At 40.8% G+C, this 144,179-nt stretch overlaps 4 protein-coding genes across 10 annotated transcripts; all 4 read right to left on the bottom strand.

Annotated features, from left to right (window-relative positions):
* Positions 1–30,537: 30,537 nt before the first annotated feature.
* LOC143353488 (putative cytochrome P450 6a14) lies at positions 30,538–42,890 on the bottom strand. The gene is made up of 5 exons (XM_076786868.1): positions 42,203–42,890; positions 41,023–41,548; positions 38,846–39,067; positions 36,701–36,952; positions 30,538–30,848 (listed from the first exon to the last, which is right to left on the bottom strand). The coding sequence occupies exons 1-5, from the start codon at positions 42,536–42,538 to the stop codon at positions 30,685–30,687; spliced, it is 1,500 nt and encodes a 499-aa protein (XP_076642983.1). The 5' UTR covers positions 42,539–42,890; the 3' UTR covers positions 30,538–30,684.
* Positions 42,891–61,622: 18,732 nt separating this feature from the next.
* LOC143353436 (putative cytochrome P450 6a14) lies at positions 61,623–104,862 on the bottom strand. 7 transcript variants are annotated; one of them, XM_076786774.1, is made up of 6 exons: positions 104,738–104,862; positions 73,170–73,519; positions 67,098–67,623; positions 64,208–64,438; positions 62,598–62,849; positions 61,623–61,838 (listed from the first exon to the last, which is right to left on the bottom strand). In XM_076786774.1, the coding sequence occupies exons 2-6, from the start codon at positions 73,503–73,505 to the stop codon at positions 61,672–61,674; spliced, it is 1,512 nt and encodes a 503-aa protein (XP_076642889.1). In that variant the 5' UTR covers positions 73,506–73,519; positions 104,738–104,862; the 3' UTR covers positions 61,623–61,671. The 7 variants fall into 7 exon arrangements, with proteins under 7 accessions (XP_076642889.1, XP_076642905.1, XP_076642913.1 ...); XM_076786790.1 differs by lacking the exon at positions 104,738–104,862 and adding an exon at positions 89,972–90,099; XM_076786798.1 differs by lacking the exon at positions 104,738–104,862 and adding an exon at positions 78,178–78,225.
* LOC143353467 (putative cytochrome P450 6a14) lies at positions 88,325–104,864 on the bottom strand. Its single transcript, XM_076786832.1, has 6 exons — positions 104,738–104,864; positions 100,368–100,763; positions 98,400–98,925; positions 97,927–98,148; positions 89,972–90,223; positions 88,325–88,533 (listed from the first exon to the last, which is right to left on the bottom strand). The coding sequence occupies exons 2-6, from the start codon at positions 100,701–100,703 to the stop codon at positions 88,364–88,366; spliced, it is 1,506 nt and encodes a 501-aa protein (XP_076642947.1). The 5' UTR covers positions 100,704–100,763; positions 104,738–104,864; the 3' UTR covers positions 88,325–88,363.
* Positions 104,865–109,983: 5,119 nt separating this feature from the next.
* On the bottom strand, positions 109,984–138,646 carry LOC143353474 (cytochrome P450 6A1). The gene is made up of 6 exons (XM_076786846.1): positions 138,497–138,646; positions 124,656–125,041; positions 123,041–123,566; positions 119,130–119,351; positions 115,838–116,089; positions 109,984–110,217 (listed from the first exon to the last, which is right to left on the bottom strand). The coding sequence occupies exons 2-6, from the start codon at positions 124,986–124,988 to the stop codon at positions 110,048–110,050; spliced, it is 1,503 nt and encodes a 500-aa protein (XP_076642961.1). The 5' UTR covers positions 124,989–125,041; positions 138,497–138,646; the 3' UTR covers positions 109,984–110,047.
* Between the last annotated feature and the right edge of the window lie 5,533 nt (positions 138,647–144,179).

Raw genomic sequence — 144,179 nt, 5'->3', positions numbered from 1 at the left:
AATTCTTAAAAAAATCTCGTCATATTCTTCTTCTTTATTAAGTAGTAACAAAAGTAAGTTTTGATTCATTTTTTTTTACATTCAACTGATTCTACTTTCTCTATATGTAGAGATAGTCAACGACGTGCTGAAGAACAGAAGAGGAAAGAAAAGGGACCTACTATCACCATAAAAATGCGTTCGGACGCACGCGCATAGACGCAGTTGCGCTTCGGAAAACCAGACGCAGTTGGATGCGATCGTGTCTGACGAAGTTTGACGAATGGAGTATAAAAGGTCCCAAAATCGCAAAACGCTGCGTCTGGACGCGCTTAGATAAACCGATGTTAGAAAAATCGAAGTAAGCAAACGGTCGAGGCAGGCCATGTGTTTTTTGTCAGCGTGTTGCCCCTCCCTAAGGGAAAGTCCTTTAGCTTGGGGGTGTCGTAAACAAAGAGGCATACTGTCGAAGGCGTTCTCACGGCTGAGGATTTTTGGGACAGCAGGACATTCTTATTCTGACTGTCGTCGTGTACGGTTGTCGCGAATAAAGATTCATAGTATTTTGTAATACGCCCACATTTATTTAATTTAACGATATCACGTTATCAATCTCCTTAGTACTTTCTTACACCGACGTTTAAGGTCAATGCATATCTCACAGACCGGCAAGCCTGACGGTTTTTCCCCGTTTATACGCATTTTAGGGTCCGGGACAGCCACTTGGGAGGGTTCGAGAGGCTTGGAACAAAGGCATAGCGGGTCCTCTGCTACCAGAACCAGGCTCGTGGCGTGGCGGCACGAAAGCAGAATGAACATGCTGTATTTATTTAAAAAGCTATCAACCAGAACTTTTCAGAGTTCGTCGTGGTAATAGATGTAGTAATAACAATTTATTACTACGCTAACAAAAAAAAAGAAAGAATATCTGAAACCTGTGAGGTATGCATTGCCTTTAGTCGGGTCGGCCTGACGGCCGGCGGTCTTCACCCTTCACACAAACCTAACCCCAAGCAACCTTCCTGTGGCTGTGTTCATTGGACGGTGTCTGAGCACAAACCAATTTGCCGGCGCCCTTACAAACTGGCCCCATCCAAGGCTTTCTCGAAGGCTACGTCCCCTTGACCCGGCCGCACGTCTCGCTCCCCCGTGACGGTGAAACTTCTCGAGCCACCACAGGCCCGTACTATGTGCCGCAATGGAATAGGCTTACAGGGGATACCACTGACAAAAAAAATGCATTGTCAATAGTACCTCGTGGGTAATGTGAAAACCTATTGGTACGGGTGTCGCTTTAATGCGCCACGCGCAGTTGATATGGTACGTGTTAAGACTTTCAAAGTGCCCGTGTAAGACATTTGAACCGCGTGCGATATTTATTTGTCTTGCAACGCGTTGATCACTGCCGCGTGATCGCCGATCTCTCTGCTCTCGACCGCCGAACTATGAGCATGTGTGCGACCGGCAGTCTCTTTACGTACATTAAACATATAGTTACATATGGTTAGATATTGTGGTACTTTCTATTTATCTGACCTCCCGAGGAAAATCCCAACAGTACGGCCCTGAGGTGGCTCGAGAACTTTGACCGTCACGGGGTAGCGAGACACGGGGCTGGGTCAAAGGAGCGTAGCCTTCGAGAAAGCCTCGGATCGGGCCAATTAAATGCCAAGCTTGTACCATACTACTACCTTAGCTGGTTCTAGATCTATGACCGCCACGGGGAGCGAGACGCGCAGCCGGATCGAGCAGGCGTAGCCTTCGAAAATCGGCTGTCGCGTGTCAATAATTCCGAGCCCCGATTTACAAGACTCTAAAAAGTATAAAAATAACAAATTGTTGGAACTTTTTCAAGGAATATCCGATTTTGGTCAGAATTGTTAAGTTATACACTAGTTCCGTTTTAAGTGTACCCATCTGATTATTTCTGCAAGTGGCAAAAGTAGAAAAAATGTTTTAGATCGAAGTTGTATGACATTGAGGGATACATATCAAAATGATAAAAATTTAACATTAAGATGACGCTGAAGAGTCCTGTGAAGGCCACATTCGAATTTTTAAATAGCGCCTTATATTCTTGCCATTCTTTCGAATGTTAATTAATGGCGCTGGTTTGTATTGAAAACGTTCTAAAAGGTTCGTAACAATAAATTTAATAAAGAACTAAGAACGTATGAGTTCAATGCCAAATTCTAGGCAAAAGGTTACAAGGTTCGTACAAAGGTTGAGATGTTCTGAACCTAGTGAAGGTTCGTAGCCTTGTAGGACACTGCACAAAGATTCCTTGTTCAACGATCTTTTCCCGAAACTGGTGTCGCCTTTCCGCTGAATGTGGACCTTCAATGCGTCAATTGTCATTGAGTGGAGTACGGTTGGTCTGTTTCCCATTTCGAAACAAGACACTTAACTTTCCGCCGTACCCAAGTCCGTAATGAATTCTTAGGTTCAAGCCTGCCAATAAATAAGTCAATAATAACAGTGTCCCACTCGATCGTAGCGCAGAACCAGACACGATGTTTAGACAATTCTAGACATTCTTTTTAACCTACATGGAGACGACTTCAATACACTACCTACCTATGTGTGTATTTTCCGTAATCGTTGTTTAGTCATTAACTGCGAAAGTATGCATGCCTTCAATTTTAACATTATCCAAAGTACACCTCGAGGAAGTTGCTCGGTTGGACTTTGTTACATTGATGTTATTTATTCTGCTAAACCGTGTCATTACTACGACTGAAGGTAACAAAATGAATAATTTAAAAGTTCGTTAATTTATGAAGTTGGTGGCGTTTGAAATGTCACTATGGTCGATCGACTGACATTCTTGTGATAAGAAAAATTTTTGTTTTCCATGCAAATTTTGGCGATTAGTGACTAAAAAACGGTCATAGAAAATGCACGTGTAAGAAATGTCGTTTGATCAATTGTATACAAGTCAGTAGAACTTGAATTCACCATTGTGGGTAACGGGTGTAATAAATGTGACCGTTGTGAAGCCAAACTTATCCTTGGCTCACCGTACGCGTCATCTTCTCCTGACGCATAGAACAATCACTAAGATGCCCTTTGGATCGCAAGGCTCATCATCAAAGGTAACGTGCCCTTTCGGACCCCCAAAACTGTATATCAAGCCCACGCCAGTTCAATATACCAGTCCAGTTGTGAATACCTTACGCCACGCGCTGTTATTCTACCCTGCCGACTCCGTATCTCATACTACGGTTCAGAATACGTTATTTCCGAAGTATTAACACGCGAAATCGCGAAGTAATCATTGGCGTTTCCCGGGTTACGACAATTGTCCCGTGACAGCTGCAATGGCCGTGAAGCGCGAACGCGTCGCGCACAAGTTGTCAATGAATATTTTTTTAACCTGCTCATATACTAAGGGAACCAAATACATACTTTTCGTGAATGTTTTTCGAAAACGTTGCGTGATATAGCAATTCTGCTTTCGGATTTGGTTTTAAAATGACAAAGTCTATAAGAATCACCCAACAGGTATTGTAGAATATGAAAAACGTTCTATTTTGTTGGACAGTGTAATCAAGGATATGAGAAAATATCTTATTTCAGTTTTGTAATCCTAGCTTGCGATCTTTACAATCTTTTACCCTTGTGGCACAATTTCAGATGTTTAAATAGCACACGTATCAAAATCGTAATTAACTAAGATGTCATTTAAGCGGAGAGAATGCACATACCAACTGTCACGGACAACATGTACATAACAACTAATATCTTGTCCTATGTTTCATAATCCAATATTTTTTCGTGTAAGTAACTTGTTGCGTGTGCATATACAGGGTGTACCAATGTTATGTGTAAAGACTATCACAGCTGGGTTCTGTACCTTTGGATCGATGGAGATCTGTTTGAGAAACAACGTACCAAATTGTCCTTGATCCGTTTTTTCAAGGTCGATTAAAAAACGACTAAAGCCTCGTAAATTATTTTATTCTATGTCTACAGAGTGGCTCGGGATGGTATGACTGTGGAGGCGATGACTAAAATATAGAATAAAATTTTTTCATTTGACGCCTCGTTTTCGGAAAATTTGAGTTTGAAAATTCGGCCAACACGCGTGTTATTGAACAGCAATCGTCTGATGCGTCTGTTCATAACCTGCTAATTCTGCTTCTTAAAAATGTCTCGGCCCGCGAACTTGACGGATTTTTAAAGTCGTTGTTTCCCGAAAACGAGGTCTCACATGAAAAAATTGTATTGTATATTTTCGACTTATTTTTTCATGTAGAATTATCCCCTCCACCTTTATACCATTTTGGGACACCCTGTAGACGCATGGGATAAAATAGTTTATGAAACTACAAAGTCGTTTTTTAAGAGAACGGTTAACACGAAAAAACCGATCAAGGACAATGTTGCACGGAATTTTTCAAAGAGATTTCCACCGATCCAAGGGTACAGAATCCAGCTCCATCCATTTTCCGGAATTACTATGCGATATAGTGGAATAGGCCTACCGGGGATACAAAAAAAACGCATGGACACTAGTACCTCCTTGGTAATGTGGAAACCTATTCCTATTGATACGGGCGCCGCCCTAATGCGCTACGCGCAGTTCATACGGTACGCGCCTGAGGTGACTCGAAAACTATGATCGTCACGGGAAGCGAGACGCGCGGTCGGAACAACGGGGCGTAGCACTCAAAAATCGGCCGAAATGTGTGTAGGTTTAAGGTCTGGGGAATTTCCAGACTGCGGCCTACTACCGCCGGGAAACCGGAAACTGGATGGAAGTCACTGTTGCGTGTTGTAGTACAGAGAACTTTATTATGTCTTATCTCGACGAAGGTAGTTACACGAGAGAGATTGTGTAATCTCGGCGGCGGCAAATCCGCCTTGGGTCGTCGGACACGTAGAGTCGAGAGCGGCGACTCGCTCTTGCCGCCTGCACGCGGCTGATGCCGGCGATGCTAGCGCTGCGGCAAGGTACGGCAGCATACGTAGCCCCTACATGTGCTCGGTCTTGCTGACCTCTGTTGTAAACGATACGAGATTTGTGCCGGGCACAAGCGAGCAGCAATGAGAGGAAAAAGGTTATCTCCGAAGCAAGATTGTTAATATCTTTAATTCGGCATGAAGAGCATTACGCTGAAATTTAATCCTGAAGAAGTTCGATGGAAATGTAGAAACGGTGAGTACCCTAAGAGAATAATGTTTAGCGACGAATTAATATTTTATGTACTCTGGTTCCGCGAATTTAAGATGTTATGTACAGGGTGTTCAAAAAACTATCCAATATTTATATGATACATAGGACACACTGTACTGAGTAATAAAGCCTTAGTAAACATAGGTCGAGAGGTAAATCATTTCTGAGGTATAAAAACTTTTGTATGTTCACATTGAATTTCTGACAGAAAATGAGCACTGTACGGGCCCCTCAAATGCCTGCTTCTCCCACGCACCTCTCTTTCATGCAGCGCCACCTTTGTCACGTCCATTGGTGTCTCGCGTCTTTGTTGCCCCACAGTAGCGGCACTTACCGGGAGGGAACAGTGGGTGCTATGGTGGGAATGGTCTTGTCTCAATTGAGATAAAAATGCCGATCCCTGTAGTAAGTCAATCTTGATACTAACATACAAAAATGATTCTATCTCAGAAACGATTGACTTTTTGACCTATGTTTACTACGGCCTTTTTACTCAATACAGTGTGTTCCATGTACCATATAAATATTGAATGGTTTTTTTTTGACACCCTGTATAAATGTGTTTACATATACATTAGGATTATGAACAATTAGGCAGAAATTCTAATTCCTATACTATAGAAATCTTTCGTAACTCCGGGGCCATACTGTGGGGTGTAAATAAATAAATTTACATTAGGTTACGAGCGTCTCGGTTTAAGGGGGCTGGCAGGGTTTGAAATCCATATACGTATGCATGGGTCAAAACCTTTTCAATTGTGTTTCCTAAAAGTCCAGTCTATGTCTGTATAGAGCCCAAATTGCGAATTTCTACCTCATCGTGGAGTAATTCGGAATATTCGGCAGAAAATCCGAATTCTGAAGGAAGTATGACGTCACAAGATGGCTGCCGCTGAGAGATTCTCTTAATTTCGCGAGATTTAGTGTTCGTATCGAAAAAAGGGCTCTATACAGACATAGCAAAGACATATACAAACACGGTGGTATGCATTTTTAATTGATTACTTACTTATTTAAGACGTAAAATGACTAGAAAAAAGGCACAATTTTGCGGTTCCGGTTACTAGCGCCACGGTCTCTCCGCGGCAAACACTGTGCGTTGCGATAGAATACGGTCGATAATGCAGATCGATAGTACAGGTTTACGTATGTACGATATGTATGCTGCCGAATATTGTAAATTACTCCACGATGAAGTAGAAATTCGAAATTTGGGATCTATACAGACGTACATTGAACCTTTGGGAAAAACAAGTGACCATTTATAAACTGCAATGATTTCCGTACATTATTCCTCTTGTTATTTCCTAACGCGTGGGATTCTGGACATTATCAGCCAGGCCTGTCCTACTCGGGTACACGTGTTTCCATATTTTATGGAAACCCAGCCTTTTCTGCGCCAATTTGATTTTCCCCGTCGAAGGACCCGAAATGAGAGAGCACTTGAGATTGCCATAACCCCCCCCCCCCGTAGCAGGACGAGAGGACTGTCCTGAGACCACGCTACATTACTGTTTTTTTTGCACCATTGTCGTCGTAAGCGAACGTTTTGAAGACATTACACAGTATACTGTGTAACTCGTCGTAGTTTATTTCTCTCATGAAGCCAATAAACGCTACGCCTTTTCCGATAAATCACAGAATTTTGTCCCTTTTTGTTATATTGCAAAGTGTGTTTGAAAATCAGACATAAAAATATAAAAATATTTAAAAGATCCAATTGTTCATATTTTATTACTTGTTTGTTTCAAATTGTACCGAATATGACATCACGGTTTTTCTCTGTGCACTTGGCGCGTTTAGTCTTGGACGAAACGTAGAAATGCTCGTTTGTCTTCGTCATATCGTCCGCGATATGTTGTATTAGATGAATTAGCTGAACAAACACGAACGAGGAAGTCCTTCTCGTTCAGCGAACGTACTACGGACCAGATTTTCTTCGGACACGATAATTTGTTGGAATCGTCTCTGGTGCGTGTTGAGCGCCGGTGTCGGATGACAATATGACACCTTTATTCGAAGATCTATTCGAATAAAGTCTGATTATTATTTATAGAATAGAAAAATATCCGTTATATTCCAGTAACTAACTAGAATGAAATATGTTGTAGTCCATGTGACAGTAGAAGAGGTTTAGCAATAATTTCTTTTTTGCAGCTTGAGAACTATTTTTAGAAATTACAGGCGAAGTTTGCAATTTCTGCCTACATTGTCAATGAACGGGCTTCGCTTGCGAATTATTATCACCGGAACTGTTTCTCCACTTCAGCTACACTTCTTTTTGTTTAATTTAGAAAGGATACGGCTGTTATAAAATAATTTTTTCGACCATCATAAGTAACTTTACAATGTAGGAAAGTGTAAACAAATTCTTTTTTTGCGTTTTTTTCGATGATGAGCCAGTGATTCACATGTTGGAAAAAGTATGGTCACATTCCCTGAAATTTCCCCTTCAAAATGATCCCTTCAGAAGAATGGAGAATTCTGATTGATTATGTATAGATGTTAGTTTGTATGTGAATTGAATATGTTCTACAAGAAAGGTGTCTTTGCTCAATGAAAACCACGAGAAGGTGGTGATTATTTACTTGACAATTAGGGTTTCATAAAATATACTTCAAAACCAGAATTTCGTGTTGTCGGCTTTGCAGTCTGCGGGGTACTGTCTGCAAAATATATGTCTAAATAAAAATTTCAAATAACGAGTAAAAGATAAAAAAAATTTTATTCGTCATTCAAAGGTCATATCGTCGATTTGGGAGTTCTAGTCTTAGAATTTAATGGAAAAAGGGTGACACGTTTTTTGAAATGTCTGTAAAATCAACAATTTATAAGAGATCGAAAAATCCTTTGAGATTCGGTCACTAAACACTACATATATTAAAATTTGAATAAAAGCCGAAACATTACTACAACAGGGATGACCCATAGTTCTCGAGGTAAAAATAGGGTCATTTTGTCGTAAATAGGGATTTGCGGGTCGCCCGATTGTCGGGCGCCCGAATCGTCGGGTCGGGTCGCAGAAAGTCGGGCGGGCTCGATTCGGGCGCGCGATACTTCATGACACATCCGACTACCCGAGAGTTTCGGGCAGCCTGCTCGACTTCGTCGGGCGGGTTCGGAATGAATCGGACAAGTTCGGGCGATCGAGTTATCGCGATACTTGAGATACAACTCTGCGTTCTTATGAAATACATAATGGTAACAATGATATATGATTTCGAAATCATGCACGTTACATGTGAAAAATTTAAGAGAAAACAGCACAAAATGTAAAATATTGTCATATTTTACCTTATTTTCATACGTTCTAGTTGTATGTAATTTCGTAAGGATATTTTAACGACATTATCGATACATATGCAAGTTCATTCGGAGGAACAAATTCGTCAGAATGCCAGAAATATTGTCTCTTAAATTTTTCACGTGTAACGTGCATTATTTCAAAATTTAATACAAATAAAGATTATGCATATGTTTGCCAATTATACCTACGGTAATTATAAAAAAACCAAGTATATTAAAAATTACGTTAATTAAGCTATGAAAGAAGTATCATTATTGCCATTATGTATTTCATAAGAACGCAGAGTTGAATCTCAGGTATCGCGATAACTCGCTCCCTCGAACTTGTCCGATTCATTCCGAACCCGCCCGACGAAGTCGAGCAGGCAGCCCGAAACTCACGGGTACCCCGAATCGAGCCCGCCCGACTTTCTGCGACCCGACCCGAACCCTAATATCGGGCGGCCCGCACATGTCTAGTCGTAAACGAAGTCTGCAGGTATTGCGGAGCGCACCACTCACCTACCTGAAACGGGAACATACCGCGTCCTTTTCCAGCTCATTGTGAAGCCAATGTTCAATTCTTCATCCTTCTAAAGGGGTTATTACGAAGGGGAAACATTTTTAGTAGATACTTTTATGGTTTTACTTTTCTGACTTTATAATGTAATGAAGAAAGGGTGATCCTTTTTTTAACACGTCTATTTAAAATCAACAATTTTTAAGATATCAAGAAATCCTTTGACATTCGTTCATAGGTCGCCAAAGGCGACAACATAGGGTTGCCAAGCTTGAAGTCCATAATGAAGAAGCGCGGGATAAAATATAGCAGGCCGCCGAAAATTATCGGAAAGTAGTAAAAAATATCACCTCGCAATTCTAATTACGGATCAGACAGGATGTCAGTATCAGTCAACGTTCGAAAGGATAATATCATATAAGGGAGAAAAGACCGCACTTGTTCAAGAAAAGGTAGATGAACTTATGTCACATCACACAAACGTAATAGTAACTTGTTCGAAATCCGGAAAATCACAGGAAATTTATAAAATTTAATATATAATTATTATATAAATAATAATATATAATAATAGTAAATAATCCTGTTGTTAGTAAATAAATACATGTTATTTATAATTCAGAATGCAATTTTATGCGTGTGAATGGATTGAAAATATAAATACATAATGATAAAACATAATAAAATTTTTAAAAAATGCGTTGGTAGGCAGGATTTGAACCCTGGTGGTCCGGGTGAAAGCTTGGCACGCTACCGTCGCGCCACACCAATTTTTGTACTCTAGAACAAATACGGCATAACATAGACGATATATACATTTATAATATACATATACATACATATATATATATATATACATATACATATATAATAAATAAACATACTTATATATATACATTTATAATATCGTAATATGAGACATATATAAATATACATATATATAATAATATAAATATATTATTACATTTATGCGCTTCGTGGCATAAAAAGAGTTGCTTTAAATTTCATTTAAATCAGATTTGAATATAATTTTCTTTCTGACAGGAAGTAAATTCCGGCTCATTTTCAAGAAGTCCTGGTAATATGTATAAAATTATTATAATGTTAAGAATAAACCGATTCAATTTAATATAAATCAAATGATTTCCTTAGCTTTTGCATACACGTGACCGCCATTCGAGTTTCATTTCAGAGATATTAGCGAAAAACTGCAGAGGTAATGTGACAACGAGTTCTGCGTATATCTACGCGCCCGTGGCAATGTATGTGTTAGCATGTGTTGGTCAGCTGAATTGAGCTCATGAGGCAGGAATCAGTTTCACGAAACGCTTGTACATTTACGGGTTTGACGACATGGCAACAGTGAGGCGAACGATGATATGTGGCAACCATGTCTAGTCGCAAGCTTTCTCTCTCAATTTTCGTTTCTCTCTTCTGCTACTACTCAAGTCGGCATTGCATATATTCTTTTTTACCGATATCTCGTAGACGCGACGTAGTTCCACAAAAAAAATTTTAACCATTCCACAATGAGTTTTCCCTACTGACCGTTCGAGGACCGTTCAAGAATTGGCGTGACAGTCAAGATCAAATTCCTGCCGGCTCCCTTAAGTGTCAAAACTGCAGTCGGCGAACAGCAGTTGTACGTCTGTACAATACAACGACCAAAGCAGCGACGACAGCCGAGAGCGAGAGGTCGTGGCCCACCGCGCGCCGCAGGGCACGGCGCTCTCCCTCCCATGCCGGACACTCCTCCAGAGTGTGTTGCGCCGTGTCCCGCGACTCGCCGCAGTGGTGACACGCCTCCTCGGCCTCCCTCCCGATGCGACACAGGTAGTCGCCGAAGCATCCGTGCCCGGTCATCACCTGCGTCACCCGGTAGGAGACCCTATGCCCCATCCATCCCCTGTTCCACCATTCGAACACCGGGAGGATGGCCCGAACGGCACGCCTCTCGCCCTCTCTCGTCCCGGGAAGGCTGTCGCGCCATTCCCGGGCCGCGTCCCGTCGAGCGCGGCGCCTGAACTCGTCCACCAAGAGCAGCGCCTGATCCGGGGCCACCCCCCGGAGCCGGAGATCCCTGGAGTACACGTGTACATCCGCCAACACGCGGGCCTCCAGCTCGAGGGGGATCAGCCCCGACATCACCATCGCCGTCGCGTATGAAATGGTGCGGTATCCCCGCACGATGCCAATGGCCAGCCTGCGCTCGATGCGGCGCAGCAGCGACCGGGTGCCGCCACTACGCCCCCCAGCCAGGACATCGTACGCCCACACAGGGTCTCCGTATAGGACCAAGACTCGCACCACCTCCGCGAACAGGCGACGAACCCGTCCACAGGGTCCCCCGAGATTCGGGAGAAGGCGACCGAGCGCAGCGGTCGCCCTCTTCGCCCGGGGCGCCAGCCCCTCAAGGTGACGGTCAAAACGCCACAGGCCGTCGAGCTCGAGTCCCAGGTACCGCATCTGGGACCCGACCTCGACCCCCCCCCCCGACCCCCACGCAGATCCAGCACTGGGGAGACGCCGCCAGCCGGGCCGAGCGGTGAAACCACATTGCCCTGGTCTTCCGGACGAACACCTCCAGGCCCAGCGACCGTATCGCGCGCACCGCGCGCCGCGCTCCGCCAGGCAGATGGCCTCCTTCGCGTACCTCCCGGTTGCCAGTACCAGCGTGTCGTCGGCGTAACACGTCAGGCTGACCCCTGGAGGCATCTCCTCCCGCAGGACACGATCGTACGCAAGGTTCCACAACAGCGGACCCAACACCGAGCCCTGCGGAACCCCGCGTACGACGCTCCTGCGCACCATCCCGTACCGGCCGGGATACTCTATGCCCCTGTCGGAGAGATAGTCCCCGATCACCCTCCTGAGAAACGGAGGCACCCGGTGGAAGACCGGGGCCTCCATTATTCGGTCCCAGTCGACGGTGTTAAATGCGTTAGCGATATCCAGGGATACCGCCAACGCGACACCGCCCCCCCCCGTACAGGCCTCCGAGAGAGCCCTCACCCGCCATACAGCGTCAACGGTGGAGAGACCCTCCCGGAAGCCTAATTGCACCCCGCTCAGATCTGGGGGACCCCCCCCCCCCACCGGCGACAGGTGCCGGACGAGGCGTCCAACGAGCACGCGCTCGAACAACTTCCCCGCCTCGTCCAGCAGACAAATCGGCCGGTACCCTGAGGGCGAGTCCCGGGACTCGCCCCCCTTCGGAAGGAGGACCAGCCTGCCCGACTTCCACTCTGGGGGGAACACCCCCTCCAGGGCCCAGACCAACGCGCGACCCGGCACCCCGTCCGGGCCTGGAGCCTTGCGGCCTACCCGCCGCGCCCTTTCCATCGCCTCACCCAGCTCGCCGGCCGACACCTCCCACTCTGCGGACCAGGAGAGACGCTCCTGTTCCCAATGGGAGTGGTGCAGTTGTCCCCCTCTCGCGGGAAGAGGGACGTCACCACCCCCTCGAGCAGGTGGGGGTCCATCGACTCCGTCACCGGAGGCGCCCACGCGCGCAGCTTATTCATTACAAGCCTGTACGGGCGCCCCCACGGATCGCAGTCCACCATGCCGACGAACTCCGACCACGCGTCGGCCTTGGTCCGCGCGATGGCCTTGCGGAGAACCCCGAGTGCGGCTCGGTACTACCCGCTGAGCCTCGCCATCACTACTTCGTCGTCGCGCCTCCTGCGCGACCGACCGTACCGGCGCCGCGCGGCATTGCAGGCACGCCGGAGCTCCGCAATGCCGGTGGACCACCAGTACGCCGCCCTCCTGGGGACGAACCGGCTCCGGGGCATGGCGGTGTCGCACACCGCCGTCATCACTTCCCGCAGCCGCCTCGCCCCGTGCGCAGGCGCCAGCCCGGACAGGGCCGGCCCCGTCCAGGTCGCCGCGGTGACAGCGGCCTCGAAAACGTCCGCGTCCATCCGCCCCAACGCCCATCGCGGCCGTCGGTCAACCCGGTCCGGCTGGGAATCCCGCGCGTGGAGGTTGGGCCACACGTCCATGGAAGTCTCCCAGGACGAGAACCGGAAAGGCGCTGCACCGCGCGATGCAGCCGGTCAGGCCGCCCAGGAACCCTCGAAAGTGATCGAGGCCACAGTTCGGCGAGATGTAGATCCCGACAACCGCGATGTCCCCCCACTGCACCGCCACGAATCCCGCGCCTCGCTCCAGAAGCGAGACCGACGGGGATCCGGAGCGGCCCCCCGCCACTATGACGACTGAGCCGACCTCGTCCCCCACCCAGAAGGGGTGTTTGGGGACGGCGTGCGGCTCCGCCGCTACTGCCAGCCCAGCCCCCCACTCGCGCATGGCTTGGACAAACAAGTCCTGTGCCGCGTGCGAGTGGTTGAGGTTCGCCTGCAGAACCGGAATAGGATTAAAAGTTCCTACTCTAACATGGGTTCCGCAGACTCATCCCCCTGGGGGGACTGGGCCCCCGGCGCGACCTGCGGCTGCTGCGCGGATGCAGCCCCAGACGGGCCCTTCCCCTTTGTCGCCGCGCGGCCCCTCTTGGGAGCCGGGGCACACGCCTTGGCCCCGAACCCCGAAGAGGTCCGCGCAGAGCGGACACCTTGGGGCGGCCGTACAGGCCGTGGCCCGGTGCTCCGCCGCCCCGCAGCGATAGCACAACGTGCCCCTATCCACCGTGCTCTTGCACGTGGCCCGCGTGTGCCCCGCCTCCAGACACCGGAAACACTGGAGTGGCCGCTGCCTCTGCGCCTCGACGCGGGCCGAGGACCAGCCGACCAGCAGCCGGCCACCGCCCCCAACTTCTTAACCGCCGCAAGGGGGCCCTGGGCCCAACAGGAGCCCAGCGCCTGCTCCCAGGCGGGCCTCTGGATCTCCCCGACCCGGAACTCCGCCACGGAAGCCCCCCACCCCCCGCAGCCGCCAGCGCCGCCGCGACATCCCCGGACGACACCGAGCCGTCCAGGCCCGCAACCCGCAGTTCGCCGCGCTTAACCGCGTGGGTGACCCTCACCCCCGTCTCGCCCAGCGCCTCGGCGATCCTCGTGGAGAGGACCCGTGCCTTCTCCTGGCACTCCGGGCCCTTTATCTCCAGGAGGATCCCGCCGGTCCTCGACCGCCTAGGAAGCACCGACGACTCTATCCCGAAGCTCTTTAGGTCGACCCTTTCTTTGGCCCTGGCCATCACCTCCCCGCAGGTGAGCTTGCTGCTCTCCGGGATCGTGATGGCCACGGCTCCCGTCCTGGGGGTGCGTCCAACCTCCCCTCCTCCCCATCTCCGAAGGAGAAAAGGGTATCTACGTACGCGACTCAGGACTTCCGGGTCTAACCTCTCCGTGACCGGGGACGCCCAGGGGCGGACCTTACCAAGCAACGCCTTATACGGGCGTCCCCATGGATCATCACGGAGGGTAAGCAGGAGCTCATCCCAGGCCTTGGTCTTAGCAGCGGCAATCGCACGCTTGAGGGCCACGGCCGCCGATCTGTACTCCCTGTACAGCTCGCCAACCCTCGGCTCCGCGGCCCCGCCCAGAAAATGGCGGCGATGAGAGCGGGTGTACCGTTGGCGGGCTCGGCCGGCCGAACTGCGTAGTTCGGCCAGCTCCCCCTACCACCAGTACACGGACATCCTCAGGGGCTGCGCTCGTACCCGGGGCATCGCCAAGTCGCAGATCATTTCCAACGTGCCCCGGATCCAAGCCGCCCCCTCTTCTGCCCCGCTGCCTGGCCGAAGGCCAGGGGGAGCCGATAATCACGGCCCTCAAGACGTAGTCCTTAGTTAGTCCTTACTGCTAAGTCCATCAGGACGTAGCAGTGATCCGACAGTCTCTCCATCCCAGACTCGCCAGTTGGACACAGGGCGTGAGGCGGCGGCCGTCGCGAACGCATTACACCTCACGCATGTAGGCACGGAGCCCCGGTTTAGTAACCCGTTCGACCACGGAGCAGGGGGCCACTGTCGAGCTCTTTGAAAGAGTGCGGCGGCGGCTGGCCTTGCGGGTCATACGGGGGTACCGCACCATCTCCACCGAGGCGGCGGGACTCCTCGCCGTGATTCCACCCTTCACTGTGGTGGCGGCGGAGCGGGCGAAGCTATACCACATCGCCCGCTCCTTCCGCCGTCCGCCGGGGGTGGAACTCACGCGCGAGGAGGAGGAGGAGCTCGGGGGCCAGAATCGCCAGGCCCGGACGGAAAGTTTATCGGAGTGGAGGGCGCTGCTAACGCCCTCCACACGTCCGATTGTCCGGGCCCTCCTGCCCATATTTTATATATGGTGCGGGAGGCGGGGAAGGTTGACCTTCCGCCTCACGCAGGTGCTCTCCGGCCATGGCTGTTTTGGAGAGTACCTGCATAGAATGGGGCGGGAGCCGACTACGCAGTGCCACCACTGCGGCGAAGATGTCGACACGGCGCGGCACACTCTGGAGGAGTGCCCTGCTTGGGCCGGGCCGCGCCGTGTCCTGAGAGCCGCAGTGGGCGGGTGGGACCTCGCGCTGTCGACCGTGGTCGACCACATGGTCGACAGCGTGGGGTCGTGGAATGCGGTGGCCTCCTTCTGTGAGGACGTGATGTCCCGGAAGGAGGCCGCCGAGCGGGCCCGGGAGCGGGACCCGGGCTCCGCGAGGAGGGTGTGGGCGCGGGGACGACCCCCGCGCCGACGTGTGCCCCCCCGGAGGGGGGCGGAGAGGGTAGGGAGGGCGCGGGGGTCTCCCCCGCGCCAACGTGTGCCCCCGGTTGTGGGGGGCGGAGTGGGGCTGGCGCGGGGAGTTTCCCCGCGCCCTGTTATGCCCCCACAACTGGGGGCGGTGAACTCGGGGGCCCGGGGTGTGAGCTGACCCGGGCCCCCGGGGGGGAACATAGCTCCCCCCGTGATAGGCCGACACCCCCCGGGTTAGTTTCCCGGTGTAGGGGGGTGTCGGTCCGTCCCTCCCCGATTGGGGAGGGGGATCCGTGGGGGGTATTGGGTGAGGAAGGGTCGTGGCGTGCCGGATCACGCCTCCGACGGCCCTTCCTTCCGGTGGCGGCGTCTTCTTGCCTCGGCCGGGGATGGTTCCTTCGGGATACCGGCCCCGAGCGGGGCACGAAGACTCCGGGAGCTGTGGGTAGACCGAGCTGGGGCTCGGGAAGCCCAATCCGAAGGCTCCAGGGATGGGGACACCGGGCGGGTCCCTCCGCCCGGGGTCTTATAGCGTAGGCAGTGGGGGAGGTTAACCCCTCCCCCGGGGTATGATGATAGCTGGGAGGTGTCCTGTTGAGTACTCGCGTGATCCAGGCACCTCCCGTGTAGCTTAGGTGGGCGTGAGGTTTTAGTGGGTAGTCCCCGGGGGTTCGTCCTCCGGTGAGAATCCCACATAACCCCGGCTTCCCCCAGGGAGTCGGGGTATGTATAAAACATTTCCTCACGATAAAAAAAAAAAAAAAAAAAAGGGGGCCACTGTCGCCGAGTGGCGACTCCACCATACCGCCACGGAGACGTCAGCGTCAACGCACCAGTGCGGATGGTCCGGGACGCTGTACGGCTCCGCGGCGACGGCCAGGCTAACCCCCCACTCCTCCAGGCAGTGGTGGAGGTTGGCCTGGAGTACCGGGAGGGGGGACCGGCGCGGAGTGTGGGCTATTATTTGGCCTCCGCGCTAGTCCCCTCGTCAGCGGTCTTCGCGGGTGGCGGGGGACATGGGTCCCCCGGCCCGCCAGGGACCGCCACCACATCCATCCTCTCCCCCTCCTTGGAGGTTGGTGGAGCGGCCGACTTCGCCCCCGAGCTTTCCGGCGCTGTGCTGTGGGGGGGGGAGGTGTGCGCCACACGGCCGGCCCCCTTTGCGCCCTCCTTCGGTTTAGGCGGCGGGGAGCACGCCTTGCTCCTCGCCTTGTATCCCGCCGGCCTCCCCAAGGCCGCGCAAATCACGCAATGGGGTGGACTCCTGCAGTCCACCGCCCGGCGCGTGGCATCCCCACAGCGGTAGCAGTGACCGCTGCCGGACATGGCCAAGGGCCAGGTAGCGGAAGCACTGCATTGGTCGTGATGCCAGCACCACCACCTGGGCGGTGGACCACCCCACGCGCACCCTCCCGGCCTTCTCAATGGCCAAGGCCGCCACGGCCGGGCACTGCACCCAAATGGTGTCGAGTACGCTGGGCGGAGCCTTCAGCTCCCCCACCCTCACGGACTCGGCGGCGCAGCCCCCGGCCTTCGCTACCGCCTCGGCCACCTCCTGGTGTGTGACAGACACCTCCAGGCCCGTGAGGCGGAATTCCGCCTTCATCACGGGCCTGGATACCCTCACGTGCATTCCCCCCAGGACGGCGGCCATCTTGGCCGCAAGAATGTCGGCCTTGGGACCCCCGTCGGCACCGGGTACCTCAATGATGAGGCCCCCAGTTACCGCTCGCTTCCAATGGAGGGCCCCAATGCCGAGGGCATCGAGGTCGATGCCCTGACGGGCCCTCCAAATGGCCTCCTCGTAAGAGGCCCCGCTCCCCTCCGGGACAGTCAGCGTGACTGCCGCAGAGCGGGCGGGGCCTTTACTTTGGCCGCTGCCTTAACGCCCTTCGGGGCGGGGGCAGCGGCCTTCCCCTTCTTGGGGGCGCACGCCGGCGCCGTGGCCGCTGTAGTCGCAGCCTTGGACGCAGCCAATGCGTTCCTACCCAGTACCTCCACCCATGTTTGCCCTTTAGGGGGACCTGGCTTCGGTGCTGGGGGCAGCGGCGGGCGGGGGACCTTCGGCCGGGCAGGAGGAGCAGGAGGGGTCGTCGCCGTACCCCCCGTCCCGGCATCCCCGCCCTTCTTCTTCTTCTTTTTCTTTTTGGCCCCTCCCAGCACGGGGACAGGGAACGGCGCCGGCGGCGCCGGCAGCGCGGACGAAGGGGTGGGCGGTGGTGGCGGAGGCCCGGGAGGCTCCCAGGAGGTCGCCCGAACGATACCATATTAGCCTTCATGAAGAGTTACACGGTACGGATTTTATGAATCGTGTCGCATTTTGTCAGTGTACTCTACACAAAATACAAATCGATGAAACATTTATTTCTTCAATACTGTTCACCGATGAAGCTACGTTTACTAACCATGGAAATCTCAATTTGCATAATATGCATTATTGGAGTATCGATAATCGACACTGGTTACAACAAGTTGAGCACCAACGACAATGGTCAATTAACGTATGGTGTGGAATCGTTGGTGATCCAGTAATCGTACAACATTTTATCGACGGAAATCTTACTGGCGAACGATATGAACACTTTATACAAAGTAGATTGGGGACTTTATTAGAAAATGTACCACTAAACGTTCGCCAAATTATGTGGTTACAGCACGACGGATGTCCAACACATTATGCTCGGAGAGTAAGAGATGCACTGAACGAACTTTACCCAAATAAAAGGAGAGGACGTGGAGGATTAATTTCTTGGCCAGCTCGCTCTCCGGATTTAACACCATTAGATTTTTTTCTCTGGGGAGCATTGAAAAATGCTGTTTATCACGAAGTACCCCCTACACCAGAAAATATGAAACAACGGATAATTGCAGCATGTGCTAGAATAAGTTCAGAAACGATAAGACATGCACGTGATGCAGGGATACAAAGATTGCAACTTTGCATTGATGCAAACGGTCACCAATTCGAGCATCTCCTGTAAAGTAATAAAGTTTATTTTACTACCATATTTGACCTTGCATGACCTTCAATGATAACTCGCTGAATTCATCTCAACACTGCCTATCACATCGTGATAAAAAAAAACATAGCATTCCATTTAAAAAAATAGAGTTGACCTTGAAATCTCCTCTATGCCTCCACGCACGCAGAAAATGTTTGTGTCACAATATGTCCCCCTCTATACAGTGTAAGTTTTCTATATAACATTTTTTCATATTGTGGTGTCGGATGTCGGGCATGGGGATCGTGTCGAAACGTCGAGACGAAAACGACACCCTGTCGAGTGATTTGGGCGCCGTCGAGGACCGATACTCTTCGACTGTTTAGATTAAGATACAGCTTTGGACTGTTTAGGTTAAGATACAGCATTCGACTGTTTAGGTTAAGATAGAACATTAGACTGTTTAGCTTTAAGGAACTGTATGTGTGTGTTTGTGTGTATGTGCGTGTGTGAGTAGAGTGTGAGCTTGACGCGTTTTCTTTTAACGAAGACGACGCAGTCGAGAGAAAAGCGCACGTGAGAGAACTTCGGCCTGCGAGTTGCGGTCAGAGTTAAGAGAACAGAGTGTTGCGTTGAGTTTTGACCTGCGAGGTGCGGTCAATCGCGTTGTGTACAATTGTTTTGTCTCTTTCCTATTTTCAAATATATATATACTGTTTTATTCTTTTTCCCGCACGTAGTCAGTCATATTTTATCCCACAATATTATTACAAATAACGGCAATATTCAAACTGGACATAGTTATTGCCCCATCCTGTAAATACATTAATAGCCAAACTACGAGAAGTGCCGAAAAACAGGCTGTTTGTCCGCACTGTGCGCAATACCGTATGTGAATCAGGTTTGTAATTGTGAATTACATTTTTCTGGTCTCATAAAGTCAACTGCTGGACACTATCGCGAATAAAATTATATATTAATGAACGATAAGAACGGTAATAATAATGAAAAAATCCATCATAAGACAACAGATCGTATTTCTATGGTATGTTCTAATCTTTGTGCAGTTTACCAAGACGCCTATTTTATTTATGTCATCTTATTGTATACAGACATCGAATAAATCAGCTTGTTATTAAAAGAACTATTCGATTATTATATTACAAGAACAAGATATTATATTCTTCTTCTCCGATGTCTTACGTCGCATCTACTGCGAGATCATTAGAAACGAAGCAACGTTGTGTCCAGATAATATAATAGATACGAGATAGTAGATATAGTATGTTATGTACGTATTAGGGACCCGAAATTACGATACTTGTCTGCAGATGGCACAACCGGTTAATCTATCAATTTCGCGGCATGAGTTCAAACGCCTCAAAGTACTAAGGTACTAAACTCCCGAACGCGGCTTTATCTGGGAAGGGAAAATGGATATAAAATGTTATAAACGTAACTTGGTCGGAAAACTTTACTGTATTTCTAATAATGTTGATGGGTCGACAAAGTGATTTTCGAGATCAAAAACGAGTGTGTCGAGGGCCTTTGCTCTGTTCCTTTTATCGGACCTCCGGTTCCAGGATGCGTTGATGGTGGGGCGTCGTGAGGTCCAATCAGAAGGGTAGTCTCCTCCCCTAAGTTGCGTGGGCCTGGAATGCGTAAGGCCTCGAAGGAGTGGCCCAAGGGGACGTAATCTGGGGGGTTACTCGCGTGTAGCATGCCACGTGCGTTTCGATTGCCGTTCGATGTCTTCGTAGGTGGCCTCTTGTTCGGGGGTGACTAATTTATGTCTTCCAGGTCCTTGAGGGAGGCTGTAGAGCTGTCTTCTCTCGGGTCTGTTTTTCCTCGTTATCCTTCGCTTAAGCGGGCCTGGTCCTAGTAGAAGTGGTTCCGCTCCGTTATCGCTTGCAGCTGGCATTCCTTGCGTCTCGCTTTCCCTACTCGAGTGACCTCTTAACTTAACATAACATTTTCTAACTGCGCTTTCTTAAAAATTATCCTTATAGAATACGTGTCTGTTCGAATACGCGCGGTATCATGTCTAGTTATTACCGAGATGGCGCCTGTTTCGATTAGGGCGACGTCACACCTCCCCCCTTAATAAAAAGGATGTTACATGTAGTAACAACTTTTACTTTAATACTAGGTAGAACACCTTATAACTAAGCGGAACAATAATAATTAATAATAATAGATTAATAATAAAATTAGCGGTAAACGCAAAAGGAAAAATAATAGCAAAGCGCCAATTGCTACAGTAGTAATAATAATAATAATGATGACAATAAAAAAAAAATATAGTATAGTATGATTATAGTATAGAAAGGGGGTAGTTATAATAATATTTATTATAGAAAGCAGAGGTACTAAAATGCTTAGTAACATAGACAGATATTTTATTTTGATATATAGAATAATAGAGAAAATAACTACTGTAACATAATCATATTAAAGGTATGCATATATACAAAAACACAAAAGAAATTAAATGACAATAGTAATAGCGATCTTAATAATGATGTTTATAATTATAAAAGGATGTGGTATGACTAAGTATAAAAATAGGTGTTACTAACGATACAGCTTATTTAGAAGATATATGCATATATTATTATTCGCCTATATTCCGCATTCATGATACATATGCATACATACGTAAGCACCCTTGCTATAATGCTCGACTCGATATTCTACAGGTATATCAAGGATCTGGTTGTGGATCGGGTAGCGGTTCAGGCCTAATATGGGCTAATTTAAGTTTATTGGTATGGACTATCTTCATACGTGATTGGTTGGTTGCGATTTCGGCATTGAAATCATCAAATAATCGGGTTATTTTATACGGTCCGTTCCATTGGGGGTCAAACTTGGAAGTTCGAGGTTCGTGAAGCAGGTACACGTGGTCGTCGATCCTAAACTTGTGTGGGTTGACGTTCCGGTCATAAAGATTTTTACACTTAGCCTTGGCTTTCTTAAGGGTTTGGGCGGCAGATGCTTGTACGGTTGTTATTGTAGAGAAAAGGTCGTCGAAGTATTGAGAAAACGTTCGGGGTGGTTGTACGTCGGCAAATTCTGAAGGGATGCGGGCCTTTTTACCAAAAATAAGTTCATGGGGAGTGAAACCTGTAGACTCGTGAACCGATGTATTGTAGGAAAACATGCCGAATCGTATCCATTTATCCCAATCTCTCTTAGTGCAATAGTGTTTTAAATATTCGATGAAGACGTGGTGAGCGCGTTCGAGCGAACCTAATGATTGGGGATGGTATGCTGTAGATTTAATTTGTTTGATTTTGAAGATGCGGCAAAAGCATTTCATTATTCGGCTCATAAAATTTCTACCTTGATCAGTGTGGATGGTTTTTGGGCATCCGAAACGAGAAATAAATTGTTCTGCAAGTGCAGAAGCAACAGAGACTGCATCCATTTCTCGGAGAGGGATAGCATCTGAATATTTTGTCAGATTATCTTGGAGAGTGAGGAGATATCTGTAACCTGATTCGGTTACTGGTAAAGGTCCAACAATGTCTAACTGTACCTTATCGAATGCCTGTTGAGGGGTGTCTGTAATACGAAGAGGTTGTTTAATCCCTTTCCTTACTAGTTTGAATTTTTGACAACTGGGGCAGGTTTTTACAAGGTCTGCGATATCTTTTCGCATGCCTTTCCAATAGAAGTCTTCACGAACACGGTTATATAACTTAGTAATTCCTTTGTGACCACCCACCACAGACTCGTGGTATTCTTTAAGGATACGACTTTGGTCGTCCTTTGGGGGAAATTTTAGTTCGTTTGAGCATATAGTGATAGTATACCCTTCCGTCGAGAAACCAGCCTTGAATAGTTTTTCTATATCGATCCAAGGAATTTGATCTAAGTCGTTACGATTTTTCGATACACTGCAAGTAAAGAGGCCAAGTCCCTTCATTAAATTTTTTAAACTATGAATGCACAATTCGATGTTTGTAAGGCTGGTAGGTGAATTGGGGGTTTCTTGGGTAATTAAGTGGAAAATATTGGTTCGACCGGATCGGATGGCAATGGCTTCACCTACGTTGGCATCCACGTTGCGCAATTCATGGATGGAGAACCTCCCTTGTTCGAGTAACTCATTACTAGTTGCAGAAGTTAACTCGTAGTTTGCCGAAATGAAATGAACTATGTGATCTTTTCTCAGAGATAGGAAATCTTTACTGTAGGTAAAACATGAATGGGTTAAAGTGTATAATTCGTTAGTGTTGAATCGGGCAGCGATCGGTGGATCTTGGTTGGATATGTTTCGTTCTTCTGAAAAAGGGTTATCGTCGGGTTGGGTAGCGTCAGAGTCAACCGTGTCCCATAAATACCTTCCCTCGATGCGTGCACTGCAGCCTGTCCGTGGAGACGGTACGGGAATTTGCGCGCGTACCGGAACTCCGACATGGCGTACAGGCGAGATTTCCCTCGTTGCGAGTACGGGTTTTATCGTCGCTTCTCGTTGCACTGCAGCTTGTCCTTGGAGACGGTCTGGGAATTTGCGCGCAGAACCGGAACTACCGACATAGCGTGCAGGCGAATTTTCCAGCGTTGCAGGAAGAAGGGTCCACACTTTACTCCCCGGGACACGATCTACTGTCTTGTCTTGTTGAGTAGTCATGCAAATGTTGTTGCAGGATTTCGATGTTATTGTGGATGGTGTTCGGGTGGATACAAGTTGGTTGTTTATCTGGGGTAGATTTCCTATCTCTTCCGCCAACTTCTCGCTAGCAAAGAAGCAGGCGGCAACGGAAGCTTCACATTCGAGACATTGAGATACTTTGCCAGGATCGTCACCCGTTTCGATATCAGTAACCGGTGTTTTGTCCGCGCGGACAAGCATCTTTTCCTGACATCTAGAGTGAGAATCCCTTTGAAGTTCCACTGCCGTTTGTTGCAAAACCTCATCCGGAACGTTACGGGAAAGAGCATCCGCGTTGGAATTTACGCGTCCTGGCTTGTATACGATATTATAATCGTACTCGTTCAATTTGATTCTCCATCGCATTAATTTGGAGGTTGGATCTTTGGTGTTGTGGAGCCAAACTAGAGGTCGATGGTCCGTGACAAGGGTAAATTTATGGCCGTACAGATAGGGGCGGAAATGATTAACAGCGAAAATTATGGCGAGTAATTCCTTTTCGGTAGTAGAATAGTTTGTTTCGGTGTCGTTCAGTGTTCTCGATGCATAGGCAATAGGAAGATCTTTGCCTATATCACCCTGACTGAGGACGGCACCGATGGCATAGTTGGAGGCATCGGTAGTGACTATAAATGATTTGCGAAAATCCGGATATTGCAGGAGGGGTTGCCGGCAGATAGTGTCTCTTAGGTTTTCAAATGCTTCTTGCGCAGCATGGTTCCAGAAGAATGGAGTACTCTTTTTTAGCAATCGAGTCATGGGTTTTGCGAGTCTCGCGAAGTCCTTGATAAACCTGCGATAGTATCCGATTAATCCTAAAAAGGATTTAATTGTTTTCCTATTCGAGGGTACCGGGAACGATTTCACGGCTTTAATTTTACCGGGGTCCGGCTTCACTCCTTCGTTAGTGATCAGATGCCCTAGATAAGCTATTTCTTTGCGAAGAAACATGCACTTTTCCGGTTGAAGTGCCAGCCCAGCGTTTTGCAAGCGACCTAGCAGAGTGTTTAGTTTTCTAGAGTGTTCTTCGAGTGAATTAGCATAGACGACAATATCATCCATGTATACGAATAATTCGATACCCTGTAGACCGACGAGGACACGATCCATAAGCCTCTGGAAGGTGGCTGGTGCGTTACAAAGACCAAAGGGCATTCTATTAAACTCGTAATGTCCAAAAGGGGTTGAAAATGCGGTTTTTGATTTAGAAGAGGGGTCCATAGATACCTGATGAAACCCTGAGGCTAAATCGAGCGTGCTAAAATATTTAGCACCTCCTAGTTGATCGAGGATATCCGTTATATTAGGGAGTGGGTAAGCGTCGTTAATTGTTTTTTCATTGAGTCTGCGATAGTCGATGACCATTCGCCAACGAGGTTCACCAGACGAATCCGGCTTCTTCGGCACGATCCAAACAGGTGAATTATATGGGGAATCGGAGGGTTCGATGATTTTATTGTTAAGAAGGTCTTGGACTTGGTTCTGAATTTCTGCCTTGTGGATCTGAGGATATCTGTATTGTTTGGTGTGTAGCGGGCTCTCATCGGTGGTAATTATCTTATGTTTTACGGTGGTGGTGGACTCTAATCTATCTCCAGGTAAGTGAAATTGGTATGCGTAAGTAGCAACACTTGATAGAATACTAACTCTTTCTTCCTCGTTCAAATTATCTAATTTAAGAAGGCCAGAAAGCTTTGAAAGTCTCTCGGCAGAGGAGCGTTGGTTGTCTATACCTGGGTTACCGATTCGAGCAGAACGGGCTAATGGGGGTTGAGCCTCGAAATCTTCCAGTTCGACCGGAGGTAGAGTAATATTGACCTGATCATACGTACAATTAATGGCGAACAATTTTACATGACCCTGATCTTGCGAAACAATTGCTTCTCCTACGTACACTCCCGGTCCGAAATCCATTTTCCTAACGTAACCTTCCCTTAAATTTGGAGTTTTAGTAGGAATTTTAATTAACGTTTTAGTTCGCGGCGGCAAGTCGAACGAAGGGTGGTTACAAAACGGAATTTCTTTATTCCCTAAGATTAGTGAACTTGACAATTTTTCTCGAAAAGCTAGAAGAGCCTGCTGTTTAGTAAGGAATTCCATTCCAATAATTCCGGATTGTTCTATGGGGAAGCTATGGTCTACTACTTGAAATTTTATTTCGACACTCAGCATATTGAGAGTAATTTCTCCATAGGTTCGACGAGTTCCTGTCCCAATGCCTCTCAAATGATACGAAATTTTAGTGTTAACATGAACCTCTGGAGAAATCGCACTTTCTTTAATTAGATTCAATTGTGAACCGGTGTCAATGAGGAAATAACCCTGGTTGTTATGGAAAAAACAATGATCTATAATTATGACGGGGAGTTGGGTTGTTCGCTTTCGACTGAGATCGTAGTTAACCTGGCAGAGTCGGGTCGCGCTTTTATTGCTACACTCTTCGTAGCGCTGTCTCGAAGAGCGAGATTGGAGTTTAAATTACGCCCAGGTGCAATGTATGATGATGGGTGATTATCACTACGTCGTTCCCGATCGCGCTTAGCAAAACAATTAAACTCGTTATGACCTTTCCGTTTACAATAAGTGCACATAAGGGCCTCCCGCCGTTTGAAGCTATTGCAGTTTTCTGACGCGTGACCCGGTTTCCGACAGGTATGGCAGTAAAGGCGTGAACGACGATCATCACCGCCTCGTGTTGCCCGGATTTCGTTTACCCGGACTGTCTCTATTTCTTCGCGAGGACGTCTCGTGTCAAATCTTCGTTCTTGCCCACGTTCGCGACGATCGTATCGCACGATTTTTTCCCGACGAACACGAGCTCTATTCTTTTGATGTTCCTCCTCGTCCATCGCCAAATCAATGGCCGCTTGGAGAATCGCGGGTTTTCCTTGACGAACCTGAGTCTCGATTGTATTACTCAATCCCGTGATGTAACAACTGCAGGCGTTGTCTATGGCCCTAGTCTGTACTCCATATGCGACGTCCGGATCACATTCTTCATCAATCGCGTCAAGTATATCGTCTAATAATTCTTTGACTCGATTCCCGTACTGGAGTGCAGATTCTCCGATTTCTTGATACATATTCGACATACGCGTTTGGAGGGTGTCGAGAGTGTGCCTTGGGGTAAATGCACGTTCCAAAGATTTTAGTAATTCTTCCAGATTATACGTATCTCGTTGTCGTCGGATATGACTTTTCGCGTCTTTAATTACTTTTTTCTCTATTATTTTAACAAGAAATTGCCGTTCGTTCAACTTTACCGCCTTCCAAATATCGCGGCATAATCTCGTAAACTCTTTCACCGGTGTAGACTTCCCATCAAATTCAGGCAAAATTTCCGAGGCTAATTTTAAAGAGATTTGGCATCCGCCGACGGATTCGACATTAGAGACAGCGGAAGCAGAAGATAATTCCTCTATATTCGAATTTTCGTACTGTTCAGACACAATCGATGGGAGTTGATACCCCGGTGGCCGAACAAATGGTTTGTCAATTTCATTTCGCATGATCTCAGGGTCACGCCAAGGGATAAGAGAGAAATCGGAGGAGCTATCAGACCGTGAGGTTCCCTGCGGGCACGCGACAACCCACGAGCTAGTCGATCGACTATCGTTACTCATGTTTACACTAGACAATTATCTATCTTAATCTAAATACCAAACTAATCTAATCCTGACTGGTCACTCGAGATAGAAACAATGAACGTGTGTCTTACACTTGAGCTGCTGATGAGTTGACGATGTCCGCTGCTACTGAATTCCAGAAGGGTAGGTTCGTTTACTAGATGTTGTTCCCTTCTTCAAATGGACGTTGAATGTGCAGCTATCAGGATGGCAGGTGCGCAGCAGGTATCCAGTGATTGCCAGTGATTTCAGGGTTGCTTTAGGCTAGCTTGCGTGGCCGCTGATAATCACCTCTTCCGGTATTCACCCGTCGCTCCCTGGGGAAACCACGCCAAAACCCAGGAGGGAAGAGTGGCACGAAAACTCAGTTTGTAATTCACAGTTCAATGTTCACCTGCACTCTTTTATTGTCCTTATTTAATTAGAATACACTGTTAGTTCAGTTCGAATTCTAAGTCACAAATGTGTTCTTTTTGAAAAAGCGCGCACGAAAGTTGGCGTATCCCACCGCTGTCACCACTGTTATGTACGTATTAGGGACCCGAAATTACGATACTTGTCTGCAGATGGCACAACCGGTTAATCTATCAATTTCGCGGCATGAGTTCAAACGCCTCAAAGTACTAAGGTACTAAACTCCCGAACGCGGCTTTATCTGGGAAGGGAAAATGGATATAAAATGTTATAAACGTAACTTGGTCGGAAAACTTTACTGTATTTCTAATAATGTTGATGGGTCGACAAAGTGATTTTCGAGATCAAAAACGAGTGTGTCGAGGGCCTTTGCTCTGTTCCTTTTATCGGACCTCCGGTTCCAGGATGCGTTGATGGTGGGGCGTCGTGAGGTCCAATCAGAAGGGTAGTCTCCTCCCCTAAGTTGCGTGGGCCTGGAATGCGTAAGGCCTCGAAGGAGTGGCCCAAGGGGACGTAATCTGGGGGGTTACTCGCGTGTAGCATGCCACGTGCGTTTCGATTGCCGTTCGATGTCTTCGTAGGTGGCCTCTTGTTCGGGGGTGACTAATTTATGTCTTCCAGGTCCTTGAGGGAGGCTGTAGAGCTGTCTTCTCTCGGGTCTGTTTTTCCTCGTTGTCCTTCGCTTAAGCGGGCCTGGTCCTAGTAGAAGTGGTTCCGCTCCGTTATCGCTTGCAGCTGGCATTCCTTGCGTCTCGCTTTCCCTACTCGAGTGACCTCTTAACTTAACATAACATTTTCTAACTGCGCTTTCTTAAAAATTATCCTTATAGAATACGTGTCTGTTCGAATACGCGCGGTATCATGTCTAGTTATTACCGAGATGGCGCCTGTTTCGATTAGGGCGACGTCACAAGTATAACATACGAGAATATACATATACTGTTAGGATTAAGCACTCACATTAATTATTAATGAGAAATATATTTTAGATAAACAGTACATAAAGGAACACAGAAAAGTAAAACTTCAATACTACACGTCTACACTGGGACACGTCCCGAACCAAAAAAGGCGGCCTCGCATCGCACAGGCGTCGCAATCGCCGCATAGAGGTCGCGCGCTACATAGTAATGTGGGGCCGGCGACACAGCCGCGCAGTTAAGGGGGCCGGCAGGCATTTGGCCTTGACTGTCACGCTATGTTACGCTATGACTTTTTTCTAGACATTTTACGTCTTAAATAAGTAAGTAATTAATTAAAAATGCATACCACATTGTTTGTACATGCCTTTGCTACGTCTGTATAGAGCCTTTTTTTCGATACGAACACTAAATCTCTCGAAAATAAGAGAATCTCTCAGCGGCAGCCATCTTGTGACGTCTCACTTGCTTCAGAATTCGAATTTTCTGCCGAATATTACAAATTACTCCACGATGAGGTAGAAATTCGCAGTTTGGGCTCTATACAGACATAGATTGGACTTTTAGGAAACACAATTGACCACTTCTAAACTGCTCATTGCAATATTGAAGCGATAGTTTGAAAAGGTTTTGACCCATGCATACGTATATGGATTTCAAACCCTGCCGGCCCCCTTAAGCGCTTATGCGCCTGCGTGGCCGGGCGATAGCGGCAACGAGCGCGTTGCCGACTCCGCCTCTCTCTTCTGCTCCGAGTCGTCGTTGAGAGAACACCGCTGGCATATAGCGTCTCCTCTACGTTAAGTGTATCCTGCGGCTTACTGCCGCAGGACCGTGCCGGGTTTTCCGGATGTTGTTGTCGCGACCCGTTATCGAGTGTCGCGAGCTCTTTTTCGAGCCTGCTGAAATAAACGTCGTTATCTCTTGTTACTATCCGACGTGTTTTATTACTCGCGAGGAGTGGGCCTCGCGTGCATAACCTCGTTCCTCCTTGCCGCGAACACGTGGCGTGTCCACGGTGAACACAGTCCGTCTGGACGCATATTTCGTGCGTTCTCAGGTTGAGAACGCGTGGCCTCCGGCCACTGGTGACCCCAATCTCTCGTGTATTGCGAGATTCATATTCCTAGTCCCCACGTGCGTGGAGGACCGTCGGAACTTGGCAGGGCGTACGCTTGTACGCCTCCACCATTGCCAACAAAATCCCCACAGTGGTGACCCCGACGTGATGTTGGGAGTCGTGGGAGACGTGGTGGACTGTTGCGTCGCCGTGTGGTGGGATGGGGACTTTTGGTGTGGGTTCGGGTGCCCGTGGAGCGCTGAAGCGCTCTGCTCGTGGAGGTTCACAAATAACTTCGTACACAGAGTAAAATGGCGAAAATAATTGTTAGAGATTTATTTAGAAAGTCTTGGAGATGTAACTCCTTCGGTTCTATAATGAGTTCTGTGTCGTCCTGGAGCTTCGAATCCCTTTTTTAGCTTCTTCCTTCTCGCTTCCTTAGCCAATAGGAAAATTGGGATCTTCTGGCTAGGCGTTGATTCGTCGGATCACTCGTCTTCCGGTTGCTGCTTGATGGTGATTGGCAGTGGATGGATCTTAATAGCGCACGCACGGGAGTGGGGTACGCGTGAGGGTGAAGCCCCGCCAAAACAAGGGACGTGGGGCCATGTGGGACCGAACGAGAGAGAGGTCCGAGGGAGTTCCAAGAGGTCCTTGACTCGGAATTTATGACCTCTTGTCCTTAACTGATTCCGGACTTCGACTATCCCTAATTTATGTAGAATTGGAGAAGCTACTCTAAGAGGCTGCGTGACTTTCTCTAAATTCCGCAATTAGTCTCGCCGACTCGAATTTCGTCAAGGATCTCTATGGAACTCTCCCGGTCTTTCTTTACCTACTCTAAACTATCGCGCCCAAATAAAATACGTATGTATGAAATACGCGATTACATCTTATATTTAAATTTCCCTCTCCGCGCCATTAATCGATGCTATATATATATCTAGCTATGTTCGCGTGGTCAACTGGCCACGCTACACATGCATTGCAATAGGGTAGTTTTGTTTCTTTTATTACGTTTGTTGGAAATAGGCCTTAATAGGCGCGCAGCGCTCCCTGTGTTTCGTACACCGAACTATGATGTGCCTTCTTCTTGCTGCTGTACACTCGTGCTTGAAACGTGTGATACCTTTTTCAAGAACTCTGTATTTTATTATCCGCTGTTATACAATAAATCTTCATTGCAAAATATCATGTCCCAACAACGTTCCCATACACTTAATATTATTTCCACGCTATTGTATTGAGAACTAAACAAGTTACAATTAGAACGACACATTTGTTACCGTCGAAAAGATTACAAAAATTTGATGCAAAAAATTAAATTTTTTCATTATATTAGTGTTTCTTTTTTAGCATTTCTAAAACATTGTTGTTCATTCATCTGTTTTACTTATTATTACCCTGCACTATTAAGTCTCAATATTCATAAATTCTGGACTTATATTACATGTAAACACGACATTATTAAATTTTTGTTATCTTTAAGTATATTGGGTTCTTAGATTGCAAAGTGAATGCGCCTGCATCATATTCATACGGAATCGGAGTTTGCTTACAGACGTCCACTTTGTGATTTCGAAGTACTTTAACCAGTCCGAGTTTGACTTGCAATTCGGCGAAACGGGAACCTGTAAGAAACATTAAAATAATAGCTATTCGCTTTCTGAAAGACAATTTGGTGATGATGAAACTAATAATGTACAGGCCTTGCCAACAAATTTTCGATGTGGCTCAAAAGTACGAATTCGGTTGAAAAATTGTACGTGTTATTGTTATGATATATTATATCACAGATTCGATTCCGCGCGAGAGAAGGCTATCTATCCACGGAGCACGCATGATAGACGCGTACGGTTTGTTATCTGACCACGAATAAACTCTTATATATCCGTTACTAGTATGGAAAAGTCATCATTAGTTTTCTTAATATATTTATATAATATAGTTATATTTATAAGTTAGTTATTCAGTCGTTCCAGGTTAACGATTCCAACATCAACGACAGTATGGCGGAATGGTATACATTATAATCGAAATTTGCGGACCCAGAATGTGGAAATTTCTGAATTTCTGAATTGTAAAGATGAATTTCTCGATGTAAATTTTTCACCATTTCGGCAAAACTTATTCTAATTAGATATTTTGAATTTTAATAGTAGGTTGTAGATTATCAACATTTAGAAAAAGATATTTTCTTATATACAAATTCACTATCTGTTCCGATTGAAGATCAAACGACAGAGCTTCAGTTGGAATTGAGCGATTTGCAATCAGATGACCTGTTTTCTTTAAAGAAAGAGCCACAGAAACATCTCTTTTCAAATTCCTAACTGTAGAAAAATATTCCAAATAAGAAGTTCTGGTTTAGAAATGTATTCAATGTTTGCATTGACTTATGTGTATGAAATTAGTTTTTCGGCCATGAAATTAATTAAATCAAATGTTCGTAATTCATTAAGTGATGATTCCCTAGAAAGCGCGTTACGTATTGCTACGACTGAATTCAGTCTTGACTTTCTCCAATTAATTCTTTGAATTTTTCTTTGCTTGTTTTATGCTTCTGCTTCTGCTTATGCTTAATATCCATCCGTTTTATAACGTTTTTTTATTAGTGGTCGCAGGTTTATAGCTCTTATGATTATACGATTGTTCTGAAATCTATAAAGATTTTGAACCATTACTTCCAAAGAGCACTTTGTAAATAAATAATTTATCAAAAAGGAATAGATATATCGCGAGTAACATCTGATATTTCTAATAAATATAACTATATTTATAAATCTAATAAGGATAACTAACGATCAGTTATTGTACCCACTAGAAACGGGAATAGAAGAATTTATACGCGCAGATCGCTCTACATTTCGTGGACAAAAAAGGAAGCGTACGCATCTCGCAGTTTTCGTACACTACACATAGTGTCCCTGCTTCACAAGCAGTCACTCGAAACAGCACAGAGGCAAACGGGGTCCTCGCTCGCACCCAATTGATAGGCTTTGGCGCCACACACTTTAGCCAATAATTCGGCTAAATCCAAAAGTATGTGTGGAATGACCCAATCGTACGGCTTATAGCCGCATTCTTGTGAGGTAAGCAGAGTACATTGTAAGAACTTACATGATTATGACGCGCACTTCGCGGATAGGTAGCCTCACTCGCGCGTACGGTCAGCTACGGAGATACGTATAGAGTCGCCAGATCACGGGAGTTGACTCGAATTGTGGGGGAAAAGTTACCTTACCCTCCTTCTGCCAGACATAACTTCTGCATTGTGACACATGTACGACAGAGATGAAACTGAAGGGGAGAGGGTAAAGTGAGGAGACAAGTGTTAGGCCGCGATCACACCAGAAGAGACGAAACGATCGTGCGACGTCGGACGTCGCGTCGGCCGTATCATCCGATATCGGAGCTACTGTGACAGCAGTCTTAATCTGTTCATTCTGGGTATGTATCGTGGGATAACGAACGAAATCCCGAGGGCGCGGCGAAGGTGTACGCTGCACAAAAGAAAGGTTGTCTAGCCGTGTCCAATCTTGTTTTAGATCAGGCCCGGGCAACTTCTTCCCCGCAGTCGCTTCATGACCCTCACTACCAGTGTGCAGGTTCCCCCGTCACTGGCTACTGCATGTTACCCTACCGTGCTTTCTCCTGAAGACAACCTCATGTACAGGTTCCTAATCTCCCGACCCTTTTCCCACACTCCATAGGAGCAAGGTGGAGTATCTCAAGAGTGGGGAGAAGACTCGCGCGTGGCTCGCGAGTCACCAGTTGCCCATGCCTGTTCTAGACTGTCGTTTGGTCCAGTCACAAAAAAGTTGTTCTGGTTTAATAAAGTGCGTGCTATCGATCGTCGATCCGTTTGCCGCAACCATCTCGTATGACGTCTTGCTGGCTCGGCCTTTGACGAGTGTGCGTGGATACACACAAAGGTCCGAGCCAGTGTCGACGAGGTATTCGGTCTTCGTCACTTTGTCCGTGACGAAGAGGCGGCAGGTGGATGTTCCGTCACTGGCTGCCGCGGTCAGTGTCGGAGGGACTCGTTTCCCGCATACGAACACGGTTTGTGGCATTTGGTGGACTCCTTCCCAAACCTCTGGTGGTACCAGCAGACGTTCTCCGTCTTACGCGATGACCTGGACGAAGACCGACTCCGTCTGGGCGTCCTGCTTCCCTTGTGACTGCAAGGTCGGGATGTTTCGGCGATTCGAAGCTCCAGTTTCTCCAATCGGTCGATCAGGAGCTCTGCCAGGCGGTCGGACTGCGTTGGGGCCGACGTGCTGGCTACCTGGGCTGGCTGCACCTCCGCGTGGATCTGGTCGGCTATCTCGGCTAGCTTGCTTAATGGCAGGTCTGACTGAGCCGAGACGATGGCTCTGGTCACGTTGGGTAGTCTACCTGACCACAGGGTCCGCAGGAACTCGTCGCTGACTGTGGTACCTGCGAGGTTCCGCATATGGCGTAAGAATTGCGACGGGGTTCGGTCGCCTATTTCCTCCTGCTCCAGCAGCTGCCGGATCCTTTTTCCTTGGGTCGCCGACAGCCTCTTCAGAAGTTCGGACCTTAATGTCCCATATTTGTTGGCCTCCGGTGGGTTTATAAAAATATGCTGCACTTCCACCGCGTATTTGGGCTCGAGCTGAGACAGTATGTAATAAAATTTTGTCGTGTCAGCTGTAATCCCGTTTAGGGCGAACTGTGCCTCGATTTGGCGGAACCACAGTTCGGGTTGCTCAGGCCAGAAAGGTGGGATCCTGATGGCGACCTTGCTGACTTCTAGCGTCGTTGTCTCCATTTCAATATCACTGCACTACACGCACTTCGAGAGAAAAAAAATGCGCGTGATGCGACTCAGTCACCCTGATCACGTCGGGGTCACCAATGAAGGAACAGGATTATGTAAGGCGGGTGCCTTAGAATAAATGCTCAAAATCAGGCGTACGTGACTGAGTCGTTTATTTACAAATAGAATGATGTCGCGAGAGCGTCCGAGGTGGTTCAACTAAACTCACGATTCACTTGACTCGCGATTGAACTTGGGCTGCGGTTTTTTACAGCGACCGGACTGCAACCCGACTCTAAGTGACTCGGCGCAGAATCGGCTGTGACTTCTTCGTGACTCCCTCCTCGTCGGTAGTCTCTGCCTTATATTCTCGAAAATGCTTGTCGGCTGATTGGTGGAAGTCCTTGCGAGGAACTTCCACCAATCCGTGCATTTTGCATAACACGCCCACGTTCCACGCCTCTCGTGCGTGAGAAGGGTGAGCGTGTCGTGCTGTTAAAAATCTAATTTTGGTGATGCAGCGGGGTGTCTTCCGGGCCCCGTGCTAAGTGCGGTACGTGACTGCTGGCTTACGTCAACGGGCCCAGCTTTCCCGGGTGATAGAAACCAGGCACGCGTCGCTGGGACACTCTAGGCTGGAGACCCTTAGACTACCCAAAATTTATGGCGTCCACTTGCGCTATTGAGTTCGTCGCTAGGAACTACAAGGACACATCTGTCCGCTAAGTGGCCAAAAACGTTAAAGACGTTTTCTCACAAATAGCGTCTTATGCTGTGCAAACCATAAATCTTTCTTGGTGCTGGTGTCACGTTCCCGCGCGGGAAACGCGACGATTTCCAGGAAACGCCTGGAAACAACACTTCAACGCTCCTGCCTCACGCCGAACGCGGTCAACCCCCTCCACGCACACTTCTCCGACCCTTGCGCCGTCACCCCACTGTTAGTCACGCCACCCGCCACCAGATGACCACGGACCCCCAGTCACTTTCTCGCTGTTAAAGATATTAGACCTCCCACATATATACCCCCGGCGAAGACCGAATTTTTGGAGAACCCACAAGCTCGCTTAAGGTGATTACTCCCCAGTTGACTCAGACGGATCCGGTGCGTGTCACTAGCACGTTGAGGTCTGAGACACTGCTGCCCCACTGTCCCCTGCAATCAGTCCCACTCAAAAGAACAGACGAGGAGGGAGGGACTGTATTCCTACATCACCAGAAGCCAGGAGGCTGCCGACAAGAAGCCGGACTACACTTCAACGCCAAGCCCCCCCCCCCCCAAAGCCACCCACCAGGAGACTCCCGATCTCACTCCCTTCGCAGAGTGCTCCCGCATTTTCGAAAAACGTTAGAGCCCGACACTTATATTTTATATTTCATATTTTATTTTATATTTTATATTTTATATTTTATATTTTATATTTTATATTTTATATTTTATATTTTATATTTTATATTTTATATTTTATATTTTATATTTTATATTTTATATTTTATATTTTATATTTTATATTTTATATTTTATATTTTATATTTTATATTTTATATTTTATATTTTATATTTTATATTTTATATTTTATATTTTATATTTTATATTTTATATTTTATATTTTATATTTTATATTTTATATTTTATATTTTATATTTTATATTTTATATTTTATATTTTATATTTTATATTTTATATTTTATATTTTATATTTTATATTTTATATTTTATATTTTATATTTTATATTTTATATTTTATATTTTATATTTTATATTTTATATTTTATATTTTATATTTTATATTTTATATTTTATATTTTATATTTTATATTTTATATTTTATATTTTATATTTTATATTTTATATTTTATATTTTATATTTTATATTTTATATTTTATATTTTATATTTTATATTTTATATTTTATATTTTATATTTTATATTTTATATTTTATATTTTATATTTTATATTTTATATTTTATATTTTATATTTTATATTTTATATTTTATATTTTATATTTTATATTTTATATTTTATATTTTATATTTTATATTTTATATTTTATATTTTATATTTTATATTTTATATTTTATATTTTATATTTTATATTTTATATTTTATATTTTATATTTTATATTTTATATTTTACTTTCCTATCTATTATTTTATATTATATTATAATTTCCCGTTAATTTATCAAAACGTTGTCTTTCTCTCTTTTTTTTAATAAACTGTTTTCCCGAAACCTCTGTTAATCTCCTTTCGTTGCCACGTTTTTCACGAGCGATCCGCCTACGAGAAGAGGTTGCCGCTCGCCTTTTCTCGGTCCTCGTTACAGGCTCTCCCAAAGGGAAGCCATAGCACGTAACACTGGTGCGCTGAAGATTTCTCTTCCGGCGCCCCGCTAGCCGCTGCAAACCCATCTCTGCGTGCGAGCAGTTAGTCTTCAGTCAGTCCTCAGCTAGTCCGCATTTACACCACATCTTTGTACAGTTGTTATCATTAAATTCAAAGTTATTGTTATCAACAAGTTCTACTAATCATTCTACCGCTCAAAACATCTCACCCTTTAAAACAAGAACTACCTAGCACGGTTTTAAGTAACTAAACAGGAGTGGTATGACTGAATTAAACTTTCTTTTTAACAGTGAAGAAAAAAAAGGAACAGGTTTTCAGAAATATGGTTGCAATATGCCGGTACATACCAACGCAATTTCTTGGTCCGTCGCCAAAAGGTATGTAGTGCATAGGATGTCGAGCTAGTACTTCTTCTTTGTTAAACCTTTCAGGATCGAATTTTTCAGGATCTGGGTAAATTTCAGGATCTCGATGTATTGCAAAAACTGGAATCCATATATTGATCAGTTTTGGTATTGTAAATTTCAAAGTATCAAAAGTGTATTCAGACGTTGTTTTTCGCTCAATTGTTACCCCAGCAGGGAATTTCCTTAATGTTTCTACAAAAATAAAAAAATTTCATTTCTATAGTAAGATCTAAAGCTAAAAATGAGTTAAGTAAAACTAGTTTTATATAATAATATCACTAGAACTAATAATTACATTCTATTGAATAGCATGTATGCGATATTTATCGTTTAAATGTATTTTCAGCACCTGTACCGATAATATTCTTAATATTCATTGTTCTTTCCTTGTTAGATATAAATGAAAGAGCATATAAATTCGTTTAAAAAAGTTGAAAACTGTATGAGATGCTTGGCAACGAAATTTAGTGATATTGTAACAACTTACTTTGCATTAATAATTTATTATGTGTGTACGTGTACACTCCCGTTTAAGAGTGTGGAGCATATTATGATTTCAAAAGGAATACCGTCCTTATGTAAATAAATATTTTACCCATATTATTGTTCTATTAAAGTACCGAAACAGTATACATTTGTATTTAAAAGAGTAAGTTGTGATTATAATATCCTTAATTTCATAAAAACTATACTAATGTACGAAAGCATATTACGATCGTAAGACAATATTTGGACTCGCTTTAAAGCTAGAAGCCTCTAGTTTCATAATACTTCCTTCATATTTTCTAAGAATTTTTGCTTGATGTAGCGAGCCAAGAAACTGAAGACGCGCTTTTTTTCTCGATATTGCTATACATTGAAATATTTATGAAAATTTTGGAAAACCTTTTAACGTGACTGAAACTACCATAGATTTTCAACTCTTTACGACACCTTCAAAATTGGTGCACGATTTTTTAATTCGTTTTATCGAGCTTTGAGTGAGACATGTGTCGCAAACTTATAAACGTACATACCTATAAGTTACACCATGAGGGCTTTACACGACCCGAACTCGTTCTTCATTTTTATTCAATAAAACAGTGAAAACAAATCGTACATCAATTTTTAAGGAATCGTTGTAAAGAGGTTTCAATCTTCAAATGTATGGCAGTTTCATTTACGCGAATTCTTTTGAAGGTTTTCGGAGACGTTTGAATTCGCAGCATTTTTTCGGAACATTTTTTTTTAGTCCCTAGTTTCCCATCTGCTACATCATGCAAAAATATCATAGATGTAAATAAACACTGCTTTCCGTAAGTAGAGGCTTGACGCTTTAAAATAAGTCAGGCATGGTTGTACTATTTGTTTGTACGAAATGATTACAATTGGAATATCGACAATGTTTCGAGAATCGGAAATGCAGTGTTTAAATAAATCTTGTATCCACAGTAGGTTTTATTTGCCAAAGAATAACGGTGGGTTTATAATATCTTAGAACCTGAAGAATAAATTTTTTTTTAATGTTTTAGGCGTCTGAGGTACCCATTTCACCATTTTTTAACATCCTCCTTATTAAAAGGATACTTATACTTTTACTTATACTTTTTATTGCTTATATGTTAGTCTACTTTGGGACGAATTGTTTACATACTGTTGGCATTAACATTATCCGATGTACACCTCGTGGAGGTTGCTCAATTGGACTCTGTTACTTTTATGACATTTTTCCCGAACGATTTCGTTACTACAACTCAATATTAAAATAAAATGAAAAGCAGCAAGTTGGTTTCGATTGAAAAAAGCGCCAAGGATATTGGAGTAACCTCTTTGTGATGTACATCGCGTAATGCTTAAGTCGGTGGCACGTTAACTTTGACAGTTAACCATTCAACAACGGCTCACTTGTAAGTAGTGTATTTAACTCGTCTCAATGTAGTTGAGATGTTGTGGTGATATTTACCCCATAATATCAAACAACTATCACCGGAAACATTTTTTCGTATTTTTGCTATTTACAGAAATAATCACATGAGGATACTTTAAACGGACATACTGTATATGTATATATATATATAATAATATGTAATATGCTTATGTGTTCACCTTTGAATACTTTATCCAAGTATTTCAACTCTTTCAGAGACTCAACCGTGAAGGTATCGCCGTACTTAGCATGATATGCCTTCATTTCTTCATGCAGTTTATCTTGCACATCGTGATTCTGAGCTAGCTCACAAAGAGCCCAGCTCATAGCAGTCGAAGATGTATCAGATCCGGCCGCGAAGAAAGTGAAAGCTTGAGCAGTAAGCAGTGTGTCCGTTAACTCTGAAAATAATTATTCAATATTTTACGAATTTTTCATAAAACTGTGGCACGAAATATATTAGTATACTGTTTTTGTCAGTAATTTTCAAAGTGCTTCTCTGAAAGTTCAAATGCTTATCAGTGTATAATTTACCTAAAGTGTCAAAAAAAGAATAAGTAAATCTTTGAAAAACGTTGAAACAATTGGTTTTTATCATTTTTAACTACGGCGCATCACAGAAAAAATATGAAAAGAATTGAGGATAGTGCTGATGACAAGATCGTATTGCTAAATTAATTTCATAGGTGCCACTTCTAAACTTCAATACAATATAACTTCTATATACAGGGTGAGTCACGAAAAACAGAACACTTGATTTTCTTTGTAGTATGATGGTAAATGAAAGTTTCAAAAGTGAAATGAAACTGTTCAAAGGGGAAAATACGATAATGTCAACAGATTTTGTGTTGAACGTTTTTTTTTTACGTCATTTCAATGTTGTCAGTATTGTATTTTTAATCTCATTACGCGACGGCAGAAATTAAAATTAAAATAGAATGATGTCTTTAAATGCGACTTTTCTTTAATTAACTGTCTATAATCGCTGTGTATAATCGTATGTTTTTATTTATATTATTACATATGCACGGAATATGCATTGTACATATATCGTTAACATAAAATATGCAAAACATACGCAATATGCAAAATAAAAATTATATTTTTAGAATCTCCTAATGACAAAACATATTTCATAAAAAAATAATATTGCATAAACATTCGCAGTCTATTAGTAGACTAGACTGGGTTATTACCCACGCGACTTGTCGAACCCTAATTATTCAATTGTAGGCGAAAGAACTACATGACAATCGCACTGAGAACTGATGAATTCCCAGGAGAGAAGAAAAGTTTGTTTACCATGCATAGGTGTATCTCCGTAAAAAAATTTTTTTTAAAATCGAACTTTGGTTCACTATTAGGCAATACAAAAATAAATTTTTTTATTAAGTTGTGAAATCTATTATCCGGCGAAAAAATCCATTATTTTCGAGGAATTTAGTACACACGATTCGAAAACTAATGCGAAGAAAGCGGCTTCAAGATGCTCTGAGTCCAGGGGTGGTCGCGCACTTAGCGAACCTACCTGTGTCCTGTATGGTATCTAAAGGTTAATGACACGCTAATTATCGTCATTGAGTTAAAAGCCAGACCCCAGGGTCTGGGGTAACTTCCAGAAGCGTACATGTTTATAACTTCCAAAGACTATTTTAGAGTATTCATTCTAAAAAAATTCTCTAGCTATTCTTCCATCACTCGGTATATAGTTCCCTAGTAATTTGTTGTAGTGACCTTCTTCATTTTGATTTTCACATATATTTTCTATTTGTGTTCGTCGTTTTTTCATAAAAATTCTTAAAAGAATCTCGTCATCTTCTTCTTCTTCTTTAAGTAGTAACAACAGTAATTTGCAATAGCATGCGATCGCGTCTGACAAAGTTTGACGAATGGAGTATAAAAGGCCTCAGAATCTCAAAACGCTGGGTCCAGACGCGCTTAGGAAATCCGACCTTTAGGAAAACCGCAATCCCATAAGGTCCGGCCGTGGGAAGCGACAGTATCGCACCTTTATTTCATTATCGCACATTTTTCGTTTTTTCGCTTTAGGGTTACCGAGCTGCCAAAATTATCTTGTCACTGTTACGTTAGCCGTAATCGCATAAAGTCGCCATGAAAAGTGGTTTCCTAAATCGCGCGGGTCCTGGCTGCCGACCGCCATCGAGGCGGAGGGGCTCCATTTTGGATAAGCTGACCAAAATATTCCCATAATTTGCTCCATAACTACCCTCCCGGTCTATCGAATGATTCATAGGCAGTTTAATTTGAGCCATTTGATTGTACCATTTAACCGTGCATTACTGTATATCGTAGATTAGTCTTGTAAACATAGTTTTATGGACAATAAGTAACTTACCTATGCCTTTGAACCATTCTGGATGGTTTCTAAATTCTATGAGCGCGTTAAGGAAATCAGGTCTATAGATGCTGTGCTCCTTCCTATACTTAATCATGTCCATGACAGTTTTCGTGAAGAAAGTAGCTAACGTCTTTTCAGGCACTACATATCCAAGTAAATCGTACAATTCCGGCCAGAACTGTCTTGTTTTTAATCGTAAAGTGGTTTCAATGGATGAATCGAAAATACGGTTGCCCATTCGACGAAACTCCGATTCCTTTTCGCCATCACCGCTCATATCAATTCCGAAGGCGCAACTACCAATCACGTCCATTGTAAAGCGTGAGAACATTTGTTTAACTTCGATTGGTTCTTCTGTTGCAACTAATTTATTTAAATTTGCTTCTAAGTTTTTTGAACATTCCACTGCAAGTCCGAACATGTTTCTCAGTTTTCCTGATGTAAAAACCGGACTTATTTTCGGTCTTAGCTGTCGCCATCTAGTTGCGTCTAATTGAAATAAATTCAGGGACATGGGTTCAGTCTGTAAACATTTTAGGAAATCATTTTGTCAGGTAAATATTGTTTAGTTAAATCGCCGTAAAAGTAGCATCACTCAATGATTCTATTCTAAATATTTTGTGTTAAATCGTTTGCTATGTTCCAGTAAGAAAACTCAAGTAAGAATTGAATTACTGGATTGTCTTATTCGATACTATTTCATTCAACAGTAAATGTAGTTACTCTCTTTTATTAGCATTACCAAATGATAATTTAAATCAATCATTCAAATTTCTTAAAAATTGACGATGCTGAAAAAATTTTCTAATTCGCGTTCAGTATTTTTAGAATTAGAATCAACAGTTTCGGAATCACTTTTTGTTTACCATAACACAAAAAACGTTAGAATTCGTTTGATAGTGCTATTCATGGCGGAGCTTCTGGTACAAGTAGATTCATGTATCTATACAGTGTATTTATTATAAGTTATATTTTTAGCAATGCAAGATTATTTGATACATTTTCATGTATTTGAAGGGGAAATGAATAACTGAATAAAATGTTAGGGCTCAGTAAAAAAAGATCAAATACATCATTGCGAGTATATTTCAATCTCATATCTAAAATTAATTACATTGAATACTATTGAATGTAATTGAATAAAATTTCATTTACACTTGTCTGGTGTTATACATACCCGTTCGTGAACCCTATCTGAACGTTCTTCAAAGGAGGAGAAGTCCCTGATTAGGACGTTCTTTATAATATCTGGATCATGTAGAACAAGAATAGGTGACAGTCCTTCGAATAATCCAACCACAGGTTCATGTTTGTATTTCTTACGAATGTTCTCTACTACGTCTGCTCTAGTTACTCTTGCAAGGGTTAGATCCAAGAGATTGCCGAAAATCGGGTGAGGTTTTGGTCCAGCTACGCCACGTTTTCTCCAGAAACGAAATTTGTACACACGGTAATAATAGAAAGCGATAAGTAGTAAAGCAACACCGTAGAAAAGTTCCAAGTAACTCGCCATTGTCCCCGCTATTCAGCAGCTAGCAATCAAATGTTCAAGTCAATGTTCAGTCAATGTTCTGCAAACTCCTGAAAAATTGATTTTATTTGGTTGGTCAATAGATGATATCGAATTTGACTGTAAAAAATCGTTCATCCTGTTTTTAACACCAAAGACTAAAAAGTAACTAATTCAACCGGATTCTAAAATTTTTAGATAAATAGATTTTACTTACAAAAGTATTGTACTTGTTCTTATTGGCAACATTGAAAGATTTATCACTATACTTTTTATATGGAAGAGTATGTAGGCTAGTACAATGAGTTACCCTGGGATCGTCGACAACTCATTTCACCGACACTGTTGTCATCGATACGATTTGACCGACATTAACTTTCGTTGACACTATGTTTTTATTGACATGGTCAAATTGTCGACAAATGTTTTCATCGACATGATTTGATCGAAACTATGTTTTCATCGACACGGACAAATTGTCGACAAATGGTTTCATCGACAGTCCATGTTTAGCGACAGGTTTGAGTTCATTCGTTTCCACGAACAAATTTGCACGAACTCATAGCTACATTAGAAATTGTTGTTATTATTCACCCCAATTTGTGATGCTGCTATGTGTCAGTACGTTTCCTGCTTTTGTACGTAATTGTTGTGTAACACAACAAAAGTGTTAAAGTGTTCGTAAAACAAATGCAATGAGTTCGACAGCCCAGATTAATTTTGAAGGACTGACGGAAGTTATTTCGTCTATTCGTGGATAACAAAAAATTGTAATTGATGGTTTTATATTTAAAAAGAATCAATATAGGGATAAGTTATATTATTGGGTTTGTGAGGAAAGTGGTGTTGGAGGAAACAGTTGCCAATGTTGCGGTACTGCTGTAGCGGCTAGCTGGGCGCCGGAAGAGAAGTCTTCAGCGCACCAGCACCAAGAGAGATTTATGGTTTGCACAGCATAAGACGCTATTTGTGAGAAAACGTCTTTAACGTTTTTGGCCACTTAGCGGACAGATGTGTCCTTGTAGTTCCTAGCGACGAACTCAATAGCGCAAGTGGACGCCATAAATTTTGGGTAGTCGAAGGATCTCCAGCTTAAGGCTCGTACAGACCTGAACATTTTGACGAGCATTGCGACGAGCATTGCGCCGAACAGCGAACGAAACTCAAAATCGACATTCATTTCGGCGATCCGAACGGCGCGATTTTGCGTTTCGGTCGCTGTTCGGCGCAATGTTCGTCGAAATGTTCAGGTCTGTACGAGCCTTTAGAGTGTCCCAGCGACGCGTGCCTGGTTTCTATCACCCGGGAAAGCTGGGCCCGTTGACGTAAGCCAGCAGCCACGTACCGCAGTTAGCAGTACGGCACTGGGCCCGGAAGATACCCCGCTGCATCACCAAAATTAGATTTTTAACGAAACGTAGCGCTCACCCTTCTCACGCACGAGGGGCGTGGAACTTGGGCGTGTTATGCAAAATGCACGGATTGGTGGAAGTTCCTCGAAAGGACTTCCACCAATCAGTCGAGAAGCATTTTTGAGAATATAAGGCAGCAAACTACCGACGCGAAGAGTCTAGTCGAGCGGTCTAGTCACAGCCGAGTCATAACTACAGTCTAGTTACAACACGAGTCATAGTCTCGTCCGGTCGCTGTTAAATCGCAGTAAAAGTTCTGTCGCGCCGAGTCACAGCAATTAGATTCATAATAGCGCTAGGCTAACTATACCGGACGCTATCGCGACTTCACATTAAGAAATAAACGACTCAGTCACGTAAACCTGATTTGTGAATACTTATTCTAAGGCACCCGCCTTACATAACCCTATTCCTTCACTGCAAATACAGCAGCAGTATAGAGGAGATTTCAAGATCACCTTGATTTTTTCTAATGGAAAGACCTACTTTTGTTGGATTCCGGGTTTGGAAATCGAGTACAACAGTTTATAATAAAATCGAGAAGAGTTTTATTTAAGTGTATACACGGTGGCGAGTTCAAGGTACAGCGATGTAACCTTCTGCACTGAAATATGTGTTAGACACACTGTGTATGTAGTGTAGGGCACGGACGTAACGGGTTTGACACGGAATCCTTGGGGAACTGACAACTGTTTGTTTTGGTGTGCTCCGTGTACGTTCTGCCGTTGGAGACGTTTTGAATTCGACGAAACGGACAAATTCGGTAGCCGTACCGGTGACGTGTGACGTCATTTCGCCGGCGACGCGTGTGCTCGCGCGTTACCGCGAAGACGAGTCGTGTATTAGACGTAGATCGAACCGCACGCGTTAGGCCAAGCGAGGCGCATAACTTAGCTTTCGGTCATTTTCGATTCCGTGCATTCTGTCTCGTCTCTCCGTCACTCTCGATTCCGCTAGAGATTTTGGTAACACTTGCGGTTCGTTATTTGAGACTGCGTAACCACCGCGTGCGTGTACCGCTTTGTTATCGCGAAGGCGAAAATCTCCCGTGCGTTCTTTGCATCGTTTTTCATTGAGAATATATTTAGACTGCTCAATCGAGCTATTTAATACAAATCTCAACTTTCTTCAACAAATACCGTCTATTCTACCGATTCTCCCACTAAGGAAGGAATTCCTAGAGCATCTCTCGACCACCTTACGAATTAATGAAATTCAGTTGATATCCCTAAATTTCGCGTGAGGCTCCAGGTTGAACAATATGCAAGAAGAAGCTCTGACTCTGTTTCGACGGGCTGCTATATATATGTAGTTTTTGAGAGGAAAATGTGGAAGGGAGTAGAAAAGGCTTGTTGTGGAAAGGATGACGTGGAAGAGACAAAGTCTAAAGGTCTGTTTGGTCATGATGATTCAAGGGTTTTGGCTGACGTGTCTATGGGATGATTATCATGATGCGTTGGTGTTTAACTAGAGTCTAGGGTTATCGGGTATACAACACTTTCTGTATCATGAATCGATAGACTATCGAATTCTGAGTAAAACTGTATTGACCTCCATATGTCCTAAATCTAATAGTTAACGAGATATTATCGAAATAATTTTCTTTCTTCTTTGGACAATATCTCGTTAACTATTAGGTTTAGGACATATGAAGGTCAACGCTTTTATACTCAGATTTTGATACTCTATCGATCTATGGTATAAAAAATGGGACATTCATTTAAAAAAATGAAGTTGACCTTCATATGTCCTTTACGCGTCCACCTACAAAAAAGCTACTAACATCAGATTAATGCCCCCTCGAAACCAAGAAAGTTCCATCTGATGCATTACTTCCTAACACCAATAGCAGCCGAGTTATTCAGGTGGCCTGTTTCTGGCGCCTCACCCTGTATATACAGGCTGGTTGGTAACTGGTGGTACAAGCGGGAAGGGGGTGATTCTACGCGAAAAAAGAAGTCGAAAATATAGAATAAAAATTTTTCGTTTGAGGTTTTGTTTTCGAGAAAATCGATGTTAAAGATCCGTCGGGTTCGCGTGCTTTAGTATGCGCAGGAAGTAGAATTGGTAGGTCATGATCAGACGCAGCAGACAATTCCTATCGAATAGCATGCGTACTTGCTGCATTTTCAAACTCGATTTTCTCGAAAACGAAGCTTCGGATGAAAACATTTTATTCTATATTTTCCACTTCTTTTTTCGCGTAGAATCACCCCCTTTCCGCTTGTACCACCAGTTACCAACCACCCTGTATATGTTAGAAATTTGGTTGAGACTCGTTCGCTTTGAAAGTTCTGGGGTAAGTGCTGCGCTGTCCGACACAGTTCCCTCACCAAAAGGCACCCTTGCCTTCCCCACTCCGTGGCCAGATCCTCTTGGAACAAAGTCCCAATTCTTCGGGGCAATGCAACCTTGAGTTGCATGTCCCGGCAAGTATTTACTCGTCACACCCTCATAAACATAATAAACATGATAACAGATGGTCCAAAGTGCCCAACCGCTATCGCCCGACGACAGTTCTGTTTAGTCTCATGCATCCCTATTCAAGACGTAACGTAGGTTCAGACCCTACCATAAATCCTTTCAATCCTAAGGATCGCCTCGGTATCAGCCCTTGACTTAAATTTAAACATATTGACGATAACATATATATATTTGTAATTTCAAATACTGAAAAATCCATTCTACCATACTTTTCTACGGGTGGAGCGTTAAAACAACAGGTATTATGTGCCAAAGAGAAAAATAAGCCTATAGAACCGAAGAGTATCGACGAAATCAATTTGTCGGAAAAGGGCCTAGCAGGATAAGACTGGTCCAGCGGCCCCAGTACGATTTTTATCGGTATTGTAAACAATGGTATTGGAAAACAATGGTTTTTGGTTGAAAGATAATCCCCCAAAATTTTAAGTCGCTAACCCTTCATTTAAGGATAATATGAGGATAAATACCCTTAACTGTATCATTTTTTTTCTCGGTTGTTAATTAAGATATTCAGATGGAACAAAAACGAAAATATTCGAACTTACCTCCTTCATATCATATATTTTTTTCACAATTGTAATCAAATTATTAAGGGTAGAAAAAATTATTTAATTTTTTAGGGGTGGGGTTTGCAAGCAACCCTTCGAGTGACCACTTCCAAAAAATTCAAGAACAATCTTCTGTTACCTATTTAATATATACGCCGGACGGACCGTCGACGGAATCAGATACGGAAGTCTTTCCTCGGAGAAGCCGCAGTCGTAGCGAATTAGTCGATCACACCGTCTCGCGTCTGTTGTACTCGCGTGCGTATCTCGCGTAGAATATCGTAGGTTTCGCCCGTCGCGCCTTGTATCGGATGGCGCCGCGAAACGAATCCGTTCCCCAGGCGTTCGGCGTGGATTCCACGCTCTCGCGACCCCGCAAAACCGCAGGTCACCGGTCGGAAACCTTCGCGACCGCGTCGTTTCGGATACTATCGCGACAGTCCATTTGTAATTGCGCCGCCCACCTGCGTTCCGTAGAGTATCAGTATAGTGATATGGATCTCTAAAGGCTTTAGCACAAAATATATCGCTTTAATTTCATTACATTATTTTTGTGTAAATATTGTACAATTTTGTTATGTTTTGTAGTCTATATATGTATATTCGTAGTATTCGTTCTGCTTATCCAAATTTTTTATATGTATTTACACAATTATGATTGAAATTACATGAAATATTATGATTTTGTTCATAAGTGTGGAACTATTAATAAAGTTTGTTTATTTGAACCAATTCTGATTAATAAAGTAGCAATAAAAACTTTGACATAAATAAAACGCTTTGTAATTCTCTTCATTATTTATTATACAAGCAAATACTTTATACTTTATTATACAAGCATACAAAATGCGTCAGGAACATAACAATGATAATAACGATTAATCTGCATTAGCAAATACAAATTTGATGTCAGTGGAAACGAATGAACTCTTTATCGCCAAACACGGACTGTCGATGAAAATATACGTCGACGATTTGACCGTGTCGATGAAAACATAGCGTTGGTCAAATCATTTCGATGAAGACATTTGTCGACAATTTGACCATGTTGATGAAACCATAGTGTCGACGAAAATTAATGTCGGTCAAATCGTGTCGATGAAAACGGTGTCGGTGAAACGAGATCTCAACGATCCCAAGGTAAGCAAGACGAATAGTACCGACAAAAGCTAGATCTGGATTCCACTGTTAGTTAATTGTTTTTTATGTATGTAATGACGAGGACAACGTATTTTAAGGTCACTTAAATAAGAAGAAGAAGCTCCAAAATTATTTTCTATGTATCTTTTGTAGACAGACATATTAAATGTCATCATTTTCCAGAATTAGTTAAATTATACTAATTTATAAATTAAGCAATTTATAAATAAATTTTTGCAATTCCATTGGAAGAAGCTATGAAGCCAGTATTATTGAAAGTTTACAATAATTTATTTCAAATTCAAGCAATATGTACTAACTTCTGTATTGAAAAAAATGTGAAGCAATTTTCACCATCTTTAAACGTTTATAGCTCAACGTTATAACGTTGACCTATATTTATGAAGTTTTCAATTGATACAGATCTACAGAATGTATTTTTCAAACTTTCAATATAGGCCACCATAAATAAGTTTTAAATAATGCTTTTTTTATTTTCTCATATAATTCCGACCAATTGCAATTTAAAAAACAATTTTTTTCACATCATGTAGCAAACTAATTGTTCTAACTTATGAAAAAAATCCAAGTCGTATGGTCCAACATTAAAAAAGCCATCGTTTTTTTAAGAGTGTCCAAATATTAGTAAGAGTCATTTTACACTGTACATACAGTCAACACTCCTATAACGCGATTAATACATACAGCGTTATAAGAAACTCAGAATTAATATACATAAATCAGATCAAATGAATATAAATTTCATACAAATAAAATCGTAGTTTGTGCACGGTGACTCTGATAATTAAATGATGTACACAATAATATTTTGTATTACGTACATATACTTACTTGATTATTACCAATTGCACTTTATAATCAGGCAAATATCTTAGGTGAGTACCCAAACCTCCTTCGGCTGCAGTTACGCGACAACTGTGCATTGGGATTGAAAAACTCCTTTTATGTGTTCATTATATTCAAGAATATTCACCACAATGACTTGTGCTTAACTTCGATATGTCTCCTGTTGAGTTATTACCGTTGTGTTGTTTGTAGAGCGGAATAACTTCGCCGGCGAGGCGGAGCCGCAGTATGTATTTTGCATACATAGTTATTTAAATTCTACGAATTTCCACAATTGTTTTTAACCCCTTGGCTACTGTGGGCGCCTATAGGGGCTTAGAAATTTTGCGTTTGTGACACTGAGAGCGCCTATAGGCGCTCGACATAGTTTGGCTTTATTATTTACATTAATATTAAATTCGTAATATTTATACTAATTCGGTTCAAAGAAATAAATAATATTGTTTTAATGTAGTGAAATTCAGTTTTTTGATTATTGAAATATGTTTTCACAAAAATACATCCCTACCCAAGAGTTCGCCGTTCTCAGCGCACATCGTAACTCAATTCCTGCCGTATGGTACGGCCGGTGCGTATCAAAGTCTGCCGTAGTCAAGGGGTTAAGTGAAAATGATCAAAACTAATAGACTTAAGACCCTTTTGGCTCTTAACGCGCGCACGATCCCAGACCGATATCAGATTCCGCATATAAAGGATTTTTCGCGTTTGCTAGCAGGGAAAACGATTTTTTCTACGTTAGATCTGGCAAGAGCGTATCACGATATTCCGCAAACTGCGATAACCACCCCGTTCGGATTGTTTGAATACACGGTAATGCCATTCGGGTTAAGGAATGCTGCGCAAACGTCCCAGCGCTTTATAGATTCGCTTTTAAGAGGTATTGACTTTTGCCATGTTTACAGAACACAAGGTACATATAAGGCAAATTTTCTTACGGCTGAATCAGTACGGCATTATAATCAATCCGAGCAAGTGTGTTTTCGCCGCGGCAGAGGTAAAGTTTCTCGGGTATACCATATCATGAACAAAGAAGACACTAGAACGTTAGCCGATAAAGTTAAAGCGATAGCAGATTTCCCAAAGCCTGAGATCCTCAATCAACTTCGTAGGTTTCTCGGAATGATTAACTTTTATCGGAGGTTTATACCTAACGCGGCACTCGCACAGTCACCAATCAATCGGTTGTTTTGTGGTCGCGAAATTAAAGGAAACGCTCCGATTGAGTGGTCGACAGACGCGGAAAAAGCTTTTCAAGCGTCGAAGGAGGCTTTGGTAAACGGGGCGTTATTAGAGCGAGTCACGCGCATCTCGCGATATGGTAGACACGTCAGATTTCGCGTTAGGCACGACGTTGCAGCACCGAGAAAAAGGTTCATGGAAATCATTAGCTTTCCACACGAAAGCCTTGTCTCCTGCGCAATGCAACTATGAACGGGAGTTGTTAACTGTATATGCTGCGGTAAAGCAAATCGAATCGAGTCCGTGGCCGCATCGTTACATTACGATGACTTAATTACTTCTGACTGCGTCTGGCATCTCATTACAATTAAAACGCGTAAAATCGGTAAACAGCGACACCGATATTCATTGCGACATGTCGACTGGAAATGTCAGACCATTCGTCACAAAACCTTTTCGATGTCAAACACTTTTTCCCACACACGCACTTTCGCATCCTGGAGCTAAAGCCACGTTGCGAATAGTTAAAGAACGTTTCGTGTGGTCGTCGATAGAAAAGGATTGTCGCGAATGGACGCGAAGTTGCATCGAGTGTCAGCGCGCCAAAATAAGTAGCCATGTAGCAAGTCCTGTTGGAACATTCGCATTGCCGTCCGCTAGGTTCCATAGGCAATTAAAGGCAGCGATTGAATGCCACGGCGATGAGCGTTGGTCTGATGTATTTCCCATAGTTTTGTTAAGCATTCGAGCAGCGTATCGCATGGACTTGGAAGCATCAGTCACTGAATTAGTGTACGGCGAGAATTTAAGCTTGCCAGCGGAATTTTTTGCTAATATAGGGGAAAATAGCACGGAACCGGTAGAGTTAGGGTCTATTCATACTTGCCGGAGACGAATGCTAGTATGGATACTACCACGTTTTCTATATTCATACGCGCCGGAACCCTAGCAAGGCCACTTGAGAGCTGTCCGAGATGCTCGTAAAAAAGGCCAAGTGCTGCACACCGCGGGGGTTTGCTACCTAACACCAGAACAGTTTACTCCCCTCTACACACCGGGATGCCAATGAGCTCGGCATCCGGCGCGGCGGCAGTCCCGTGCCTTTCCAGGATCGAAAGCAAAGCGATCTCTGCAGAGGCTGTCCGGCCGCCGGATGCCACAACAGTGTGCAAGAACGTCCAAAAGCTGTCCGAAGTACAATACTGTCCAATCATTAGGAACTATTAAGTCGATGCTTCCTCTTTGAAATTTCGTTTTTGCATTTGCGGAGCCTCAAATATTGCGGCCAGGTAAAAGATCGGCAAAGGACGCGACGTCCGGCGATTCAGGTAAATTGTAATTGCACCGACTGATCGACCACTATTCACCGACAGGCTTGGAAAAACCAACGTCCTTTGTACTATGAATGGTATTAACCTTTACTGTACTCTCGGTGTTAAGGATCTAGTCGAGGCGAATGAGGCACAGAGTGACTCAGGAGCGAAGGAAAGAGATGTAGGTAGGTGACTGGAAAATGGATGTGGACAATGTTATGGGAGATCAAAATGCGTGTGTAACTAAGTATTAAATATATTAACAAACAGTGGTGGAATACAAAGGGGGAACAGTGAGTCGAGACGTTTAAAGGTTGGTCGGTAGTTCGATTATAATGCACATAGATAAGCAATGTATATAGTAATATACCTACATAAACAGTTTGTAGCGTAATGTACATTGGTATGCAGTTTATGATTTTGTGCATTCATATTATTCAATAAGTTTAGTTGCTAGTTAGAATAAGTAATCGTAATAGGACGTTTGCATTGACAGGGGAGGTCGTGTAGCGACCAGGAACATTTGGCATACAAATGGTTAAGCGAGTTTATGGAACCCGTTGTCCCACATCTGCTTTTGAAAAAGCCATTATTCGTCCTAGCGAGCGTTTTAAAGTTTTGGTTATGGCACGTATTGGCCATTAGACTTTTTAGTTTCAGCCGCGACTGTCGTTTCAGCCTCAACAGTGCGGGTACCATAAACCTTGACTTTTCCGAAGAGACCGAGAAGATAGGCAAGTAGGCGACAGCGGGCCCGTAGGAAATCCCGCTACATTGCCAAATTTCCGGTGTCGCCCCCGCGTTCAGGAACACCAAATCAAGGGCGCCAGGAGTCCCCGAGAAAATACCTGATTGGTTAAAAAGGCTAATGCAGGCCTGACCAATCAGGGCGATTTTGAGACAGCTATGAAGCTTCGCACGATTGAAGAGATAGTGAGCTGAGATATTGATAAGTGTCCGAGCTATCAACCAAGACTTGTACGCACAGCAAGTCTAAATAAAGATTTTCTTGCCAAGAATCGAACACATGGGGTGATTTATACCATAACCCACCTATTTCCACATGTTTGTCGTTTTTTCAACAAAATTCTTAAAAAAATCTCGTCATATTCTTCTTCTTTATTAAGTAGTAACAAAAGTAAGTTTTGATTCATTTTTTTTTACATTCAACTGATTCTACTTTCTCTATATGTAGAGATAGTCAACGACGTGCTGAAGAACAGAAGAGGAAAGAAAAGGGACCTACTATCACCATAAAAATGCGTTCGGACGCACGCGCATAGACGCAGTTGCGCTTCGGAAAACCAGACGCAGTTGGATGCGATCGTGTCTGACGAAGTTTGACGAATGGAGTATAAAAGGTCCCAAAATCGCAAAACGCTGCGTCTGGACGCGCTTAGATAAACCGATGTTAGAAAAATCGAAGTAAGCAAACGGTCGAGGCAGGCCATGTGTTTTTTGTCAGCGTGTTGCCCCTCCCTAAGGGAAAGTCCTTTAGCTTGGGGGTGTCGTAAACAAAGAGGCATACTGTCGAAGGCGTTCTCACGGCTGAGGATTTTTGGGACAGCAGGACATTCTTATTCTGACTGTCGTCGTGTACGGTTGTCGCGAATAAAGATTCATAGTATTTTGTAATACGCCCACATTTATTTAATTTAACGATATCACGTTATCAATCTCCTTAGTACTTTCTTACACCGACGTTTAAGGTCAATGCATATCTCACAGACCGGCAAGCCTGACGGTTTTTCCCCGTTTATACGCATTTTAGGGTCCGGGACAGCCACTTGGGAGGGTTCGAGAGGCTTGGAACAAAGGCATAGCGGGTCCTCTGCTACCAGAACCAGGCTCGTGGCGTGGCGGCACGAAAGCAGAATGAACATGCTGTATTTATTTAAAAAGCTATCAACCAGAACTTTTCAGAGTTCGTCGTGGTAATAGATGTAGTAATAACAATTTATTACTACGCTAACAAAAAAAAAGAAAGAATATCTGAAACCTGTGAGGTATGCATTGCCTTTAGTCGGGTCGGCCTGACGGCCGGCGGTCTTCACCCTTCACACAAACCTAACCCCAAGCAACCTTCCTGTGGCTGTGTTCATTGGACGGTGTCTGAGCACAAACCAATTTGCCGGCGCCCTTACAAACTGGCCCCATCCAAGGCTTTCTCGAAGGCTACGTCCCCTTGACCCGGCCGCACGTCTCGCTCCCCCGTGACGGTGAAACTTCTCGAGCCACCACAGGCCCGTACTATGTGCCGCAATGGAATAGGCTTACAGGGGATACCACTGACAAAAAAAATGCATTGTCAATAGTACCTCGTGGGTAATGTGAAAACCTATTGGTACGGGTGTCGCTTTAATGCGCCACGCGCAGTTGATATGGTACGTGTTAAGACTTTCAAAGTGCCCGTGTAAGACATTTGAACCGCGTGCGATATTTATTTGTCTTGCAACGCGTTGATCACTGCCGCGTGATCGCCGATCTCTCTGCTCTCGACCGCCGAACTATGAGCATGTGTGCGACCGGCAGTCTCTTTACGTACATTAAACATATAGTTACATATGGTTAGATATTGTGGTACTTTCTATTTATCTGACCTCCCGAGGAAAATCCCAACAGTACGGCCCTGAGGTGGCTCGAGAACTTTGACCGTCACGGGGTAGCGAGACACGGGGCTGGGTCAAAGGAGCGTAGCCTTCGAGAAAGCCTCGGATCGGGCCAATTAAATGCCAAGCTTGTACCATACTACTACCTTAGCTGGTTCTAGATCTATGACCGCCACGGGGAGCGAGACGCGCAGCCGGATCGAGCAGGCGTAGCCTTCGAAAATCGGCTGTCGCGTGTCAATAATTCCGAGCCCCGATTTACAAGACTCTAAAAAGTATAAAAATAACAAATTGTTGGAACTTTTTCAAGGAATATCCGATTTTGGTCAGAATTGTTAAGTTATACACTAGTTCCGTTTTAAGTGTACCCATCTGATTATTTCTGCAAGTGGCAAAAGTAGAAAAAATGTTTTAGATCGAAGTTGTATGACATTGAGGGATACATATCAAAATGATAAAAATTTAACATTAAGATGACGCTGAAGAGTCCTGTGAAGGCCACATTCGAATTTTTAAATAGCGCCTTATATTCTTGCCATTCTTTCGAATGTTAATTAATGGCGCTGGTTTGTATTGAAAACGTTCTAAAAGGTTCGTAACAATAAATTTAATAAAGAACTAAGAACGTATGAGTTCAATGCCAAATTCTAGGCAAAAGGTTACAAGGTTCGTACAAAGGTTGAGATGTTCTGAACCTAGTGAAGGTTCGTAGCCTTGTAGGACACTGCACAAAGATTCCTTGTTCAACGATCTTTTCCCGAAACTGGTGTCGCCTTTCCGCTGAATGTGGACCTTCAATGCGTCAATTGTCATTGAGTGGAGTACGGTTGGTCTGTTTCCCATTTCGAAACAAGACACTTAACTTTCCGCCGTACCCAAGTCCGTAATGAATTCTTAGGTTCAAGCCTGCCAATAAATAAGTCAATAATAACAGTGTCCCACTCGATCGTAGCGCAGAACCAGACACGATGTTTAGACAATTCTAGACATTCTTTTTAACCTACATGGAGACGACTTCAATACACTACCTACCTATGTGTGTATTTTCCGTAATCGTTGTTTAGTCATTAACTGCGAAAGTATGCATGCCTTCAATTTTAACATTATCCAAAGTACACCTCGAGGAAGTTGCTCGGTTGGACTTTGTTACATTGATGTTATTTATTCTGCTAAACCGTGTCATTACTACGACTGAAGGTAACAAAATGAATAATTTAAAAGTTCGTTAATTTATGAAGTTGGTGGCGTTTGAAATGTCACTATGGTCGATCGACTGACATTCTTGTGATAAGAAAAATTTTTGTTTTCCATGCAAATTTTGGCGATTAGTGACTAAAAAACGGTCATAGAAAATGCACGTGTAAGAAATGTCGTTTGATCAATTGTATACAAGTCAGTAGAACTTGAATTCACCATTGTGGGTAACGGGTGTAATAAATGTGACCGTTGTGAAGCCAAACTTATCCTTGGCTCACCGTACGCGTCATCTTCTCCTGACGCATAGAACAATCACTAAGATGCCCTTTGGATCGCAAGGCTCATCATCAAAGGTAACGTGCCCTTTCGGACCCCCAAAACTGTATATCAAGCCCACGCCAGTTCAATATACCAGTCCAGTTGTGAATACCTTACGCCACGCGCTGTTATTCTACCCTGCCGACTCCGTATCTCATACTACGGTTCAGAATACGTTATTTCCGAAGTATTAACACGCGAAATCGCGAAGTAATCATTGGCGTTTCCCGGGTTACGACAATTGTCCCGTGACAGCTGCAATGGCCGTGAAGCGCGAACGCGTCGCGCACAAGTTGTCAATGAATATTTTTTTAACCTGCTCATATACTAAGGGAACCAAATACATACTTTTCGTGAATGTTTTTCGAAAACGTTGCGTGATATAGCAATTCTGCTTTCGGATTTGGTTTTAAAATGATAAAGTCTATAAGAATCACCCAACAGGTATTGTAGAATATGAAAAAAGTTCTATTTTGTTGGACAGTGTAATCAAGGATATGAGAAAATGTCTTATTTCAGTTTTGTAATCCTAGCTTGCGATCTTTACAATCTTTTACCCTTGTGGCACAATTTCAGATGTTTAAATAGCACACGTATCAAAATCGTAATTAACTAAGATGTCATTTAAGCGGAGACAATGCACATGCCAACTGTCACGGACAACATGTACATAACAACTAATATCTTGTCCTATGTTTCATAATCCCATATTTTTTCGTGTAAGTAACTTGTTGCGTGTGCATATACAGGGTGTACCAAAGTTATGTGTAAAGACTATCACAGCTGGGTTCTGTACCTTTGGATCGATGGAGATCTGTTTGAGAATCAACGTACAAAATTGTCCTTGATCCGTTTTTTCAAGGTCGATTAAAAAACGACTAAAGCCTCGTAAATTATTTTATTCTATGTCTACAGAGTGGCTCGGGATGGTATGACTGTGGAGGCGATGACTAAAATATAGAATGAAATTTTTTCATTTGACGCCTCGTTTTCGGAAAATTTGAGTTTGAAAATTCGGCCAACACGCGTGTTATTGAACAGCAATCGTCTGATGCGTCTGTTCATGACCTGCTAATTCTGCTTCTTAAAAATGTCTCGGCCCACGAACTTGACGGATTTTTAAAGTCGTTGTTTCCCGAAAACGAGGTCTCACATGAAAAAATTGTATTGTATATTTTCGACTTATTTTTTCATGTAGAATTATCCCCTCCACCTTTATACCATTTTGGGACACCCTGTAGACACATGGGATAAAATAGTTTACGAAACTACAAAGTCTTTTTTTAAGAGAACGGTTAACACGAAAAAACCGATCAAGGATAATGTTGCACGGAATTTTTCAAAGAGATCTCCACCGATCCAAGGGTACAGAATCCAGCTCCATCCATTTTCCGGAATTACTATGCGATATAGTGGAATAGGCCTACCGGGGATACAAAAAAAACGCATGGACACTAGTACCTCCTCGGTAATGTGGAAACCTATTCCTATTGATACGGGCGCCGCCCTAATGCGCCACGCGCAGTTCATACGGTACGCGCCTGAGGTGACTCGAAAACTAGGATCGTCACGGGAAGCGAGACGCGCGGTCGGAATAACGGGGCGTGCCCTCAAAAATCGGCCGAAATGTGCTCGGTCTTGCTGACCTCTGTTGTAAACGATACGAGATTTGTGCCGGGCACAAGCGAGCGTCAATGAGAGGAAAAAGGTTATCTCCGAAGCAAGATTGTTAATATCTTTAATTCGGCATGAAGAGCATTACGCTGAAATTTAATCCTGAAGAAGTTCGATGGAAATGTAGAAACGGTGAGAACCCTAAGAGAATAATGTTTAGCGACGAATTAATATTTTATGTACTCTGGTTTCGCGAATTTAAGATGTTATGTACAGGGTGTTCAAAAAACTATCCAATATTTATATGATACATAGGACACACTGTACTGAGTAATAAAGCCTTAGTAAACATAGGTCGAGAGGTAAATCATTTCTGAGGTATAAAAACTTTTGTATGTTCACATTGAATTTCTGACAGAAAATGAGCACTGTACGGGCCCCTCAAATGCCTGCTTCTCCCACCCGCCTCTCTTTCATGCAGCGCCACCTTTGTCACGTCCATTGGTGTCTCGCGTCTTTGTTGCCCCACAGTAGCGGCACTTACCGGGAGGGAACAGTGGGTGCTATGGTGGGAATGGTCTTGTCTCAATTGAGATAAAAATGCCGATCCCTGTAGTAAGTCAATCTTGATACTAACATACAAAAATGATTCTATCTCAGAAACGATTGACTTTTTGACCTATGTTTACTACGGCCTTTTTACTCAGTACAGTGTGTTCCATGTACCATATAAATATTGAATGGTTTTTTTTTACACCCTGTATAAATGTGTTTACATATACATTAGGATTATGAACAATTAGGCAGAAATTCTAATTCCTATACTATAGAAATCTTTCGTAACTCCGGGGCCATACTGTGGGGTGTAAATAAATAAATTTACATTAGGTTACGAGCGTCTCGGTTTAAAGAAGAACAATTTTTTGCGACGATCATTGAAAAAACAAAAGTGTTTCCACATTTCAGTCCTTTACCTGTGTTCTGTGTTACATCTGAAGTTTTATGGTACGCTAACAATCGCTATTGAGTCGCAAGTCAGACCGTACAAGCGAATGCATCCACAACTTCCAGAGACCTGCCTCCAAAACTAATTAAAGGAAGGCTAAACTAGCAGCCGTACTCCACTCAATGACAATTGACACATCGCAGGCAGACACTCAGGAGAGAAAGGCGATACAAGTTTCGGGGAAATCCTGTGAGGCTTACGTGAGAAAATGAATTCACGGAGTCAGTAGGCGTTGCACAATTTACGTAAGATTAATGATAGTGTAGTAAGTTACCGAGATCATGCGTCCTACCCTGTAATTGTCATATAACAATTATGCGTCCTACCCTGTGTTACGTCCCAGGTGGGACGGATTATGATTTTTTAGGATATAGGACGCAGTTTCGAACCTGCCTGCATACACCGGCTACGGTTCGGGAAATTGAGGATTGTTTAAATAATTTTGTTCCCGTATTTTAGAAACAACAAAATTATTCGTTTATTCAAAGTTAGGTTCTGAATCAGAGATTTAAAGTTTGATTTTACAAATAGGGTTGGTATAGCTAGCACATATACTAGAAGGCTTACAAGTACTGCGTTTTATGAGAATAATAACAATAGTGTTAGTATTACCGAGTCGCTGGTTTTTGGAATCGCTCGCGAAGGTAGGCGTCGCACAGTGGGCAATTTGGACAAAATCGGATTCAAAATCAAGGAACTTTCGATAGGAATGAGGTAGAGCGATGAAATTTTTTTAAATGAAAGCTGCAACTTTGTAGAATATGGGAAAAATAGAGAGATTGTGGTGTCGTTTCCGTCATCATTATTACAATATTCTACTTCTAATTGTTCGTTTCCTATGAGTTTAACGAGCTCATATTAGAGCTCATACTAGAGCCGTTATCAGTGGTAATCGAGTATATCTAACTTATTCATATACCGTATGTGTAAAGGACGTTTTTTATCATTTCTTTAATATTTATAGAAGTATGCTTACCATAAACTTCCGTAACAGTTAAAGTAGCAGTTAAAGTTTATTTATTTATTTCCATTTATTCCCAAAAATGAACGATCCATACAGGTCGCTTCATCGATCTTCAGTGATAACAATTCACCTTTAAATTTATTCTTTAGTTGCTTTCAAAACAAATTTGCTTTAATTGTAACAGCATTACGCACTTGTTCAGAAGAAATACTTGAAGTTGAATATGATGGTATCATGTTCACAAATTTTTGAAAAACACCAATAAATAAATAGCAACAATAGAAACAAAGAAAAAAAAAGACATTCTTAAAGGAAAATGAAACAAATCCCGGGAAAGGAATTTTCGCGAGAGATCGACACGCGTCTCGTCTCGTTCTGCGGTTCGAGCGATTCGCTCGCGCCTAAGCCATGTGCGCTTTGAACATTTCGGCAGAATAGGATCCGGAAGTCTTCCTCGGAAGAGTCGCGGTTGTAGAGACGTGTAGTCGATCCTGCTATTTTCGCGTATCTCACAGCGAATTTCAACGCCAGGGAAATATAGCGCCGCGTGCGTCCGACGTCGACCTCGCGCCTTCGCGCCCTCGCGGGAACGCGAGCTCGCATATCATGCGTTGAACAGTCACTTTGTAATCGCGCTGTCCATCTGCGTTCCGCAAAGTCTCGTCTCGACGAGAAATTTGTATCGTGCCGAATAACCATACGAACGCTGAGATTTTACCGACCGACAACTACGCACTGCGAAACCTCCAACTATTCGCTAATCCTGAATAAAGAGTGTATTTTGTAAAACCCTGACGTAAAATAAACAACTAGAGCCAATTTCGTAATCCGTTATTTCGACCTGCGAGATCTGCCCTGCCGTGAGGGCTGTCCCTGTTATTCCTGTGTCCGAACCTTGGAACCGTTCGCGTCTCCCTTCCATCTCGCGGTACTCGAAGGAACGACCTCCGCCCTCCGATTCATCCGAGGGCGAGAAGGCTTTACGTTTCGCGTGACACCCTCCCTGTACCTGGCGCCGGAGCAGAAGGCTCCCTTTTTCGGTACAAACTTTCGAGGACACATTTGTACGACCCGGCCTCAGATTCTATAAACTCTCGGAGTTGGTCCATTTCCCGTTCTCCCAAGCGGCGAAAGGGGCCACCGTTACAGAACAATAAAAGTATTGTTACCTAAGGTGCACGGTGTTGACGCACTGGCAATACGAGGTCTAAGAGCAATTGTTGAATGCGAAATAACAGTATTATCGAAATAACGGAATCTATAAGGTTAATTTGATTCGAAAGGGACTCTAACCCGATCTTCCTAGAACTGACTCTTACGGACGCGACTCGACGTGACTCTGCACGTTACTGCACAGTTACTGACCAAAGAGGATGAAAATGAACGGGTTTATATACCCTAAAAATGAGAGGGAGTGTCTGTTTTAAACTAAGGTCGCATACTCATATTTGTGGTTTCCAATGAGTTGAAGGTTTGCAGCTGGATCTCTGTTTATAGGGCTAAACGAAGAGTTATCCAGGATGTTTCCTGTCAGAGACTATCTCGACAGGTTCCGGAAGGGAATGTTCTCGAGATTTTCATATTAGAAAATCGTACGGTACTGTTACTGAATCATGCTTCGTGCCGACTGCGTCCAGCCGGAGCATAATCATCTCTTCTATAAACAAAGGGGTCGGTTGGGACGTTTTTCAAAAAGTATGAAGAGGCAAACAACATGGATTTCTGGAAGATGTGCGGTCATTCTAAGACTTGCATTTTTGCTTGTTTTCAAACTTCTCAAAAAATAATGGGCGACTTATGGCAATTTATATTTATGCTAACACTTGGCCTGTACATTTAAGAAGCTATTGGCATAAATTTCATTCGTTTCGTTGATGTAACAAATAACAAATAACAAATAATAATAATAGTAGTAGTAATAGTAGTAGTAGTAGTAGAAGTAGTAATAGGAGTAGTATACAGGGTGTCCCGGGGTTTTCCGGCAAAACTACGGGAGCATATTCTACAAGTAGAATTAAGAAAAAAATGTTTTCCAAAGTTTGGTTAGAAATGCTTCGTTACAAAGTTATAAACAAATAAAATTGAATTTGGTAACGGCGGATTATCATTTGAAAACACTCTTGGCATTTTCACCACGATTTCTTGATCTAACAGATGTTGTGGTAAAAGTGACACTGGTGTGAAATCACTCCAAGATAGTAAACATAACTACCGACGAATAAAATAAACACGTTCGAGTTTTCATACTCTGCGAAGTAAAATCCGCCATTACCAAATTCAATTTCATTTTTGATAACTGTGTGGTGAAGCGTTTCTAACCGAACTTCAAATAACATTCTTTCCTTTCTACTTGTAGAGTATGCTCCCGTAGTTTTGCCGGAAACCCCCGGGACACCCTGTATATGTATTGACGACGCAGTGAGTAGGATGTAACACATTTGTTCAATGTTCATGTAAAGACGTATACTAAAATACAATAAAAAAATTATTCAACTTTTGACATTTTTAACATTACTCCTCCCTTAAGCGTCAATAGGAACGCTCGGGTTTCAGACTTGTATGGAATGGTTGTTTTCTCACAAACTTCGACTTTGTGGTTACGAAGAATCGAAATAAGTCCAACCTTGCTCTGGTAGAATGCGAAACGGGCTCCTGAAAGTAAATTGTCATAAGAATAGTTATATTCATAAACTATGTCACACGTATGTTAATTCGGTTAAAAAACATAATATATGTATAGTATAAAACAGTTCGTTATTCATATTTTTACCCTTTAAAATAATCGTTACTTTACTATTTACCATGTAATTACATTTACAAACCACAATCTTCAAAAAGGAACCTTAACTTGGCAATGATAAACTTGAGAAATCCCCCAAGTTAGATTGTTTGCAAAAATTGATTTTTCTTTTACATTTTTTTGCAATATAATATCTTAAAAAAATATTCCCAAAGCATTGCAGATGAACCTAATTTAATAGGCTAGCCTAACCTTAACTTAGGTTGGACCTAACTAATAAATCATCGTTATGTGTATCGAAGTCTTGAAATATTTTTCTTTTCCAAATATGTACAGGTGTATAAAACGTATTGGTAATCCGTCCTAGGGGTGAATCTACATCTCTGGATCGTTGTACATTTGAAAAAGAAAATTGTTTATAACAAAGAAGATTGTTGTTAAAGTTTCTTTTTACATCAATACCTTCTACTCATCGAGAATGAAAAAGCTTAAAAGGAACCATATGTCGCATACAAATAGTTATTGAGATATAAGCTGTTAAAGTTTTTGAGTCCACCTGGCAGTGTCGATGCGACAGAACAGAACCGTGCGCAAGCCTCGAGCCAAGCGACATTTATAAGGACATTCGTCGCTAGACCCGTACCAAGTTATTGTCTCTTATTAGAACGTACCAATACAATTTCTGGGGCCGTCACCAAAAGCCAAGAAGGCCATAGGATGTCTGGTTGAAATACCATTATCGGTAAACCGTTCAGGATCGAATACCTCAGGTTTTGCGTAAATATCGGGGTCTCTATGAATTCCATATATTGGTATCCATATCCTTGTATCTTTAGGAATTGTAATTTTTGTACCCTTAAAAGTGTAATTTGTGTTGACCTTTCTCATTAATATTGGCAGTATTGGGTGCTTCCTTAGCGTTTCTGTATGAAAAAGATAATTTATTAAAAATTGCTATTGTTACAAAATGTTTGTTCACAAATTCGCATGCAGTTCTAGAAAAACTTGATACCTAATTGATAATTTTGTTCAAATCTAATATCACAATATATACGTTATAATAGACATAAACTGTATGAGTTGAAACTCGTTTCTTTTTTTTTAGTGGGGCTATGAAATGATTAAATATTAAAATTAATATATAAAAATCTATTACGCAATCTATAATTTTCTTTTACAGTATGATAATCACAAATCACAATGAATAAATTCGACGACCTGTCCTTAAAACGTATTTATTTACAGATAATTAATGTTTCTCTCACATATGCCTCCGTAACATAAAAGATGTTAGTTATCGTCATACATCAAAATTTAGTAATTGAAAAAGTACAATTATTAGAATCAAGGTAATTAAGTATAGAATGCCATATTGTTCTTCGAATACCATTTTTACAAAACAGTAATAGAGGAAGTATTCTTCATTATAGTTTTTACATTATAAACAATTTCGAATCTTGAGCTAACGTTAAAAATATAAATGGTAGCAAATATCACATAGGTACACGCATTTGACATACCGACATGAAATAATTATATTCTTATTACTGATTAAAAGATTATCTGGTAATTGGTCAAGATCACCATTCTGAACAACTTTTTCCCATACAGGACGTTCGACTACAGGTGGAAGAAAATTTAAGGGGTGTTTCTGCAAGATAATATAAAACGAAAATGAAGCGTAAAAAAATTTTGATTTCGGTCTGACTTTTGGGTTACTAACAGTTCAAAATCCACCTGAAATCCGGCAACCCGATCAACACAGGTGTACGTTGCGTACATTATAGAGGCGCGGGACAGTCACGTGAAGAAATATCATCGATTAAATTATATAAATTATGTAAATTACAATATGATTAAATTACAATGTAATTCAATTACTTTGTAATTATAATTCCTGGAGTAATTCAATTGTAAATCTGCACAACTTTGGTCTGGGGTCGGTCGAGCACTAGGATCGCGACGGGGGGTGGGGGGTGGTGAGGAGGAGGAAGAGAAGAAGGAGCGAGAAGAAAGTGCCCTCGAAAATCGGCCGAAACGTGCATATAAGGCCGACCTCTGTTTTAAGGCTAAAAGTGAGGTATTAAAAAATATTGGTTTCAAGAATATGAATGCGTATATGAGGGAGGGAGGGAGGGAGAGAGGGGGAGGGGGAGGGGAGGGGGAAGAGGGAGAGAGTACAAAGTTCGTGTGACGATTAACGAGAAAATATCAAGAAATATTTAACTATATAAAATCCTACAGTATGTGTGGTAACAGTAATAGTAAAATTAATACTTGCCTCGAAACACTGCATCCAGGTACTTCATTTGTTTCACTTGATCATATGTTAGAACTTTGCCCTCCCGTGCATTCTCTTCGCAAGTTTGTCTAATTTCTTTTCGTAATTTATCCTGTACATCAGTGTTTAAAGCTAATTCGTACAGTGCGTGTCCTATCGTTGACGACGAAGTTTCAAATCCAGCCACAAAGAAGACAAATGCCTGCGAAGTCAGCAACGACTCCGTCAGTTCTGAAATATGATACAACAAATGCATTATTTTGTTAGTACAGCAGACGTATACCGTGAACACCTATAAGGTGACACAGGTGCGTGTGCCACCTAAATTACATTTAAACTATTTGGTATATGAAACAATGGCCAAAACGAAAGTTATGTGCTGTCAAGAGTAGCATTCAATATAATAATTAGCTTCTAGCTGTTTTGTTTTATTATCGATATGTAAAAGTCACCTCGAGTTTCTTTATCGTAAAGAGCAAATTTTAATCTTGTAGTTGAAGAGAATATTTAACCCTGAATAAAAAACTATAAGGATATATGGGGTGAGAAACTAATAGTAACTGAGACTTTCTCTGTAAATGAATTTAAATGCAAATAACTAGGTGAAAATGTTCGTTATTACAATTAATCCAATTGCGTAATCTATTGTTAAGTGCAAGTGGTACGTAACATAAGTGCAAGTGACATATATACGTAAATAATTCGTTCATATTATTGTAAATTAAATCACATTGATGAGAGCGCATAAGACTGGGCGAGTGACCTGAGAGATGGGTAGCGAGCGACCGCCGCACAGTGTGACAAATGGCCTTTTTAGCTACACAAAAGTAACTTTCAAATCAACAAAAACTAACTGTGCTAATATAATCTAAAATAACCATGTATTAAAACCCTTGAATATTAAAACTTAAAATTCTTTCGTTGTATGTTTACAGAGCGTGTAAACTTCACCTAAAAAACGAACACCTAACCTATAAATGAATGGGCACATTTCCATACGCGCTAGAAATATGTTAAAATGTACTACGGAGTGTTTAAATTTCCTATATATGATGGATATAACATCTCAAAACATGTATTTTCACTTTAGTAATTCCAAATTATCGATAACATTCCTCTATTTTTGTAAATTAAGTGTCAAAGACGGTAGTTATTTTTCCACAGAAACGCCCATGTTACTACTCTTCGTTAATGAACTAGTATATACCCCACGTCGCCCCACGCGATGATTTTTACATATAAATAAAGTAGAGATTCTCTACTTTATTTTAGTACCAAAATTGGCTTGCGCAACGTTGCGCAACTATACTAATTTTTACAATGAAGTTACGTCGTTTTACGTACACGCTCGTGACAATCATAGCTCGGGCCGGGCGTTTCGAACGCAGCCGATACCGATTGCCGTCGCCACTTATTGTTAGCGGTTTGTTTAGTCTCATTCATTGCATATTGAAGGAATAAACAATGATAAGATCCCCGAGTTTTCCTCTAAACTTTCTTCGTATGAAAATTCGTTTCTTCAGTCGTAAACCCAAACATTTGTCGTAACACAAATACGTTTAGATATATTCTATTTACATTTATTTATAAGTTATTAGTTTTTAGCAACCGAATGTTCCTATTGAAGACTGATTTTGATCTCTGTTATTTCTTTTGTTTTATTTATATTTTCATGTTATTATATTTTTATTAAAATAGTAAACAATAATATGAAACAGAGTTGTTATTTATAAAGTGAAGCCTTATACTAAACCAAAGAATAATTCTTTCCCGTTAGAATATATCTGAATCTCCAAAAAGTAACATGTACTATGATTTTTCCAAAATTACATTGTTTTTGTCCCTAATTAAAAATGACGTCTTCTTTGATAATATCTACTACTTGTTAAATCATTCTGTGTTACATAGATCCATTACTAACTTTGTTGGATTTTTTATTTAATTATAAATCACTTAAAATATATTGTTTAATTAACAAAAACCAACTAAATGTTGTAAAAAATTAATAATTATTCATATTTTATGCAACTGTAAACATATTAATCGATAAATATAGAAAAATAGGCGATTTAGAGTTTTGTCCAGCTAAAAAGGCCATTCGTCACACTGTGGCCGGAGAGGACAGGGACCCGTGGACGGAAACCGTAGAAGGAGGATTTCCGAGAAGTTATGGGTTAAACTTCACTTCAGGGGACCACAAATTTTTAACTTTTGTAATATAGTCATATAGATTTTTACGAGATAATGTCAAAAATTCAAGTTTCAATATTAGGAATTGACTGGCTCAAAATGTATGCGTGTTCAAAGTTGAGCGATTTTAAGGTCCAGCTTTCCCAGGTGGCCTTCATCCGCCACAGTGTGAGTGCCGTGTGCGTGCCGCGTGCGTGTGCCATGCTGTGCAGCACACAACGCTGGATCGTACAAGGTTGCAAGGGTTCGGGAGGCGGCGATTTACGGCTCGATAATGCAAAGATAGGGCATGTCAGTGGTCAAAAGCGGTAGATGAAGGATAAATCTAGAGCGCTCGCCACCAGGCAAGTCCTACTTTTGCGTTGTCGAGCAACATTTTGCATTATTCGGTCGCATGATGCCTGTCAGAGAGGCGATCTGAGCACGCGTGTCCGACAACGTAAACAACGGCGGTGCCGTAGCTTCGTTCGAATGCCTCTCTGACAGGCATAACGTATAATAAATAACGACATAGACGTATAACTTTTGAACCAGTGAATTTCTACCGTTAAAACTTGGATTTTGGCATTTTCTCATAAAAATTTACAGGATTATATAAAAAAGTCCAAAATTTGTGGTCTCCACAGGAAAAGTTTAGCCATATATTGCTAGAGTGATCAATAATGTACAATTCTCCCCAATTCGTTATCAAACAACTTACCAATATTTTCCAACTGATTTGGATTTCTTTTAAGTTCTAGAAGCATATTGATAAAATCAGACCTAACCACATTATGTTTTTCTCTGTACGTGATTGCGTCCGTCACCACGTTTGTAAAGAAATCGGTAACCTTCTTAGGCTGCAGAAAATGTCCCAATCGTTTGTATATGCTCGGAACAAATTGCTTCATAGTTTCCCTCAAAATTTGTTGCCAGGACGGGGTGAAGATCTCTCTACCCATTCGGCGGAATTCGCTCTCCTCGTCTGCGAGGGCGTTCATGTCAATTCCAAAAGCACAGGTGCCAATTACGTCGGTTGTAAATTTTGCTGCTAATTCACGGCATTCCACGGGCTCTCCCTTCTTTATCACGATGTCTAAATATTTTTCCAAGTGTTCACCACATTGTATCACGAGAGGAAACATATCTTTGAGTTTCCCAGACGTAAACACCGGTGAGAGTCTCATTCTCAATGGACGCCATATTTCAGGTTCCAAAGAGAAAAGATGTTGTGTCAATGATTCTACCTGTAAATATGTGTTCGTGAAATTAATCAAATTATATTGCCGTGATTACGTTTCAAATTGAATATGAGAGAACAGTTTCCACACAAAAATTGTTTACGTATTCAGCAAACAAATGAATAGGCTTTTATCGTACCGTAAATGCAGAATCGTCGAGGTAAATTCGGAAATCATTGAATAAAGAAGAACAATTCAAATTCCAGAATAATGTCAATATATTCTTTCGCTAGTCAGTGTATTCTTTCGTACAAAAGTAATGAGTAGTATAAAGAATGGAATTACTCACATACCTTACTTATACTTACATACCTATAGTCTATCCTCTCTGCTATAGTATAGTCAGAGAGGATAGGAGAGTGCTCACGCCTGGGGTTTCGGCGTTCCCACTTTCGTGACATCGCCGCCTTAGCATGGCACAAAACCATGTCGTCTTTCCTGGAACAGAACCGTGTCGTCTTTCCTGGAACAGAACCGGGCCGTCTTTTAACATAAAACCGAACGCACATTATTTTTTTAACCAGGATTAAAAAGTACAGCTTAATTGTTTTATATGAAATATGTAACTAACATGTAAATCTTGTGTACAAAATCTCTAATTAATATAAATTGAGAGTAATATTAATTGTAATGATACGTATTTTATTTTTTCTAATTTTGTAGTTGGAAACTCTAGTTGTAAAAAATGGAAAACCCGAAAAAATTCGAACAAATACAGATCTCATATCGAAGTTTAAAAGAGACCAACCTGAATATTAATTTAATAATGAGCTATTGTCATCAACACTATCTTAAACTTTTTCATATATTTAGCTACTGTTATTATTAATTAAAAAAAATTTTCTTTCATGAATAAATATTTTTTCCACCTCAGCACCATAAGATTTTTACTAGATGACTTTAAAAACACATTAGAACTATTTTTAAATAATTTTACTCGAAAACATTCTAGTTTACTCTTTATTTCACCGTTCTACTAATTTTTTATGGGCTGCATTGCAGCTCTGTTTAACACCCCTTTACAACCCAATACCATGGTACCATCCATATTCAAGGAAGAACAATTTTTTGCGACGATCATTGAAAAAATAAAAGTGTTTCCTTCATTTCAGTCCTTTAGTGCGTTGGTGACGTAGCGCCCAGCACACCTACCTGTGTTCTGTGTCACATCTGGAGTTTTATGGTACGCTAACAATTGCTATTGAGTCGCAAGCCAGACCATACAAGCGAATGCATCCACAACTTCCAGAGACCTGCCTCCAAAACTAATTAAAGGAAGGCTAGACATGCAGTGTGTACTAAACTCCTCAAAAGAGGTGGATTCCAGTCGCTCGTGTCATAAACCGCATTCGATACTTCATCGACAGGGTGATCTTACATATTTCTGTAACAGTTCCTGAACACATTATCATTCATCTGAAACTGCTTTGTACGACATTACACACGCCACATAATTTTTATTTTCTAATTTTGTCAAAGTAGTATATATAACAGAATCATACAAGTGTCTACAATTACTTGAAATCCAAAATACAGAGCGTTTCTTCCTCTGCGACTGTAAAAAAAGGACTTTAAAAGAATGTTTAAATAACAGGTGGGCTGTCCTTCCAAAAGGCACCTGTGGCCAGAGTTGGGCATTATTTAGATAAAAAATTATTTAAATAACGATTCGAATAAAAGATACTTTATCTTTATTCGTTATTCAAAGGTTCGAATAAAAAAAGTATCTTTATTCGACGAGTATCAGATAAATAATTTTATTCGACGAGAATTTATCCGACGAATAAAGATAATTTTTTTTATTCGAAACGGATTTATTCGAACTTCGAATAATTTTTTCATCTTTTATCTATATCTTTTATTCGAAGGCTTCGAATAAATCTTCGAATAACTTTTGCCGAGCGCCGAGCATCAAAGACTCAGCGAAGACAGACGACATACAATGTAAGCGGATGGAGAATCGCGCACGAATGAAAGTTTAAACTTTTAGATTTTTCAACATATCCTCAAAAAATTGTGACGAGCGAATGGAGGTGATTTTCCTGATGAAAATGAGGTCAAATTCGAGTGTAATCGAACAAGTTTCACTGATACGTAATGGTACGATAAAAATTACAATCTCATTAAAGACAGTCCAAATGATGTCGTGTTTGCACTCATTTTGATCGGAACAAGCTCTACAACTCATTCGTCTTAACAATATTGTTCTGATTAAAAACATAAAAGCATAAATTGCCAATAATGCTGGATTCTCCATCTGCTTACATTGTAGGTTGTTGGTCGGTCGTTGGTCTTTGAAGTTCCGAGCTCGTAGAGTCGCGAGATATCGGTGTGAAACTGCCAATCCAATTGCAAAACTTCTTTATTTCTCATTATTTTTTTATGGGACTTGCGCCAACTAATTCGTGGCATTCTTCTGATTAAAATGACACTAAACACGGTACAAATTGGACTGTATTTAGCATTTTTATCCGTAGATTTATTCGAAGGCTTCGAATAAATCTTCGGATAACTTTTGCCAGCTCGACGAATAAACGGCGACGACGGCTGACGAGGACCGACGAGCGCTGAACGTCGAAGACCCAGCGACTCCCAAACGGTATACAATGTAAACGGATGGAGAATCGCGCATTATTGGCAATTTATGGTTGTATGTTTTTAATCAGAACAATATTTTAAGACGAATGAGTTGTAGAGCTTGTTCCGATCGAAATGAGTCCAAACACGACATCATTTGGACTGTCTTTAATGAGATTGTAATTTTTATCGTACCATTACGTATCAGTGAAACTTGTTCGATTACACTCGAATTTGATCTCATTTTCATCAGGAAAATCCCCTCCATTGGCTCGTCACAATTTTTTGAGGATATGTTGAAAAATCTAAAAGTTTAAACTTTCATTCGTGCGCGATTCTCCATCCGCTTACATTGTATGTCGTCTGTCTTCGCTGAGTCTTTGATGCTCGGCGCTCGGCAAAAGTTATTCGAAGATTTATTCGAAGCCTTCGAATAAAAGATATAGATAAAAGATGAAAAAATTATTCGAAGTTCGAATAAATCCGTTTCGAATAAAAAAAATTATCTTTATTCGTCGGATAAATTCTCGTCGAATAAAATTATTTATCTGATACTCGTCGAATAAAGATACTTTTTTTATTCGAACCTTTGAATAACGAATAAAGATAAAGTATCTTTTATTCGAATCGTTATTTAAATAATTTTTTATCTAAATAATGCCCAACTCTGGCCACAGGTGCCTTTTGGAAGGACAGCCCACCTGTTATTAAAACATTCTTTTAAAGTCCTTTTTTTACAGTCGCAGAGGAAGAAACGCTCTGTATTTTGGATTTCAAGTAATTGTAGACACTTGTATGATTCTGTTATATATACTACTTTGACAAAATTAGAAAATAAAAATTATGTGGCGTGTGTAATGTCGTACAAAGCAGTTTCAGATGAATGATAATGTGTTCAGGAACTGTTACAGAAATATGTAAGATCACCCTGTCGATGAAGTATCGAATGCGGTTTATGACACGAGCGACTGGAATCCACCTCTTTTGAGGAGTTTAGTACACACTGCATGTCTAGCCTTCCTTTAATTAGTTTTGGAGGCAGGTCTCTGGAAGTTGTGGATGCATTCGTTTGTATGGTCTGGCTTGCGACTCAATAGGGATTGTTAGCGTACCATAAAACTCCAGATGTGACACAGAACACAGGTAGGTGTGCTGGGCGCTACGTCACCAACGCACTAAAGGACTGAAATGAAGGAAACACTTTTATTTTTTCAATGATCGTCGCAAAAAATTGTTCTTCCTTGAATATGGATGGTACCATGGTATTGGGTTGTAAAGGGGTGTTAAACAGAGCTGCAATGCAGCCCATAAAAAATTAGTAGAACGGTGAAATAAAGAGTAAACTAGAATGTTTTCGAGTAAAATTATTTAAAAATAGTTCTAATGTGTTTTTAAAGTCATCTAGTAAAAATCTTATGGTGCTGAGGTGGAAAAAATATTTATTCATGAAAGAAAATTTTTTTTAATTAATAATAACAGTAGCTATATATATGAAAAAATTTAAGATAGTGTTGATGACAATGGTCGCTTTTAAACTTCGATATGAGATCTGTATTTGTTCGAATTTTTCCGGATTTTCCATTTTTTACAACTAAAGTTTGCAACTACAAATTTGGAAAAAAATAAAATACGTATCATTACAATTAATATTATTCTTAATTTATATTAATTAGAGATTTTGTACACAAGATTTACATGTTAGTTACATATTTCATATACAACAATTAAGCTGTACGTTCTAATCCTGGTTAAAAAAATAATGTGCGTTCAGTTTTATGCTAAAAGACTGACCGGTTCTGTCCCAGGAAAGACTGACCGGTTCTGTGCCATGCTAAAAGACTGACCGGTTCTGTGCCATGCTAAAAGACTGACCGGTTCTGTTCTAGGAAAGACTGACCGGTTCTGTGCCATGCTAAGGCTGAGCAGATGTCAGCACTATATCGGGAACGCCGAAAACCCGGGCGTGAGCACTCTCATTCCTCTCTGGTATAGTCCTACAGTATACACTGTTCATACATACAGGGTGTCCGGAACTTAAACGGCCAAACTGCTAGGGTTTAATCTTCAGATAAAAAGAAGAAATAAATGTTATATAACATGTTATGTTATTGTATAAGCTTTGTAAGGAAACGCTTTGTTACAGTATTATAAACACGTAAATATTGAACGTACGAAACGGACAAGAACATTTTGTAATGAGGATTCAAACTGGGGGAGGGGGGGGGGAGAGGTTAACAAAGGTTTTACTTGGTAATCATTTTTTATTGTATCATTATTATTTTATAACTGTTGAATGTATGAACGACCCGTAACTATTACCACACAGATGTGCTCTAATGAAACATGCGTAGTTGCCCGTTTCATACATGCAATATTTATTTCTTTATAACTCTATAACACAGTGTTACCTGACAAACTTTATATAACATTTTTTCCTTCTTTTTGTGTGTAGATTGAACCCTAGCATTTTGGCCGTTTAAGTTCGGGACACCCTGTATAATAGAAGATTGAAATAATGGGTATTCATTAGGGTGGACTTTATTTTTTTGTCCAAATATATTTTTAGTTTCACTCCCAGATTTGTGACACTTGTTCAGAAAATGATGTGGAAGAAATTTGGAGTCAATTGGGTCCTGGGAACCCGAAGTGCATCAAATTAGAAAATTTTGAATTTTTAAAATCTTAACATAAATGTACGTTATGATACATCGTTAAATTTGTCATTTTTTCACTTTAAGGATACATACACAGCATAAACAGTTGTTAATAGAAAAAACATTCATGATCTTGAAAAAAATCGATCTCAAGCACCTCAATCGAACGTTCTCGATGTTACTAGGTTTGAATTTCGTACGTTGAGGTAAACGGCCTCAAATATTCATTATGCTTTCAAAATATGTACATATAACTAATATAAGCACAATTAGTACCTCCACAGTGATTGGGTCCATTACCTCCTATTTACTCTTACTTACCTCGGGATAGATGGGCACTCCTCGCGATGCAAATAAGGAGAAGTCACTGATGAGGACATCTTTGATCAAATCAAGATCATTCACAATTAAAACTGGCGTAGTGCCTGAGAAGATTCCGACTACTTGCTTGCCTTTGTATTCATCGTATATTTTCTTTGTAGCGTCGCTCATGGATAACTGTCCAAGCGTAGTTGATTTAAGATTTCCCAAGAGTAGCGTAGGTTTTGGTCCGGCTATTCCAAGCTTCGTCCAATAGTTGTTCATTGAAGATAGGTAATAGTAAACTGCTAGCAGCAGCACCAAAACGGCGCATAATATTTGGAAGTAGTCCAACATAGCGGATTAACTGTCTGAAACAAAACAAACATGAAAAATTATTAAGAACAGATCATTTTCAAGATAATGGTTAAAATCACGATATGAATCATGAATTAGTGTTCCTTCGTCTAGTTCAATATTTGCAATATCAAAGGTATTATCCACTGTTACGTATGGAGACGTTTCTCCACGTTCATTCGATTAGAAGTTCTAATCTCTTTTCTGAGAACGAAAAGCGTCCCAACAGGCCCCTTGTTTATAGAAGGGATGATTGTGCTCCGGCTGGACTCAACTGGCACGAAGCATGATTCAGTAACAGCACCGTACGATTCCTTGTCATGGAAATCTTGAAAACATTCCCTTCTGCAATGTTTTGTCAAGATAGTCTCTGATAGGAAACACCCTGGCTAACCCTCCGTTTTACCCTTTAACACTCTCGCTGCGGACGACGCACATGCGCGTCCAACAGAGCCCTTGCCATGTGCGAATGACGCTCATACGCGTCCTCTGCTTATTTAGTTTCATTTTCACTGCGGACGATGCACATGTGCGTCCAACTGAGCCCTTGCCATGTGCGAATGACGCTCATACGCGTCCTCTGCTTAATATCTTAATTTCAGCTCCCGGCGAACGCCTACTTATTTTCGTCCGCAGCGAAAGTGTTAAACAAAGATCCAGCTGCAAAACCTTAAACTCACTCGAAACGATAAATACGAGTATGCGACCGTAGAATAAAACAGACACATTTCCCTCTCATTTTTTAGGGTATATAAACCCATTCATTTTCATCGTCTTTGGTTCAGTCGAGATTCAGAAGTGATTCGATAGCGTTTCGGTAATCGTGCAGTCACGTCGCGTTACACGCATAAGAGTCAATTCTAGTGAGATCGGGTTAAAATCCCTTTCGAATCAAATCGTAATCTTATAGATTCCGTTAGTTCGGTATATATTCTATTTGGCATTCAACAATCGCTCTCTGACCCCGCATTGCCAGTGCGTCAAAACCGTGCATCGTAGGTAACAATTTTTCCAATTGTACACTTACTACATTCATTCGCGACACAAACAACTACATTTGTAATTATCTTACTTCAGAATATATTTGTCTTGTTTGTTAACTTGCGTAATCTACAACCCTTAATTATAACTTAATATTCTAATCTAATAATTGAACGTTCCCACATGATACAATCTTACCGCTCAGATTGTATCAATTAAATTATATTTAAGTTACGAGGCTTACTAATCTTAAATTCAAATCAACGAAGATTTCTCCAACCTAGTGACTCCCCGATTTCGCATTGGGTGCGTTCACGAAGTTTCATCCTCCTAGTAGCTCCTCGGTTTCGCATCGGGTGCGTCTGCGTTTGACTCCAACCTCCCAGAGGTTCCCTAGTTTCACATCAGGTGCGTCCTCGACGTCAACTATCCTAGCGGCTCCCCGATTTCGCATTGGGTGCGTCCGCGTACCTAACTAACAAATTGAAACCATATTCCTGGGGTAACAACCCCTCGCCGGCCTCTCGCGTTGCTCGCAGCCCTGGCTCGTAACACCACTAACGTTTATGCGCTGCATTTGACAAAAACATTTTTAATCTTCCTGCATTACCGGATTATTCAGGCCCAAAACGCGTTGCATGATCGAGCGTAGCGAAAACGTGAGGATGCTCGCCGCCCGGGAATAGAGAATACTCAGTATCGCCAGATCAAGACTTGTTCCCCCACTCTAATTTCCCTTTATACCGCGCTATTCCCCACGCTTTCGCCGCGACCGGGTCACGTGACGCGTTCCGTCTCTGTCGTACATACTCCGGTACTGGCAGAGAGAGGGTAACTTTTTCCCCTCAATTCGTGCTCCCCCCACCCCCCCCCCCCGTCTTCTCATCTGGCGAAACTGGCGATACTGCTTGAACCTTCGTATACAATAGAAGCCCGCGCGAAGGTATTGGACTTCAATCATCGATAGCGGAAAGTTGTTTAAACCAAGAATTCTTTATTACACAAATTAACAGTATCGAGATATCACGCCTGAATTACAATTCCAGTTTATGGAATAACTAGTTCAACAAAACTAGTATATCTGGACAGGCAGCGTCTTTTATGTCATATTACTTTTTTTCATACAAAAACTGTTTTCGAAAAAATTGAGCAAAATGTCAGACCAAAATCAAAGATTTTTTTTTTAAATTTGAAAATTGAAGAGTTTTCATTATCTTTTGTCAATAATCATTAACGAAAAATGTAATTTTTTTTAACTTGCAGAAATTACTTTTTTTTAAATTACATATTATTTTGCAGGGAATCGCATGTATTTTTTTTTATTATAAGTCAACAAAATTTTCAGGTTCCATTTTATCAAGAGTAAAGGTCTTATAAATATACTTTCCCGCCAATAACAGTACCCCACTACTTTCTCCACAATATACAGGCTGTCCCAAAAATGTTGCATTTCCTTGAAATGGGCTATTCCTGAGGTCATTTGAAAGTTTCTTCAAATGAGTTCAGGAATTACCCATTTCAAGGAAATACAAGATTTTTGGGACACTCTGTAGATACGTTACTATGCTGGACGCGAATACACGAAAAAACCCGTCAAATACCCATCACTATTTTATAGGACAAGGTGTTAAACTGTAATCTTGAAATGCTTGTTACTCATGGCAACGTTAACTAAGATCGATGAAATTTTCGCCGTGTACATGCTTAATCGACATAGATCTACAAAACGCATTGATCAGAGTTTCATTACAGGCATAGATAAGGAAAAGTTGAAAAAACTGATTTCTACGTCAATATTTCGATCAATAGCAATTTTTCCGAAATTTTATTTACCCGTTATCTAGTAAACTAATTCTTCTAACATGCCAACGAATCTCAACTCATTTGGTTCAATTTTAAGAAAATTATATGATTTTTAAATGTAGTCAAATACTTTTTGTCAGTGGTTGTAGTAATAAGAATGCACTTTATTTAATTAGACAAGCACAAAACATTTGACAACTCTTCTTATTTTATTTTTCTGTAGATCTAAGGACATTGTGCATCATTATTCTGTATTTGTCAGAATAAGTATTAATAAGTTATGTATAAAGGGATGTTTTAAAGTAACTTACAATAGTCTTAATCACGGATGAGCCACAATAATATACAAACACTAACTGGCACAACACTTGCTACAATGAAACAGTTTAGAAAATAAATAACGGAGTTGAACAGACGGACGAGGTATTTATGTTATCTCACGGATTATCAATCTTACTGATACGGAAACTTAAGGTGGGGCATTGGCGATAAATTGTAAAGTCACCATGAATGGTAGAATGATTTACTGGGATGTCAGATACAATTCGCCCGACATGACTAAGCTGAACGTAAATTTCGACGCATCGCGCTGAGTCAGTAAGCTGTTCAAAACAAATTAGTAGCCGTTCTTTCCACACGTCACTCATAAAGGCACTTGGCGTTTTGTATTCTCTCCCACGTCATTCATTCTCCCCTCCACACTGTATCCGAAATTCTCCCTATAATACACCCTCATTCCGAAAATCCTTAAACTCTAATATTCAACAAAAATATGCGAATTTGAAGATTGACTAAAGTGACATACAGTCACTCGCAATAATATTCGTACACTCTTAAATAAACGATAACTTCACTTTTTTGAGAAGATAGAACAATTAGTTTACTTTATTTATAATTTACTTACGTTATTCATAATGCATAAAATGTACGTAGACTTATAATATTGCAATTACATGGTATAATGTGGTCGCTAATGACCTAGATGTTGATACGACCCTTATAAATAAATAATATGTAAACAGCAATTGCTCATAAATACTGGAGATTAAACACTCTGATACCAAATACGAATTTATTTCAGAAAAGGTTAAGTTTGCCCAACCTCTAAACAAATGTAAAAATGTTTCCGCCTTGCTCGACGCTTGTACATGGTATCCCGACTTTTAATAATAAGTGTCCAACAATAATCAGCAAGCATCGCACATAAGCCTTTTCCTTGCTAACGTTTTTCCATTATTGAAATATCTTGGATACCCTGTACAAGCATCGAGCAAGGCGGAAACATTTTTAAATTTGTTTACATCAGAAATAGGTAAATTTTTGTATTTAATTTTCTTTATTAAGCACTTCCACAATGAAATATGAATAAATCTCGTATCTTTATAATTTTGTGTAATGATTGGTACCCAAAAAGACAAAAAAATGTATGTATTAAGAATAGTAAGCAAAGACATATTTGATTGGTACTAATGTCAACTACGCATAGCGACGGCCCTGGCGATTCGAGAAAAGGCTGTTGCAATGGCCGTGTAGCGCCAACGCGTCGCACACAAGTTGTCAATGAATATTTTTGGGAACCAAATACATACTATTCGTGAATGTTTTTCGAAAACGTTGCGCGATAGAGCAATTGTGCTTTCGGATTTGGTTTTAGAATGACAAAGTCTATAAAAATCACCCAACAGGTATTGTAGATTATGAAAAAAGTTCTATTTTGTTGGACAGTGTAATCAAGGATATGAGAAAATATCTTATTTCAGTTTTGTAATCCTAGCTTGCGATCTTTACAATCTTTTACCCTTGTGGCACAATTTCAGATGTTTAAATAGCACACACATCAAAATCGTAATTAACTATGATGTCATTTAAGCGGAGAGAATGCACATACCAACTGTCACGGACAACATGTACATAACAACTAATATCTTGTCCTATGTTTCATAATTCGATATTCTTTCGTGTGAGTAGCTTGTTGCGAGTGCATATACAGGGTGTACCAAAGTTATGTGTAAAGACTATCACAGCTGGGTTCTGTACCTTTGGATCGATGAAGTCTGTTTGAGAAACAACATACAAAATCGTCCTTGGCCGGTTTTTTCAAGGTCAATTAAAAAACGACTAAAGCCTCGTCAATTATTTTATTCTATGTCTACAGAGTGTCTCGGGATGGTATGACTGTGGAGGCGATGATTCTAAAATATATTATAGAATAAAATTTTTTCATTTGACGCCTCGTTTTCAGAAAATTTGAGTTTGAAAATTCGGCCAACATGCGTGTTATTGAACAGCAATCGTCTGATGCGTCTGTTCATGACCTGCTAATTCTGCTTCTTAAAAAGTCTCGGCCCGCGAACTTGACGGATGTTTAAAGTCGTTGTTTCCCGAAAACGAGGTGTCACATGAAAAAATTTTATTGTATATTTTCGATTTATTTTTTCATGTAGAATTACCCCCTCCACTTTTATACCATTTTGGGACACCCTGTAGACACACGGGATAAAATAGTTTACGAAACTACAAAGTCGTTTTTTAAGCGAACGGTTAACACGAGAAAATCGATCAAGGACAATTTTGCACGGAATTTTTCAAACAGATCTCCACCGATCCAAGGGTACAGAATCCAGCTCCATCCATTTTCCGGAATTACCATGTGATATAGTGGAATAGGCATATCGGGGGTACAAAAAAAAAACGCATGGCCACTAGTACCTCCTCGGTAATGTGGAAACCTATTCCTATTGATACGGGCGCCGACCTAATGCGTCACGCGCAGTTCATACGGTACGCGCCTGATGTGACTCGAGAACTATGGTCGTCACGGGAAGCGTGACGCGCGGTCGGAACAGCGGGGTGTAGCCCTCAAAAATCGGTCTTGCTGACCTCTGTTGTAAACGATACGAGATTTGTGCCGGGCACAAGCGAGCGTCAATGAGAGGAAAAAGGTTATCTCCGAAGCAAGATTGTTAATATCTTTAATTCGGCATGAAGAGCATTATGCTGAAATTTAATCCTGAAGAAATTCGATGGAAATGTAGAAACGGTGAGAACCCTAAGAGAATAATGTTTAGCGACAAATAAATATTTTATGTACTCTGGTTTCGCGAATTTAAGATGGTATGTACGGGGTGTCCAAAAAACTATTCAATATTTATATAATACATAGGACACACTGTACTGAGTAATAAAGCCTTAGTAAACATAGGTCGAAAGGTAAATCATTTCCGAGATATAAAAACTTTTGTATGTTCACATTGAATTTTTGACAGAAAATTAGCACTGTGGGGGCCCCTCAAATGCCTGCTTCTCCCACCTGCCTCTCTTTCATGCAGCGCGCACCTTTGTCACGTCCATTGGTGTCTCGCGTCTTTGTTGCTCCACAGTAACGGCACAAAATGGTCCTGTCTCAATTGAGATAAAAATAACGATGCCTGTAGTAAGTCCATCTTGATACTAACATACAAAAATGGTTCTATCTCAGAAACGATTGACTTTTTGACCTATGTTTACTACGGCCTTTTTACTCAGTACAGTGTGTTCCATGTACCATATAAATATTGAATGGTTTTTTTTTACACTCTGTATAAATGTGTTTACACATGCATTAGGATTATGAACAATTAGACAGAAATTACTTCTTCTTCGAAAAGGATTTAATTTCATTAGGCTGACCAATTAATATAGGTCTAATTCCTATACTATAGAAATCTTTCGTAACTCCGGGGCCATACTGTGGGGTGTAAATAAATATATTGTCATTAGGTTACGCGCGTCTAGGTTTAAGTACCCTGCAGTCTGACTGTTTGGGACACAGATGGTTTGCAGGCGAGCGGCGATGGTCTGCAAAACAGTGTCCCAAACCTTCGCGGAAAAAACCGTTACATTTATTACCCATGTACATCGTGGGGGAGAAAGAAAAGAATGACGGGCAACGAGACCCTTGACGAAGGAAAAATGCTTAGAGCGGTTCTGAAAGACGAAGCGAGCAGATCGAACTACTCAGCGTGGAATAGCGTGGTCCCGGGTAGACATATTTGATATAGTTTTAGTTTAGTTAGTTTAGCATCGTTAGTTCACAATAAACTATATTTTCCGTTCCTCGTCTTACACGCGAACTTGATTTCCACCAAAACCTTCCAATCCCACAATACGAGGAGCAGAATTATCATGTTGAGAAATTAATTTTTCTTCGGCTATTCTTCTAGCACAAGCCCGAATTAACTTTTTGTTTAATTTAAAAGTAGGCCAGTTTTCTGTAATATAAAATTTAGTTCAAGGTAATTTTGAGTAACATTTAATTTTAATACATCATTCGGATCCAGCAATTCTTAGTTGACCGTTCCCACATGATACAATCTTACAACTCGGATTGTATCAATTAATTTATAATATTAAAGTTAAGAGATAGTTACTAACATATCCCAGGAGCTACCTGATCTCGTCATCAGGAATCCAAAACTGTTCTTCATACCTATACGGCTCCCTGTTTTCGCATCAGGTTCATCAGGTTCACCTTATTAACAATTAAGAATCATATTCCTCTATAAAGGTCGACCCATACAAGACCGGGACGGGACCGGGGACGTTTGGCCGCTAGATTCGAAACCAGGGTGTAGGGTTTGAGTCGACGGGGCTTCAGTGTTCCAAACTATATTTCTGCTCGCCCCGGTTGGGTCATTATCTCGAGCGTTTGACCATTTCCAGATGGCCTTTCGGGAGCGCGTTGAGAGTTCCCTGCTGTGCATGGCACAAAAGGAAATGTTTTTAGGGCCTTCACGGTTCCTTAGGTAAACTATCGGTATCTCCCCTTTACAATACCATGGAAATAGGAAACCTTCCTGCCTCTTGGTGAAACATCATACATCCTTGTATTGTATGTAAATTATACATACATATATTGTAAAAACGAGAATAGTTGTTATTTTTTTTTTAAAGGAAATATTCACATTAGGAAGGGGATCATTCCGTGTGAATTCGATCATTTTTTGGGGACTATGTCTCGAATTTTGATGACATTGAAGTATGTTGTGGTCCAAGAGAAAATGGGAGGCGGGGGTTGAGCCGGGTTATCACAAAAGACTGCTGTTCTGAAATAATTTATTTTTTCCTTGGTAAATGTCATTTCTTAATTAAAAAATATTAGAAATATCTTTGTTTTGCAAATTTTACCACTGGTTCAAGTGTGAAAAAATTTGAATAAATATGGCTATATTTTACGTTTCTTCATCTTTCTCTTTGAAATTTCGTTTTGTAATTCGCGGAGCCGCAAAACTATTTATTGTATCATACTATTCATTATTTTAGGTTCATAAAATTGCTGGATATTCTTTAGACATTCTGAAGTAAGGGTCGCTAGCGAAAAAATGTATGTATATGGAAAACTCCTAAATTCTTGTCCATGATGGCCTAAACATGGTTAGATGGAAGGTTCCCTGGCAGGAATGCGATGGCGTATCTATATCTTGTTCAATGATACGAGACAGTAGACGTAAACATAGGCGCTCGAGTGCGACAGAGTTGAAGTTACCCTTACAAGACAATTAGCAAAGGACGCACGCTGGGTGCTTCACTGCCTTGGTCTCGTTGGACAGAGCATAGGTACGAATGCGCGGCCGATTGGATCAGAGTGCAAGGGACAGGCCTCGTTTCACGCGTACTTTCGGCTACAGTCGAGATATTGGCTACAGCGGTCACACGTACTATGTAGCGGGTGACGTCGAAGCCAAAACAATGGGACTACGGGCGCCGCTGTGGTGGGGATAGGCATACCTAACGGTGGGCTTCTCAAGAATGGTGACACTTTAAAAATGGCGAAATTAAAATGGTTTCAAGTGTACACTGCACCGCGACATTGCCTTCTTTTTGACGGCAGACGAGCGGTTACGAGCAGCAACCGAGCAGCTGTACTTGTTGTCCTTACACCATGTACATATGCGACTGCCACATGATCTAATACAATTATGAATTGTTAGAGAAATTCACTTCACGAACCTGTTTTTAAAAAATCGGACACTTCAAAATTGACGAAATTAAAATTATTTGAAGTGAACGCTGCACCGCGATACATAGCCTAGCAGCACGGTTGGCGCACGGTAGAAGCAGAGCCCGGGAGGCTGTTAGGCCTATGGCCTCCCGGGCCCGGGTTCACCTGAAATAATTTAGTTTCGTCAATTTTGAAGTATCCACTTACTTAAAAACAGGTCTGTAGAGGGGACACTTGGGGCTATAACCTCATTTTTAAAAATAATACAACGTTTATAATGTTCTTTAAACATTCTGAAGTGGGGGTCGGCAGAGTTTGTCCTAAAATTGAAACTTTCACGTAGTAACGAGAAAGAAAACAGGAAAAGAGGTCCGTATTTTATTGGGGTATTGTGCAGTAGGAGTGTACAGGAAAGGTAAATACCATCATTAGCACAGAGGACATTGGTTTTTCCAAACCTGTCGGAGAATAGCGGTCGATCAGTCGTGCACTTACAATTAGCTACCCGAATCGCTGAACGTCGCGTCCTTACCTGGTTTTACCTGATTGAAACCTTGGAGGCTCCATAAATTAAAAACCAAAATTTCAAAGAGGCATCATCGAAGTACTGCTCTGTAACTATTATATTAAAAGAACTATGATATTCACTTTTTGACCTATCAATCGAATCTCGAAGGATTCTTTGATAGCGAAAAAAATGTTCATTACACAAACCGCTGAAAATGAGTTTTTCGGAGTTTATAGCGAAAACATAAGAATGAGCACGATCTAATGAAAATGGTGACTTGTTTAAAAAAAAGTGGTGTCACCTCAAAATCGACTAATTTAGAATTATTTGAAGAGTGAGCACGTTGGCTGTTCGAGGCGGTGTACCGCGGAGCAGCGTTCGCTTGAAATAATCTGAACTCGTTGATTTTAGATTATCCATTTTTTTACAAACAGGCCTGCAAAGGGAACACTTGGGGCTATATCCTCATTCCTTCTAAATTTTTTAATGTCCCTCTGCTATTTTTCCGAGTGATTCCGAGATTCGATTGATAGGTCATCATCATCGGTGAAGTAGTTTTTAAAATAATACAACATTTATAATGTTTTTCTCCCTTCGCCACGGCCACGCCACGGCGACCGGGGTCGCTGAGTATTCTTCGCAAGAATATTTCGTAAAACCCCGGCCCGGGCCCGGTCGGCTCTACCATAGGATCCTCAGGGGTAAGCGGGGAGTAAACGGTGCTGGGGTTCTGGAAGCTAACCCCCGTGGTGCGCGGCACTTGGCCTTTGTTGCGAGCATCTTGAGCGCCTCTCAAGTCGCCTTCGACCACGGCCAACTCTGTATGGCATAGGGAAAACGTGCCCCGTTCCCGGTCCCGGTGCGACCCGTCTTGTATGGGTCGACCTTAAACCATAAGGGTCGACCCATACAAGACGGGTCTCACCGGGACCGGGAACGGGGCACGTTTTCCCTATGCCATACAGACTTGAGAGGCGCTCAAGATGCTCGCAACAAAGGCCAAGTGCCGCGCACCACGGGGGTTAGCTACCAGAACCCCAGCACCGTTTACTCCCCGCATACCCCTGAGGATCCTATGGTAGAGCCGACCGGGCCCGGCCCGGGGTTTCACGAAATATTCTTGCGAAGAATACTCAGCGAACCCGGTCGCCGTGGCGAAGGGAGAAAAACATTATAAATGTTGTATTATTTTAAAAACTACTTCACCGATGATGATGACCTATCAATCGAATCTCAATGGACTTTTCGATGTTTGAAAAATTGTTGGTTTTACAGACGCGTAAAAATACGTGTCACCCTTTTTTCATTATATTATAAGACTAGAACTGTCACACCGATGAAAATGAGTTTTTGGAAGCTTATAGCGAAAACATAAAACTGTTTACCGAAAATGTTGTCATTTGGAGAAAATGTTTTTTCACCATTTATTTGGCAATTATTTTAAACAAGTGCTATGTTTTCGTAGCAGGTAACCTTTGTAAAAATTTGAAAAAAATTGAGGCTATAGCCCCAAGAATCCTTCGAGATTCGATTGACAGGTCAAAAAGTGAATATCATAGTTCTTTTACTATAATAGTTACAGAGCAGTATGTACTTCGATGATGCCTCTTTGAAATTTTGGTTTTTAATTTATGGAGCCTCCAAGGTTTCAATCAGGTAAAACCAGGTAAGGACGCGACGTTCGGTGATTCAGGTAGCCAATTGTAAGTGCACGACTGATCGACCGCTATTCTCCGACAGGTTTGGAAAAACCAATGTCCTCTGTGCTAATGATGGTATTTACCTTTCCTGTACACTCCGACTGCACAATACCCCAATAAAATACGGACCTCTTTTCCTGTTTTCTTTCTCCTTACTACGTGAAAGTTTCAATTTTAGGACAAACTCTGCCGACCCCCGCTTCAGAATGTTTAAAGAACATTATAAACGTTGTATTATTTTAAAAAATGAGGTTATAGCCCCAAGTGTCCCCTCTACAGACCTGTTTTTAAGTAAGTGGATACTTCAAAATTGACGAAATAAATTATTTCAAGTGAACCCGGGCCCGGGAGGCCATAGGCCATAGGGAGGCCTCCCGGGCTCTGCTTCTACAGTGCGCCAACCGTGCTGCTAGGCGATGTATCGCGGTGCAGCATTCACTTCAAATAATTTTAATTTCGTCAATTTTGAAGTGTCCGATTTTTTAAAAACAGGTCCGTGAAGTGAATTTCTCTAACAATTCATAATTGTATTAGATCATGTGGCAGTCGCATATGTACATGGTGTAAGGACAACAAGTACAGCTGCTCGGTTGCTGCTCGTAACCGCTCGTCTGCCGTCAAAAAGAAGGCAATGTCGCGGTGCAGTGTACACTTGAAACCATTTTAATTTCGCCATTTTTAAAGTGTCACCATTCTTGAGAAGCCCACCGTTAGGTATGCCTATCCCCACCACAGCTGCGCCCGTAGTCCCATTGTTTTGGCTTCGACGTCACCCGCTACATAGTACGTGTAACCGCTGTAGCCAATATCTCGACTGTAGCTGAAAGTACGCGTGAAACGAGGCCTGTCCCTTGCACTCTGATCCAATCGGCCGCGCATTCGTACCTACGCTCTGTCCAACGAGACCAAGGCAGTGAAGCACCCAGCGTGCGTCCTTTGCTAATTGTCTTGTAAGGGTAACTTCAACTCTGTCGCACTCGAGCGCCTATGTTTACGTCTACTGTCTCGTCTCATTGGACAAGATATAGATACGCCATCGCATTCCTGCCAGGGAACCTTCCATCTAACCATGTTTAGGCCATCATGGACAAGAATTTAGGAGTTTTCCATATACATACATTTTTTCGCTAGCGACCCTTACTTCAGAATGTCTAAAGAATATCCAGCAATTTTATGAACCTAAAATAATGAATAGTACAATAAATAGTTTTGCGGCTCCGCGAATTACAAAACGAAATTTCAAAGAGAAACATGAAGAAACGTAAAATACAGCCATATTTATTCAAATTTTTTCACACTTGAACCAGTGGTAAAATTTGCAAAACAAAGATATTTCTAATATTTTTTAATTAAGAAATGACATTCACCAAGGGAAAAATAAATTATTTGAAAACAGCAGTCTTTTGTGATAACCCGGCTCAACCCCCGCCTCCCATTTTCTCTTGGACCACAACATACTTCAATGTCATCAAAATTCGAGACATAGTCCCCAAAAAATGATCGAATTCACATGGAATGATCCCCTTCCTAATGTGGATATTTCCTTAAAAAAAAAGTAACAACTATTCTCGTTTTTACAATATATGTATGTATAATTTACATACAATACAAGGATGTATGATGTTTCACCAAGAGGTAGGAAGGTTTCCTATTTCCATGGTATTGTAAAGGGGAGATACCGATAGTTTACCTAAGGAACTGTGAAGGCCCTAAAAACATTTTTTTTGTGCCATGCACAGCAGGGAACTGTCAACGCGCTCCCGAAAGGCCTTCTGGAAATGGTCAAACGCTCGAGATAATGACCCAACCGGGGCGAGCAGAAATATAGTTTGGAACACTGAAGCCCCGTCGACTCAAACCCTACACCCTGGTTTCGAATCTAGCGGCTAAACGTCCCCGGTCCCGTCCCGGTCTTGTATGGGTCGACCGCTCGCTCTCCCGTTACCGGGTTAGTCACGATGCATACCCAGAAGCAACGTAAATTGGATGCGCGCATCATGTCACGTGACCAGTCCGTGGCAGTAACGTGGGGATGCTCGCCGCCGGAAGATTGGGGAATAAAGTCTTAGAAGGAGAAAGGTAGAGTGGGAGAAACGTCTTAACACGTTAACTGACACGTCAGTCACATATGACTGACAGTGATTTTTGACTAGGTTTAGAAATTCATTTTTATTGTGACATATCAAGATAAACCGAATTTTATTAGGATCTTTAGAAATCAGAAGGGTTTAGACAGCATCCTCTATAATACATTTTTAATTTCTAGTTCCGGTTTCATTAATTAAATTACACTGATTTTTGGCACTTAACGTGATAAGGGCCCGGGTTAGTCACGTGACTTTGTAATTAATAATTTCCATTCACAGCCTTCAGATACAGACTTAAGATACATCTTGGTCTTGATCCGACGGGTCTTAAGTCTCTGACTAAACTTGTTGGGACGCAACGCAATGCGAGATCCACGAAAGTGTCTCTCCAATTTGACACCGAGTCCCAATCACTTCCACCACCCGACTAGAGGCAATAAATTAGCCTACGAGTCGAAGGCTCTTGAGCCCCAAGCGGCGGGACTCGTCCCAGATTTTCTGCGACTTTCCAATGCCATAACACTAACAATTTAAGACAGCGTCTGGAACACTTCTAAACAATCACCCCCAATTTTCTCCCACTATTCTTTACCACCTCCACCACCAATTTCACATCCCTTAAAAACCCATCTCTGCGTGCGAGCAGTCACTATTCAGTTTGTCTTCAGTCAGTCCTCAGCTAGTCCGCATTTACACCACATCTTTGTACAGTTGTTATCATTAAATTCAGAGTTATTGTGACCAACAAGTTCTACAATTCATTCTACCGCTCAAAACACATCACCATTTAAAAAGAACTACCTAGCACGGTTTTAATTAACCAAGCAGGAGTGAGTGACAGATGCGAGAAAAGCCGAAGTTACTGATCTTATTTCCGTCACATTTTTTGCTCTCTATTATCGATATTATGAATTCTGACGCCAGAAACGTGCTTCAAGTTTTTCGCTTCATTTCGAAGAGAATCAAGACAACATATAGCTCAGTTTGTAGCTGGAGATATTTTCTAGTGCGCGCTGGTTTCGACGTCATCGAGAAAACTCATCCAATGGCATAAAAATGCTTGGATTCCACGACATGCACATCGTCAATTTTTGGCCTACTTCGAACGCTTATATTACCAAATATATGCAATAACCTCGGCAGCTCCTGACCAGCGCGCACTAGATTGAACCTTCCTATTTCGAATGAGCCCTTTACCAGCGACAAAATATTCTTATTTAAGGACGAAAACTTGAAGCGCGTAAAACCATGTTTTTACGGTAATGTAGTCAGTCTACCTTATCGCGCAGGGAGATGCTAACAGCTTTCTAATCTATAGTATGTGTGCCTTTTTGCTATAGTATAGGTACTTTTTTGTCGGATTGTGTTACCTTCAATTGTTTTCCGAATATCATGTAGAATTTCTGTTGCAAACGGTTAAATTGAGCATCCCGGAAAGTGAACGGCTTCAGGGATGAATTTTTCAAAGTGAAAACAAAATTATTTAACGTTTTATATGGTTGAAATATTATCAATGCCTCCATACGACGTAGTTTTTGTTTCTATTGTTTTGAGATTCTGTAATCAATAGTTACACCACAGATTTTAATCCTTTTTCTACTCAGAATAATTTTAATTTAAATGTACAACTGTGTGTCAATATCCTTGAGGAGCTTAATTAATTTCGTAACTTATTTCCATGAAGATTAATTACATCATTTCTTAAATGAATAATTTTGAAATTCTTATAAAAATCAATTATCACTGTATACTAATGAATTCAATTGGAAGTATAATACACTTTATTAGAAAATAACTTATTAATAGTCTAGTTTTGTAAACTTTAAGTACAATGGCTTAGCAGGCATAAGTAAAAACGCAAGCCGATCTAGTTCGTATGTAAGCGGTGTTTTTTCACAAACGTCGACTTTATAATGTTGTAGTATTTTTATAAGACCAATTTTTGTTTGGTAGATGGCAAATCGTGCTCCTGAAATGAAAGAATTCTATATTAACGACATATGCATTATCGATAACAACATACACTAGTGTGAAAATATACAAGTTTGTAATGCTAAATATCTCATATTTCTAAATGTAACGTAATAATTTTCAAAAATAAAATATGTATGCAGTTTATTCAATGTTAGAAGATACACGAAAAATGGATGGTGCATCTCATATTTTAATCTTGTTAGTTTTGAAAACTGTATAAAACTTAAACTTGCTCATAATGTCTAGAAATGTTCTACTTGGCACCCGTTTTTCGTATACGGGGTGCCCTTTTTTTAAATTCCCAGGGCAAATATCCTGAAAAATATGAATGATATGGAAAAATGTTTTAGATAGAAGTTCTATGGTTTCGTCATATTATTAATGCGCCATGTCTAGGTCATCTCAAGATCGAATAAATAAGAGCTCAATGTGTCAAACACGAAACTAAATACAATGACTCCTACTAATATTCAGACGCTTTTAAAAATCGTATAACTTTGTTAACAATTGGACCATACGGCTTGCATTTTCTTAAGAAGTTAGCACAATTGATTTGCTACATAAAGTGAAAAAAATGTTTACAAAAATTGCAATTGGTCGAAATTGCAGAGAAAATACTAAAAGTTGTTTTTACGTGGACTTACATTGAAAATTTAGAAAGTATGATTTGTAGATCTGTATGAATTATAGATATTCTGAGAATTTCATCAAAATTGGTCAACGTTGCAATGAGCAACAGATGTTTCAAAATGATCACATAAGGGCGAAATTCCCTGACAAGGCCAAAATTCTGCGACTTTCACCTTTAGGTTTTTATCGTTAAACGTTTCTAGCTCACTTCAACGTTGACCGATTTAGATCAAATATTTAGAATATGTATAATTGATACAGATGTACAAAACGTACTTTTTACATTTTTAATATTATCCTACATAAAAAAAGTTGCAAAATACAACTGTTAGTACTTTCTTTGCAATTTCGACCAATTGTAATTTTAATCAAACATTTTTTTCACGTGATGTAGCAAACCAATTGTTCTAAGTTCTCAAAAAAATTCAAGTAGTATACTCCACTATTGACAAAGTTATGCGATTTTTAAGAGCGTCCGAATATTAGTGGGAGTCACTGTAGCTCCTATTTAAAAAATTTTTCCACCTCAGTCTACTTTTTCGAGATACATTATTATCTCCGTAACTGTTGCAAACGTCTCTACCGTAACTGTCAAAATTTTATCTCCACCACTGGAGAGATCCCCCTTGGAACCAGTCATACGGTAAAAATGCTCGACGACTGAGCCAGCGGGAGGTTGAATGTCGGTGAGACTTACACTAATGCAAGCGATTGCATTAGTGCACTAATCTAACGATTGCAGAACTAATGTCATTACGCCTAATGACTTAAAAATATTTCTTGAAATGCCCATGTGTACGTACCAATGCAATTTCGCGGACCATCGCCGAATGGAAGATAGTGCATCGGATGTCTTTTGGACTTCTCGCTTTCGTTGAACCTTTCGGGATCGAATTTCTCGGGATTTGGATAAATATCTGGGTCTCTGTGCATCGCAATGACGGGTATCCATAATTTTGTGCCCACAGGAATCGACACTTTCGTACCGTTGAACGTGTAGTCACTAGTTGCATCTCTACTTAATACTGGCAAAGTTGGATATTTCCTTAACGTTTCTGTAAACAAAAAGTTACTAGATTAAAATTTTATACAATTTCTCCAATGACCGCCACTCTGCTTCTATTTAAAGGTTATTCATAACTTGTTCAAACAAATAAGCAACAGAGCACAGCAAACGTAATTTTTATAAATGTAGGACTGAATAATGAAAATTATTTGAAAGTTCGCTAAACAAATAATCTCGATGTATCTCTGTGATCGTGTAAACTAAAGTTTTCTTTTGAATTGCGTATCCGTTTTGCAACAAATGATTACCTACATACTATGATTGTATCGTCCAATAGATTTTACCTTTTTCTTCACGTTGAATTTAAAAGAAACAAAAATCGATTTTTTTTAGTAAAGACGAAATCGGTCTTATGGTTTTTTCATCGATTTTCGAAGAAAGAAAGTCTATTTCACGGCGTAGTTTACTTAATGTAGTTAGATTTTGTTGTAGACCTTTAATTTTCAAAATAAACAGTAAGTGTTGCCTTAGAATCTCAAAGTAATAAAAACGAAAATTATAATTTTATCCAGTGATGTCGTTTGAATGCTTATGTGAAAAATGTTTTTCATTTATCATTGGAGTAAGAATACAGATAACTCCAATGATTTTAACTCCAATGATGACTCCATTTTCACAGTAAATGCTCGATCTAGGCAAATTAGGACTGTACGATCTAAGCAAAACACCAATCCCCACCACTGCGGGCCATACGGTTCAGAAGCTTGAGCTGCCTCGGTCGCCGACCAGTGCCAAGTGTAAACATGCCGAACATGGCCTTAAGGGGAGGGAACCGAACCTGACCAGGGCAAGCTCCAAATGCCCCGACACAATAATGATCGTCACGCTATGAAAGAACGAACGGCCGCTAGAGGAAGCTAAATAGTAACATTTCTGTCCAGTAGGGGAGCTAGGAACGTTTTCCAAAGTTCAGTATCGAGCAACACACTGTATTGGTAAAACAGAGGAAGAGAGAATGTACGGACGTACGACAACGTGGATGGCGCTGTCGTAGCTTCGTTCGAATAGCCGTGCCGCGGCACACTCACACACCGCCTGATCAGCGTGTACGTGTGCCGACGGCGATCGCAAGGGTCAGGGATGCCTGGAAATATTTCCCAATAATGCAGTCACGGGACTTGTCAATGGTGAAAAGAGCTAGATGAAAGTTCTATCTAGGGTGGAAAGGTCCTCAGAAGTCGTACTTTTGCATCATCGAGAAATGGTTAGCAATATTCGGCAGCACGTCGTTTCTCAGGGAGGCTATGGGAACTGACATGGCGGCACACTCACACACCGCCTGGTCGGCGTGTACGTGTGCCTACGAGGGCTGGAAGGGTCTGGAATTCCGCAACCCATTTCTCTATAATACAGGGATGTGAATTTTCAGTAATGATTCGCACTAGATAAAAGGATCAACCTAACATGCTGAATCCCTCGAAAATCCGTAAAAATTATTGTTTGCGAAATGTAACAAATGGTTTGACAAACTATATTTAAATAAATGATTCTTTTCTAGTTTTTATCTCTAGATACAAGTGAACGCATTCTAAATATTTTCAGTAAAAATTTGCTTTCTATAACTCCGTGCCGTGACATTGACACTGGAGGGTGTCATAAATTAGCCCTCCCACGACACTGTCCCGCCGAAGACGAAAGAACTTTCCTGTAACCTCGGTGCAAAACACAGTCATTCTCTAAAGTCTGAAACATCACCGCTTCGCACGAATGTACGATTGCCTAGTAAATATGATCCAAATTATATCATGTTTGGTGTCAATTTTATCAGGAAAATGACGCGAATGTGTTGAGAGAAGTTTCATGAATATATTATGAAAAACAAAAGAATTGGGACATTGCATTAGTATTGTCTCACCGATATACCTGACCCCGCATAATGTTACACTCTTCGGCGGTCTAGCTTCTGGCCCCTTTGAAAGGTAGACACTTGGGGGCGTCATAAATTACCCGTTCTCCGATAGTGTCCTGCCGAAGACGAAAGAGCTGGCATGCAGCCTCGGTGCGAAACACAGTCATTCTCTGAAATCTGAAACATCGTCGCTTCGAACAAATGTACGAATGCGTAGTAAATATGATACAAATTATACCATGTTTGGTGTCATTTTTATCAGAAACATTCCACAAATGTGTTGAGAGAGGTTTCATGAAAAAATAATGGAAAACAAAAAAGATTATGACATTCCATCGGGATTGTCTTACCGATATACCTGACCTTGCACAATGTTACACCCTTCGGCGGTCTAGCTTCTGGGTCTTTCGACAGGTACACGCTTGAGGGTGTCAGAAACTAGCCCTCCCAATATAACCCCAGATAAAAGAGCTAAGGGGCACAGAATGCCTGTGGGATTAGGACAAATTTCACCGATACGTAATGTTACGATAAAAATTACAATCTCATTAAAGACAGTCCAAATGATGCTTCATGTTTTTAATCTATTTATTAATACATGCTTTTATTTTTTTATGCTTTTATGTTTTTAATCAGAACAATATTGTTAATACGAATGACTTCTAGAGCTTATCTAGAGCATTTGGACCGTCTTTAATGAGATTGTAATTTTAACTTTCAAATTTTAATACAAATTTTTTTATCTTTCATTCGTTATTCGAAATTTTTATTTCGATAACTATTTTGCCCAACTCTGCGTATTGATAATATCATTAAAATATACTTACGAAGTTACATACGCCTAGAAGGTATGACAAGAAGGTAAAGTATGACAATTTTTTGAGGAGTGCGGTAACTTCGTGAGGATATTTTAATGATATTATCGATACGTATGCAACTTCATTCGAAACAAATTCGTCGGAATTCCAGAAATATTTAATTTAATTTAATTTAATTTAATTTAATTTAATTTAATTTAATTTAATTTAATACAAAATTTAATGCAAATAAAGATTATGCACATGTTTGCTAAATATACCTACTGTAATTATAAAAAAAACCAAGTATATTAAAAGTTACGTTATAAGTTATGAATGAAGTACCGTTATTACCATTATGTATTTCATAAAAACGCAGAAACTCTCGGACCCCGCGTACCGTCAGGCCGGCCAGACAATGCATACAGAAATCCATATAAAATGCGGAACATTGCAAGCGTAGTCGGCCTGGCCGTTCGGTGTGCCGGTCGTTGGGTGTAACATGGGTCAGGTACATCGGTGAGACAATACTAATGCAATGTCATCATTTTTTTGTTTTTCCTTATTTTTTCCTGAAACCTCTCTCAACACATTCGTGGAATGTTTCTGATAAAAATGATACCAAACATGGTATAATTTGTATCATATTTACTACGCATTCGTACATTTGTTCGGAGCGACGATGTTTCAGATTTCAGAGAATGACTGTGTTTCGCACCGAGGCTGCATGCCAGCTCTTTCGTCTTTGGCTGGACACTATCGGAGAAGGGCCAATTTATGACGCGCCCAAGTGTCTACCCTTCGAAGGGGCTAGAAGCTAGACCGCCGAAGAGTGTAACATTATGCGGGGTCAGGTATATCGGTGAAACAATACTAATGCAATGTCCCAATTCTTTTGTTTTTCATAATATATTCATGAAACTTCTCTCAACACATTCGTGTAATTTTCCTGATAAAATTGACACCAAACATGATATAATTTGGATCATATTTACTAGGCAATCGTACATTCGTGCGAAGCGGCAATGTTTCAGACTTTAGAGAATGACTGTGTTTTGCACTGAGGTTACAGGAAAGTTCTTTCGTCTTCGGCGGGACAGTGTCGTGGGAGGGCTAATTTATGACACCCTCCAGTGTCAATGTTATGGAGCGGGCCATCGACGCAAGATACTAATTCGCAACAGGTTGCTTTCAAACCATTAGAGATATTGAAATCAAATTTTTACAGAAAATATTTCGAATATATTCATTTTTATCTGGAGATAAAAACTAGAAAAAATCAATTGATAAATATAGTTTGCCCAACTATTTGTTACATTTCGCGAACAATAATTTTTAGGGATTTTTGAGGGATTCAGCATGTCAGGTTGATCTTTTTATCTAGTGCCATTACTGAAAATTCACATCCTTGTATTATCCAACCTTCCAAGATGCTAATTGGCTAAAGCGCTTTTCACTATGAAAAAGTCCCGTCTCTGCATTATTGGGAAATGGTTAGTGGCATCCTAGACCCTTGCGATCGCCGTCGGCACACGTACACGCCGACCAGGCGGTGTGTGAGTGTGCCGCCATGTCAGTTCCCATAGCCTCCCTGAGAAACGACGTGCTGCCGAATATTGCTAACCATTTCTCGATGATGCAAAAGTACGACTTCTGAGGACCTTTCCACCCTAGATAGAACTTTCATCTAGCTCTTTTCACCATTGACAAGTCCCGTGACTGCATTATTGGGAAATATTTCCAGGCATCCCTGACCCTTGCGATCGCCGTCGGCACACGTACACGCCGACCAGGCGGTGTGTGAGTGTGCCGCCATGTCAGTTTCCATAGCCTCCCTGAGAAACGACGTGCTGCCGAATATTGCTAACCGTTTCTCGATGATGCAAAAGTACGACTTCTGAGGACCTTTCCACCCTAGATAGAACTTTCATCTAGCTCTTTTCACCATTGACAAGTCCCGTGACTGCATTATTGGGAAATATTTCCAGGCATCCCTGACCCTTGCGATCGCCGTCGGCACACGTACACGCTGATCAGGCGGTGTGTGAGTGTGCCGCCGCACGGCTATTCGAACGAAGCTACGACAGCGCCATCCACGTTGACGCGCCGCTCATGCTCCTACAGGCCTCTCTGGCGGACAACATGCTGCCGAATATAGCTAATCATTTCTCGATGACGCAAAAGTAGGACTTCTGAGGACCTTTTCACCCTAGATTGAACCTTTATCTAGCTCTTTTCACTATGGAAAAGTCCCGTCGCTGCATTATTGGGAAATATTTCCAGGCATCCCGGACCCTTGCGATCGCCGTCGGCACACGTACACGCCGACCAGGCGGTGTGTGAGTGTGCCGCCATGTCAGTTTCCATAGCCTCCCTGAGAAACGACGTGCTGCCGAATATTGCTAACCGTTTCTCGATGATGCAAAAGTACGACTTCTGAGGACCTTTCCACCCTAGATAGAACTTTCATCTAGCTCTTTTCACCATTGACAAGTCCCGTGACTGCATTATTGGGAAATATTTCCAGGCATCCCTGACCCTTGCGATCGCCGTCGGCACACGTACACGCTGATCAGGCGGTGTGTGAGTGTGCCGCCGCACGGCTATTCGAACGAAGCTACGACAGCGCCATCCACGTTGACGCGCCGCTCATGCTCCTACAGGCCTCTCTGGCGGACAACATGCTGCCGAATATAGCTAATCATTTCTCGATGACGCAAAAATAGGACTTCTGAGGACCTTTTCACCCTAGATTGAACCTTTATCTAGCTCTTTTCACTATGGAAAAGTCCCGTCGCTGCATTATTGGGAAATATTTCCAGGCATCCCGGACCCTTGCGATCGCCGTCGGCACACGTACACGCCGACCAGGCGGTGTGTGAGTGTGCCGCCATGTCAGTTTCCATAGCCTCCCTGAGAAACGACGTGCTGCCGAATATTGCTAACCGTTTCTCGATGATGCAAAAGTACGACTTCTGAGGACCTTTCCACCCTAGATAGAACTTTCATCTAGCTCTTTTCACCATTGACAAGTCCCGTGACTGCATTATTGGGAAATATTTCCAGGCATCCCTGACCCTTGCGATCGCCGTCGGCACACGTACACGCTGATCAGGCGGTGTGTGAGTGTGCCACGGCACGGCTATTCGAACGAAGCTACGACAGCGCCATCCATGTTGACGCGCCGCTCATGCTCCTACAGGCCTCTCTGGCGGACAACATGCTGCCGAATATAGCTAATCATTTCTCGATGACGCAAAAGTAGGACTTCTGAGGACCTTTCCACCCTAGATTGAACCTTTATCTAGCTCTTTTCACTATGGAAAAGTCCCGTCTCTGCATTATTGGGAAATATTTCCAGGCATCCCGGACCCTTGCGATCGCCGTCGCACACGTACACGCGCATGCTCTTATAGGCCTCTGTTTTACCGATACAGTGACTACTGACGATGAGACAGATCGGGAACATAGTACAGCGCTCGTAGCGAAAAATGTCGGAACTATATTTTGATGAAATACTCAATGATCTAATTTTTCTGGGTGCCCGCTTTCATTTGTTTGATACGTAAGCATACAACGTGATCGGCGTGGCATTGAGTTCCTATATGTTCCCGCTAGGGTGGAAAGGTCCAACGAACTCCATACGAGCTCTGAATCTCTCGATATTTACGATAATGTCACTCGATTAAGCAGTATGCTGCTGAATATTGCAAATTACGGCTAAAAAACGCAAAAGTACGACTTCTGAGGACCTTTTCACCCTAGATTGAACTTTTATCTAGCGATTTTGACTACAGAACAGTACTATTTTTGCATTGTTAACAAATGAGAGCGGGCCTCCCGTACCCTTGCAAAACTCGGGTACGTGTGCGGAACTAGGGAGGGGATGCACTCACACAATCTTGAGCCGTGCCCACCGCCTTAAGGTCCGTTACGACAGTGATGGGCAGGGTAGGGGCCACCTTCGTCAAGTTCGCCGTTGTATCGCGTCTTCGTTGACCCACGGTTACGGTGCTTACTGGAAGGGGACAGTGGGCGATATGGTGGGGACGGTATTGTCTCAATTGAGACAAAAATGCACATCCCTGCAATACGGGGTCGGGTATATCGGTGTGGACCACTACTAGTCCAATTACAAAATTTCTTTATTTTTCAATATTTTTTGTGGGACTTCCACCTACCTGTTTATCGTGTCTATTTATTAAAATGAATCTAAACACGATATAATTTGAACTGTATTTAGTGGTTTAATTAATGGTATGTAGTAAGTTTTGGACGTAGAAGAGGATAGCGAGTTGAAAAAGAAAGAGAAACAGCAATCGCGACGGTCGCCAAAAATAAAAAACTTACGGTATTGTTTAAAATACCAAAGCGATACTAACTTCTCGATTTCTCATTTCTCGCTATGAAGTTATTCCAGCAGATTGCTGAAGTGATACATAATGCTTCACGTTTACAGTAAATATGGGCCAAATTATATCTTGTTTGGTGTCATTTTAATCAGAAAAATGTCCCGAATATGATGGTAAAATTTCATTAAAAACAAGTAAAAATAAAGAAATTTCATTATTGCATTAGAATTGTCTCGCCGATAGGCTATTTTTTGTAGGTCCTTTGGTCCTGATGTTTACACGCGCTATCCTTTTCTACGTTCGGCGCGGTCGAAGCGGGCACAAACGAATGGTGGAACTGAACTATATAAGTCGAGCCCGAAAACCTTCTTCGCCGCTGTCGCTTTACGACTCCCACTACCAGTATACTGGTTGCGCACTATCAACTATTTCATGATTTGCCTCGTGTGACCGCGTGATTGCGAATATATGCGTGTATGTACATCTATACTCCACATGAGTTTGGTGGAGGAGATCCAGGAGTAGGGAGAGGTGTCGTCTGTTGCTCACGAGACGCAAATTATCCAGGCCTGATCTAAGCAACGGAACAGGCCCACGGGTTCTCCTTAGATCGAATCTTTACTGTATTAGCAAAATTACAACTATTCATCAGACGATCCGTATATAATCGTTTTAGTACAACCCTACCACTTACCTTGGAACACCTTGCCTAAATATGTCATTTCCTTTATAACTTCATATTTCCAATCACCATTGTTGTCCAACTCGTACTTCAAAATTTCTTGCCGCAATTGGTCCTGTATATCCTGATTCAAAGCTAATTCATAGAGAGCGTTGCCAATGGTTGTTGAGGAAGTTTCAAAACCAGCTCCAAAGAAGACGAACGCTTGTGCAGATAAGAGGGTGTCGGTCAATTCTGAAAATCGTATATATGTCATTTCATCGATCTATGAGATTGATATTGTTCACATTAATATCGTACAAGAAATGCTAATTGTTTCCTGAAAGGAACTAAATACAATGATTTCTCCATAAGAATTCACTGTATCTTTTTAGGAAAGGGTAAATGAAACTAATGATAATTATTTACCGCGTCTCATTAAAGACCGCGAAGTCTCAGCTTACAACTAATTAAAAATAATCGCAAAATTTTATAAACAGACATACCAACGTCGGGGATTTTCTCCGGATGCTTTCTGAGTTCGAGAAGAATATTCATAAAGTCAGGTCTGAAAATATTGTTCTTTATCCTGTAGTTTATTGTGTCGATCGTAATTTTTGTGAAAAAGTCTGTAAGTTTATCGGACGGCATTACATAACTCAACAGATCGTATAGTTGAGGGGCACACTCTTTCATTCTAAATCTCATGACTGCTCTGAAATGCGTAGCAAAAATTTCCTTGCCCATTTTCCGAAACTCGCTTTCCTGGTCTGTCAGCGAGTTCATTTCGAGTCCAAATGCACAGCTACCAATGACGTCAGTCGTAAATTTGCCTGCCAAATCTCGGCAATCTATAGGTTCACCCCTTTCAACTAACTTTTGTAGATAATCCCCCAATTGTTCGGCGCACGCAAGAATCAATGAGAAGGTTCCTTTCAATTTACCCGATGTAAACACCGGAGAAAATTTACTTCTCAGTGGCCGCCATCTTTTTGCTTCTAGGGCGAATAGATGTGCGGATATTGGCTCCGCCTGTATACATGATAACACATTTTTATTTTAGAAAATTATATTTTACGTTCTTGGAAAAATGTATTGTGTATTACTAATTGCAAGTCCATCAATAAATAATCAGCAATCTTCATAATACAGTTATTGTAGGAATTATCATATTGTATTAATAATAATAGTACTAAGTAGAAAGAAATGACGGTAAATATCTAGAAAATGGGGACAACTCACCGATCCATTATTTGTAATAGCATGAAAAAAATGATATGTACAAGACTCACATGGTGTAGAAGGGGAAGTATTGTAATGCAAAGCTTTATTATGTGGGTGAAGGTATTTCGGAGATTTGAAGGTCACATTGATTTCTTTAAATGAAATGACCTACCTTTTGTATCTTGAATCTAAAAATGTATTGTAAAAATGTAAAAATGTATTGACCTCCCTAAAGCTAATAATTAATTATCGAAATAATTTTCAATACGTATTTACTACTTAGAAGTGAGTACCTCGGACTGATGTCCTTCAACATGAATATAGTAAGTACATATGGAAAATGATTTCGATAATATCTCGGTAACTATTAGATTTAGGACATAGGAAGGTCAATACAATTGAACGCGAGGCTCTACCGATTTACGATGAAAAAGATAGGTCATTCCATTTAAAAAATAAAAGTGACCTTGAAATCTCTAAAACGATTTCACCCATATGAAAGATGTTCGCATCATACGGTGTCTCCCTCCATACGATGCAAATTTTGTATAAAATCATTTTTTCATATTATTCCAAATAACGTAAATATTCAAGGCGATCAAAGGTATTGGACCACCTTATATGTACATAAATGTACAATGCTAAGAAAAGTTTTATCGTGATTATTAAAGATGAATTCTGCACATATGGGTCAGTGGAGCCTAGCTAAAAGAAGTTGCCACAAAATTGTGTTTGTATATAATTTTCAAAGTTAAGCCTTCTATTGCTGCATCGCATTCTACTCGTCACCAACAAACAAAGTTGCAGAAGAAATCATAAGTAGGTACATTATACAGAGTGTCGAATATAAGTGCGATCCCCAGAATGCCTTCTTTAATTTTGAAAGAGTATACCATTTTTTATGTGTAATTTAGTATCAAGTGGTCAGTATCCCGCAGAGGTTGTATTTTTTAAAACCCTTTTTAAGTTTTTTAAGTTTTTAAGAGGGTAAGATGTTTATGCTTTTAAGTTCAAGGTCGTTTGAATGTCATGTCACAGTACTTATTTGAATGTATTTTTTATGAGCTACGCGATGCAATACGAAAGTATATCTAGTTATTTTTAAAGAAACATCGATGACCCTAAAAACTACGAGAAAAAACCACCTCTGCGTGACACTGATCACTTGATACTATTTAAATTATACATACAATATTCTGAGTGTCGCACTTGCGTGAGACACCCTGTATACATCATAATCAAGTACTTACTATTTCGCTTATTATGAATCCACGATCAGCGAATTTCGGAAAGTCTTTGATGAGAACGTCTTTGATCAGATCTGGATCTTGAATAACAAGGGTGGGTGTTCTTCTCACTATTATTCCAACCATTGGCTCGTTTTTATACTGTTCCCGAAGATTCATTACAAACTCCGAAAGGGATATCCTCCCAAACATGTTGCGCATAACATTGCCAAAAACTGGCACAGGTTTTGGTCCCGGTATACCTCGCACATTCCAGAAATCAAAGTGTGCCGTGAAGTAATAATACAGTGCAACAAGTACCGCTAAGACGCCGAGGAAAATTTCTAAGTTGGTAACCATCTTGATTTACTCGATGTGTTTGTTCCTCATCAAGGATCTTATGATACAGCTGACGGTTAGCTATAAATACATAAATAGTTTTGAATTAGCTAAGTTCGGGCTGTCGCGGGCAGTGATAGGCAGCGTCGAATGTCTTTGTAATTGTAATACGAATCAACGCGCGCGGCAGCGCGCGAATCTAGTTCCCCTCCCGATCCCTCTAAGCTGCCGAGTAGTATATCTCGAACCAGAGTTAAGCGGTTTTTAGCCATATTGGCACCGTTACTGCCGCTCTCCCCGGTAACCGAGGACAACCAAAATTTGTATGTGAGCTAGATATAATATCAACTAACTCTCATGTAAAAAGCAACTTTCTACCTAGCCTGGAACTTAATTTGTAATATTCGGCAGAAAATTCGAATTCTGAAACAAGTATGACGTCACAAGATGGCTGCCGCTGAGAGATTCTCTTAATTTCGAGAGATTTAGTGTTCGTATCGAAAAAAAGGCGCTGTATAGACGTAGCAAAGACATGTACAAACACGGTGGTAGGCATGTTTAATTGATTACTTACTTATTTAAGACGTAAAATGTCTAGAAAAAAAGACAAAATTTTGCGGTTCCGCTTACTAGCGCCACGGTCTCTCCGCGGCAAACACTGTACGTTGCGATAGAATACGGTCGATAATGCAGATCGATAGTACAGGTTTACGTATGTACGATATGTATGCTGCCGAATATTGTAAATTACTCCACGATGAGGTAGAAATTCGCAATTTGGGCTCCATGCAGACGTGGATTGAACCTTTGGGAAAGACAATTGACCATTTATGAACTGCTCGTTGCAATATTGAAGCGGCAATTTGAAAAAGTTTCTGACCCTTGCACGTTTCGCTACATGGCATATGCCGTATTTTTTCTACGCTACAACAAGATTCGGTTTGGCGCGACTGCAGTGTGCCAAGTTTTCAGCCGAACGACCATTGTTCAAATCCTGTGAAACAACGCATTTTTTAAAAATTGTATTATATTTTGTCATTGTATATTTATATTATCAATTTTGATTAAACTTCAATATAACGATAAGTACCGATTTCATTTTGATAAAATATAGCAGGCCGCCGAAAATTATCGGATAGTAAAATATATCACCTTGCAATTCTAATTACAATCAACGTTCGAAAGGACAATATCATATAAGGGAGAAAAGACCGCACTTGTTCAAGAAAAGGTAGATGAACTTATGTCACATCACACAAACGTAATAGTAACTTGTTCGAAATCCAGAAAATCACAGGAAATTTATAAAATTTAATATATAATTATTATATAAATAATAATATATAATAATAGTAAATAATCCTGTTGTTAGTAAATAAATACATGTTATTTATAATTCAAAATGCAATTTTATGCGTGAAATTTAATCAATTAAAAATATAAATACATAATGATAAAACAATAAAATTAAAAAAAAATGCGTTAGTAGGCAGGATTTGAACTCTGGTCGTTCGGGTGAAAACTTGGCACGCTACCGTCGCGCCTGACCAATTCCTGTAATGCAGAAAAAATACGGCATTACATGTATGATATATACATTTATATATAGAATTTATAATATCGTAATATGAGACATATATAAATATACATATACAGGGTGGCCCACATAACTCTGAACAGCTCAATATTTCGAAAACTATGCCATCGATTTTAAAGTTCTTAGTCTTAAATTGCATGGAACTGAAGGGCCTTTCTGACTACATAAACGTGAAGTGGCCTCCCTTCCCTTTTAACGAGGGAGGGGAGGTACCTTTGTAATTTTAAATGGAACCCCCTATAAAATGTTACATATTTAGATTCTACCGGAAAAAACAAGTCAATTTTGTCTGAAACATTTTTTTGTCAGATACTTCCATGATGAGATATAACAGTTTTTGAAGTTTCGAGTTGTAGGTACTTGAAGCGCTCGGAAATAGCGTTATGGAATTATACGCGCTATAGTTCTCGAGCCACCTCAGGCCCGTACCATATCAACTGGACGTGGCGCATTAGGGCGACCCTCGTATTGATAGATTTCCACATCACCCATGCGGTTCTATTGCCAATGCGTTTTTTTCGTTTTTTTTTTTTTTTAGTCAGTGGTATTCCCTGTGGGCCTATTCCACTGCGTCGCGTGATAAATTCGAGAAAATAAATTTAGAAAATAGTTTGAATTATAATATCAAAATTTTACTGACATCTAGTAAAACTAGATTTTCACGCACGTTTAGACTTGCTTGGCGAGGAAGAAGATTTGAATTTATGAGGACTGCAAATTATCATGCGACGCAGTGGAATAGGCCTACAGGAGATATCACTGATAAGAAAACGCATTGACAATATAGTACCTCATGGGCAGAGATGGGCAGTATCTAAATAAAAAATTAATCAAATAAGTTTTAGATAAAATACACTGTATTTTTTGTCTTTTATTCGAAGTCGGATGAAGCGTGAGAATTTGTCTGTATCTTTATCTCTCAAGCACCTGGTTTGGAAAGTTTATTTGGCCTGTCTCTCGGATAATTTTCTTGCTATATTTTAATAATAAAAATAAATAGTTTAAATAATAAAAATTCATTTGTTTAAACAATCGTTTAAATAATAAAATGTGTTCTTACGTATTACGACTTGGCAACGTCGAATCAAGAGGTCGGTTATATGAAGTAAAATAAATATGCATAACGATAAACTCGTCGTGGATAAAACAATCGAATAAATCATCTTGTTACATCGAGCTTCGAATAAATCTCAAAGTTAAGTTGAAATCGTTTCATCGAAAATCAAAGATAAATTTTCATAGCCAATATCTGACGGGATTCACCGTAAGGTAAAAGGGGCAACTGCCTTCGTCTCTCAAATAATCGTCAAAGATGAATTGAAAGTTTTCAGCTGTATTTTACGGATAATGCCTCTCAAACAACTTCTCGCCGCTAGAGGCGTTCAATACGCATACGTCGTTACTTCAAGATTCGATAAACTACAGATAACGAATGAAATTTTTATACAAAATAAATATTGTCAGCATTAATTTCAGGACACAGAAGACACAGAAACGCTTATTTCGTTTCTTGATAATTTTAACAAGTCGTGAATAAGACAATAGTATGCATTTTTAAATTCCTGGAATATCTCCATCGAAACTAACCCAAATCAACACTATTAACTAATGGATTTTCCATAAGTTTTGAATTGGTATTGGTCTCAGTTAGATTTTTTCTAGCGATCAACTCTGACGATTCTCACATTCGTCAACATTTAAGATCTCAGAAATCTCGACCTCCCTATAACTCTATACAGAAAATGCCTTTTTAACAAGTTGGCCCGTTATATACGTTGCTTGCTGGCCACTGCGCTGAGGAGTAGAAAAAGAGGAGAGCCTATGCTGCATACACGTTGTGGCGCGCAGTCACGAACGCGTACGTCTACGCAGGATTCATGTAGTAGTAGTGGTAGTTTTCCGCGAATATCTCGAAAACTATTCATTTGCGCCAAAAATGACAAGTATATTTCGTGTTCAGCATGTCAAACCGAATAGAATGGCGTAGGTCACGTGTAGAAAGGAGGGGGGGGGGGTCCCAAGTTCATCCTATTAGGCATAACGTACTCTATTTCCTTGTAACTGTGCCACCTAAATTACATTTCAACTATTTTGTATATGAAAAAATGGTTGAAACGAAAGTTGTATGATATAATACAATAATTAGTTCACGTGCTCAGCGTGTTCATTTGAACAAAATCCGAAACACTACTCCGAAAAGTGTCCGATTTCGCTTGATATATATGATAACTACATTTCATTTAATGTTATACAAAATATATAAATATCACTTGCGATTCTTTGACAAATTTTGGGAAATGATAGGTACTAACATTACCTATTGAGTTAAACGGTAAGTATTGACATAAATGCTGATAAGCTGTAATCGAGTTACGTTTGACTGGAATATTTCAAATATTTTCAATGGTTTCTAATTGTTTAAAAAAAATATTATTAATAAATGTACTGTATCAAATACCTGAATTAAGAATTATCTTCACTCTGAAGTCTGCCACGAGAATTGGAATTCAGTGTAAGAGTGCTTCGGCGTAGACTGAAAACAGGTCACCATACACGATCTAACAATGCAGCACTGAACATCTCACCCAACCCGAGATATTATATAAACACTGATACTCGTAACAAAAACTGACAAGTCATGTTGTATACTGTTAATGACTGCTGCATGTATCGCCTTTCGCGATTTCATATTGACAACGTAATCTGAGCGGAAGATAATAATTATCAATTACAACGGTCCAGGCGGGAGACGCAACCACTTTTACAATCTAAACCACAGACGCACAACTATGTACGTATTGGATTGACGCGTAAGTTCTGTCGCTTACGGTGTGAACACAATTTTATTCCGAAAGTAAATATTTGTTACCTTCAGTACTGTACAAAAGTCTTGGGCCTCTTGCTATGTACTAGATATCTTTGCGGGTTAAAAAACGTACACACAGTTACGCTGAACATACACGTACGTATATTTTATTATACTAACGTTATCATATAATATACTGTTAACAATTATATAATATTATAATAGTATATAACGTCATAATAGTATATAGGGAAAAACATTTTTTTTTTTAATAATTAATCATTTATTAATAACCTTGATTGTAATATTTTGCTATTCTGATTTTAACACATTAAACAATTCATCTGCAATTGTTAATTGACTTTTTCTTCATGCTCTGTCCAAAAAATCCCACACATGTTCTGTAATATTTAAATTAAAACTGTGAGGTAGCTAGCTCACAACTCCTTCGTTACATTTTCCAATAAATACGGGAAAACACGTATTTTTTATACACCTGGTATGGCAACAAGTGTGCATCAATGACATTTATTCAAGTATAAAACAAATTTTACGATGTGGCCTAAGAATTTTAGACAGTACTGTATGTGTTTATCATCATTTGAAAATTCTACTCTTCATCTTGCCAACCTATTTTGTATTTCTCAAAGATTGAAAGTTGATTTTTATCAAATTCAAAAACAAACTGACTGTACAGCGGCAAATGGAAAAAACCAAATATTTACGATATGTTCTCTTGTTCCAGCAATTAACGGATTAAAGCAGCGTTAGGGGTTCACGTGAGAACTGGTTAAAGATAATTTCTTAGACATAAGAACATGTCAGAAGTGTTTACTTTTTTATTTAACACTGATTAGTGTTTCATTCGAAACAAAAGAAATTTTTAACGAAACTAAAAATTTCGCGACACGTTTGGATGGGGGACAGTAGAACATCAACTCTGGATAACTTATTTTTCGTGAAAATAAAGATTGAAATGTTTAATTAATAAATTTAATATCAAATAAAACACATCATTGTTTTGATCATCACGTCATTGTAAAGTGTGTTTGTAATTAAATATAAATAGTTTCATTATATTCTTGCTTTTAATTGGCATTGACATTTCCATGCGTGACAATTTAGTTATTTACGATTAAAACCAGACCTGGGCACTTCTGAAATAATAGAGTAAAGTAGTAGATAAGATATTATTTAAAATATCATGTTATTTTATTTTATAATTACTTCCATGCATGTGATCACATTAGAAATAACATTACTAGAAATATCATTTAAAATAGCATGTTATTTTATTCTATTATTATTTGAAATAATTATTTCAAATAATCGTGAAGTTGTTCTTCAAAATTATATCAGCTAACCGCATTATCAGGTTCAAATTCAGTTTATGCTGACACCCTCTGTTACATATTGTTTTAGGAATTATTTCTTTTGGCAAACTTAAAATAAAGAAATATCGAAATAATATACAATTTGACATTGTTATTATTTCAAATAAATCAATATTATTTTTATTTTCAAATATCAGTATTGAAAATAGCAAAATAAAATATTTCAAATCGTTATTTCTTATTTTCATTTCAAATAAAAGTCCCAGTTTGGTTAAAAGTAATACAGTGGAAATTGATTAGAAAGTAAGGCTCTGCTTTGATGATCTAAGGTAGAGCTCTGCGGGGGTAGGCCGTAGCACAGACGTAGCTGGTCACGTGGTTATGACAATGTGTGTGATAAGTACATGCAGCCTTGCCCGCAGGGACGAGGCTTCGTGCCCGTCGTTTTGTGTATGCCCAGGGCCAGAAAATCGCTGCCTGTACGGGCAGATGCTGAACAGCTCTGGTCTAATAAGATCCTGTCCAGATGAGGCGTTTTACTCGCGTAAAACGCGCGTTTTCAGGTGTCGGTGCAAAAGCGTCGTCATCCCACATTTCGAAATGCACGTAAAACGCGCTTGGGCCTAGTTAAGACACGGCGGAATCCGCGCGGTTTGAACCGCATGAAAATTGATAGTTGTTCAGAAAGAGGCGACGACTGTGTGGATATGCAGGAGAGAGGACGAAGCGATTCACGCTTACACACATCCTAAACGCGCGAAATCCGCCCAACAACTGAACGCTCTGATAAGAACCATAAAAAATAGAATCGCGCCTTAAGGTATAAAATTCTTCTGAAATAATTTATCATGTCATACGCAAATGTAATTTCTTAATGAAAATATGTTAGAAACAACTTTGTTCTGCAAATTTTACCACCGGTTAAAGTGTAAACAAATTTTTAAACATATGGTCGCATTCTACGATTCTTCCTCTTTGAAATTCCGTTTTTTAATTCGCGGAGCATAAAAAATTGCAAATATTGGAAATATTGAAAATATTACTAACTGTTATAAAAATATATTAGGTTGGAGGTAAAGTTCTGTCCTATTTTAAAGAAAACATTTGAATCAATTTAAAAATATATATGTTTAATATTATTCAATGATATAGTAGTATCATTTATTGTTCCCCTAGGGGTTACAATTCGTTCCACACCGCTCTTCTTAACCTAACTCTTAACCTAAAACTTAAACTATGCTTAACCTAAGTTAACCTAACTTATTTTATCTTAACTTAACTTAACTAGATTCCATAAGAGAGAGGGAGAGAGTTCTTACTCTAGCTTACGCCACGTTCCCGATTTACCTCTCACACACACATTCATACCATCTCTACTCCCCCCTCCCTACCTCTCACCCATCCTTTCCCCTACCCCCTGGACCTCCTCTTCCGGCTGCACTCATTCATTCCATTCCTAAGCATTCATACCTTGCTCTACCCCCCCCCTCCCCGCGCCTCTTCCACCCGTACCTTCCCTCCACTCCTCTAACCACCTCATCCATACCCCTCCCTCTCCTTCATCTCCTAGCACCTCCCCCACCATCCCCTGCCAACCTCTTCCCTCATCCCCTCCCCAGCACAGCTCCCACACATGTTCCCACGTTTCCTTCCCCCACCCACAGACCCTACATCTTCTCTCCTCTTCTTCCATCCAATACCTTCCACCCCTCATCTCATTACCCAACCTAAATCTAGCTACTCTTTGCCATCTACTGTCTCCCCACCCTTTCCTCGTATATCCTGGTATCCCCTCTCTCTTGACCCTCCCATACCACTCATTGTATCTCGCTCTCCTTATCTTTTCCCATCTCTCCTCCTGCTGCCTCCACCTTTCCCTTTTTACTAACTCTCCACTCACTACCTCTGTCTTCTCCTCCATCATCACCTCTGCCTCCTCTGCTGACCATCCTCTCTCTCCCCAGAAACGTCTTCTCTCATTCTCCCACCAATCTACCTCCCCTCCCCTTCTGCCCCTGCCTCTTACCTGTTCCACGCACATCCTTGCTAACTCCCCCCTCTTCCCTCCCTCAGCTTCTTCACGTAGCTCCATGCCCTTAACCCCGCCCTCCCTCTCAACATCTCCCTCTGCAACTCTTCCCTTACCATGTACCCCGGCGTGCACCTCTCTACCCCTAGCACCCATCTCAGAAACCTCTCTTGCAGTCTCTATTCAATGATATAATTTCCATTATTTGTAAGTACTTGTTACCATCTTTCAGGTAACCTATCCATTCTTGTTTCCCAATGACTCAATAGCAACATATGTTTTTGATTTACAAGCAAAATTACCTGCTTAGGTATGGTACGCAGGGCGATAATACAGGTAGAAGGTGTTGGACCGTTCGGTTAGCCCAAGCCCATCAATTTTATGACGGGCAAGGTCAGATGTTGGTCAACTCTAAAAATGAGGCTAGCGTAAAAATTAGTTTCTACGACGAGTTTTAATTACTTTATGAACACCGTCCGACGAAAACACGAAGGAAAACAAACGGCCAACACGTGCTGGAAGTGACCTCCTCATACTAAATCATAATATCGTACCTCCTACTCGGAAAACATAACAATAGATACTATTTGATGTTCGATGTAAGCTGTGGATTATGGCAGTGGGCTAAGGATATTAAACTGTTACCGTCCACTACTATGCGATTGTATTGATACGAATACACGGCCGATTGGTTCAGAGTGGAAGAGGCGGCCTCGTTTCACACGCATTTTCGGCTGTATTCGAAATATTGGCTACAGCGGTCACACATACTATGTAGCGTGTGACGTTCGACGTCAAAACATTGAGCCTACAGGCGCGGCTGAGGTGGGGATAGGTTTGTTAGCATAGTAATAAATTGTTATTTTGTTTGTTATAACGATTAAATTCTTTAACAACGTATTCTCCACCTATAACCAGGAGGAACTTTGAAATATTCTACTTAACAGCTTTTTAAATAAATAATGACGAATTGTTTCACCGCACAGATTGTCACATGATATTCTTTTTTTTTGTCAGCCTAGTAATACATTGTTATTTTGTTTGTTATAACGTTTAAATTCCTTAACAATGTATTCCCCATCTATTACCACGACGAACTCTGAAAAGTTCTGGTTGATAACTTTTTAAATAAATACAGCATGTTCATTCTGCCTTCGTGCTGCCACGCCACGAATCGACAGGCTCTAGCATTGGCCTGCGAACCCCTAGGGTTCTGGTAGCAGAGGACACGCCCGGACCCCAAAATTCGTATAAACTGGGAAAACCGCCAGGCTTGCCGACCTGTGAGATATGCGTTGATATCAATCCTACGAGCGGCCGTACGGCTCGAAAGAAGGCGGTTCGGTCCCTCCGAAAAGTCGTTATAAGCAGGAAAGTGACGTCGCCAGTTTTGCAATGTCACAATGTGTACATCGACCAATTATAAAACAAATACACTACGGATTCTGTTAATTCCGTATTATAACAATTTATAAATAAACTTTAATTTGCATACTTACTAATAATAATAATAAATCGAGTTTCGACTACATTACTTATAATATGTACAGTAAGGTAGTTTTAATTGCTCATAATATGGTAAAATAACGAACCATTCTCTTAAGATTGTATTTTTGTGACTTTCAAAGTTATAGGATGGTCTGGAGCTAAGAAAAAGGCGCGCGGATTAATTTTATATGGGATGACAGTTTGTTCGCATACATCGACCTTATAATCACGAATGATCTTTATCAGCCCAATTTTCGATTGGAAGACTGCGAAACGTGCACCTGCAAACAAATAGATATGTTTAAAATACTCATTTTACATAGTAATTTAGTATTTTAAAATACTAAAATTATAATAGTGACACATGATAATTACTATCGCGGCGATGGAAATCTAGCGAAGTTAGTTTGGGGTGGGGGAGTTGCGCACCGCATACCGCGCACCTGATCTCGGCGGCCGCGCTCAGTTCGTTAGTCGAGGTGCGCACTCAGGAGGGAGCGGAAGTGCTGCGGGACCAGAAGGGCGAAGGACCTTGGAGTTGAACAGAGGTTCTCCAGAGCTGCCCTGGCGCACCCTGACCACCCTGGCCTACTCTCGCCTATCTTCGAGTTGACCAGGGATTCTCCAGAGCTGCAGTGGACATCACTGGCCAACCCTGGTCCACCTTAAGCTGGCTCGAGGTCGGCCAGCGGTTCCTGGAAGTCGTCTCCGCTCACATTGGTCAGCTCTTTGTAAGTAACAATTCAAATATACACTTTTTGTTTTGGAATAAGTGTTCATTCAACGCACGCCGTAAATTATTATTTCTGTATTTCTAATTCGAATTTGCGTCGAGACTTTTCAAAAGTTTCTCTTCTTGAAATTATATTATATTATATTTTTTACATAAACTTGGTATTCTGAAATTATATTATATTATATTTTTGACATAAAATCGGTATTCTGAAATTATATTATATTATACTTTTGACATAAACTTGGTATTCCTCCGATCGGAGGTCCCTGAGGGGCTCACTCACGGGTGGGGCCCGTGGGTGAGTATGGGTATTAGCGAACCCGGGGCGTCCCAAGCTTGTAGATTGTTGCGTCCTAATTTCGCTATATTTATTTTTGATTAAAATTATTCTTCTTTCCAATTAAAAATTACTTCTGCACTTTCAAAAGTTCCTCTTCTACAATTTATATACCTGATTTAAAATTGGTATTCCTCCGAATGGAAGTCCCTCAGGGGCTCACTCACGGATGGGGCCGTGGGTGAGTATGGGTATTGGCGAACCCGGGGCGACCCGAAGCGCCATTTCAGTGGTTTGAAGTTCTGACTTCATCTACTCTAGTTGATTTCTTGTCGGTTAGACCGCACTCGTGTGCGGGGTTTAACTTGGCTCTCGTGAGCTAGTCTTAGGTTGGCTGTCGTGAGCTGGTTAGATTCGCAATCTTGTACGTGTTAGGTAGGCCGTACTCGTGTACGGGGTTTAGAGTTGAATTTCGTCGTTTCTTCATGTCAACGTTTCGTCTCTTTTCATCGTTCCCTTCTATTTTTGTACCTCTATGGAATTGTGACTAATTATGATTTGTCTGCTTCAGCTGGAGTACGACAGGTCATCATCTTTGTTATCGACGGAGGACAACACATCGACCGAAGACGTCAACGACATCGACAACTATCGAAGACGTCAATAACATCGTGTCTAATTATTGTTAGTCTGTTTCAGCTGAAATCCAACAGCTGAGCATCTTGGTCGTCGAACGACGAGAACACATCAAACAACGCATCGACGAAAACATCGTAGTAATTGTAAGTTAGAATTAGTTTAATTCTTAAGATCGTCGTTGTAAATATGTCGAGTAATTATTGCCCTAACATCACTTTGCTCGACTCGATTGTTAACTCCGACACAGCAGAAGGCTGTGTCGGACCTTGTTTGCTAGTTTTGAACCGGTCCACGTTGCGATATTCGGCGTGGATGCACTGAGAAATGATGGTCAGGGAGCAGTACTCGCCAGGTAGAACCCTTCCTTCGTAAAATGTCTGCCTAAGTCATGTCAACGCTGGCGTGGCTCGCGCCGGGAGCAGGAGTTTCATTCCCCATCAGTCTCTTCGTCGCCTTGTTGCGTTAGCGTTGCTCGTGGCGGGTAGTTTGGGTTAGGTTGATCTACCAAAAGGTGGAGGCGTCCCTGGTCATCATTCTCCGTGTGGAGCGTCGGGTATCGTATACTGATCGGCAGAAAGCTCTTCAAACATTGTACGCGTCGCGTCACTCACGAATCAGAGCCTTCTGCTCTGGTTCGGTTTTGTTTCTCTCTTTGAAGGAATCAGAGCCCTTCTGCCCGATTCGTTCTTGATCCCCCGTGGATCGGAGACTTCTTCTCCGATTCACACCTTTTGCACCGCAATAATTGCTGGACATGCGCTAAATGAAAAAGTGAACTTTTCTTTCTGTGGAAAAGTAATCTTTTCCATTATAGCGAAATTTAGTTTATAAGATTGTAAGTCGTCGTTGTAAGAAAGGGAGTGAGAAGGAAGCGTATTGAATTCCTTCTGATTTCCTTTCGGGTCTCTTGTGCAAGCAACCTCCTCGTGGTGAGACCTGGGCAATCGGTATTATTCTCTATTTGTAAGAACTTATAGTAATCTTACAAATAGAGAATAATATCGAGCTAATAGCTGCTCAGTTATAACTTTGCGTTAACATTTTAAAATAGAATTTAAGACTTGCTAGTCATAAAAACTTGTGTATTTAAGTGAATTGTGTCTGAATTTACTTTAGGCTACCTCGGGATGAGCCGAAGGTCCTTCAATGCTCTCCTTGTTTACTCTTGGCCCATCTTCAACTTCAAGGCAGCTCTCTTTCAATTATTAATCGAAACACAAGGTTTTTGTTTCAGAATACCTTTTTATTCAATGAAAAAGGGTTAGCTTGGCCCTGTTGAGCGAGTGTTAGGTCAAAATTGTGTGGCGGCGGCACGTTGGCGCGTATGTTGCGCGTTTGTGCGCCTGCGCCGATTTTCATGTTCACCGGTTGAGTGGCGTTCGTGGCGTTCGTGGCGTTCGTGACCAACTCTCTCTCTCTCTCTCTCTCGCTCTCTGCGGATAACTGTTACAACGTTCAGACGTGCTTTAGTCGCTTCTCGTAGTTGCTCGACAAATATTATTGTTCGACCGTGCCGGTTCTTCCTGTGCGTTTCCGCGGGTCATATTCGAACTCGCGATCGTCCGCTCGTTGCTCTTGAATAAACGTTGTTGATTCTACCGTTCTCCATCGTGTGAGTTATTCGCGTGGTGGTTCGCGTGGTTATTCGCGTCACCATCGTGGTTTTCATGGAGCAATGACACCTTTCTTGTAGAACATATTCAATTCACATATAAACTAACATCTATACATAATCAATCAGAATTCTCCATTCTTCTGAAGGGTTCATTTTGAAGGCGATACTTCAGGGAATGTGACCATATTTTTTCCAACATGTGAATCACTAACTTATCATCGAAAAAAACGCCAAAAAAGTATTTGTTTACACTTTCCTACATTGTAAAGTTACTTGTCATGGTCGAAAAAATTATTTTATAACAGCCGTATTCTTTCTAAATTAAACAAAAAGAAGTGTAGCTGAAGTGGAGAAACAGTTCCGGAGATAATAATTCGCAAGCGAAGCCCGTTCATCGGCAATGTAGGCAGAAATTGCAAACTTCGCCTGTAATTTCTAAAAATAGTTCTCAAGCTGCAAAAAAGAAATTATTGCTAAACCTCTTCTACTGTCACATGGACTACAACTTATTTCATTCTAGTTAGTTACTGGAATATAACGGATATTTTTCTATTCTATAAATAAATAGTAAATAATCAGACTTTATTCGAATAGATCTTCGAATAAAGGTATCATATTGTCATCCGACACCGGCGCTCAACACGCACCATAGACGAAACCAACAAATTATCGTGCCCCCCCCCCCCCCCGAAGAAAATCTGGTCCGTAGTACGTTCGCTGAACGAGAAGGACTTCCCCGTTCGTGTTTGTTCAGCTAATGCACCTAATACAACATATCGCGGACGATATGACGAAGACAAACGAGCATTTCTACGCTTCGTCGAAGACTAAACGCGCCAAGCGCACAGAGGAAAGCCGTGATGTCATATTCGGTACAATTTGAAACAAGCAAGTAATAAAATATGAACAATTGGATCTTTTAAATATTTTTATATTTTTATGTCTGATTTTCAAACACACTTTGCAACAATACAAAAAGGGACAAAATTCTGTGATATATCGGAAAAGGCGTAGCGTTTATTGGCTTCATGAGAGAAATAAACTACGACGAGTTACACAGTTTGCTGTGTAATGTCTTCAAAACGTTCGTTTACGACGACAATGGTGCCAAAAAAAAACAGTCCTGTAGCGTGGTCTCAGGACAGTTCTCTCGTCCTGGTACGAGGCGGGGGGAGGAGGAGGTTTATGGCACTCTCAAGTGCTCTCTCATTTCGGGTCCTTCGACGGGGAAAATCAAATTGGCGTAGAAAAGGCTGGGTTTCCATAAAATATGGAAACACCTGTACCTGAGCAGGACAGGCCTGGCTGACAATGTCCAGATCCTCACGAGTTAGGAAATAACGAAAGAAATAATGTACGAAATCATTGCACGCAACTGCGCAGAGTGTGCGAGAATGACCGAAAGCCGGCCATAGGACAATTTTTCGAAATTACGAATATTGTTCATTTGAGTTGCGATGTCATTTTGTTCAAACCATAACCTTGTTATGTTCAAACCCTAACATTGTTAAATCATATTTTTAGTACTGTTTTCTTCAGTCAAATACTGCGAACTGTAATGCTTGTTTCTTCCTATTGTGTCAAATGTGTACACTTTGGAGGATAATTTTGCGATTGAAAGTTATTACTTGATTAAAATTGCTTTCGTGACCATGCAAGTCTGACGTTACGAGATGCCGCATGGACATGACGAAATTGCCGCTTCAATGTTGCAACGAGCAGTTTATAAATGGTCAATTGTCTTTCCCAAAGGTTCAATCTACGTCTGTACAGAGCTAATTTCGAATTTCTACCTCATCGTGGAGTAATTTACAATATTCGGCAGCATACATATCGTACATACGTAAACCTGTACTATCGATCTGCATTATTAACCGTATTCTATCGCAACGTACAGTGTTTACCACGGAGAGACCGTGGCGCTAGTAAGCGGAACCGCAAAATTGTGCCTTTTTTCTATACATTTTACGTCTTAAATAAGTAAGTAATCAATTAAAAATGCCTACCACCGTGTTTGTACATGTCTTTGCTACGTCTATACAGCGCCTTTTTTTCGATACGAACACTAAATCTCTCGAAATTAAGAGAATCTCTCAGCGGCAGCCATCTTGTGACGTCATACTTGCTTCAGAATTCGAATTTTCTGCCGAATATTACAAATTACTCCACGATGAGGTAGAAATTCGCATTTTGGGCTCTGTACAGACGTAGATTGGACTTTTAGGAAACACAACTGACCACTTTTAAACTGCTCATTGCAATATTGAAGCGTCAATTTGTCATGATTTTGACCCTTGCAAGTTCATGTACGTATATTGCAGAGAGATTCTCTTAACTTCGAGAGATTTAGTGTTCGTATCGAAAAAAAGGCTCTGGACAGACGTAGCAAAGACATGTACAAACACGGTGGTATGCATTTTTAATTGATTACTTACTTATTTAAGACGTGAAATGTCTAGAAAAAAAAGGCACAGCGTAATGTAGCGTGACAGTTAAGGCCAAATGCCTGCCGGCCCCCTTAAGTGGTACACTTACAATAGCTGAATCACTCTGTATGATATAATGAATAGTATACAAAATTTGGAAATAACTGTGTGACACGCCAGAAAGAATTAAGAATAGACATTTACGTACCAATACAATTCCTGGGGCCATCGCCAAATGGTAAATAGTGCATTGGATGTCTCTTCGAGTGGGCGTCATCCTTAAATCGATCAATATCGAAAACTTCAGGGTTTGGGTAAATATCTGGATCATGATGTATTCCGTACACAGGTATAAACACAGTTGTATCTTTCGGAATCGAAACTTTCATGTCTTCGAAAGTATAATTTTCGACTGGTTTTCTAGTAAGAACTGTCAGTGGTGGATATTTTCTTAGCGTTTCTGTAATAATAAAAGCCATAATGAGAAAATTAAGTGCTTGTTGCGCCCACACGTTTGAATTCTATGACTGACCAAAACTATCCAACTTCCGAAATACAATCGTATAATTGTAATAATTCATGGACAATATTTGGAAAATATCGAAAATACATCATTTTTATAGGAGTATACTAATATTCAAACTTCAAAAAAATGATATTTTATTCTTGATTTTGAAAGCCCCGCTCTTTGAGAACATTAACTTGCGAGTCATTTGAAGTCATCATGTTACGAGACTGACCCTGTACAATGACGTTCTTCATAAAGTACAACTTGGTCATCAATATCGAATCATTAAAAAATATTTTACAAATTATTAACGATCATTCTTTTCCACAAAAATACGGGGTAATTGTGCATAAAAGGTTCCTCCTCGCCGATTTTGATAAAATTTGAATATGTTGTAAAGCTCAACATTCTAAACAACTTTTTCCTATACATGTAACCGCCGTTCAGCCTTAATTTATGAAATATTCGCGAAAAACTACAGCTACTGCTATTATATTGAACTTTGTCTATAGGTGCACGTCCGAGGCGTGCGTATGCGCAGCATGATGCGACAGCTCATCAACTGTTTCTACAGATGAATTACGACGACCGTCAAACGATCTATATACCGTGTGCAGTTTTTACGTTACTAAAAATTATAGACTTTTATACACTCCTCAAAAAAATGAAAAGATCACCTCTACGAACCCGAGAAATTGGACCAATCTCAAGTGATCGTGAATTGAAGTCTCTACTTTTAGATGCTTTTTCAAATTTTCAGCTGCGTTGCTTTTTAACACAGTTATAGCGTTATAAACAAGACTTTGACCGTTCCAAAAAATTCTGTTCAACTTCCAGACATCAGATGGGGAGAGATAAATTTGTTTGATAAATCGCGCTACCATAATTTGAAAGCACCTGTTTTCTTGTGCAAAAAACCTGGTTGTCGAACATAGTGCGATTTTTTTTTGTTCGAGTTATGCAACATTGAACCAAAAATGATCTTTTTAACTATAACTGGCTCTAGAAAGCGAAAAAATCATCGTAGAATCTTCTACAAAAAGCATTCGAAAGAGCATTTCTTTCTTTTGAAGGCGCTTCTTTTGTTTTTTCAATTTCATTAACTTTTCGATGTATCAGGTCTTTCGGAAAATATGTCTATGCATAATTTACATTTTTCATTTAACTCGCTATATCTCAGTGAAAAATGTTTGCAATACCCACATCTTAAGGTCAAATTGAAGCTGAAATTCTGCCGATTTAATTGAGCAACTGATGAACCGGCTGCGACAATTTTTCAAATACAGAAATTCTTTTCTGCATAATTTCCACAATTTTTATGCTGATTTATCCAATCAGATCGAATTCTATAACAAATTCTATACGCCAACATTTTTTGTTTTCTGACAATTAGTTCCTTTGAAATTATGTGCACCGAATACAGCAGGCCTGGGCAACTCGTGCTCCGAGAGTCGATTATGTAGATTAGGGTAACCCCAATATCGCGCTCCGGTCGCCCGACCGCACAGTGGTCCGAATCACAGAATTTAGAGACATTCGACCAAAAAGTCGACTTTTCGAAATTGAAAACTAATCAATTTGTATTGCTTTGTAAATGTCTATAGACCTCGAAAATGAAGAAATTAATGAAATTGAATACATATTTTAGTTACTATAATCATTTAAAGTTCAGTTTGAAGTTTTGAAAGTAGCATATTTCACCAGGCAAAATTGCTTAAGTTCTTTGCAATGTCCTCGGATAAATTTGAACAATACGCACAAAGCACAGCAAAATATATTATTGACCACTACGGGTGGTATTATATTCCAGCCTCCATTCATAAATTATTAATTCATGGAAAGTAGATAATACAGAACACATTACTTCCGATTGGCCAATTATTATCTGAAGAGGCGCAAGAAACAAGACATAAAGATTAAAAAAAAATTAGGACCAAAAATACTCGGAAAATTTCTAGAATCGCTACAAATGAAGATACATTTCACAAATTGTTATTAACATCGCACCCACGATATTTCATCCACGAGAATAAGATTTTACAAGAAGAAAATCAAACAATTAAGTCCAGAGGCTAAAGAATTATTAAAAAAATAAAGAAAACAAAAGCCGCTTGTACCTACTTCTTCAACAACAAAATGGTAAGATTAATTATTATACTTCTTATTTTATCAATTAAATAAAATATTAATATTACTTTTGCTCGCAATATATATTTGTACCGTTAGATACCTTACTTAATAACTTATATACCTATACATTTTATAAAAAATTCTAATAACATAATTACATCATACATAAGAAAACTATAAGATTTGAATTTCCAATTATTATACAATGGTTTTAATAAGGAAAGCAACTGATTCAACAACTACATAAAAATTTATAAAAATAACTAACTAACAAATTAAACAAAAAATATATTCTAACATGTATTATTCGAAAGAGATTATTTTATAATATTTTTTAGTTCAAACCTCATTTCAATATCTCAAACGATTCAAAAGTTATACACAAATGTCCTTGAATTCTTCGATCCGGACCACTGTGGACCTGTCGTGACAGGCCGACTCGCAGCAGGATAGGAGCGCGATAGTGGGGATAACCGATTCTACGTCATCGACTTTTGGAGCATTACTTCCCTAGGCCTGGAATACAGCTACGCACTTCGTGAGACTATCTGATTCGTTTCATTACTTAAACAATTTCTAACATTTTGACAACTATTTTTTTTTTTTAGATTACTCTGTGACTACCACTAACTGTAAAAGGTATTAGTAAGTTCATAAAATCGTGTCGAAGCAATACGACTCAGAAGAATTATGGATACGTTGTAGGCAAATGCCTTAAATAATTTTTAGAATATATGTTAGAATTATCTCTCAGAAATAGTGCTACAGCTTTTCTAGTGCTTAAGTCACGCAACTTTTCTAATGTGAACAAGCAGAAAACTCTTCTAACTTTAAATATGACTACTTTAAATAACTAACTAACCTTTAAATATGGCATCTAAAACTGGCATTTTTTTTACATTCTCGTAGTGCCATTCTTCATTATTAATCTCGTAATGTTCGTTGATCTCTTCTCGTAACTTATCCTGTATGTCCTGATGCAAGGCCAACTCGTAAAGTGCATTACTGATTGTTATTGATGAAGTTTCAAAACCAGCAAGAAAGAAGACAAATGCTTGTGCTGCGAGCAGAGAATCTGTCAATTCTAGAAAAAAAATCGGAGTTCTGCATTAGCTTCTTTGTAACTATTTCTTCAGGAAAACTGTTTACGAAAACAATTAATAAACCATAGCTACTCAGTTAGTCGAAAACCGTTAATAAACCGTAGCTACTCTTCATAATTTTCAATCGCGATACTCGACAAAGAAATGTTTAAAACAGTAGGGTTAAACTTAATTTATTAACTAGAAATTGCATAAGCTTCATAAATAAGTGGAGGATATTCTTAAAACGTAGTTCTTGTTGAGAAATTTCCGTACTCGCGGAATACAATACCGATAATTATAAAGTTCTAACTTATTCCCCTCCAAGAACTTGAAGGTCCCCATCATTAGTCAAACCTCTTACCACTATTACGTACATCCATAGAGTTAGTGAGGCGGCAGTAGAGGTACGGGAACAGAGACGAAGTTCTACGCTCTACTCCATAACGATGAAGTCTAAGAGTACACATGTGCAATGTCGGACGAGGATCCCTGCCCAATGATGCCGAGAGTAGAAGAACGAAACATGTGTTAGTTTCTTTTGGCTGAAGATGTGCGTGTAACGCGTATACTAACTATGTCGATAATTATCTTCTTTGCAATTCCGTCCAATTTCAAATTTTTAAAACATGTTTTTCTTGTCACATAGTCATTTAATTCCTGTAACGTCTCAAAAAATGTAGTTTCTGTGAAACCGCCCACAGTACAGATCGTAACGTCACTAGTCACCCCGTCTATTGACAGGTTGGTAGGACAGTACTAGAAATGTGACGTCATATATTGTCTCGAAGGGTTATTTGCTGTAACGCAGAATGTACCGCGTCCTCCATCGTGCGCGAGGCCTCCGCTACATTTAGTAGACGGGGTAACGTACCAATCGTCCGTTCTCCCCTTTGCGTTGCACAGTAGTCTAAAATGCTAAAGGCTATAGCCGAGTTTGGGGGGTCAAATTTGCCCCGGGCCAAGTTTAATCAAGTTTGAACCATTTGATAGCCCACCAAGAAAGAAACCTTTCTGCCAAGTGTCAGCTCGATACCTCATCTGTAAGGGTAGTTACAGAGGAAAATCGAAAAACCAGTTTTTGGCCCGCTTTCTCCATTTAATGACAATTTAAAATTCTGAAAACATCTGACACATTTCGGATACGAAGCTACATATTAGGAATCGTTTTCAGATTTTTCCGTTGCAAACTCTGGTTGTAAAAGATGAAAAACCCGAAAAAAATCGAAAAAATGCAGATTTCATATAGAAATTAAAAATACGCTACTACAAATTTAATTTAGCAATGAGATGTCCTAAGTATTATACTCAATTTTTTTCAAATTCCTGAGTTTGGTGCCTCATAGTTAAAAAAAAATACATACCGCTTTTGTCGACGTTTTTCCCGTGGAAAACTGATCTATATTTATCATAAAAATAAATTATGTAATATTAAACACTCCTATTTTCAAAGAAACATCGCCCAGACTTTAAAACTTGCGTAGTACGAAAAATCGAAAATTATATACAGAGTATATTCCAGTGCTCCGCAACCTTTTACCTTCCACGGCACACCAACGTTTTTTAAAAAATCTTGTGATTAGATAAAAAAGACAATAAAGTAGCACTGGTATATTCGAATATTTCGAAGGTATTTTCAACGGCGCCGGTTGGTGCAATGGCTATGGTCAGTCTTCCATCGACCTCCATAGAGGTAGGACCTACCCTCGCTAAGCGTACACGGCCATCAGGTAGCCGAAGGATATAGATATAGATATAGATATAGATATAGATATCGAGGGAGCATCCGTCAGTGAATGTTTAGCGTGATCCTCACAAATGCAATGTGTAACACGACGAGGAACAAGATAACGTCAAGACCACCACCCGATGTAACAGAAGAATCGCGCCGGGGCAGCGTGGCCGACGGTTTGAGGAGACCGCGGGGTCAGGAACCTTCTAGACCCATAGTAACGCGTTGTTGATAAAGTTAGCAACGAGTTCGTATAATTAACGGTAGATTACGTGGTAAGACCACGGGTTCCCGCAGGATGGAAGAGTACGAAGCAATGCTATCGGACGCCCAGCAGCCCAGGAGAGGACAGGGGTTGCACCTGGACGCCTCTATGGATACATTGAAGAGGACGGACATGAAGGTCGGCCGCTCGCCGAAAGGAAAGAACAGGGTAGCTTCCTGGTCGCCTGAGAGTAGCGTCGGCCATGAAGGCCGGACATGAGAAAACAGGCGAATCTCAGTCCTCGTCGTCGTTTCCCCAGAGGGAGAGTACGGTTGAAATAAACCGGGCGGCCGATGGTGCTATCGCGTAATATATGTATAAAATCATTTCTTAAACAATTCGTTGCTAACTCTCTCCCTCTCTCTCTCTCTCTCTCTCTCTCTCTCTCTCTCTCTCTCTCTCTCTCTCTCTCTCTCTCTCTCTCTCTCTCTCTCTCTCTCTCTCTCTCTCTCTCTTACACAACTCTATTTTGTATAGCAAACCAAACTCCCATCATTTGTAACCATATTTTGGAAAATATATCTTGTGTCCCTAGATATTCATTCCGAAAACATCCACCGCAATCCGTACGTTACAAGTGTTTACATGAATAAATCTGACAGATACACTAGTGCTCTCTACGGTAAAGGAAGAATCTATTGCAATTAGTTCCTGATTCTATCAGAATAAGAAAATACAGCGTGAATCCATAATCGATCACGTGAACGCTAGCCGAACAGGGGCGCACGCCCCTGTAATCACAGGAACAATTCCCTGCAAGGAGGAACCAAGTGGTTTAGAAGATGCGAAAACTAACCGTAAAGTGCAGCGAATCTACTTCCACCTATAACCTAATCAACACGGCAGCAAGCATATCGCTAACACCAAAACTGGGACCATCAGGGTAGATCACACTGTAGACTACCCCGAAACATCCAGGCTGATTAGACAGATACTTCAGAACAAGAACACAAATCGACTGAACTCACCGCCAAATCTACACATCAAAAATAACATCAGGACAAACTCAACCAAAAAAGAAACACACACGAACATGGGGAAAATAAAAAATTCTACCACCACAAAAATACAAGACTCGAAGTAAGGAACCTCCACCATAACCATACACATGCAAGAAGCCTCGCTCAAAACAGTTGCGAACCTACACGATACAACCCGAAAACTATCGCAACAATTAGAGATAGAATGTAAGAAACAGTTGCAAATGCCAGAAGGACGGTACCTGAGGTGTCAACAAATTTGCAGTCCTGGCAACCAAAGACGCTCCACCATCGTCATTCGAGACCGCGGAAGCGAGACCGTGCGAGATTCGAATAAATCTCAAAGTTACGTTGAAATCGTTTCATCTAAAATCAAAGATACTTTTCCGTAACCAGTATCTGACGGGATTCACCGTAAGATAAATGGTGGCGCTGCCTTCGACTCTCGAATAATCGTCAAAGATACTCTGAATATTTTCAGCTGTATCTTACGGATAATGCCTCTCAAATAACTTCTCGCCGCTAGACGCGTTGAATACGAACTACAGATGACGAATGAAAATTCTGAAGAGTATCTTACAGATAAACTATGGTGAATATGTATTTCAGAAAAATAAGTACAAATAAAGGAAAACTTTCGGTTATCTTTTATTGAAAGGGACCGAATCAAACAGATACATACGGTTAGCAATATTATTAATGTTACATACATACCAATATCTCCTAGTTTCTCAGGATGCGCCTGAGTTTCTATCAACGTGTTGATGAAATCGTTCCTAACGATTTTATTTTTCTTCCTGTGTTCCATCACGTTCAAAACAGTGTTCATAAAGAAATCAGTGCCATATGAATACGGTAATATGTAACCAAGTAAGGTGTATAACTTTGGTGTAATATCTTTAAGCCTGATTCTTAACACCCGTAGAAACGAGGTGGAGAAGAACTCTCTCCCCACTTCACGAAATTTCGATTCTTCATTCGAGATAGCATTCATGTTAACTCCAAACGCACAATAGCCAATTACGTCCGTAGTGTACTTGGCTGCCAATTCACGACAATCGATGGGATCTCCTTTTGCTACCAATGTTCCCAAATGTTTCTCAAGAGAGTTAACGCATTCGACAATCATACCGAACATTTCCTTCAATCTGCCGGTTGTGAATACTGGCGTAAATCTTGTTCTTAACGGTCGCCATCGTTTCGGCTCCAGGGAAAACAAATTTTGCGAAAGTGGTTCCGCCTGCGTTGAGAAAATCGATTTTTAAGTGAGATGAGCTAATGACATAATTGAGCATTTAATACAAAGGGTACAGCCGGATATGGAGGTCAAAAGTGCCCTTAAGTCCAATTATATGACCGATGGATCATTCCATAGGGCATCTAGAAAAAACATACTGTATAAAATTTCAACCCCATATCTCGATCGAAAATAGAAAAATCCGTTTTTGGCCGACATATTTCTCCTAGTTAAATTCTGAAACATGTTAAGCACCCAACTACATGCTCTGCAATTCGTTCAGATTTTTAAATTGAAAATCCTGCTTGTAAAAAATCAAACACCTTAAAAAAATCGAAAAAATGCAGATTTCACATAAAAGTTCTAGAAATACAAAATCTATATTTTTACAGTACCGATATACTGTTATATTTATGGTTCTATTCTGTAAGTCTAGTCTTCTCGTCGAGAATGTTTTCTACGAGGCCGGCAGGCTCTAGCATTGGCCTGCGAACCCCTGGGGTTCTGGTAGCGGAGGACACGCTGTGCCTTTGTTCCGAGGCTCTCGAACCCTCTCAAGTGGCTGTCCCAGACCCCAAAATGCGTATAAACTGGGAAAACCGCCAGGCTTGCCGGCCTGTGAGATATGCATTGACCTTTAGGCGTTCGACTGTGGACGTGCTTATACTAGGTGCGCGCCCAACATAATTCTACTTTTTGTTTTATTTAATTAATTCTTTTATACTAAACGCATATTTTATTAAGCGCGATATACTCTTATGAGGTATAAAAGAAACATTAACACTAAGAAGTTACAAAATTATCCAAAGATTAGCTATAAACTGATATATAAAACAGATAAATAAATATAAATAAACATATATTAAGTGAATTTATATTTTTATAAAATATTAGTCGAAAACGTATGTATGTATTTGACTTATAATGTTCAAGACCCAATAACTGACCAAAATTCTATATCAATCTTGCAGATACATAAAACAATAAATCCTTGTTTTCTCGTACAACAAGGACCTCGAAAATATGAAATAATTTAAAAAGCTTAATAACTAAATTGTTATATTATAATATAAATTAAAATCGTCCACTCACCACCTCGTTAACCGTTACTCCACGATTTGAAAATTTCGGGAAATCCTTAATAAGTACTGTCTTGATTAGTTCGGGGTCATTTATAACTAAAGCTGGTTGTCTCCTCATAAATACGCCAACCATAGATTCAGATTTGTATTTTCGATAAATGCTTTGCGTGTAATCACCTATGGACATCTGTGAGAACAATACTGCTGCCATGTTACCAAGAAGTGGAATTGGTTTAGGCCCAGATACACCTTGTCTTTTCCAAATGTTGTAATTTGCAACTGAATAGTAGTAAAACAGCAGGAGCACTGCGACGATGCCACAAAAGATTTCGATGCCAGTCATTTTTAACTAATTTTTTTCAACTTTTCAGCACATGAAAAAAAGTTAATAATGAGCTGTAACAGAAAAAGCGAATATACATACGTAGGACGTAATACACATATACATATTTTCGTGTTAAATGGAGGAAATATGGATTTTTTTAACTTCATCATTTTGTCCAATTTTCATGAAAGGATGCTGTACTTATGTATATATACTCATCTCTGCATCTATTTATCAGATTGAGTTGAATTGATTCTTATTTTCATCTAGAGGTATTGAATCATTATAACAATTTCATTCTCAATTGAATAATTAATTCTGAAGTCACAAGAATTCTACACAATTTCTTATTTTATAAGTATCACCTTGAAATTTAGAGCAAATTAAGTATCAGCTTTACTTGTATGTGTAGAAATTTCTCAATTTTGTTTCTTTACATGGAATCATATTACTTCGTCACACAGTGGCAGAAAAAAAAGTTCAAAATTGGAACTTCTGTGTACGAGTCTTAAGGGGAGGGAACCGAACCTGACCAGGGCAAGCTCCAAATGCCCCGACACAATAATGATCGTCACGCTATGAAAGAACGAACGGCCGCTAGAGGAAGCTAAATAGTAACATTTCTGTCCAGTAGGGGAGCTAGGAACGTTTTCCAAAGTTCAGTATCGAGCAACACACTGTATTGGTAAAACAGAGGAAGAGAGAATGTACGGACGTACGACAACGTGGATGGCGCTGTCGTAGCTTCGTTCGAATAGCCGTGCCGCGGCACACTCACACACCGCCTGATCAGCGTGTACGTGTGCCGACGGCGATCGCAAGGGTCAGGGATGCCTGGAAATATTTCCCAATAATGCAGTCACGGGACTTGTCAATGGTGAAAAGAGCTAGATGAAAGTTCTATCTAGGGTGGAAAGGTCCTCAGAAGTCGTACTTTTGCATCATCGAGAAATGGTTAGCAATATTCGGCAGCACGTCGTTTCTCAGGGAGGCTATGGGAACTGACATGGCGGCACACTCACACACCGCCTGGTCGGCGTGTACGTGTGCCGACGGCGATCGCAAGGGTCCGGGATGCCTGGAAATATTTCCCAATAATGCAGCGACGGGACTTTTCCATAGTGAAAAGAGCTAGATAAAGGTTCAATCTAGGGTGAAAAGGTCCTCAGAAGTCCTACTTTTGCGTCATCGAGAAATGATTAGCTATATTCGGCAGCATGTTGTCCGCCAGAGAGGCCTGTAGGAGCATGAGCGGCGCGTCAACGTGGATGGCGCTGTCGTAGCTTCGTTCGAATAGCCGTGCGGCGGCACACTCACACACCGCCTGATCAGCGTGTACGTGTGCCGACGGCGATCGCAAGGGTCAGGGATGCCTGGAAATATTTCCCAATAATGCAGTCACGGGACTTGTCAATGGTGAAAAGAGCTAGATGAAAGTTCTATCTAGGGTGGAAAGGTCCTCAGAAGTCGTACTTTTGCATCATCGAGAAATGGTTAGCAATATTCGGCAGCACGTCGTTTCTCAGGGAGGCTATGGGAACTGACATGGCGGCACACTCACACACCGCCTGGTCGGCGTGTACGTGTGCCTACGAGGGCTGGAAGGGTCTGGAATTCCGCAACCCATTTCTCTATAATACAGGGATGTGAATTTTCAGTAATGATTCGCACTAGATAAAAGGATCAACCTAACATGCTGAATCCCTCGAAAATCCGTAAAAATTATTGTTTGCGAAATGTAACAAATGGTTTGACAAACTATATTTAAATAAATGATTCTTTTCTAGTTTTTATCTCTAGATACAAGTGAACGCATTCTAAATATTTTCAGTAAAAATTTGCTTTCTATAACTCCGTGCCGTGACATTGACACTGGAGGGTGTCATAAATTAGCCCTCCCACGACACTGTCCCGCCGAAGACGAAAGAACTTTCCTGTAACCTCGGTGCAAAACACAGTCATTCTCTAAAGTCTGAAACATCACCGCTTCGCACGAATGTACGATTGCCTAGTAAATATGATCCAAATTATATCATGTTTGGTGTCAATTTTATCAGGAAAATGACGCGAATGTGTTGAGAGAAGTTTCATGAATATATTATGAAAAACAAAAGAATTGGGACATTGCATTAGTATTGTCTCACCGATATACCTGACCCCGCATAATGTTACACTCTTCGGCGGTCTAGCTTCTGGCCCCTTTGAAAGGTAGACACTTGGGGGCGTCATAAATTACCCGTTCTCCGATAGTGTCCTGCCGAAGACGAAAGAGCTGGCATGCAGCCTCGGTGCGAAACACAGTCATTCTCTGAAATCTGAAACATCGTCGCTTCGAACAAATGTACGAATGCGTAGTAAATATGATACAAATTATACCATGTTTGGTGTCATTTTTATCAGAAACATTCCACAAATGTGTTGAGAGAGGTTTCATGAAAAAATAATGGAAAACAAAAAAGATTATGACATTCCATCGGGATTGTCTTACCGATATACCTGACCTTGCACAATGTTACACCCTTCGGCGGTCTAGCTTCTGGGTCTTTCGACAGGTACACGCTTGAGGGTGTCAGAAACTAGCCCTCCCAATATAACCCCAGATAAAAGAGCTAAGGGGCACAGAATGCCTGTGGGATTAGGACAAATTTCACCGATACGTAATGTTACGATAAAAATTACAATCTCATTAAAGACAGTCCAAATGATGCTTCATGTTTTTAATCTATTTATTAATACATGCTTTTATTTTTTTATGCTTTTATGTTTTTAATCAGAACAATATTGTTAATACGAATGACTTCTAGAGCTTATCTAGAGCATTTGGACCGTCTTTAATGAGATTGTAATTTTAACTTTCAAATTTTAATACAAATTTTTTTATCTTTCATTCGTTATTCGAAATTTTTATTTCGATAACTATTTTGCCCAACTCTGCGTATTGATAATATCATTAAAATATACTTACGAAGTTACATACGCCTAGAAGGTATGACAAGAAGGTAAAGTATGACAATTTTTTGAGGAGTGCGGTAACTTCGTGAGGATATTTTAATGATATTATCGATACGTATGCAACTTCATTCGAAACAAATTCGTCGGAATTCCAGAAATATTTAATTTAATTTAATTTAATTTAATTTAATTTAATTTAATTTAATTTAATTTAATACAAAATTTAATGCAAATAAAGATTATGCACATGTTTGCTAAATATACCTACTGTAATTATAAAAAAAACCAAGTATATTAAAAGTTACGTTATAAGTTATGAATGAAGTACCGTTATTACCATTATGTATTTCATAAAAACGCAGAAACTCTCGGACCCCGCGTACCGTCAGGCCGGCCAGACAATGCATACAGAAATCCATATAAAATGCGGAACATTGCAAGCGTAGTCGGCCTGGCCGTTCGGTGTGCCGGTCGTTGGGTGTAACATGGGTCAGGTACATCGGTGAGACAATACTAATGCAATGTCATCATTTTTTTGTTTTTCCTTATTTTTTCCTGAAACCTCTCTCAACACATTCGTGGAATGTTTCTGATAAAAATGATACCAAACATGGTATAATTTGTATCATATTTACTACGCATTCGTACATTTGTTCGGAGCGACGATGTTTCAGATTTCAGAGAATGACTGTGTTTCGCACCGAGGCTGCATGCCAGCTCTTTCGTCATTGGCTGGACACTATCGGAGAAGGGCCAATTTATGACGCGCCCAAGTGTCTACCCTTCGAAGGGGCTAGAAGCTAGACCGCCGAAGAGTGTAACATTATGCGGGGTCAGGTATATCGGTGAAACAATACTAATGCAATGTCCCAATTCTTTTGTTTTTCATAATATATTCATGAAACTTCTCTCAACACATTCGTGTAATTTTCCTGATAAAATTGACACCAAACATGATATAATTTGGATCATATTTACTAGGCAATCGTACATTCGTGCGAAACGGCAATGTTTCAGACTTTAGAGAATGACTGTGTTTTGCACTGAGGTTACAGGAAAGTTCTTTCGTCTTCGGCGGGACAGTGTCGTGGGAGGGCTAATTTATGACACCCTCCAGTGTCAATGTTATGGAGCGGGCCATCGACGCAAGATACTAATTCGCAACAGGTTGCTTTCAAACCATTAGAGATATTGAAATCAAATTTTTACAGAAAATATTTAGAATATATTCATTTTTATCTGGAGATAAAAACTAGAAAAAATCAATTGATAAATATAGTTTGCCCAACTATTTGTTACATTTCGCGAACAATAATTTTTAGGGATTTTTGAGGGATTCAGCATGTCAGGTTGATCTTTTTATCTAGTGCCATTACTGAAAATTCACATCCTTGTATTATCCAACCTTCCAAGATGCTAATTGGCTAAAGCGCTTTTCACTATGAAAAAGTCCCGTCTCTGCATTATTGGGAAATGGTTAGTGGCATCCTAGACCCTTGCGATCGCCGTCGGCACACGTACACGCCGACCAGGCGGTGTGTGAGTGTGCCGCCATGTCAGTTCCCATAGCCTCCCTGAGAAACGACGTGCTGCCGAATATTGCTAACCATTTCTCGATGATGCAAAAGTACGACTTCTGAGGACCTTTCCACCCTAGATAGAACTTTCATCTAGCTCTTTTCACCATTGACAAGTCCCGTGACTGCATTATTGGGAAATATTTCCAGGCATCCCTGACCCTTGCGATCGCCGTCGGCACACGTACACGCCGACCAGGCGGTGTGTGAGTGTGCCGCCATGTCAGTTTCCATAGCCTCCCTGAGAAACGACGTGCTGCCGAATATTGCTAACCGTTTCTCGATGATGCAAAAGTACGACTTCTGAGGACCTTTCCACCCTAGATAGAACTTTCATCTAGCTCTTTTCACCATTGACAAGTCCCGTGACTGCATTATTGGGAAATATTTCCAGGCATCCCTGACCCTTGCGATCGCCGTCGGCACACGTACACGCTGATCAGGCGGTGTGTGAGTGTGCCGCCGCACGGCTATTCGAACGAAGCTACGACAGCGCCATCCACGTTGACGCGCCGCTCATGCTCCTACAGGCCTCTCTGGCGGACAACATGCTGCCGAATATAGCTAATCATTTCTCGATGACGCAAAAGTAGGACTTCTGAGGACCTTTTCACCCTAGATTGAACCTTTATCTAGCTCTTTTCACTATGGAAAAGTCCCGTCGCTGCATTATTGGGAAATATTTCCAGGCATCCCGGACCCTTGCGATCGCCGTCGGCACACGTACACGCCGACCAGGCGGTGTGTGAGTGTGCCGCCATGTCAGTTTCCATAGCCTCCCTGAGAAACGACGTGCTGCCGAATATTGCTAACCGTTTCTCGATGATGCAAAAGTACGACTTCTGAGGACCTTTCCACCCTAGATAGAACTTTCATCTAGCTCTTTTCACCATTGACAAGTCCCGTGACTGCATTATTGGGAAATATTTCCAGGCATCCCTGACCCTTGCTATCGCCGACGGCACACGTACACGCTGATCAGGCGGTGTGTGAGTGTGCCACGGCACGGCTATTCGAACGAAGCTACGACAGCGCCATCCATGTTGACGCGCCGCTCATGCTCCTACAGGCCTCTCTGGCGGACAACATGCTGCCGAATATAGCTAATCATTTCTCGATGACGCAAAAGTAGGACTTCTGAGGACCTTTCCACCCTAGATTGAACCTTTATCTAGCTCTTTTCACTATGGAAAAGTCCCGTCTCTGCATTATTGGGAAATATTTCCAGGCATCCCGGACCCTTGCGATCGCCGTCGCACACGTACACGCGCATGCTCTTATAGGCCTCTGTTTTACCGATACAGTGACTACTGACGATGAGACAGATCGGGAACATAGTACAGCGCTCGTAGCGAAAAATGTCGGAACTATATTTTGATGAAATACTCAATGATCTAATTTTTCTGGGTGCCCGCTTTCATTTGTTTGATACGTAAGCATACAACGTGATCGGCGTGGCATTGAGTTCCTATATGTTCCCGCTAGGGTGGAAAGGTCCAACGAACTCCATACGAGCTCTGAATCTCTCGATATTTACGATAATGTCACTCGATTAAGCAGTATGCTGCTGAATATTGCAAATTACGGCTAAAAAACGCAAAAGTACGACTTCTGAGGACCTTTTCACCCTAGATTGAACTTTTATCTAGCGATTTTGACTACAGAACAGTACTATTTTTGCATTGTTAACAAATGAGAGCGGGCCTCCCGTACCCTTGCAAAACTCGGGTACGTGTGCGGAACTAGGGAGGGGATGCACTCACACAATCTTGAGCCGTGCCCACCGCCTTAAGGGGTTAAGGCGGTGGGCACGGCTCAAGATTGTGTGAGTGCCGCAGTTCCCTAGTTCCGCACACGTACCCGAGTTTTGCAAGGGTACGGGAGGCCCGCTCTCATTTGTTAACAATGCAAAAATAGTACTGTTCTGTAGTCAAAATCGCTAGATAAAAGTTCAATCTAGGGTGAAAAGGTCCTCAGAAGTCGTACTTTTGCGTTTTTTAGCCGTAATTTGCAATATTCAGCAGCATACTGCTTAATCGAGTGACATTATCGTAAATATCGAGAGATTCAGAGCTCGTATGGAGTTCGTTGGACCTTTCCACCCTAGCGGGAACATATAGGAACTCAATGCCACGCCGATCACGTTGTATGCTTACGTATCAAACAAATGAAAGCGGGCACCCAGAAAAATTAGATCATTGAGTATTTCATCAAAATATAGTTCCGACATTTTTCGCTACGAGCGCTGTACTATGTTCCCGATCTGTCTCATCGTCAGTAGTCACTGTATCGGTAAAACAGAGGCCTATAGGAGCATGCGCGGCGCGAAAGCGTGGATGGCGTGTACGTGTGCGACGGCGATCGCAAGGGTCCGGGATGCCTGGAAATATTTCCCAATAATGCAGAGACGGGACTTTTCCATAGTGAAAAGAGCTAGATAAAGGTTCAATCTAGGGTGAAAAGGTCCTCAGAAGTCCTACTTTTGCGTCATCGAGAAATGATTAGCTATATTCGGCAGCATGTTGTCCGCCAGAGAGGTCTGTAGGAGCATGAGCGGCGCGACAACGTGGATGGCGCTGTCGTAGCTTCGTTCGAATAGCCGTGCCGCGGCACACTCACACACCGCCTGATCAGCGTGTACGTGTGCCGACGGCGATCGCAAGGGTCAGGGATGCCTGGAATTATTTCCCAATAATGCAGTCACGGGACTTGTCAATGGTGAAAAGAGCTAGATGAAAGTTCTATCTAGGGTGGAAAGGTCCTCAGAAGTCGTACTTTTGCATCATCGAGAAATGGTTAGCAATATTCGGCAGCACGTCGTTTCTCAGGGAGGCTATGGGAACTGACATGGCGGCACACTCACACACCGCCTGGTCGGCGTGTACGTGTGCCGACGGCGATCGCAAGGGTCTAGGATGCCACTAACCATTTCCCAATAATGCAGAGACGGGACTTTTTCATAGTGAAAAGCGCTTTAGCCAATTAGCATCTTGGAAGGTTGGATAATACAAGGATGTGAATTTTCAGTAATGGCACTAGATAAAAAGATCAACCTGACATGCTGAATCCCTCAAAAATCCCTAAAAATTATTGTTCGCGAAATGTAACAAATAGTTGGGCAAACTATATTTATCAATTGATTTTTTCTAGTTTTTATCTCCAGATAAAAATGAATATATTCTAAATATTTTCTGTAAAAATTTGATTTCAATATCTCTAATGGTTTGAAAGCAACCTGTTGCGAATTAGTATCTTGCGTCGATGGCCCGCTCCATAACATTGACACTGGAGGGTGTCATAAATTAGCCCTCCCACGACACTGTCTCGCCGAAGACGAAAGAACTTTCCTGTAACCTCAGTGCAAAACACAGTCATTCTCTAAAATCTGCCGCTTCGCACGAATGTACGATTGCCTAGTAAATATGATCCAAATTATATCATGTTTGGTGTCAATTTTATCAGGAAAATTACACGAATGTGTTGAGAGAAGTTTCATGAATATATTATGAAAAACAAAAGAATTGGGACATTGCATTAGTATTGTTTCACCGATATACCTGACCCCGCATAATGTTACACTCTTCGGCGGTCTAGCTTCTAGCCCCTTCGAAGGGTAGACACTTGGGTGCGTCATAAATTGGCCCTTCTCCGATAGTGTCCTGCCAAAGACGAAAGAGCTGGCATGCAGCCTCGGTGCGAAACACAGTCATTCTCTGAAATCTGAAACATCGTCGCTCCGAACAAATGTACGAATGCGTAGTAAATATGATACAAATTATACCATGTTTGGTATCATTTTTATCAGAAACATTCCACGAATGTGTTGAGAGAGGTATCATGAAAAAATAAGGAAAAACAAAAAAAATGATGACATTGCATTAGTATTGTCTCACCGATGTACCTGACCCATGTTACACCCAACGACCGGCACACCGAACGGTCAGGCCGACTACGCTTGCAATGTTCCGCATTTTATATGGATTTCTGTATGCATTGTCTGGCCGGCCTGACAAATCTTTATTTTAATCAGAATCTTTATTTGCATTAAATTTTGTATTAAATTAAATTAAATTAAATTAAATTAAATTAAATTAAATTAAATTAAATTAAATTAAATATTTCTGGAATTCCGACGAATTTGTTTCGAATGAAGTTGCATACGTATCGATAATATCATTAAAATATCCTCACGAAGTTACCGCACTCCTCAAAAAATTGTCATACTTTACCTTCTTGTCATACCTTCTAGGCGTATGTAACTTCGTAAGTATATTTTAATGATATTATCAATACGCAGAGTTGGGCAAAATAGTTATCGAAATAAAAATTTCGAATAACGAATGAAAGATAAAAAAATTTGTATTAAAATTTGAAAGTTAAAATTACAATCTCATTAAAGACGGTCCAAATGCTCTAGATAAGCTCTAGAAGTCATTCGTATTAACAATATTGTTCTGATTAAAAACATAAAAGCATAAAAAAATAAAAGCATGTATTAATAAATAGATTAAAAACATGAAGCATCATTTGGACTGTCTTTAATGAGATTGTAATTTTTATCGTAACATTACGTATCGGTGAAATTTGTCCTAATCCCACAGGCATTCTGTGCCCCTTAGCTCTTTTATCTGGGGTTATATTGGGAGGGCTAGTTTCTGACACCCTCAAGCGTGTACCTGTCGAAAGACCCAGAAGCTAGACCGCCGAAGGGTGTAACATTGTGCAAGGTCAGGTATATCGGTAAGACAATCCCGATGGAATGTCATAATCTTTTTTGTTTTCCATTATTTTTTCATGAAACCTCTCTCAACACATTTGTGGAATGTTTCTGATAAAAATGACACCAAACATGGTATAATTTGTATCATATTTACTACGCATTCGTACATTTGTTCGAAGCGACGATGTTTCAGATTTCAGAGAATGACTGTGTTTCGCACCGAGGCTGCATGCCAGCTCTTTCGTCTTCGGCAGGACACTATCGGAGAACGGGTAATTTATGACGCCCCCAAGTGTCTACCTTTCAAAGGGGCCAGAAGCTAGACCGCCGAAGAGTGTAACATTATGCGGGGTCAGGTATATCGGTGAGACAATACTAATGCAATGTCCCAATTCTTTTGTTTTTCATAATATATTCATGAAACTTCTCTCAACACATTCGCGTCATTTTCCTGATAAAATTGACACCAAACATGATATAATTTGGATCATATTTACTAGGCAATCGTACATTCGTGCGAAGCGGTGATGTTTCAGACTTTAGAGAATGACTGTGTTTTGCACCGAGGTTACAGGAAAGTTCTTTCGTCTTCGGCGGGACAGTGTCGTGGGAGGGCTAATTTATGACACCCTCCAGTGTCAATGTCACGGCACGGAGTTATAGAAAGCAAATTTTTACTGAAAATATTTAGAATGCGTTCACTTGTATCTAGAGATAAAAACTAGAAAAGAATCATTTATTTAAATATAGTTTGTCAAACCATTTGTTACATTTCGCAAACAATAATTTTTACGGATTTTCGAGGGATTCAGCATGTTAGGTTGATCCTTTTATCTAGTGCGAATCATTACTGAAAATTCACATCCCTGTATTATAGAGAAATGGGTTGCGGAATTCCAGACCCTTCCAGCCCTCGTAGGCACACGTACACGCCGACCAGGCGGTGTGTGAGTGTGCCGCCATGTCAGTTCCCATAGCCTCCCTGAGAAACGACGTGCTGCCGAATATTGCTAACCATTTCTCGATGATGCAAAAGTACGACTTCTGAGGACCTTTCCACCCTAGATAGAACTTTCATCTAGCTCTTTTCACCATTGACAAGTCCCGTGACTGCATTATTGGGAAATATTTCCAGGCATCCCTGACCCTTGCGATCGCCGTCGGCACACGTACACGCTGATCAGGCGGTGTGTGAGTGTGCCGCCGCACGGCTATTCGAACGAAGCTACGACAGCGCCATCCACGTTGACGCGCCGCTCATGCTCCTACAGGCCTCTCTGGCGGACAACATGCTGCCGAATATAGCTAATCATTTCTCGATGACGCAAAAGTAGGACTTCTGAGGACCTTTTCACCCTAGATTGAACCTTTATCTAGCTCTTTTCACTATGGAAAAGTCCCGTCTCTGCATTATTGGGAAATATTTCCAGGCATCCCTGACCCTTGCGATCGCCGTCGGCACACGTACACGCTGATCAGGCGGTGTGTGAGTGTGCCGCGGCACGGCTATTCGAACGAAGCTACGACAGCGCCATCCACGTTGTCGTACGTCCGTACATTCTCTCTTCCTCTGTTTTACCAATACAGTGTGTTGCTCGATACTGAACTTTGGAAAACGTTCCTAGCTCCCCTACTGGACAGAAATGTTACTATTTAGCTTCCTCTAGCGGCCGTTCGTTCTTTCATAGCGTGACGATCATTATTGTGTCGGGGCATTTGGAGCTTGCCCTGGTCAGGTTCGGTTCCCTCCCCTTAACGACTTTGGCCACTTGGCGGACAGATGTATCCTTGTAGTTCCTAGCGACGAACTCAATAGCGCAAGTGGACGCCATTTTTGGGTAGTCGAAGGGTCTCGAGCCAGCGGTCACGTACCGCACTTAGCGCTGGGCCCGGAAGACACCTCGCTGCATCACCAAAATTATATTTTTAACAAAACGATGCGCTCACCCTTCTCATGCACGAGGGGCGTGGAACGTGGGCGTGTTATGCTAAATTCACTCCTTTACTTTACTCCTTCCTTTCTAGGAACTTCCACCAATCAGTCGACAGGCGTTTTTCGGATATAAGTTAGCGGACTATCGACAGGAAGAGAGTGGAGCTAGTAGAACTATTCCGGACGCTGTCGCGACATTTTGTATCTACGCAAAATAAATGACGACTCAGTCTATAAACACTGATTCTGAGCATTATTTGAAGTCATTCGCCTGAGATAATCCGGTTCTTTCAAAGTAGTTTTAAGTACTATTAAGTAAAGAATCAATGAGATAGTACATCCTTGTTAGTAAACATCATATGCATATCGTTGTAAATCATGTTACTGTTGGTTATTAGTCAAATTTTCTCCGTAAAAATTTCCTCTATATATACATTAATAACCAAACTACGAGAAGTGCCGAAAACAGGCCTTTTGTCCGCACTGTGCGGCGGCGCGGCGCGGCGCAAAGTGAATCGTTCTATAATCTAGCTTGACTTTATTGAAATATAAACTGTTTTTGAAGATCAAAATTTGTATGGCATAATACAATCTACAGGTTCCATCAATGATATCGTTAATTTTTTGCGAATTTCTCTTACGGTTATTCGTAAAATGGGGTTTAACTTCGTATTGTGGTTTTCTGATTCATTCTTTTTAAGTGAATAACTTTTGTGTTAATCAATATTTTCCAATTTTCGTTTTTCAAATTTCTTTTGGAAACTATACGAGTTACTACTAAATTTTTGCAAAAAAGTTATTTTTAGGTATTAACGTTATAAGACGCAATAACTAGTTTTTAAGTTTAAGAAGCCTTTGAAAGTTTTCTCTTCAATCAAATTCTTGTCGTATGTGAATTAATGACTAATTAAGATTACGTTGTATAAAAAATTAACTGCGCATATTTGCGCATTTTCTAGGAAAACAAGTTTATAAATACCGTATCCGAGACGGTAGTCATCCGAGACACCAGTCTATTATCTTTCCCGAACGCTCCGCGTCTCTTTCTTTCCCATACGCTGTCCTTATCCGTTAGACTTTTAGGGACATATCTAGAGATTTCACTGTATGTAGAATCATTTTTTAACAATTCATTGCTCAGCCTCTTGCAAAACTATATTTTGTATAATAAGCCAAACTCCTAATGTTTGTAATCCTATTTTGGAAAATATATCCTGTGATGAATTAATGAAAAAAAAATCAGTTGTGCGCTCAATCAATTAAACTAGTAGAACACGTTAAAAAGTGTTTATAGAAAAGTTCGCAGAGCACAATTGTTTGTTGGCCAAAGTGGATAACATTGCCAACGATTACTATAATAATAGAATTTATCGTAAGTTAATATTCTGTTTTTCTCGGTTCTCTAGAAAATACAACCTCATATTAAAAAAATTGTAATCTTTATTTTCGACTTATTTTTTCATGTAGAATAACCTGTTTTCCTGCCGTACCACCAACTACCGATCACTCTGAATAACTAATATACTTAGTATATACCTTGTATATCCACAAAACGCATTATTTAAATTTTCAAAAAAGCAACCTAAGTATTGTTTCCGCAATTCCGATCAATTGCAACGTTTCAAAATTTCCTGTACCAATAATTTTTCAAAAAATCGAAGTCGTTCTATCCCCTTTTAAAAGAGGTATTCTCTTTTAAAGATTGTACAAGTATTCATTTGTGTCACTGTAGATATTATAATTGGATAAAAACTATTACTTCTCTCATACTGCATCGGTTACTATCGAAGAGATAATGTCTTAAAATAAACCACAATATCAACAATAAATTGTATGAACCGATTTAAAAAAGTTCCTTTTGGTTATCCTAACACTCTCAATCCCGCTATCTCTTTTTACAATATTTACAAAGAATGAAGATACGTAAATTAAACAAAATGATCGCCCAATATTACAATATTACCCAAGGGAATACATCCTTGCTTTTACAAGCGGACGGTAGATATCACGTTGACTGATTCGAAAAGGAGGACAAAAGATGTATTTAGAAAGTAAATAAACTATGTAGGTACACCTGTATAACTTTCACTTATTTTTTAGTAGTTTGGATAAACTTAAATAGAATAAAAAACCAGATTCGATGTAATTAAAACAAAATACGATCGTATAATCCACACTAGTTCACAATATAATAACGCTTGATTTGTTTACCTATTCGTAAGTCCCCATACCAGAATTTATAATAATTTACAAGATATTCTCAATGTATGAAATGTGAGTACCCTGATTAAATTATATGAAATACTAATAAAATAGAAACGACAATACTAATGCACTCACTTACCTGGTACACTGTCAATTACATCTGCACTCTGCAGTCGTGTAGCACAGGAATGGCAAAGAAACGCCTTGGAACATACTGAAGGTTCACTACTCCTTCTCCCCACTTATAACCTCGGCAGAAGTGAGTGAGTAACGTTGACACTCGCACTTGAATCTCCTCCACCACTACTAATAATCTGACAGTCACATGCCAGAGACAGACAGTCATTGACACACCCCTCTGACTGCTAAACAATCGGTCAGTTACATAATGCAATAGAAACCATGCAATTTACTAAAACAATCTTACAACTCGATTACGGCATGCTTTATATCACGCTCTACCATGCGCGTAGCCAGAAATTTGCTTGTGGCTGGGGGGGGGGGGATTTGAAAAAAAATCCCATACAGTTAGGGGCTACCCCCTCCCCCCCTCCCCTCCGCTACACTTATGTATGCAGGATGCTCCACGCAATTGTTTCAGGTCATAACTCAGTTATTAGTGCAGTTACAGAAAAATGTTAAACAAAGAAGATGAATGGTTCAGAGAGTACTGCATCCCGTAGGACCATGTTTTTTTTCTAATTACAATGATTCATGTGCACTCAAAAATTGCATCATTTTCTATTTAATTCTATGTAAAAGAGTAATGAAGTACAATTGGTAACGAAATTTTTAGTTGTTGAGATATTTAACCTTTTTCCGCCCCCGGATGTTTTGCGATAACTGCTACGAGCCGATTTGATTCCTTCATGAAAACGTAAACATGAAATCGGCCTTTGCAATTTTTACATATCCCAGCTATGTACATATACAGGGTGAGTCACTAAACGTTAGCACCTCAAATATCTTTGCTGTTTCTAAAGATACGTAAATTAAGGTAAGGACAAAGTTGAATGGTAGAATGGGGCTGACACGATGCAAAAAAATTTTGTTTTTATGTCATTTTTTTGGAGATATCAAGGTCACCTTGACTTTTTAAAATGGAACCACCCTTTTTTAAACACCTACAATTATAGTCCCTTTCATTAGGAATTCCGTGACTATAATTAGTCCAAGGTCATTCAAGGTCAAGGACAGAAAAAACGTATAAAACTAAAACATGGAAGCAGAATACGTTTATCGCGGTCCGAACTTGTAACGAATATGGAACCTCGCATAACAGCTGTCATTAAAATTTTTGTTGACAATCTTTTGAATATTTTTCCGTCCTTTTGAAAATTGTATTTGATAGCAGAACGTTCAAAGGAACCAACAACAGTTCATATAAATCGATTTCAAGATAAAAATAGCGCTAAATAGGTATTTCACATTTTAACAACAATTATTATTATGTTTACTATCAATAAATAAAAGTTTATTTATATAAATTGAAAAAGCATTTATTTAGCTTTAAAATGAGTATAGAAACAGAAAGCATTGTACTTAAACAGAGATGAAATATTCAGGTTGAATTAATCATGTAATATCTCGTTTCGTTTACTTTTCCAGAATTGCGACTGTAATTTGGAAAATAGCCGAAATACGCGCTGTGCATTACACGGCAGTAACAGTAAATTGGCAACTATGCGACGAATATTCTCCGATGTGGTTTGGCAACTACGCCTTCGATACCTGTGATTCAATATAATTCCTAAACTCACCACTCTAAATCGTAGAGGGCATACCAAAACCTCTGATTTTTTGAACGGTCGATATTTCAGAACATGGGACACGAAGTCCCATAAGATGATAGGTCTATCCTTATAACTCGTCTGTGCTACTACTACCAGAGAAGAATGAGAGTGCTCACGCCCGGGGTTTCGGCGTTCCCACTTTCGTGACATCGCCGCTTTAGCATGGCACAGAACCGGTCAGTGTTTCCTGGAACAGAACCGGTCAGTCTTTTAGCATGGCACAGAACCGGTCAGTCTTTTAGCATAAAACTGAACGCACATTATTTTTTTAACCAGGATTAGAACGTACAGCTTAATTGTTTTATATGAAATATGTAACTAACATGTAAATCTTGTGTACAAAATCTCTAATATTAATTGTAATGATACGTATTTTATTTTTTTTCCAAGTTTGTAGTTGCAAACTTTAGTTGTAAAAAATGGAAAATCCGGAAAAATTCGAACAAATAAAGATCTCATATCGAAGTTTAAAAGCGACCAACCTGAATATTAATTTAATAATGAGCTATTGTCATCAACACTATCTTAAATTTTTTCATATATTTAGCTACTGTTATTATTAATTTAAAAAATTTTTCTTTCATGAATAAATATTTTTCCACCTCAGCACCATAAGATTTTTACTAGATGACTTTAAAAACACATTAGAACTATTTTTAAATAATTTTACTCGAAAACATTCTAGTTTACTCTTTATTTCACCGTTCTACTAATTTTTTATGGGCTGCATTGCAGCTCTGTTTAACACTCCTTTACAACTCAATACCATGGTACCATCCATATTCAAGGAAGAACAATTTTTTGCGACGACCATTGAAAAAACAAAAGTGTTTCCTTCATTTCAGTCCTTTAGTGCGTTGGTGACGTAGCGCCCAGCACACCTACCTGTGTTCTGTGTAACATCTGGAGTTTTATGGTACGCTAACAATTGCTATTGACTCGCAAGCCAGACCGTACAAGCGAATGCATCCACAACTTCCAGAGACCTGCCTCCAAAACTAATTAAAGGAAGGCTAGACATGCAGTGTGTACTATACTCCTCAAAAGAGGCGGATTCCAGTCGCTCGTGTTATAAACCTCATTCGATACTTCATCGAAAGGGTGATCTTACATATTTCTGTAACAGTTCCAAGTGCATGCACTTTGTTCATGATACCCTCTTTGTAATTATTAAATTCAATTAAATATTAAGTAAATCTTTCACGGTGCTAACGGCCCTCGCAGAGATGGGCATTATTTGGGATAAAAAATTATTTAAATGAAAATTTGAATAAAAGATACTTTATCTTTATTTGTTATTTGAAGGTTCGAATAAAAAAAAGCATCTTTATTGGACGAGTATCGGATAAATAATTTTATTCGTCGAGAATTTATCCGACGAATAAAGATAATTTTTTCTATTCGAAGCGGATTTATTCGAACTTCGAATAATTTTTTCATCTTTTATCTGTATCTTTTATTCGAAGGCTTCGAATAAATCTTGGAATAACTTTTGCCGAGCGCCGAGCTTCAAAGACCCAGCAACGACGGACGACATACAATGTAAGCGAATGGAGAATCGCGCACGTATGAAAGTTTAAACTTTTAGATTTTTCAATATATCCTCATGAAATTGTGACGAGCGAATGGAGGGGATTTTCCTGATGAAAATGAGGTCAAATTCGAGTGTAATCGAACAAGTTTCACTGATACCTAATTTTACGATAAAAAATACAATCTCATTAAAGACAGTCCAAATGATGTCGTGTTTGGACTCATTTCGATCGGAACAAGCTCTACAACTCATTCGTCTTAACAATATTGTTCTGATTAAAAACATACAAGCATAAATTGCCAGTAATGCTCGATTCCCCATCTGCTTACATTGTAGGCTGTTGGTCGGTCGCTGGTCTTTGAAGTTCCGAGCTCGCAGAGTCGCGAGATATCGGTGTGAAACAACTACCAATCCAATTGCAAAACTTCATTGTTTTTCATGATATTTTTATGGGACTTGCGCCAACTAATTCGTGGCATTCTTCTGATTAAAATGACACTAAACACGGTACAAATTGGACTGTATTTAGCATTTTTATCCGTAGATTTATTCGAAGGCTTCGATAATTTTTGCTATAACTTTTGCCAGCTCGACGAATAAACGGCGACGACGGCCGACGAGGACCGACGAGCGCCGAATGTCTAAGACCCAGCGACTGCCAAACGGCACACAATGTAAGCGGATCCCAGTAAGCAAAATGCTTTGAATCTGCCACTAAAATTTGACACGGAAGTGCCATCTATCTGCCGCCGCATTACCATATGTATTCCAGTAGAAAATCTGCCACGCCATATTCGTGCCAAACTTTCGCTTCGATCAGCCTTCGTTATAGAGGGCAGGTCCGTCGCAATAAGAACGGGGTAACCTTGTTCTGAAAGTAAATATCGGGAAAAATCGGAATAAACGACGAGAGGGAAAATTGAATTTACAAACGTATTTATTTTAATCTTAATTTATTTTTATTTTACATATATTTGTATTATATTATTTATTTGTTTCATATTTATAATCTTAAGAAAGAAAACGAATAGACAATAAAATTTAAAAAAATGAACTGTACAAGTTACATAAAGGAAATAAAAATGATATAAAATTCAATCATAACAAAACTGTTATAAAATAAAAAATAAATATTCAAATCTTAAAATAATGGAAATAAAACCCTCGAATGGAAAATAAGGTATGGGGACGCTTAAGAAGAGTTTAATTAATTTATAATACATAATATAGGTCATTAGGCATGGGCAGCACGGACAGCACACCACTCTTTTAGTTTCTCCTTCCTACAAACAAAAAGGGCCTTACATTAGGACGCAATATATGTTCTGCTCTCATTGTACAATAGATATATTTCGAAGAAAAATTTTTTTAAATTCTACAATAATGTATATACTCACTTTCAATTCATTAATCAACTCAAAATAATACTGTTTTGACATTTGTTCTAAATTACTTACGGTGGTAATCCTGGTAGTAAAGCATTCTTGGAAAAATAGGTATCTGAAATAATTAAAAATATTTGTGAGTACTATATGAAGTTTAGAGTACTAAAATAATACTATACAATACTGCACGGAAGATATTATTGATTATAACATAAAGTTATTTGTTTTCCATGCGTATCTATATATAATAACAATACAATTTATCATAACACGAGAAATATGTAATGTACGATGTGCAACTTGGAATAAATTATACTGTTTCAAAATGAACCAGCACAGCGATAACCTACTGGGACATTCCCAATATGTTACCGTCTTCTTCATCCATCGACGATTCTCTGGTGCATCAGCAATAAAACACCTTAATACGACTGGAATTTTTTTCTCGTGGAACGTAATGCCTCCATTTGACATTATCAAGTTTATGTCAGAGACAAATTTTTGAAGATAATTGTTACAATCCTCGGTTTTTTGAGTGCCTTTATAAATCCCTACTACAATGGGTTTACTATTTAAGATATTTACAATTCTGACTTAAATAGGCCAAATTTGAATTGTATTGGAACTATCTAAACTACATCCATCCACATGAAAATATAATTGCAACTCTCCAGGAATTACTGGAGAACATTGAGATAACTGTTGAACTATTTCCAACTCTACATCAAAATGAACATACTCTCCTGGTTCTACCACAGAGGTGACGACACTGGTACATGGTATACTAATGAGCATTCTTATATCTTTCGGCAAACTAGAAAAATACGAATGGGTACGTAGAAGAGATAAGATGTTGTTCCCCTGAGTGTGCGTTAAATTATTGTCCACAAAGCAAGATGCTAAACCATCACGAAATGATACTTCTGAAACAGTACCAGCAGATTCCCAAACCACATCATCGCATGAAAAGGTAGAAGACGAATAATGCGTGAATGAAGATGTGATGGGAATATTAAGAAGACTTTCATTACTATTATTACTGACAGGCACGGATAAAGAAGACGTGCTGGGAATATGTTCTGCAGATTATCAAGATTAGGGGGACTTTGT

This window comes from Halictus rubicundus, chromosome 1 (genome assembly GCF_050948215.1).
Source record: "Halictus rubicundus isolate RS-2024b chromosome 1, iyHalRubi1_principal, whole genome shotgun sequence".
Lineage (NCBI taxonomy): Eukaryota > Metazoa > Arthropoda > Insecta > Hymenoptera > Halictidae > Halictus > Halictus rubicundus.
This window is presented reverse-complemented; position numbering and strand designations above follow the sequence as displayed.

What these genes read in the sequence shown, in the direction of transcription:
- LOC143353488 (XM_076786868.1), bottom strand. Translation starts at nt 42,538, where the DNA reads ATGGCGAGTTACTTGGAACTTTTCTACGGTGTTGCTTTACTACTTATC. An exon ending in CAGATAGGGTTCACGAACGG is followed by an intron (nt 41,549 to 42,202) that starts GTATGTATAACA and finishes AAATGTTTACAG; the next exon opens with ACTGAACCCATGTCCCTGAA. An exon ending in CGGACCAAGAAATTGCGTTG is followed by an intron (nt 30,849 to 36,700) that starts GTATGTACCGGC and finishes TGTTTCTTACAG; the next exon opens with GTTCCCGTTTCGCCGAATTG.
- LOC143353436 (XM_076786774.1), bottom strand. Translation starts at nt 73,505, where the DNA reads ATGTTGGACTACTTCCAAATATTATGCGCCGTTTTGGTGCTGCTGCTA. An exon ending in GAGTGCCCATCTATCCCGAG is followed by an intron (nt 67,624 to 73,169) that starts GTAAGTAAGAGT and finishes ACATATTTACAG; the next exon opens with GTAGAATCATTGACACAACA. An exon ending in AAATCAGTTGGAAAATATTG is followed by an intron (nt 64,439 to 67,097) that starts GTAAGTTGTTTG and finishes ATCATATTTCAG; the next exon opens with AACTGACGGAGTCGTTGCTG.
- LOC143353467 (XM_076786832.1), bottom strand. Translation starts at nt 100,703, where the DNA reads ATGGTTACCAACTTAGAAATTTTCCTCGGCGTCTTAGCGGTACTTGTT. An exon ending in GATTCATAATAAGCGAAATA is followed by an intron (nt 98,926 to 100,367) that starts GTAAGTACTTGA and finishes TCATGTATACAG; the next exon opens with GCGGAGCCAATATCCGCACA. An exon ending in TGGTCCGCGAAATTGCATTG is followed by an intron (nt 88,534 to 89,971) that starts GTACGTACACAT and finishes CTTTCATTTCAG; the next exon opens with GAGCACGATTTGCCATCTAC.
- LOC143353474 (XM_076786846.1), bottom strand. Translation starts at nt 124,988, where the DNA reads ATGACTGGCATCGAAATCTTTTGTGGCATCGTCGCAGTGCTCCTGCTG. An exon ending in GAGTAACGGTTAACGAGGTG is followed by an intron (nt 123,567 to 124,655) that starts GTGAGTGGACGA and finishes TTCTCAACGCAG; the next exon opens with GCGGAACCACTTTCGCAAAA. An exon ending in TGAGAAACTAGGAGATATTG is followed by an intron (nt 119,352 to 123,040) that starts GTATGTATGTAA and finishes TTTTTTTTCTAG; the next exon opens with AATTGACAGATTCTCTGCTC.